Source organism: Trachypithecus francoisi, unplaced genomic scaffold (assembly GCF_009764315.1).
Source record: "Trachypithecus francoisi isolate TF-2019V2 unplaced genomic scaffold, Tfra_2.0 Lachesis_group4, whole genome shotgun sequence".
In the NCBI taxonomy this organism is placed as follows: domain Eukaryota; kingdom Metazoa; phylum Chordata; class Mammalia; order Primates; family Cercopithecidae; genus Trachypithecus; species Trachypithecus francoisi.
In genome coordinates this window covers 31,496,088-31,640,266 of record NW_022681469.1, presented here as the reverse complement: position 1 = coordinate 31,640,266, position 144,179 = coordinate 31,496,088, and the positions used below count along the sequence as shown (strand labels likewise).

Genomic DNA, 144,179 nt, shown 5'->3' with positions numbered 1-144,179 from the left:
TAATTCTGTTCCCACAAGAGCTTTGTTCTGTTCTGAGCACAAATGGCATCAACATCTTGGGAGCTGATGATTAGCTAACCTGAAGCAGATCCTCTAGAAATTTATTTGTTTATGTATTTATTTTAGAGACAGGGTCTTGCTTTGTCACCCAGGCTGGAACGCAGTTGTGCAATCATAGCTCATTGGAGCCTCGACCTCCTGGGCTCAAGTGATCCTCCCGCCTCAGCCTCTCAAGTAGCTGGGTCTGCAGGCATGCACCATATGCCCAGATAATTTCTTCATTTTTGTAGATATAGGGTCTTTCTGTGCTGCCCAGGCATATCTTGAACTCCTGGCCTCAAGCAATTCTCTCACCTCAGCCTCCCTACGCCTAAGATTACGGGCATGAGCCACTGCGCCCAGCCCAAACGTTTATTTAAATCATGGGATTTCCCATTGGAATTTTCATTTTTAGCTCTAAATATGTTTTTGGTTACTGAACCAGATCTTCCAGCATTAGAATACATCCCCTGTGCACACTCAAGAGATATATTGCCTCTTCCAGGCCACTACAGCAATATTTGATGAATTATGACCCAGGCTATAATAGGAGAACATTACTCACACCAAGTCCCTGAAAGCATCTGTTTAGCTCCACAGGCTCAAATGTTACAGCTTAAAGTCTTCAAAAACCTTTTTAAGAAACAGCTAAATGACACCACTAGGCATTTTCAATCAACCCACATTCATTTGAACTTCAACTGGTCAAACTTTGTGTGAGAAAAGGCAACACCTTTTTCTCAGTAGTCATGTACTACCTCCATACAGTGTTCTTCCACCCTCAGATTAGCTCCGTCCACAGTTTTTAAATGTCAACTTTCAGGAACTAATGAATCCACAGCTTCAGCTCAGTGGTTACAATGGATTTAATTATGATATATGAGAGGCAGGATCCTTGAGAATGCCCCAGGCTGGGAGCTTTTAAAGTCTCAGATTCATTTATGTACATAAATAGAGCCTGTTCCATGTTTCTGTAAAACCACAAAATTATTGATCATTTTCATTGGCATCACTTTCATCCTAATAGTCTCAGACTGATATTAAGTGTACAATTAAATGACGGTCCCATTGTTTGATCTCAGACAATGGTAATAGCTCACACTTAACAGAGGGTTTATTATGGTCTATTCACTGTGCTAAGTTCTTTACAACAAACATTGTCATTTTACACAAGCCTCAGGAATGTTCAGGAACTTGTCTAATGTCACACAACTCATAAGTGGTGGCACTGGAACTAAACCCAGGTTGGTCTGATTTCAGAGCATCAACTCTTGACCCCACCAGCCCATCCTACGCATATGCTACATAATTTAATCAAAAATTGAGATTCTCTATTTTCAGCTGCCACATCAGAGCCAAATATGATTTTGACTCTGAATAGATGTTAAAATTTCCTCCTTGAATTGTCTTTCCTTTTTTCCTTCTTTCCCTTTTAGCATATCTCTTTGCCTCCTTTCACCTTAAATCCCTGCCCCCTTTTAAACGCCAAGAGTCTCAAGCTCCACCCTCACAGAATGCCCCTGCAGTAACACAACATATCCATTAGGGTCTAGAAGTCACTCAAAAAATTAAAGTAAAACCTCAGAAAATATGATCATTCTCAATTCTTAAAAAATTAAAAGCAATTGGCCGGGCGCGGTGGCTCAAGCCTGTAATCCCAGCACTTTGGGAGGCCGAGACGGGCGGATCACGAGGTCAGGAGATCGAGACCATCCTGGCTAACACGGTGAAACCTCGTCTCTACTAAAAGAATACAAAAAAACTAGCCGGGCGAGGTAGCGGGCGCCTGTAGTCCCAGCTACTCGGGAGGCTGAGGCAGGAGAATAGCGTAAACCCGGGAGGCGGAGCTTGCAGTGAGCTGAGATCCGGCCATTGCACTCCAGCCTGGGTGGCAGAGCGAGACTCCGTCTCAAAAAAAAAAAAAAAAAAAAAAAAAAATTAAAAGCAATTAAACTGAACGAAATATTTTGTCATAAAAACGTTTAAATTTGTACTGATATTTGCTTCTTTATAGCCCATACCTGAACTTATAGTCATGCACCACATGATGATATTTCATTCAGCAATGGGCCACACTGCCAGTCTATGAAAGTATAGCACATGCAATTGTGTATAGTATGTAACACTTGATAACGATAATAAATGACTATGCTACTGGGTTATGTATTTATTAGACAACACTTTTTATTATCATTTTAGAGTGTACTATGTCTACTTGTTTTTTAAAAAGTTGACTGCAAAACAGCCTCAGGCAGATCCTTCAGGTGTATTCCAGAAGAAGGCATTGCTATCATAGGAGATGGTAGCTCCATGTGTACTATTGCCCCTGAAGACCTTCTGGTGGAGCAAGGTGTGGAGGTGGAAGACAGTCATACTGATGATCTTGATCCTGTGTAGGCCTAGGCTACAGTATGTTTTTGTCCAAGTTGGAGTGCAATGGTACAAGCATAGCTCTCACTGCAGCCTCAAACTTCTGGGCTCAAGCAATCCTCCTACCTTCGTCTGCCAAAGTACTGGGATTACAATGCAAACTGCCACACTGGACCCCTAACATTTTAAAAAATAGAAAACAGTTTATAGAATAAGGTATAAAGAAAGAAAATATTTCTGTACAGCTATACAATATGTTTGTGTTCTAACCTAAGTGTTATTGCAAAAGTCAAAAAGTTAGAAAAATTTTAAATGTATGAAGTAAAACACGTTACAATAAGTTAACTTGTTATTGAAGAAAGAAAAATAATTTTTATAAATTTAGTGTAGCCTAAGCATACAGTGTTTATAAAGTCCACAGTAGTGTACAGCAATGTCCTAGGTCTTCACATTCATTCACCACTCACTCACTGACACCCAGAGTAACTTTGAGTTCTGTAAGTTCTGTTCATGGCACATGCCTTAGGCAGGTGTACCATTTCTTTATCTTTTATATTGTATTTTTACTGTCTTTTCTATGTTTAGATATGGATGAAGACATAAACACTTAACACTGTGTTCCAGTGTCCTACAGTGTTCAACACACTAATATGCTATACAGGTTTGTAGCCTAGGAACAATAAGCTATGCAGCCTGGGTGTGTAGTAGGCTGTACCACCTAGGTTTGTGTACGTACATGCTATGATGTTTGCACTATGACAAAATCTTCTAATGATGCATTTCTCAGAAGAGGATATCTCTGTCATTAAGCAATGTATAATTGCAATCTAATGTAAAATACCCCAAAAACTTAATTTGGACTTGTTAATTTTTCATTGTACATTATACTTAGAATAATTGTTAACTTACTGGCACTTTCATCCATTTTCTAATCATTCATAATATCATGTTTAAGTAGTAGTTCATTTTTATACCATTAAAATATAGAAATACTGTAAATCAGTGTAAAATGACACATATAATTTTGTTAAAACTTACATAGAGTAAGTGTATGTATTAGTCTATGTGGTACTCACAATAATTAATTTCATCATGTGGAAAATTATAATATTCTTTAAAATTATTACATGAGTATAATCTAAATGATAGAGTTGCATTCTGTGATCTGTTGTGAAAACAGGACATGGACACCACAAGATATAAATATAAAATAAGATTTTTAGGAAAAAGCAGTCAAAGAAGCATCAGAGGTTATGAGCTCCATCCTCTTGCTATCCTGCAGTGAGGCAATCTCGAATCGTGAATATCCAGGATACCATGGAAAGCACACTGGAGGAAGGACCCCACGCCTGTGCCACTTTACGTAGTTAACAAAGCACAGAAAGGGGCCAGGAAAGCTCTAGACACCTGTAAAACAGTGGGAACTTCATGGAAAGGAGATGGCCTTCTTAGAAAGGGGAACTGTCCTGAGGTCAGCCTCTGGATAGCCTACTCTTCTGAAGAATCAGCTTCTTTCCAAGCTCATGAAAAAGTGGAAGGGATGAGCCTCCGGAAGTCTCTGGATTTTATCTTCTCAGCATCTAAGCCAATATTTTTAGCGTGTCTTTATTTCAAGTGGGAACAACTTAAAATATGTCAAAAGGACACAGCAATCAACTTAGAGGGGCTCTCAATGGTCAGATTTGAGAAAATGTAAGTAACAATAAGAAAAAATTATAGTAATGGATTATGACCCATAGACTAAAATAAAAAACCAAGGGCCCACAATGATATAAATAAACAAGTAAAATCTTCTCACAGTAGGCTTCCAACTTATAGATGTTAGACAAAGGAATGATGAAAATGGAAAATCAATTTGGCAAACATCACAGTAATCATTTTTCTTCAGACAAGAATAATTGATAAATTCTTAAATTTCTGAGTGAAAATTTGATGAGATACAGAATAGTTTACTGAGTCACAAAGTATCTTTCCGTAAGATGCATATTAATCACCATGGAAAAAGAATAACTTGTTGGAAAAGCTTGGTAGACATCCTCTTAAGTGATTAAAAGTTATTGGCAGTAATGGAATAAGTTGATATCATGTGCTTCTCAATATAATGCATTGAATATCAATTTTATGGTCTTCTTGCCAAAGGGCGCATAACCTAATTTGAATCATGAAGAAACATCAGAAAAATTCAAACTGAGTGACATTCTTCAAAATAACTAGTCAGTCAATACTCTTCAAAAAGTGTCAAAGTTGGTGGAAGACAAATAAACAAAAAAGACCAAGGAACTAGCACAGATTAAAAGACCCAAGGATACATGATACCTAAATCCATCATGGAATCCTGGGTTAGGTCTTGTACCAGAAAGGAAATTCATGGAATGGTTGCTGAAGTTTGATATGCACTAATTAATAGTACTGTATCAATGTTAATTTCTTGATTCTGATAATTTTACTATCCTTGGGTAAGGTATAAGCTTTTGGGAATCTGGGCAAAGGGCTTGCAGATATCCTTTGTACTGTTTTTACAACTTTTTTGTAAGTGTGAAATTATTTTTAAGTGAAAAGTTAAAGAAATGAACAATGATTGTTAAAACCCTAGTAAACTCTGAAGTACTTTTAGTATTTAAATATTTATTCATTTTACTAATTGTGTATTTCCCTCTGTAATAATGTATAATTTGATCCTACTATTAAAAATAATTCTAAATTTGTTTTGTGTACATTTGTGAGATAAAGAAGAAAGACAGTGCACATTATTTTTTTCTATCGTCAGCAGTTCTTCGCTCTTTGACTTCCTAATTTCTCGCTCCCTCAAGACTTGAAATACAAGTTACACTTCCATTCTCTTGACTCTTCACAAATCTACAAAACTTCTCTCTTAAGGGTCACTAGTGACTTCCTAGCAACTCAGTCCAAGGGTATTTCTTAGCCTTCACCATCCTTATTGTGCTTCAGCAATGTGACAATATGGATGACTGCTTTTAAAAATATAAAAGGTGTGTCAACAATTATTAACTCGTGGACCATCTTGTTTTACCTAGTCCCATTCCCACTAGATTTTTGTTTTTGTAGAGATGGGGGATCTCACTATGCTGCCCAGGCTGGTTTCAAACTCCTGGGTTCAAGTGATTCCCCCACCTCAGCCTCACAAAGTGCTGATATTATAGACGTGAGCCACCATGTGGCCACCCACTAGATTATTTCAAAGACAATCCCAGACAAGCTACCATTTCATTCGTAACTGTTTCCTTATACATCTCTAAAGATAGTATATCTTTTTAACATAACCACAATACCACTATCACTTTGAAAAAAGGCCAATGTTTGACTTTCCCCCCGCCTTGGTTTGTATTTTATAGGGTTGATTGGTTTGATACAAATAAATTTATAGGTTATGGTTGGTTGATATTAGACCTTAGCAGTCACCTAACAAAATCCCAGTCCAAGTTAAACCAACCTGTGCACTTGCTCAATGCACCCAAGTGACCCGTGGATCGGAGCTGTAGAAAATCATACACATAACTGCCCTCATTTTAAATGTGTGACAGTTGCAGAGGAAACCTCTTCTCCACAGATTCACGTTTCTATGCAGGGGAAGCACTGCAGAGCAACACTATTGGCCTTTCTTGCCCCCCACCCTCCCTTACTCATTCCTCTGCTGTTCTATGAAGTGGCCCCACTGCAGACTGGGTGGAGGGGCAGTGGTGGTATGCTGTTCAGTGCTGCTTGTGTCTAGGTGGCACATCTGCCTAATTTTGGGGTAAGATGTTAACAAGACCTAGAGCTTCATTCTCCACCAGCTGTATCAGTTATGAAGCTGAAATTTTGCTTTCTTTCAGTTGGGTTTCTGGGCTATATCTCAATAAGTCTGAATCCAGACAGAAAGGAGATAGCATTATTTATTAGGAGGGTGGCTATACTATACACTTCATTGCCCAATCAGAAACACTTTCAAGAAAGAAAGGGAACACTCCAGGAAAATTAGGACTTGTCCCCTAGCAAACCAGGATGTATTAGGCTTGTGCCTGAGCTGAGATCTTGAAAAACAAATAAAGAATGAGATTTGAGGAAAAAGTAACACTTTGAGATTGAGGTGAGGCAAGAGACAGGACTAGACTCTGGAGGTGGGGCTCAGACACTGGACCAAGTTGAGGATTAACTAAAACGGACCCAGGGTGGAAGCACCTCCCCATAGATACACCTGTTACTGTGCCATGTCAGTTTCCCATTGCCATGGCAACACCCAGAAGTTACTGCTCCTTTCCATGGTAAGGGCCCAGCAACCTGGAAGTTACCACCCTCATCCTAGAAATTGCATAAAATGCTCCTTAATTTGCATATAATTAAAAGGGGGTATAAATATGAGTGCAGAACTGCCTCTGAGCTGCTACCCTGGGTATCTACTGCCTATAAGGTAGCTCTGCTCCACAAGGAGCAGCGCTTCTGCTGCTGCTATACACTGTCACTTCACCAAAAGTTGCTGCTTACCACCACTGGCTAACCCTTACATTCTTTCCTGGGCAAAGCCAAGAAACTTCACTTGATAAGCCTCAAATTTGGGGCTTGCCTGTCCTGCATCAGAGGCTCCTGGTGAAGTTTGATAGGGTAGGTTAGACTTTAGAAAGCATAGCCACATGGAATTTCCTTTACCATTATATTATGAAATAAAACAGACACAGAAAATAGCACATAACAAATACATAGCTTAGTGAATATTATAAAGCAAACACTCTTACAACCAACCATGACACAGCTCAAGAACTTGCCACACAAGAAGAATTTTGGAAATTATACAAACATGCAGAAATTAAACATATACTCCTGAATGAACACTGGGTTGATGAAGAAATTAAGAAGAAAATTTAAAACTTCCTTGAAACAAATGACAATGGAGACGCAAAATACCAAAGCCTATGGGATACAGCAAAAGCAGTATTAAGAGAGAAATTTACATCTATAAGTGCCAACATCAAAAAGAAGAAAAACTTCAAATAAATTACTTAATGATACATTTTAAGGAATTAGAAAAGCAAGTGCAAATCAAACCCACAGTTAATAGAAGAAAAGAAATAATAAAGATCAGAGCAGAAATACATGAAAATGAAATATAAAAATATATATATAGAAGATATTGACTGAAACCAGTGAAAAGTTGAAAAAAATTTTTACAAACCTTCAGGCATACTAAGAAAAGTACAGAAGACTCGGCCGGGCTTGGTGGCTCACGCCTGTAATCCCAGCACTTGGGTGGCTGAGGCGGGCAGATCACGAGGTCAGGAGATCGAGACCATACTGGCTAACATGGTGAAAACCCATCTCTACTAAAAATACAAAAAATTGGCGAGTACCTGTAGTTCCAGCTACTCGGGAGGCAGAGGTAGGAGAATGGCGTGAACCTGGGAGGCGGAGCTTGCAGTGGGCGGAGATTGTGCCCCTGCACTCCAGCCTGGCTGACAGGGTGAAAATCCGTCTCAAAAAAAAAAAAAAAAAGAAGATTCAAAATTTTTAAAAAGAGATTTATAAAAAGGAGAAATTACAATTGGTACCACAGAAAATCAAAGGATTATTAGTGGCTACTATGAGCAACTATATGCCAATAAATTAGAAAATCAAGAGGAAATGGATAAATTCATAGAGACATACAACCTACCAAGATTGAACTATGAAGAAATCCAAAACCTGAACAGACCAATAACCAAGTAATGAGATCAAAGCCATAATAAAAAGTCTCCCGGTAAAAAACAAACAAACAAAAGAAAAAAAAACCAAACCAACCCAAACCATCCCAACCCAACCCAACCCAACCCAGGACCTAATGTTCACTGCTGAATTCTACCAAATTTTTAAAAAGCTAATATCAACTCTACTCAAATTATTTCAAAAAATAGAGGAGAAAATACTTTCAAACTCATTCTGTGAGGCCAGTATTACCCTTATACCAAAACTAAGCAAAGACACATCAAAGAAAGAAAACTACTGGCCAATATCTCTGATGAATATTGATGTAAAAATCCTCAACAAAATACTAACAAACTTAATTCAACATTGATTACATAGAGCTTTCATCATGACCAAGTGGGATTTCTCCCCAGGAATGCAATAATGGTTCAACATATACAAACCAATCAATATGGTACATTATATCAAGAGAATGAAGAATGACAACTTTATAATCATTTCAATTGATGCTGAAAAGGCATTTGATAAAATCCAAAATCTCTTTAAGATTTAAAGAAAAAAAACTGCCAAAAAAAACTGTATAGAAGTAACATATCTCAACATAATAAAAGCCATGTATGACAGACCCACAGCTAGTATCATACTGAATGGGGAAAAAACTGAAAACCTTTCCTCTAAGATCTGGAACACAACAAGGATACCCACTGTAACCACTGTTATTCAACATAGTACTGGAAGTCCTAGCTAGAGCAATAAGACAAGAAAAAGACATAGCAGGCATCCAAATTGGAAAGGAAGACGTAAAATTATCCTTGTTTGCAGATGATACGATCTTATATTTGAAAGAAACTAAAGACTCAACCAAAAAAAATGGTTAGCACTGATCAATAAAATCAGCAAAGGTGCACAATACAAAATCAACATACAAAAATCAGTTGCGTTTCTATACGCCAACGGTGAACAACATGAAAAAGAAATCAAGAACAAGAGCCACAAATAAAAATGCAATACCTAGGAATCACACAAAGGAGTGAAAGATCTCTATAATGAAAACTATAAAATACTGATGAAAGAAATTGAAGAGGACACCAAAAAAAGAAAGCTATTCCATGTTCATAGGTTGGAAGAATAAATATTGTTAAAATGTCCTTATTGCCCAAAGCAATCTACAGATTCAATAAAATCCCTATTAAAATGCCAATGACATTCTTCACAGAAATAGAAAAAAAATGTAAAATTTACATGGAACCAAAAAGACCCAGAATAGCCAAAGCCATCCTGAGCAAAACAAACAAAAAACAAAACAAAACTGGAGGAATTACACTATTGGATTCAAATTATACTACAGAGATATAGGAAGCATGGTGCTGGCATAAAAACAGACACATAGACCAATGGAATAGAATAGATAACCCAGAAACAAATGCACATATCTATGGTGAACTCATTTTTAACAAAGGAGCCAAGAACATACACTGGGGCAAAAGACAATCTCTTCAATAAATGGTGCTGGGAAAACTGGATATCCATATTCAGAAGAATGAAAGTAGACCCCTATCTCTCACCATATACAAAAACCAAACAAAAGGGATTAAAGACTTACATCTAAGGCCTCAACCTATGAAATTACTACAATAAAACATTGAAGAAACTCTCAAGGACATTGGAATGTGCAAAGATTTCTTGAGTAATATCCCACAAACACAGACAACCAAATCAAAAATGGACAAATGGGATCACATCAAGTCAAAAATCTCCTGCACAGCAAAGAAAACAATCAACAAAGTAAAGAGACAATCCACAGAATGGGAGAAAATATTTGCAAACTACCCATCTTACAAGGGATTAATAACAAGAATATACAAGGAGCTCAAACAACTCTGTAGGGAAAAAAGTCTAATAATCCAATTTAAAAATATACAAAAGATTTAAATACATACTCCTCAAAAGAAGACATACAAATGGCAAACAGGCATATGAAAAGGTGCTCAACATTACTGACCATCAGAGAAATGCAAATCAAAACTACATATCATCTCACTCCAGTTAAAATGGCTTTTATCCAAAAGATAGACAATAAAAATGCTAGAGAAGATGTAGAGAGAGGGAACCCTCGTACACTGTTGGTGGGAATGTAAATTAGCATAACTACTATGGAAAACAGGGTTTTTTTGGCTTTTTGTTCCTCAAAAAACTAAAAATAGAGCTACCACATGATCCAGCATCCCATAGCTGGGTATATAATCAAAAGAAAGGAAATCAGAGTATTGAAGGGATATCTGCACCCCCATGTTTGTTGCAGCACTGTTCACAATAGCCAAGATTTGGGTGCAACCTAAGTGTCCATCAACAGATGAATGGATAAAGAAAATGTGGTACATATACACAATGGAGTACCATTCAGCCATAAGAAAAAATGAGATCTTGTCATCTGCAACAACATGGATGGAACCGGAGGCCATTAAGGTAACTAAAATAAGCCACCCCAGAAAGACAAACATTGCATGTTCTCACTTATTTGTGGGATCTAAAAATCAAAACAATTGAACTCATGGAGATAGAGAGTAGAAGAATCGTTATCAGAGGCTGAGGAGGGTAGCAGTGGAGTGGGGTAGAAATGTGGGAATGGCTAATGAGTAACAAAAAACATAGAATGAAAGAGACCCGTAGGGGTGGAGCAAGATGGCCGAATAGGAACAGCTCCAGTCTCCAACTCCCAGCGTGAGTAACACAGAAGACCGGTGATTTCTGCATTTTCAACTGAGGTACTGGGGTCATCTCTCTAGGGAGTGCCAGACAATCGGTGCTGGTCAGCTGCTGCAGCCTGACCAGCGTGAGCTGAAGCAGGGCGAGGCATCGCCTCACCTGGAAGCGCAAGGGGGAAGGAAATCCGTTTTCCTAGCCAGGGGAACTGAGACACATAACACCTGGAAAATCGCGTAACTCCCACCCCAATACTGCGCTTTAGGAAACAGGCACACCAGGAGAATATATCCCACACCTGGCCGGGAGGGTCCCACGCCCACGGAGCATCCCTCACTGCTAACACAGCCGTCTGCGGAGATCTATCCGCAAGGCAGCAGCGAGGCTGGGGGAGGGGCGCCCGCCATTGCTGAGGCTTAAGTAGGTAAACAAAGCCCCTGGGAAGCTCGAACTGGGTGGAGCTCACAGCAGCTCAAGGAAACCTGCCTGTCTCTGTAGACTCCACCTCTGGGGACAGCCCACAGCTGAGGTCCAATAGGGAAAGCAGCGGGGGCGGTGCAGAGGCGAACGACTCTGTCTGACAGCTTTGGGGAGAGCCGTGGATCTCCCAACGCGGAGGTTGAGATCCGAGAACGGACAGACTGCCTGCTCAGGTGGGTCCCTGACCCCTGAGTAGCCTAGCTGGGAGACATCCCCCACTAGGGGCAGTCTGACACCCCACACCTCACAGGGTGGAGTCATCCCTGAGAGGAAACTTCCAAAGGAAGAATCAGACAGTTAAACTCGCTGCTCAGCAATATTCTATCTTTGGCAACCTCTGCTGCTGATACCCAGGCAAACAGGGTCTGGAGTGGACCTCAAGCAATCTCCAACAGACCAACAGACAGTCCTTCTGACTGTCAGACGGAAAACTATCAAACAGGAAGGACACCTATACCAAAACCCCATCAGTACGTCACCATCATCAAAGACCAGAGACAGATAAAACCACAAAGATGGGGAAAAAGCAGGGCAGAAAAGCTGGAAATTCAAAAAATAAGAGCGCATCTCCCCCTGCAAAGGAGCGCAGCCCATCGCCAGCAACGGATCAAAGCTGGTCAGAGAATGACTTTGACGAGATGAGAGAAGAAGGCTTCAGTCCATCAAACTTCTCAGAGCTAAAGGAGGAATTACGTACCCAGCGCAAAGAAACTAAAAATCTTGAAAAAAAAGTGGAAGAATTGACAGCTAGACTAATTAATGCAGAGAAGATCATAAACGAAATGACAGAGATGAAAACCATGACACGAGAAATACGTGACAATGCACAAGCTTCAGTAACCGACTCGATCAACTGGAAGAAAGAGTATCAGCGATTGAGGATCAAATGAATGAAATGAAGCGAGAAGAGAAACCAAAAGAAAAAAGAAGAAAAAGAAATGAACAAAGCCTGCAAGAAGTATGGGATTATGTAAAAAGACCAAATCTACGTCTGATTGGGGTGCCTGAAAGTGAGGGGGAAAATGGAACCAAGTTGGAAAACACTCTTCAGGATATCATCCAGGAGAACTTCCCCAACCTAGTAGGGCAGGCCAACATTCAAATTCAGGAAATACAGAGAACGCCACAAAGATACTCCTCCAGAAGAGCAACTCCAAGACACATAATTGCCAGATTCACCAAAGTTGAAATGAAGGAAAAAATCTTAAGGGCAGCCAGAGAGAAAGGTCGGGTTACCCACAAAGGGAAGCCCATCAGAATAACAGCAGATCTCTCGGCAGAAACTCTACAAGCCAGAAGAGAGTGGGGGCCAATATTCAACGTTCTTAAAGAAAAGAATTTTCAACCCAGAATTTCATATCCAGCCAAACTAAGTTTCATCAGTGAAGGAGAAATAAAATCCTTTACAGATAAGCAAATGCTTAGAGATTTTGTCACCACCAGGCCTGCCTTACAAGAGACCCTGAAGGAAGCCCTAAACATGGAAAGGAACAACCGGTACCAGCCATTGCAAAAACATGCCAAAATGTAAAGACCATCGAGGCTAGGAAGAAACTGCATCAACTAATGAGCAAAATAACCAGTTAATATCATAATGACAGGATCAAGTTCACACATAACAATATTAACCTTAAATGTAAATGGACTAAATGCTCCAATTAAAAGACACAGACTGGCAAACTGGATAAAGAGTCAAGACCCATCAGTCTGCTGTATTCAGGAGACCCATCTCACATGCAGAGACATACATAGGCTCAAAATAAAGGGATGGAGAAAGATCTACCAAGCAAATGGAGAACAAAAAAAAGCAGGGGTTGCAATCCTAGTCTCTGATAAAACAGACTTTAAACCATCAAAGATCAAAAGAGACAAAGAAGGCCATTACATAATGGTCAAGGGATCAATTCAACAGGAAGAGCTAACTCTCCTAAATATATATGCACCCAATACAGGAGCACCCAGATTCATAAAGCAAGTCCTTAGAGACCTACAAAGAGACTTAGACTCCCATACAATAATAATGGGAGATTTCAACACTCCACTGTCAACATTAGACAGATCAACGAGACAGAAAGTTAACAAGGATATCCAGGAATTGAACTCATCTCTGCACCAAGCGGACCTAATAGACATCTATAGAACTCTCCACCCCAAATCAACAGAATATACATTCTTCTCAGCACCACATCGCACTTATTCCAAAACTGACCACATAATTGGAAGTAAAGCACTCCTCAGCAAATGTACAAGAACAGAAATTATAACAAACTGTCTCTCAGACCATAGTGCAATCAAACTAGAACTCAGGACTAAGAAACTCAATCAAAACCGCTCATCTACATGGAAACTGAATAACCTGCTCCTGAATGACTACTGGGTACATAACGAAATGAAAGCAGAATAAAGATGTTCTTTGAAACCAATGAGAACAAAGATACAACATACCAGAATCTCTGGGACACATTTAAAGCAGTGTGTAGAGGGAAATTTATAGCACTAAATGCCCACAAGAGAAAGCTGGAAAGATCTAAAATTGACACTCTAACATCACAATTAAAAGAACTAGAGAGGCAAGAGCAAACACATTCAAAAGCTAGCAGAAGGCAAGAAATAACTAAGATCAGAGCAGAACTGAAGGAGATAGAGTCACAAAAAACCCTCCAAAAAATCAATGAATCCAGGAGTTGGTTTTTTGAAAAGATCAACAAAATTGACAGACCACTAGCAAGACTAATAAAGAAGAAAAGAGAGAGGAATCAAATAGACGCAATAAAAAATGATAAAGGGGATATCACCACCGACCCCACAGAAATACAAAGAACCATCAGAGAATACTATAAATGCCTCTACGCAAATCGACTAGAAAATCTAGAAGAAATGGATAATTTCCTGGACACTTACACTCTCCAAGACTGAACCAGGAAGAAGTTGAATCCCTGAATAGACCAATAACAGGCTCTGAAATTGAGGCAACAATTAATAGCCTACCCACGAAAAAAAGTCCAGGACCAGATGGATTCACAGCTGAATTCTACCAGAGGTACAAGGAGGAGCTGGTACCATTCCTTCTGAAACTATTCCAATCAATAGAAAAAGAGGGAATCCTCCCTAACTCATTTTATGAGGCCAACATCATCCTGATACCAAAGCCTGGCAGAGACACACAAAAAAAAGAGAATTTTAGACCAATATCCCTGATGAACATCGATGCAAAAATTCTCAATAAAATACTGGCAAACCGGATTCAGCAGCACATCAAAAAGCTTATCCACCATGATCAAGTGGGCTTCATCCCTGGGATGCAAGGCTGGTTCAACATTCGCAAATCAATAAATGTAATCCAGCATATAAACAGAACCAAAGACAAGAACCACATGATTATCTCAATAGATGCAGAAAAGGCTTTTGACAAAATTCAACAGCCCTTTATGCTAAAAACGCTCAATAAATTCGGTATTGATGGAACGTACCTCAAAATAATAAGAGCTATTTACGACAAACCCACAGCTAATATCATACTGAATGGGCAAAAACTGGAAAAATTCCCTTTGAAAACTGGCACAAGACAGGGATGCCCTCTCTCACCACTCCTATTCAACATAGTGTTGGAAGTTCTGGCTAGGGCAATCAGGCAAGAGAAAGAAATCAAGGGTATCCAGTTAGGAAAAGAAGAAGTCAAATTGTCCCTGTTTGCAGATGACATGATTGTATATTTAGAAAAACCCATCGTCTCAGCCCAAAATCTCCTTAAGCTGATAAGCAACTTCAGCAAAGTCTCAGGATACAAAATTAATGTGCAAAAATCACAAGCATTCTTATACACCAGTAACAGACAAGCAGAGAGCCAAGTCAGGAATGAACTTCCATTCACAATTGCTTCAAAGAGAATAAAATACCTAGGAATCCAGCTTACAAGGGATGTAAAGGACCTCTTCAAGGAGAACTACAAACCACTGCTCAGTGAAATCAAAGAGGACACAAACAAATGGAAGAACATACCATGCTCATGGATAGGAAGAATCAATATCGTGAAAATGGCCATACTGCCCAAGGTTATTTATAGATTCAATGCCATCCCCATCAAGCTACCAATGAGTTTCTTCACAGAATTGGAAAAAACTGCTTTAAAGTTCATATGGAACCAAAAAAGAGCCCGCATTGCCAAGACAATCCTAGGTCAAAAGGACAAAGCTGGAGGCGTCACGCTACCTGACTTCAAACTATACTACAAGGCTACAGTAACCAAAACAGCATGGTACTGGTACCACAACAGAGAAATAGACCAGTGGAACAGAACAGAGTCCTCAGAAATAATACCACACATCTACAGCCATCTGATCTTTGACAAACCTGACAAAAACAAGAAATGGGGAAAGGATTCCCTATTTAATAAATGGTGCTGGGAAAATTGGCTAGCCACAAGTAGAAAGCTGAAACTGGATCCTTTCCTTACCCCTTATACGAAAATTAATTCAAGATGGATTAGAGACTTAAATGTTAGACCTAATACCATAAAAACCCTAGAAGAAAATCTAGGTAGTACCATTCAGGACATAGGCATGGGCAAGGACTTCATGTCTAAAACACCAAAAGCAATGGCAGCAAAAGCCAAAATTGACAAATGGGATCTAATTAAACTAAAGAGCTTTTGCACAGCAAAAGAAACTACCATCAGAGTGAACAGGCAACCTACAGAATGGGAAAAAATTTTTGCAACCTACTCATCTGACAAAGGGCTAATATCCAGAATCTACAAAGAACTCAAACAAATATACAAGAAAAAAACAAACAACCCCATCAAAAAGTGGGGAAAGGATATGAACAGACATTTCTCAAAAGAAGACATCCATACAGCCAACAGACACATGAAAAAATGCTCGTCATCACTCGCCATCCGAGAAATGCAAATCAAAACCACAATGAGATACCATCTCACACCAGTTAGAATGGCAATCATTAAGAAGTCAGGAAACAATAGATGTTGGAGAGGATGTGGAGAAATAGGAACACTTTTACACTGTTGGTGGGATTGTAAACTAGTTCAACCATTATGGAAAACAGTATGGCGATTCCTCAAGGATCTAGAACTAGATGTACCATATGACCCAGCCATCCCACTACTGGGTATATACCCAAAGGATTATAAATTACTCTACTACAAAGACACATGCACACGTATGTTTATTGCGGCACTATTCACAATAGCAAAGACTTGGAATCAACCCAAATGTCCATCTGTGACAGACTGGATTAAGAAAATGTGGCACATATACACCATGGAATACTATGCAGCCATCAAAAAGGATGAGTTTGCGTCCTTTGTAGGGACATGGATGCAGCTGGAAACCATCATTCTTAGCAAACTATCACAAGAAGAGAAAACCAAACACCGCATGTTCTCACTCATAGGTGGGAACTGAACAATGAGATCACTTGGACTCGGGAAGGGGAACATCACACACTGGGGCCTATCATGGGGAGGGGGGAGGAGGGAGGGATTGCATTGGGGAGTTATACATGATATAAACGTTATGCACATGTACCCTAGAACTTAAAGTATAATAAAAAATAAAAAAAGAAGAAAAAAAAAAATTAAAAAAAAAAGAAAAAAAAGAAAAAAAAAAAAAAAAGAAAGAGACCCAGTATTTGATAGCACAACAGGGGGATTATAGTCAATAATAATTAAATTGTACCTTTTAAAATAATAAAAACGGTATAATTGGATGGTTTGTAACGCAAAGGATAAATAGTAGAAGGAATGGATAGTTCGTTTTCCATGATGTGATTATTACACATTGCATACCTGTATCAAAATATCTCATGTACTCCACAAATGTATACACCTACTATGTACCCACAAGAATTAAAAGCAAAATATTTTTTAAAAGAAATTGCCCTTTGCCAACCATTCCAGAAGCCTTCATATATCCTAATCCCAATCACAGCTTCCTCCCTCCCTCCAGAAGTAACCTCCATATTATAATAATTGCTGTCTTTTATTTTGTTTGTTTTATTGCCCATGCATGCATGGATCTTTGGACTCAATAGTTTAGTCTTGCCCATTTTGAATATTTTATTAGCTATTTTAAGTCTCTTTTAATCTACAGATTTTCCCTTCCATCTTTTTCTTTTTCTTACATTTTATCTATTTGACGTCATATATCATTTGACTTGGTTTCCCACACTCCGGATACCACTGGTTGCAGATTCATGGTGTGGACTCATGGTTCAATATATTATTCTGTCCTTTGTGCTTCCTGCAAATTAGCAGCTGGGAACAGACTCTTGATTAGACTCAGGTTAAATCCCTTTGGTAAGTCTGGAGGCAATTATTGTGTCTCTCATGTGATGTTAGCAGCCATTAATGCACATCATTCAGATTCATGAATTCATTGGGAGTAGTAAAATTCTGTTTCTACATTTTGTCTTTATTTATTAGCTGGAATATTTTTTATAAGTAGATGTTTTATTTTATCTACTATTTAGTTACCCAGTGTACCCACTTGTATTGTTCATATAGTAAATGCTTTATTCTTTCATTTTAAAAAATGGGGTGGGTGGTCCCAAGATAATGAATTAATTTCCTGTCATCTTCTGAATATTATCAATAATTATATATCATTATGAACTCATTAACTTAAACATATTTTATGGGCTTCAATCCATTGAGCTTTCTGTCTTTAATAAAGCTAGATTGTCCCATCTTTAGCCAATGGGAACCTCTTCCAGTTTGATAGCCATCTTATTAGCTGTTATAACAAGATATTCTAGACTCATCTTACTCATTTCCTGTCCCAGACCTGGAATCAGTTATTTCCTCAATCATTCCTGGTGTCTTTTAGTGGGAAAAGGTATTTCAAGACCATACCCCTGGCACAGAAATGTTAAGAAGCACAATTCAAAAGTAATATTATGGGTTTTTACTTAACCTCTCCTGTGTTACATCTAAAAATTCTTTCTTCCATATTGAGACTCCTAGTTCTCAGGGATAGACACATGAAATAAAAGGATTGATATAACCCATGACTACTCATTTACTTTAGCCCATATTACAAACACAACAGTCCTCTGAATAACAACAGGACCAATTATCATTACCACTTGTATTTATATCAGTGTTTCTCTAATCGTGTTGTTTGGCTGAAGCTTGCTGTCTACTGGATTCCGTAGGAAATGTTCAATATTTCCTGTGATTTTTTAGTACTGCTATGTTTGTCTAAGCCTTTTACACTTGAAAGTCAGTTTTTCTGGATACAAAATTCCTTGTCTACTTTTTCTTTCTTTGAGTAGCTTAAATACACTGCTCAATTTCCTTCTGTCATAAAGTTCTACTGTTAAAAGTTTAATGTTCTTTCTCTTATAGTGCATATGTTTGGACTTTGTTGGTTGATTGGATAGGTTTTGTTTGCATGCATAAAGGATTCTTCCTTTCCTTTAAATTCCAGGAGCATGTGCCCTGGTGTTGATCTTTCTGCATACAAATTTTAAGTGTGCTCTTTCAATTTGCCATTTTAATTGTTTTAGGAACGTTTTCTTAAAGTATAATTTCTAGTATTTATTCTGTTTGCTACCTTAGAATTTTTTCTTCAAAAACTTCTATTATCCATATGTTGGATCTTCTTGACCCATCTTCACTATTTGTCATTTTTCTCTTAAATCTTTTTTTATGAAGTTTTATAAATGTTTAAACTTTTACACTTTCTTTTTTGGCATTATTTTTTATGTTTATTCATATTATGATGCTTCTAGTGATGTTTTTCTTCCCACAATCACTGTTTTAATTTATAATATTTTTATTCAATTATCTGTCAGCTTGAGTCTTTCCAATTCTATCTTGTATCATTTAAAAATGTCTTTTAGCTTGTTTTAAATGGTAGTTTAGCATTTTAATCCATTAATAAGCATATCTTTCTGAGATAATTTTCTTTTATGTGATAATGTTATTCTATTTCTTTTTTTAAATATAATAACTTTGTATGAGATTAGACCACAAATGTTTTTGCTCATTTTAAAGTAAAATTTCTGCTATGGTTTGAACAAGTTCCCCAAAGTTTATGTGTTGGGAAGTTAGTCTCCAATGCAACAGTGTTGGGAGGTGGGACCTAATAAAAGGTGATTAGGTCACAAGGGCTCTGCCTTCATTAGTGAATTAAAGTCATTATCAGAGGAGTGGGATAGTTATCCTGAAAGTATGTTGGTTATAAAAGCGAGTTCAGTCCCATCATGCTCTCTCACTCTCCCCCTCTCTTGCCCTTCCACCTTCTACATAGGATGATGCAGTACTAAGGCCCTCACCAGATGCCAGTGCCACGCTATTGGACCTCTCAGCCTCCAGAATCATGGCCAAATAAATTTCTGTTCATTATAAATTACCTAGTCTGTGGTATTCTGCTATAGCAGCATAAAATGGACTAAGAAGCTATAAAAGAAATGCTTGCATATATATATATATATTTTTTTTTTTTTTTTTTTTTTTTTGATATGGAGTCTTGCTAGAGGCCCAGGATGGAGTGCGGTGGTGCGATCTCAGCTCACTGTAAGCTCCGCCTCCCAGGTTCACACCATTCTCCTGCCTCAGCCTCCCAAGTAGCTGGGACTACAGGCACCCACCACTACACCCGGCTAATTTTTTTGTATTTTTAGTAGAGACAGGGTTTCACCGTGTTAGCCAGGATGGTCTCGCTCTCCTGACCTTGTGATCCACCCATCTCGGCTTCCCAAAGTGCTGGGATTACAAGCGTGAGCCACCGCACCCGGCCTGCTATGCTTGCATATATTTAAACAAAATTTAAAAGGAATAATCTGAATGATTAGATAAAATCTTGAAGAATTATTAGGTGCATTTCCAGGCAATAGTTTTTTTGTTTGTTTGTTTGTTTGTTTGTTTTGTAGTCAGTACCCTAAAAATGTATGTTTGAAAAATTTATAAAATTATGACTCTGAGGAAAGTACCAACAAAGGTGAGATAGACTAAAGTGAAGCTAAGAAAGACAAAAATATAAAAGCCAGATAATGATATAGTGGCAGTATTGCTCCTAGAAGGAATAATCCAATGCAGGAATGTGGTAGACAATATTTGTTTTAGCAACAGATGATTTGGACAAACTCAGAACTCACTATTGGACAATCTAAAGGGCAAAATACAAAGAAGCATATTTTTAAGAATCTCTGGCAGACAGAACATGGAAAGAAAAAGGAAAAAAGACCCAGGAAGAACTGGGCCACAAATAGGAAAGATGGAAACTTATAAAATACATTGAACAAATAAAAATTTGTCTTAATCTTCCTGAAAGGATTAGAAGGCTAGCAGAGGAAAATAAATCTGCATTTCTCTCAATTGGCTATAATTTTGGGAGAGAAGGAAGGATGTTATTGGACTTCTAAAATACCCAAAATGACCACAAATCTCAGATGGGTGGTCAACTCTGCCAGATAATCCCAACATGCAGAAAAATAGCCTGGATTCATTCCTTAGCACTTCCCCAGAATATCCCTCTAGATTTTTCTCTTTCTCTTCAGCATAGTCTTCTTTTTTATTTCTCCCTCTCTCTCTCCTGGGTGATTCCTAGTGCCATATAAATATGACTTTTTAAAAAACTACTGGAAAACAAAACTTAAAATGACTTAAAACTGTAATGGCTTAAAAAAAATCATTTAAAAAAAAAAACTATTTCCACAATAACCACCTTGATTCTTGGTTCCTCTTCATATCAAAACTTCAGGAGCAAGTTCTTCACTCACTGTTTTGTTGTTTTTTGTTTTGTTTTGTTTTGTTTTTCATTTCTGCCTCTTGTTCTCTACTCAACCCACTTTCATACAGCTTTGTCCGCACTGAACCACTGAAATGATTTTCATCAAGGCCATAAATGACTGACATCTAAACAGTGGGATTATTGGACATAGTGATCACTCCATGATGCTAGAAAATCTTGCTTTTCTAGACTTCTGTGACCCACACTCACCTGGTTTTCTTCCTACCTCAGTGGTTGCTCTTCTGTCTCCCTTGCTGGCTTGTCCTTTTCTTAAAACTATGAAATGATGAAGTGACTCAGAACTTTTTCCACAGACCTATTTTATTATTTTCCCTAAGCACTCTCCTCCTAAATGATTTCACCCACTCTATGATTTCAGCACCCCCAATATGATGATGATTTCCAAATTTCTCTCTCCAAGGTGGACTATTTATCTAGTTTAGCAAAATTTTCTTGCTCACCAGTTTCACGTAGATGTCTAATAGAAAATCTTAAATTTAACATGGCCAGAACTATTGATTTTACCTTTTCCTCACCTAAACCAAAAGTTCTCCCCTTTTGAACAAATCTTTCCTCATATTAGGAAACCACATCACCTCTCCCTTAGTTCTTTGAGAGATGAAACCTAAGTTTCATCCTTTCTTCCCCTTAAACTCTATATCTAATCCATAAATAATTCCTGTCAATTCCTCCATTCAAATATTTTCCCATCTGACTACTTCTCAGCTTCTTAATTGTTACGCCTGAGTTCATTTGCCGTCATTGTCTCTCATCTGATGCATCCCCATAATCTCCCTTCTGGCTTTTGACTCCTGAAGTCTTTCTCTCATGCAGCAGCCAAAGTAAATGATCTTTCCAAAGTGTGTTTTTCATCACACTTAAACAAAACAAATTCTTTAGTGTTTCACACAGGTTCTATATGATGTATCACCTTTACATATTTATCCTACTACTCTCTCTCTTGTTCATTGCACCCTGACCAGCCATCCCTTTTTGTTGTTCCCTGATCATGCAAAGCACATTCCCCCTGCAGTTTTTCTGCTTGGAATACTTCTCTTATACATCTTCATGAGTCCGCAGCCCTGTCATCATTCAAATTTCATGCCCCAGCATGCTAGCTGAAGCCTCTCCAACTCCAACCCCACCCACCCTCTACCACACTATCTAGTTTTATCTTCCACAGCCTGTACAATAACTGAGGTTATCTCATTTACATGTTCAATGTTTACCTTCTCCCATTATAATTTAAGCCTCTTTGGAGAAGGAACTGTCTGTTTTGTTCACCCCTGGATTCCTACACCTAAGACAGGACCTGGTATATATCACAGGTGCTCAGCAAAAGTATTTTAACAGATTCACTTATCTTTCCACATAGAGCCCAGCACATTATCAGTGCTCCAAAAAATTAACCCGAAATGTCAACAGGATATATACGTTTCAGATTCCACTGAAATATATAAGGATATAAGGAGAGCCACATCTGAAAAGAAGCAAAGCCCAAGAAATAGACAATGAAGACAAGTTATCTTTCTCTCTCTCTACCTCCTTCTACACACACTGGTGTGCAGGGTGTACACGCACAACTTCAACCCCAGGGTCCCTCTCTTTCTTAATGACTGCCTTCTTTGAGTAGGGGGGATATATTTGGGCGATAGTTGCAACAAAATTTACCTTAATTACAGTATTTTCTAGAGAGAATCTTTTTTCTAAATGAAGAAAAGTTAGGAGTGGTGTATAGATTCTGGGTTAAATCATCATCCTCATCAAGAAGCACTTCTTGTGCGCCTCACTGTGCTAGGAAACTAACTCCAAAAACAATTTGGCGTCATGGGAAGAACATGACTGTGGAAGTAGATCTGAGACTAACAACTCAGGATATGTGACTTTGGGCAGATTACTCGGCCTGTATGCATCTCAGGTTCCACATCTTGGTCAAAACAAGGATTTGAATTAGATGACTTCCAACATCTTTCTAGCTTTACAATTTTGAGATGATAATGTCTTGAATTAATCAGAAACATTTGGAAACATTTTTTCCAGTAAACCATATATTTTTTGTACTATAATTTTTACCTCCATTATGGCCTTTACCAAACTTCCATTGTAGCAGAACCATTTTATAGCTGCACATCTCTCTTGCCTAACAGACTCTGAATGCCTAGAGGGAAAGGATAAACCTTGTTCATCTTTTATCCTTGTTACCCTGTAACCCATTATAGATATTAGATAAGTGCTTACTGGATTAAACTACAAGACTTGAGGAGTTCACAATCTTAAAAGACTATATTATCTGATAAACTTTCTTATTATAGAAATGTAATTTGGAACATAACCACTGATAACCAGTATAGCAGACAGTTTACTTGTTAACAGGGAGAGGGAAAGAACAGGACACAACACCCATTTTAAATTCAATATTAAAACAAATTACAGAGGGGGCTGGCCAAGATGGCTGACTGGAAGCAGCTAGTGTGTGCCACTCTCATGGAGAAAAACAGAAGAAGCAAGTAAATACACACCTCCAACTGATGCACCCATGTGCACGCATTGGAATTCACCAAGAAAACAAATGACCCATTCAGAATGGAGAAAAGCAACGCAGGACAACTACACACCTGGGAGGCCACCAGAGCCAGGGGAGCCTGCCCAACCCAGGGAAGAGGTGAGTAAGCGAGCAACCCCAGGGACTCATGCTTCTCCCACAGTCTTTGCAAGCCTCGAGTCATCCTTGTGTACCCTCTTCTCCAGGGCCTTCAATCTGACACACAGAGCTACATGGAGTCTCAGCAGAGCAGCCACTCAGGCACACGCAAATACCTAAAAACTTTAGATTTCTGGGCTTCCCAGCAAAAGTGGCTGCAACTCTGGCAAAGCAAGAGGTTAGACCCCTAAACATACCCCTAGGAAAGAGGCTGAATCCAGGGATCTGAGCAGCAATGGTTTGCAGGCCCCACTTCCACTGCACCTTGCAGGATAAGACCCACTGGCTTAGAATTCCAGTAAGTTTTGGGTAGCAGCTGTGCACCTCCCTAAGACGCAGCTCCCAGAGGGAGGGGCAGTCTTCCATCTTTGCTGTTTCACAGTCTTAGCTGCTGTTGCCTTCAGGCTTTGGAGAGGCTAAGGCAATTAAGGGCTGAGCAGACCCCCAACACAGCACAGCTGCTCTACAGAAATGTGGCCAGACCGCTTTTTTATGCAAGTTCACAATTCTATTCCTCCTCACTGGGCAGAACCTCCCAACCAGGGTCTCCTGTCATCCCAGCCAGTGTGTTTGGTCCAGCAACAGGTCCGTACCTCCTTGGGATAGAGCTCTGAGTGGGAGGGGCAGGCCACCATCTTTGCTGTTTCATAGCCTTCACTGTTGATATCTTTAGGTACTGCAAAAGCCGAGGTGACTAGGGACTGGAGCTAATTCCCAGCACACTGCAGCATCCTTATGGAAAAGTGGCCAGACTATCTGTTACATAGGTCCCTCATCCCATGTTTCCTTACTGGGCAGGTCCTCCATGCCTGGGCCTCCAGTTACCGCCTTTTGGGGCTATGGAGCAAGTAGAGGCTCTGCAACTCCCTGGGACAGAGCTCCCAGTGGAAGTGATGGGTTGCCATCTTTGCTGTCTTGCAGCCCTCACCCTTGGTGTCTCCAAGCTCTGGAGAGAGCAAGGAGACAGGCTCTGGAGACGGGCCCTGGAGAGTCCGTGCGAACCAGGGGCTGGACAGAACTCCGGCACAGAGCACCCACTTCACAGAAAAGTGACCAGACTATTCTTCACACAGATCCCAGTCCTCATTTTTCCTCACTGGGCAGGGCCGCCTGACCTGGGATTTCAGCCCAACCACCCTGCCCCTGCCTGACCACTTCAGTCAGAAGCAACTCAGCATTTCTCTGAGGAGAAAATCCCAGAGTCAACCCACAACTTCCTCACCACTGCAGTTGCAGTGGCACAGCCCTAACAGCCCTTGGACTGGGAAAATAACAAAGGGCCTAGTCACCGTGTTGGCACCTCCAGAACATCATAACCACTATATGGAAGGAAGTCCAGCCCTTATTCCCTGGAACCCCCACCCCTACTCTTCCCCAAGCAGAGTTCCTGGATTATGACCACAGAACAGTCACCCCACCCATGGCTGAGCATACCCACTGGTAATGACCCTGAGTTTCCCTGGGGAGAGACTCCCAGAGGCATCTGACAATCCTCTGCCCCTGTTACCCTCAGACTAACAAAGGAGCAAAAACCTTAAGTGCTTTATCCACACCTCCAACAAGCAGCAGTCAGCCCAAGGAAAGGAGATCCCCAGTCCATCTCCTATGAATCCCATCCACCCTCCTTGTTCATCACCAGGCAAGGAACCCCCAGCTTGGGCCCACAGCACGGACACCCCACCCTGGGATGACTGTACTAAGCAGTTGCTGACCTGCATCTCTCTGGGGTGAAGCCTTAAGAGACAAGTAAAAGACCCTCAGCCACAAGCACTGCAAAAGTCCTTTCCTCTCTTACCTCCAAGGTGGGGAGAACACTTAAATCCCAAGATCACCCCAAGCTGTGGTAGGCAGCCTGGGAGTGCCAAGCTGCAGTCTACAGCCAGCACTCAAGTGGGAGAAGAACCCACACTTCCAGAGAATTGAAAGGGAGCACAACTGCAACTGTAAGGACATATAGGGGAGGAACACAATGAGCAAGAGCCTACCAACTGACTACTACACTTAAGTAGCACCTACTGGATCACAGCCCAAAGCTTCAACACCAAAAATATCTTGCTAACACACCCCTGTGAAAATAAGAAGTCAACTACAAATAAAGACATGCACAAAGCCTCAGGCCAGTGAAAACATCCAGAAAAGAAGTCTACTGACTATACTCAATCTACACTGCAGTTAAAGGAACATCCACATGCAGAGATGAGAAGGAACCAATGCAAGAACTCCAGCAACTCAACTATCCAGAGTGGCTTATGTCCTGCAGATGACTGCTCTAGCGCTCCAACAAGGGTTCTTAACCAGCTGGCTTTCAGTTGGCTGAAATGACAGAAATAGAATTGAGAAATGAAAATCCTCAAGGTTCAGGAGAAAAGTAAAACCCAATCCAAGGAAACTAAGAATCACAATAAAACGATACAAGAGTTGAGAGACAAAATAGTCAGTATAAAAAAGAACCTAACTGATCTGACAAAGCTGAAAAACACACTACAAGAATTTCACAATGCAATCACAAGTATTAACAGCAGAATAGACCAAGCTGAAGAAAGAATCTCAGAACTTGAAGACTGGCTTTCTGAAATAAGATAGTCAGATAAAAATAAAGGAAAAAAATGAAAAGGAACAAACAAAACCTCAAAGAAATATAGGATCATATAAAGAGGCCAAATCTATGAATCACTGGCATCCCTGAAAGGGACATGGATAAAGCAAACAACTTAGAAAACATATTTTAGGATATTGTCCATTAAAATGTTCCTAACTTCACTAGAGAGGCCAAGAGTCAAATTCAGGAGATGTAGAGAACCCCTGCAAGACTGTACACAATAAAACCACCTACAAGATACATGATCATCAGATTTTCCAAGGTTGAAATAAAAGAAAGAACGTTCAAGATAGCTAGAGAGAAAGGGTATGTCACCTACAAACAGAACCCCATCAAGCTAATAGTGGACCTCTCAGCGAAACCATCCCTACAACCCAGAAAAGATTGGGGGCATATATTTAACATTCTTAATGAAAAAAATCTTCAACCAAGAATTTCATATTCAGCCAAACTAAGCTTCATTTGTGAAGGAGAAATAAGTAAAGAAAGGCTGAGGGAGTTTGTTACCACTAGAGTCACCTTGCAAGAAATCTTGAAAGGAGCATTAAATATGGAAAGGAAAGACCATTACCAGCCAATACAAAACCACAATTAAGTACACAGACCAGGACACTATAAAGCAACCACATAAATAAATTGTTATAACAACCAACTAACAACCCAATGACAGGATCAACTCCACACATATTAATACTAACTTTGAATGTAAACAGCCTATATGCCTGTATTCGTCCATTCTCAGGCTGTTAATAAAGACAAACCCAAGACTGAGTAATTTATAAAAGAAAGAGGTTTAATTTACTCACAGTCCCGCATGACTGGGGAGGCCTCAGGAAACTTACAGTCATAGTGGAAGGCACCTCTTAACAGGGTGGCAGGAGAGAGAATGAGTGTCCAGTGAAGCGGGAAGAATCACAAGAATAGAATGGAGGAAACCAGCCCCAAGATTCAATTATCTCCACCTGGTCCTTCCCATGACATGTGGGGATTATAGGAACTACAATTCAAGATGAGATTTGGATGGGGACACAGCCAAACCTTGCTAATGCCCCATTTAAAAGGCACAGAATGGCAAGCTGGATGAAAAAGCAAGACCCAATGGCATACTTTTCAAAAGACCCATCTCACAGGCAGTGACATCCATATGTTCAAAATGAAGGGATGGAAGAAAATCTACCAAGCAAATGGATTCAGAATAAAGAAAGGGTTACAATCCTAATTTCAGACAAAACAGACTTTCAACTGACAAAAATCAAAAAAAGACAAAGAAGGGCATTCATTACATAATGGTAAAGGTTTCAATTCCAAAAGAAGACCTAACTATCCTAAATATATACACACCCAAAACAAGAGCACCCAGAATCCTAAAGCAAGTACTTAGAGACCTACAAAAAGACATATTCTCCCACACAATAATAATGGGAGACTTTAACACTCCACTGACATATCAGATCATTGAGGCAGAAAATCAACGAAGATATCCAGGACCTGAACTCAGCGAACCAAGTGGATCTGATAGACCTCTACAGACCTCTCCACCCACCAAAAACAGCCAAGCCAAGAGTAAAATCAGGAATTTGGACCCATTCATAGGTACCACAAAAAAGAATAAAATGCCTAGAAAGACAACTGACCAGGGAGCAGAAAGATCTCTGCAATGAGAATTACAAAATACTACTCAAAGAAATCAAAGATGACACAAGCAAATAGAAAAACATTTCATGCTCATGGAGAGGAAGGATCAATATTATTAAAATGGCCATACTGCTCAAAACAATTTACAGTTTCTATCAAACTACCAATAACATTCTTCATAGAACTAGAAAAAACACTATCTTAAAATTCATATAGAACCAAAAAAAAAAAAAAGACGTTAAAGAGCCAAGGCAATTTTAAGCAAAAAGAACAAAGCTGGAGACATCACACTACCAAACTTCAGATTATACTACAAGGCTACAGTAACCAAAAAAGCATGGTACTGCTACAAAAACAGACACATAGACCAATGGAACAGAATACAGAACCCAGAAATAAGGCCACACACCTATGATCATGTGACCGTCAACAAAACCGACAAAAACAAGCAATGAGGAAGGGAATCCTTAGTCAATAAATGGTGCTGGGATAACTGGCTAGCCTTATGCAGTAGATTGAAACTGGACCCCTTCCTTATACCACATACAGAAATCAAATCAAGATGCATTAAAGATTTACACGTAAAATCCAAAATTATAAAAATCCTGGAAGATAACCTAGGTAATACCATTCTGGACATAGGAACTGGCAAAGATTTTATGCCAAAGACACTAAAAGCAATGGCAGCAAAAGCAAAAATTGACAAATGAGATCTAATTAAACTAAAGAGTTTCTGCATAGCAAAGGAAACTATCAGAGTAAACAGACAGCCTACAGAATGGGAGAAAATATTTGCAAACTATGCATCTGACAAAGGTCTAATATCCAGAATCTATAAGGAACTTAAATTTACAAAAAAAAAAAAAATTAAACAGTAGGCAAAGGACATGAACAGACAATTTTCTAAAGAAGACATACATGTGGCCAAAAAGCATATGAATAAAAGCTCACAATACTGAGCACTAGAGAAATGTAAATCAAAACCACAATGAGATACCATCTCATACCAGTCAGAATAGCTATTATTAAAAAGTCAAAAGATAGATGCTGGTGAGGTTGTGGAGAAAAGGAAATGCTTATACATTGTTGACGGGAGTGTAAATTAGTCCACTCATTGTGGAAAGCAGCCTGGCGATTCCTCAAAGAGTTAAAAACAGAACTATCATTCAACCCAGCAATCTCATTATTGGATATGTACCTAAAGGAATATAAATCATTCTACCACAAAGATACATGCACAAATATGTTCATTGCAGCACTATTCACAATAGCAAAGATATGAAATCAACCTAAATGCCCATCAATGGTAGGCTGCATAAAGAAAATGTGGCATATATACAACATAGAATACTATGCAGCCATGAAAAAGAACAAGATCATATCCTTTGCAGGGACATGAATGGAGCTGGAGGCCATCATCCTTAGCAAACTAACACAGGAACAGAAAACTAAATATCTCAAGTTCTCACTTATAAGTGGGAGCTAAACAATGAGAACACATGGATACTAGGAGGGGAACAACAGTTACTGGGGCCTACTTGAGAGTGGGAGGAGGGAGGAGGGGTTGAGAGTGGGAGGAGGGAGAGGATCAGAAAAAATAACTAATAAGTACTAGGATCAGTACCTGGGTGATGAAATAATCTGCACAACAAACCCCTGTGACATGAGTTTTCTATATAATAAACTTGCATATGTACCGCTGAACCTAAAATAAAATTTTAAAATAAATTAAAAATTCAAAAATAATAATGAGATATCACCTTATACCTACTACGATGGCTACAACAATGATAAAAAGAAAATAACAATGTTGACAAGATTGTGTAGAAATTGGAATGCTCATGCTTATGCATTGCTGGTGGGACTATAAAATAGGGCAGTGTTGTGGAAAACAGTATGGCAGTTTCTCAAAAGGTTAAATACAGAATTGCCATATGATTCAGCAGTTCCACTTCAGAGTGTATATACAAAAGAACTGAAAGCAGAGTCTCAAGGAAATGGTTGCACACAATGTTCATAGCAGCATGATTCACAAGAGCTAAAATGTGGAAACAACACAAGTGTCCATCAACAGATACATAGAAAAACAAAATGTGTCCACACACATGATGTTATATTATTCAGACATAAAAATAAATAAAATTATGACACATGCTACAACAAAGATGGACCTTGAACACATTACAGATTGTGAAATGAGTCAGACACAGAAGAGCAAATATTGTGTGGTTCCACTTATATGAAGCCCCTAGAATAGGCAAATTCAGAGACAGAAGGTAGAATGGTGGTTGCCAGAGGCTGGAGGAGGAAGAGGAGAAAGGGGAGTTATTGCTTAAGGGATATTGATTTTTCTTTGGGAATGATGAAAGTTTTAAGCATGGAAAGTGGTGATGACTACACTGTGAATGTATTTCATGTCATTGACTTGCATACTTACCAATGGTTAAGATGATACATATTATGTTTTGTTTTGTATATTTTATCACAATTTTGAAAAGCACATTAGAAAAAATAATAACAGTTTCCTTACCAGCTCTCAACTCTATCCTGTATTCTGAGACTTTTAGAAAAATTCAACCATACCCCCTAACCTTTTTTTTGGAGATAGAGAATAGTAGGAGGACAGAAGGAGAAGTTTCTTTCCAGAACATTGCAAATTCACGACCTATTGATTCCATAATTCTAGGGCCATGTAGATGGACAGGAAAACCAAGAATAATGGATTCTTTTTAAGCTTTCATTTCCTCTTATGGGGGACGCTAAAGAGGCAACCCCCCATGTGATGGGGCTTTCACAGAGTAGGAGTAGGGTACTCTCTGATAGAGTCAGAGCATGGAGTATGAGTGGAGAGGATGCAGACAAAGTGGGGACTTTACCCTACTCTAGGGCTTCACATTTATGGAAACTGAAGAGCAGAAGCTCTTTCCTCCTGTTACAAGAAAAAAAGATAAATAATAATGTTAAAAGTAGATGCCAACAGTGTTTTCAAGATGGACTGTAGCTATATGTCAGTTACTTAAATAAAGCAAGAAATCACGTGTATCCAGAGAAACAGAACTAATAGGATATATATATATAAATATAAATATATATATATATATAAAGGGGAGTTTATTAAGTGGTATGAACTCACACGATCACAAGGTCCCTCAATAGGCTGTCTGCAAGCTGAGGAGTAAGGACACCAGTCCAAGTCCCAAAGCTGAAGAACTTGGAGTCTGATGCTTGAGGGCAGGAAGCATCCAGCACAGGGAAAAAAATGTAGGTTGGGAGGCTAAGCCAGTCTAGTCTTTTCATATTTTTCTGCCTGCTTTATATTCTGGGCATGCTGGCAGCTGACTAGATGGTGCCCACGCAGATTAGGGGTGAGTCTCCCTTTCCCAGCCCACTGACTCAAACGTTAATCTCTTTTGGCAACACCCTCACAGACACCCCCAAGATCAATACTTTGCATCCTTCAATCCAAGCAAGTTGATAGCATTAACCATCATACCATGTAAGTATTTAGCATTTTTTTAATGAAGTGCCTTGTTATGGATATTTTACTGCTCTGTGAAAAGCTGTGTGATTATTGGCCTTCTTGTCAGAAAACAGTACTTTTCACTCCCTAGCATATGGTAGTCATTCAGTGCATTAAATATAATACTTTTCTGTGTTAAAGATAGTTTTTAGGAGACTTCTGCTGCTGGGAATATGTAGTAGACATACTTTTCCCCGTTTCTCCAACGAGGACTATGAAATGCCCGGACTTATAAAACAAACACAGGAAGACTCTGAAAAGTGAAGAGACAAAATGTGCTTCTTCAGATTGTGTTAAATTGACACTGTTTCAAGATTCTCTTTGCAGTAACTTGTTCTGTATGTATTTGTTTAATGTTTCACTTTGCCCAAATAATGCATTTGGGAAATGTTTCTGTCAGCTCAGTGAAGAGCATTTCACCACAGGGTAACCTCACCGCTTTTTACTTCTCTCCCTGATGGACTTGAACTAAAGAAAAACAAAACTTTAGAAGCACTCAAATGGTAGTAGAGTCACAGCTGTGAATAGGTATGAATCTCATTATGTGGCCTGATCTCGGGTTCATTCTAGGCCGATAAGTCCCAGAGTAGAAGTCCAAAGAAGTTTTGAAGAATTCTCAATGAATTCTGCTTTCAGTTCTCAACAATAATTAACTTTTATCGAGCATCAACTGTGTGCCGAGCATTCTTCTAAGTGCTTTAAATGGATTAACACGTTTAATTCTCACTCCATGAATTAGATTAACTCCTTTTTATTTGGGAAACTGAAGCACAGAATGGTTGTATAACTTGCTCAAAGTCATACAGAAAGTAGAAGAAGCAGGATCTAGACCTCGGGAAACCAGCCTCTGGACTTCTCCAGCTTTGGAGACTAAATGCTTAAAACAGAGTTTTTCAAGTTTGGTCCAAAGCATTCACTTCAAGATCATGCAGATCAAGTGCCTGTAATCCCAGCACTTTGGCAGGCTGAGGTGGGAGGATCACGAGGTCAGGAGATGGAGACCATCGTGGCTAACATGGTGAAACCCCGTCTCTACTAAAAAAAAAAAAAATTAGCTGGGCGTGGTGGCACGTGCCTGTTGTCCCAGCTACTTGGGAGGTTGAGGCAGAAGAATCGCTTGAACCTGGGAGGAGGAGGTTGCGGTGAACTGAGATTGTGCCACTGCACTCCAGCCTAGGCAACAGAGCAAGACTCCATCTCAAAAAAAAAAAAAAAAATCATGCAGAGGGAGTGCTTAGTGGCAGCATTGTCTTTCCACCCAATGAACCAGTCATTTAACAGTCAATGCACTTCATTAGAAAAGTCCTGATATTTTGCCTGCTTGTTTAACTGAAGTTTCTCCTATACTTCTGCCCAAAATTCCAGACCACAATTGTCTTTTGAAAGCAAACTGAATGAGTAAAAGAATGAATGAACAAATAAACTTGAAATGTACAGATCATGCATCAAAATTGCTGACAATTTACCATTCACTTTAACAAAGATGTCTGGAGGTACTGTCATGTACAAGCAGCATTACTCATGTTAAGATACAAGATATCATGGTTTATTTACCGGGGTAGCATTTGTCCCTTGAGCAATATAACTGTGGGTGCCCTTTATGATGTAATGATTCAAAGCTGACCAGTCTTCATGAAAAAAATCGACAAGATTCAGAAGTGAGTAGTGGGGGAAGCATTAAAAATGTTGGACTAAAGAAATTAAGTGTGTCTCTACTGTGTAACGAGTATTACTGAAGTAAATCTGGCCATTAATATCGAAACATCAGTGACCCAATGAAAAAAACAAACCTAAAAAGAAGTGTGAATAGCTTTCTTTGGGTGATGTTTATAGATACTTACATAAATCTGTTTGATGGGAACACTTGTATTTACCATAAACAGAGGCTTAGATTAGCATTTAAAAAATTAGGAGTTGGTCAGAAGGTCTAAGAGGATGGATAGGTAATGGTATTTAATAGAATGGGGCTAGCATGAATTTTGTGAACCAAGTAGAACTGGGGAAACTAGTTTTTTCTGCAGAAATGGTAAAATATTTCTATGCACTGGAATCTAATACAAGATAAGACCATTTGGACCATCCAAGGTCATAGATGTAATAAAAATATCATGGACTTTGGAGTCAGAAGATCCTAGATTAGAAGGTCCTGATTCAGATCCTACTTACCAGCTATGTTCACTTAATCCAATTACATAGTTTCTCAGAGTCTCCTTCTACTCACCTGTAAAATGGGGATACAGACACATATTCTACAAAACTACTGGGGGTAATAAATGAGATGACAAATACTGAGCACCTAGCACAGAGCTCAGTTCATATTAGGCACACATGACAGTTCTCTTCTCTCTCCCCCATGCAAGTAGCCACATCACCAGAATAAAAATAAAGCCCAAATGATGGCATCTCTCACTCTCACATAAAGGACTCCATTGACATCAACTCAGATGTTAGCAATATGTGGAAGTTGGACTTGCAAGGATTCATTACACATTTCTCATTCCTTTTTTTAAGTAGACGAGAAGGTTAATGTCGACCTCCTAGCTACTCTTTTAAAAAACATAACTTTAAAGTCATATGATTAGTGCTCTGTTTCCACAGATTAATAGAAATCAAAATTGTAGAAAGAATAGTTAAAATTGTACAGCCTTTCTACTGTTCCTTTCTTGTTTTTAAATTTTTATCTTCTTAAAAAACTGTTAGTACATACAGCAAACCTTAGGAGCAGCACAGCAGGGTTTTTGTAGTTCTCTGACTTATAGGTAATAATGAAACTCCGAAACTTCACTTTCCTCCCAGGCTGGTGTAGAGCTGACTTGGCCAGGGGAGGGAGCTTAGCTGTGTGAGTTGGTGGTAAGGTAGGAGGTGATGAACAAAGCAGAAAAAAACAAATATGAAGAGAACAGGGCTGTGCTTTTTACAAACCCAGGCTGCAAGCTGAGCAGTGCTGAGCTCGGGTGCTTTCGCAGAGGTTTTGTAGAAAGGTGATTATATCGCATCGCCCTCCCGTTTGAAAAAGAAACATCTGGCAATGTGGTTTCTAATAGGTAAGAAGGAGATCAAAGGTTGCAAGTAGCTTGCTGCCTGCCCTATCCTGTTTGCACTTTTAATGCATTCCTTAGTGAGCCTCAGAAGCTGTAACAGGCCCCGTCTGTCTCTGTTGATGGCTGTTCCTCCATGAATCTCACACAGCTCATACCTGTGCCCAGAAAAAGCCTGCATCCTACGGCATGTTTCTTCCACAGGGCTGCTTCCCAGAAGCCAATGGTCACGTCCCAAGGCTTGATAGGCTTATACAGAACTTCAGCTAAGATAGGACCATTGTGGTAGTTTTTCACTCTTGATCCAAATCTGTCCACTCTGAACACATTTGTGAGACTTAACACAATGGACGCCCCTCCTGCCATCCCACCAGCCAATGGCACTTTACCTTTATCCCTAGATGGCGATTCTCTCAGTGCCTCTCTCCCTGCTCTGCTCATCCAACAAGTGTGGAGAATCATGCTGGTTTCTTTATCTATCTCCCCTGAGCCAAGAGCTCATCAGCCAAGATGAGGTGGTTCCTCATCTTTTCATCACCAAGATCTCTTTTGTCTGTGCTGCAACATCATGACCAGCATGAATGGAGTCAAATTCCCAGCTTTGAGTTCCCAATTAGTGCCTTGATAGCTCTGACTTTTCATTTTAAGAGCCAGGTATTTGTAAAAGGAAATACTTAGGGGTGGTCATATGGGGTGGATTTCCAGATCTTTGCTTGAATACCAAGAACTAGGCCAAGAGAACTACAAGCACAGCATTTCAACAACAATCCAGAGAGTGGGAAATGGTGTGTGTTGATGTAAGTGACAAGTTTCCAACACAAGAAGAGCAGATTCTGGCTGGGGAGAGGAGCCTGGAGAGGAGGAGAAGGGTTTCCATACTGGCCAGGACACCCGGGCTACCATTTGTCTATGTAATATCTTTGTGTGAATTAGGGGGAAAAATTAAAAAGGCACTCCTTCCTCAAGATATGTAACTTCTATTTTCCAGAAAATCATCAGAATAAATGTACAAATCAATGGTGTCTATGATGTGAGTAGGGCTCCCTCAGGTGTGCCACTGTCCTGCGGTGCATAATAATTTCATGAAGGCCCTAGGGGCACACACTGTTCCTTGCCTGCTCCCTCTCCACTGTAGAGGGGAGGGAGTTGAAAATTTTTGGTAGACTTGGGTTTTGAGACCCGAGGGGAACTGTGCCCTGCTTGCCATCAGAGATCTCAGGAAGGAGGCAGCCTCCGTGCACTCCCCACCAGCATGCAGCTGCAGTAGCATGGACTCTGGCAGCTGGCCCTGTAAGCAGAACTAGGTCAAAGATGAACATCCCTCTCCCACCTTGATTCTTGAGGCCTCCAAGAAATCCAGAGAGGCATTGAAGGCAGCTGATGATCGAAAGTCAGCAAAGCTACTAAGGAGTGACTGGTTCCAGATGAGCAGACTGATAGCTGAGGCTGCATATGGACCAGTAGGGCCTGGGAGGATGTTGCTGACCCTCAGAATGGCAAGTGCCAACCAGAGCTATGGTTAGGACGAAATATGGAGAGGAAAATGCTGAGCTTCTGAGGAAAACTTGCCATGTGTGGTCTGTGCCTAAGAGAACAGATGCCACAGGGAAGCAAGACAGCCCTGGTGTCCTGGGAGAGAATCTGGGCTGTCTTGCTCCCCTGTGGTATCTGTTCTCTTAGGCACAGACCTAAGAGATCTAAGTCCTTGGGACTGATGGGTAAGACCCCATCACTGTCAGACAGAGTCCTCCTTCCTCTTCTCCTCCCCTGCTCCATGGCTGTGATCTAAGTCCCTAGGGGTGATGGGTAAGGCCCCATCATTGTCAAACAGAGTTCTCCTTCCTCTTCTCCTCCCCTGCTCCCCGGCGGTGATATAAGTCCCTACAGGTGATGGGTAAGACATCCCCATGGACTTAGATCACAGCCAGGGAGCAGGCAAGGAGAGGAGGAAGGAGGACCCTGTTTGACAGTGATTGCACTACTTTGAATTGGCAAGAATATATATTTTTTCTAATTACTTTGTTTTAGATTAAAGACAATTATTTTGTGTTGACCACTTGAATTTTGTGACTATGTGAACATCATGCCTGCCACAAACAAAACACTCATTCTGTATTTATCAGGTGTCTCCTTCTCTTCACTTTTCACCTCTCCTGCTGCTGCAGGCTCAGAATTCGAATTTCATAGTTAGCCCCAAGAGGAACATTTAACTTTGTAAAACTTCAGACATTTGCATTTTAACTGTGGGCTTCTCCCATTTATTTTATCCTGTTCATTCTCATAGAGTAACTGGTGGTAAAAATTTTTGGAAATAACATGGTTCTTTAGGAAATTGGAATAAAAGGGATTAGTAATCAAGTTAACATTCCTGATCTAAAGTGGACAAGAGAGAATCTTTTCCCAGCCACATGCCCAATGTGGCAGTGAGGAAGAGTCAGGCATGCACGGGAGGACATCTTTATCACAACATTCTGGAGCTCAAAACCCTGGAAATCTTAATGGTGCTAGGATGAACTTCTCCACTGAATGTACTTTTCCAACAGTGATGGTGATTTGGATAAAGTACGGAGTTTATAGTGTGTACTGTTTAACTTAAGGAATAAAAGATGAAATGTTTTCTTTCACAGGCAACATTTAATATCAACAACTATATTTAATTTTAAGAACTTCAAAATTTAGATTCTTTCTGAAAATGACTTTAACTCCTTATTCTACCCAAGCAGTGGCTTTGACACAATTCAGCACCTTTCATATCACCTTTATTCTTTCATATAATCTAGCACTGAATCATGCTCTGTGGCATTGTGCATAATAACAATTGCTAACATTTACTGAAGATATAATTATGTCAGGAGATAGAAATAACTATATAAATTAGCTCATTTAATTCTTGCAACCCTATGTGACAATTACCATTATTATTCTCATTGTACAGATGGAGCAACTGAGGAATATAACTTACACCTGTTCAGTCTCCTCAGAAAAGATGCTGCAACCATTCTCTATCCACTGGAGCATGGAACTAAGGATTTGGCAGCCTGGATGCAACTGCTAGGTTCTTGGGTGCCATCTTCACCTCCTCCTCCTCCCCATGCTTTCTTTCTACCCAACTGGATCTCCTGTGTTCAGGGAGCCTCAGGGTCTGGGTATCTCCCAAGTTGAAATACAAACTCTCTCTCAGCCAAGGAACTTCTGTGCCAGCCTGAGAAGACCTAGGTAGGGGCCCAGGAGTTGGTTTGCTTTAAACTGGCCTTTCCTTGCCATTAGTGGTGAGACCTGAGATTTTAAAATGAGCTTAAAAGAAAGAGCGGTCTTTCTGCCTGCCTTAGTACACACTTCACAGATGCTTCTTGTAGCAGCAAAGGAATTCTCCACTCTAAGGTTTGACATTAGGATTTGGAGCCACAGTGCTGACAAGCGCGCATTTGCAGGTTACGTCCTCTGCGCCCTGTTTCCCATAAGACCCTCAAAGGGATGGCAAGATGCTTCAAGACAAAGGTATATATATATATACACACATAGATATACATACAGGACTTCTGATCAAATACTCCTGTCTTATGTGTAATCATGATTCTAGATTCCTAGCATTCTGAAATACTGTGTTATTGTTTATGTTATAAATATAACTCAACTTTGGGGTTAAAAGTTGTACTCTCTGGCTTCTACAAGTTCTAATTAAATGCTTCGAATTAGTAGAGGATATTAGATCGCTAAAAGCATCCTGTGTCTTATGCTAAAATCATTTTTTAAATATTGCATTTATCTAACGGAATTAATGTTCTGAGTTGTTGTGATTTTTGTTTTTGTTTTTATTTTTAAGAGTGAAAAGAAAAAGGCAGAGATCCTGAGAGCTGAAGCTGATGGGTATTTGCCTGTATGTCCATGGATTGATTCCAGTGGGATTAGACGTTCATCATCAACAGCCCGAGGTGATGGTTTAGTTTTTAGTAAGGAACTAACGACATCTCCGATGGTTCCATTGATCTTCTGCTCACACCATCCTCAGACTATTCTTTACTTCTTAATAACAGTTCTTTTCTCCTTTCTTAGGAAGAATTGATTTTTCAGTTTAGTCCTTATGATTTGCAGAACAAAGTATATGAAGATTGTTGCCTTTCGAAGATGAAAGATCATAAAAAGAATGGGGAATTAAAATGGATCCTTATTTTTAACATGATATCCTTCCTGAAAAATCAATATGGTTTTTTAAAAAGCACACTCCCTAAAGTTACTGAAAATACATCTAAGCAATCATAAATCAGAGAGAAAATACTTAAGTTCACTTTATTTAAATGGAAAAAGAGTAACAATAAAGGTCTCTCCAAGAGAGAGAAAGAAACATGAAGCCCTTGGAGGACTTCTACAGCTAAATATATTCACAATAGCCTTTCCAGTTTATTCTCATGGTAGGAGTAGCCGTAGCAGAAGCAGCAGCAGCAATACTAGTAACACTGGTAGCAGCTAGCATTGGGAGCATACTCACTGTGTGCCAGAGCCTGTGCTGAGGTTTTTACATGCTTTGTTTCTTATAATCCATAAGAAAACCCTAAGACACAAATACTACATTGTTAGTATTATTCCCATTTTGCAGATAAAAACTAGATTTTCAAAAAATATGAATAACTTTGCTGAGACCAATACTTAAAAAGCAATAAAACAGGATTTGAACCCAGAACTGATCTAAACACCTGGCTTCAGATTTTTAAGACTAAAACAGTACTTACACAGTCTCTACTCCAGTCTCTCATTTGCCAGATTTAGGGGATAAGGCCTAGAGTGCAAATGATTCATCCAGGGTTGTGTGACTAGAGTTAGTGGAAGAGCAGGGCAAGAAAACAGGTCTCCTGGCTTCTGAGTCAGTTGTCCTTGACACTATAGAAGGTTAATATAACAGCCCTTATCTCTTGTGGGATAAATATTCCAATTCCTAGAGTTAAAAAAAAAAAAAAAAAAAGCACCCAGCACTATCAAGCACATACATATACATCCATGAAGAAGTGGCATTGGATAGACCACGCCACCAGGTGAGTACCTCGTTCTTCCCTCCGTGTGCCATCTTAGGTGGTGTCTATGGGTTGTGGAGGCAGAACCATCCCAGGCAGAGAATCCCTGGGAGAATTCAGAAGACTTCAGGAAACACAGGTGAGATTAGGTGAGGACAGGAATTTGAGTGGCCTAAGAAACTGTCATCAATAACAGCTGAGAAGCAGAGAGGCCAAGACAGAACATTCAAGTTCTGCCTAATGTGTAGGAAGAACTAGAAATCAAACCCCAAAAACAAAGAAATGGAAATAGAATAGAACTGTGTGGGAAGAAGGAAAACTGAGGAGGAGCAGGCCTAACTGGGAGTTGCATGACCTGACCTCTCAACTTTAGGAAGAGGAACACACCACTAGACAAGTGCAAATTTGCCATATTTCCCTGTCTTTTTACTATAGAAGTTTTCAAATATACAGGAAAGTAGGAAGAATTGTACTATGCACCCTGAATTCTCCCACCTAAATCTGACAGTTAATATTTTACTACATTTGCTTTATAATATATTTATCCATCTATCTATCCCTCTAGTGATCTTTTTTGATCTTTTACATTTTACCACATTTACACCTTACACTTTACTATGATTTCTTTATAACATATTTACCATCCATCTATTCATCCTTCCATTCATCTTATTTCTGCTGCATCACAAAGTAGGTTGCAGACATTAGTACCTGTCACTCCTGAACACATCAGCATGCATATCACCAGCTAGAGTTCAATATTTGTCTATAACTCTTTCCTCTTTTTGAGATTAAATTTACATACAGTGAAATGCACACATTTTAAGTCATTCATTATGTTTTGACAAATGCACTCACCTATCTAATCCAAGCTTCTATCAAAGTTTAGAACATTATAATAATTCTAGAAAGTTCCCACAGGTCCCTTCCAGTCAATCCCTATCTCCCACACCAGATATAACCACTGCTCTCATTTTTTTTTTTACTATAGATCAATTTTGCCCATTCTAAAACTGTTGAAATAAAATCACACATTATATACTTCTTGTGTAAAGCTTCCTTTACTCAGCATTGTGCTTTGAGATTGATCCATGTTTTTTGGAGTGCCACAGGTCCATTCTTTTTATTGCTGAGTGGTATTCCATTGTATGGATACACCACAGTTGGTCCATTCTCCTCTTGAAGAACACCTCAGATGTTGCCAGTATCCAGCTAGCTATTAGAAATAAAGCTGATATGAATATACTTGTACAAGTCTTTGAGTGGGCATATGCATTTATTTCCCTTAGATAAATACTTAATGACACAATTTTTTTTCTTTTTTTTTTTTGACAGAGTCTCGCTCTGTCGCCCAGGCCGGAGTACAGTGGCACGATCTCGGCTCACTGCAACCTCTGCCTCCAGGATTCAAGCAATTCTCCTGCCTCAGCCTCCCAAATAGCTGGGACTACAGGCATGCACCACCATGCCCGGCTAATTTTTGTATTTTTAGTAGACACGGGGTTTTGCCATGTTGGCCAGGCTGGTCTTGAACTCCTGACCTCCCAAAGTGCTGGGATTACAGGTGTGAGCCTGGCCACAATTTCTGAGTCATCAGAGAGACACACATTTAATTTCACAAGAACCTTCCAGAAATTTTTCCAAAGTAATTGTGCCACTTTTCACTCCCAGCAACAATGAATATAGGAGAGTCTAGTTGCTCCATATGCTTGCCAACATTTGGTGTTGCCAGTTTTTTATAATTTTAGCCAGTCTAGTGGCTAAAATTCATTCATGTAACTTTTCATCTATTTTCGTCTCCCATAATTTAGAGAGGGAAAACTGATTCCTTCTATATTTATTTTAACAATCATCACAACATTCATTGGACATTTATGTGCCAGATACCATGCTAAGCACACATCCCTCATTATGTGGGAGCTACTTTATTATTATCCTTTCACAGAGGAAGCTACTGAGACTCAGATAACAACTTCATGAAAGCCACTTGTCAAGTCAGTGGTACCACCTGTCCCTACCTGACTCCTCCAAAGCCCGTGGTCTTAGTCTGTCTGCTACACCCCATTCTAAAGCTGGTGCTAAGACAGAGAAGAATTCACATCTAGAGCTACTGCCTCTCCTTTCTTCTACATAACTAAAGTATCTTCCAATGTGACACACATGTCCTCTTTGGTTAGTATGTGGAATAATGGGAGCACATTCCAAGCATAATAGGAACCCATACAGCCAGAGATAACCCACCTGAGTTGAGGGAAAAAAATTAAAACTATGAGTTTAGTCAAAGTGGCAATGCTAATAAAACCTAGGTGTTCTTTGCAAACTTCCTGAGTGCCCATGTAAAAAGCATCCAATTCCAGGGTGCACTGTGCCATTCATTCTGCCAGCCTGTCAATAACCTCTAACTGAGCTCCCCCAGGATGATGGTGCTGTGCTAGGACATAGGATTCCAGAACAAGCCATGGACTCTAAGGTACCACTTAGATTGTAAAACACCTAGGTTTTACAAGCATTGCCACTTTGACTAAACTCATAGTTTAATTTTCTTCCTCAATGAAATCACATGTCGCTTGATGCTAAGGAGCGTCTAGTCAAAGGTAAGCAGAAAGTCTGCAATAAATTCATGTTTGATGCCTTAACGATAGAGTTACACCAGGCATGGATTGATCCCACCTGCTTCTCTCTTTGCTTTAAAAACTTCTATTACCTATTCTGAGAGATGTGGCAAGTTCTTCTGCTTTCAGAGGTTTTAGTTGGGCTGAAACAGGCTGCCCTTTTACCTATATCTCAGGAATGAAAAATACCACACCTTCCTTTGCTTGGAGAGACTTCCTTTCTTAGGTACCTTAAAGCACTTGGTTTTGAAATAAAGTACAGAATTGAAGTTGTTGTTTCAACAATGACTATCCGATTCACCAGTATCAAATGTATGTCCTATTGCTCTGTTTCTGTGCCTTTCCTTGTACATAATAACTTTTCAATGCTGAACCATAATGTATCATTTCTGAAGACTTTTTTTCTCAATCAGTGAGTTTATAAAAAAATTTTCATGGAGACTTGGGATTGTATTGGCCAGTTTCGGCCTTTACCTGAACTCTGAGGAACTGGCTACCTTCTGAACAACCTGACCCTTATTCCAGACAAGACAGAATTTAGGACAAGTCTACCTCCTTTTTAAGCTTTAAGTATCTTGTTAGAGACTGGATTCTCTCTTGTAGTAGCACTGAGACAAAAGAATCACCACTGCCACCAGTGTCAGGAATCTTAAATGTAAAAGTAAAAAACAACCCATCTAAAAATGGAAAACTAAGGTAAGGCACAGCCCTGATTTCAGAAGTATTCATACCAGGGCTTAATTCCTCTGAGTACTCTGAAAGGATTCAGCTTTCATTTCAGGAATCATTTTTACACATAAGTGAAAATTATCTTTAAAATTTTCTCTTTCTGTTATATAACTAAAATGAGAATACATTTAATATAGGTGGAGCTTAAAGATGAATACCAATGTGCATTGCTAGAAATAACAGTGGGCCATAATTAGGGTTATGCTTATTCTTCTAACAAGAAAGAGGACTTTTTTTTAACTTAAAGGACTACGTAAAATGTGGTTTCCAGGGGCAGCCTGGAAAAGTACTGATGACTTGCATTTCCACAATACAAAAGTGTGAAACTGAAATCTGTAAGTAGACATTTAAATACAAAATAAATTATTTCAGGTTTCCAAGCAATTAAGGGGGAAAAAGCCTTACGTAAGGCAAGTAAAAAAATTACTGTTGAAATCACTGATCATTAGAGAAATGCAAATCAAAACCACAATGAGATACCATCTCACACCAGTCAGAATGGCTATTATCAAAAATTCAAAAAATAACAGATTTTTGCAAGGTTGTAGAGAAAAAGGAACATTACATATTGTTGGTAGGAGTGCATATTAGTTCAATCATTGTGGAAGACAGTGTGGCAATTCCTTAAGGACCTGAAGACAGAAATACCATTCGACCCAGCAATCCAATTACTGGGTATATAACCAAAGGAATATAAATTGTTCTATTATAAAGACACATGCATGTGTATGTTCATTGTAGCACTATTCACAACAGCAAAGACATGGAATCAATATAAATGCCCATCAATAATGGACTGGATAAAGAAAATGTGGTATATATACACCATGGAATACCATGCAGCCTTAAAAAAGAACAAGATCATGTCCTTTGCAAGGGCATGGATAGAAATTGAGGCCATTATTTTTAGCAAACTAACTGAGGAACAGAAAACCAAATACTGCATGTTCTCACTTATAAGTGGGAGCTAAATGATGAGAACACACAGACACATAGAAGGGAACAACACACAGTGGAGCCTATCAGAGGGTGGAGGGTGGGAAGAAGGAGAGGATCAGGAAAAATAACTAATGGGTACTAAGCTTAGTACCTGGGTGATGAAATAAGCTGTACAATAAACTCCCATGACACAAGTTTACCTATGTAACAAACCTGCACATGTACCCTTGAACTTAAAAGTTTTTTTAAAAAAGATTAGTGTTGAAAACAAAGTATAAACAGTACCTTAACTAGTAGATTCAAGGTTTCCTTTTACTTTTCCCAACTGTGAAGGCTAAAGCCTTCTTTCAGGCTTTAACCATATACATAAAAGAGTTGAACCTTCTATGCCTCATCATGTTTTAAGAGCATTTCAGTTTTATTCACTTATGTTTTCCAGGAGCACTGAGTTAAATGAGTTCCATGGATTCCACTTTATTCAAAACCTAGAAGTCAGCATCAAAAGATAGAATAGTGTCTGTGACCAAAAACGATTAGATGTCAGATCCGTGTCCCAATGCCCTGCTTATCCTATTAAGTCACACTCTTTTTCAATTTGTACTTCAGTTCTCTGTATTCATTTCCATTAACTCATTCAATCAAAATGAACTGAGTTCTTTGGATTGGGACTCCAGAATGATGACAGCTCAAAAGCAAATCATTTCTCCTCTTTTTGGTTCCTTTGTCATCTTTTTCAACTTACATGAAAATGCAGAGGTCTAAACGAAAAAATAAATAAATAAAGCGTAACATATTTTTAAAATATGATTATCCTAAAGCATTTGCTTCAGCCAGAAAATCAGTCCTTTCAAAACGGATTTTCTCAAGTAACATATCTCTAGTTTCTCATTTGGTTCCTTTGATCTTCTGTATATGATATGGTGCTGATGTGGGCAACTACTAGAAATGGTTATATGGAGGAGGATGATCATTCTATTATGTGGAGATATTTCCTGGGCAATTAATCTAGAGAAATAACTTCTGACATTCTATTGAATTTAATATGCTATTTTACATTTTAACTAGTCAGCAAATAGCTACATTATGAAGTATGAATAGGAACATTTCTGAGAGCTGTGAACTTTAAGTCTTGCCCTCACTGTTCTTTCTTTCTGAACCTCAGCCTACCCTTATTAAATACAGAATTTCTACTGACTTTAAAGAAGTGGAATCTCCATTATAATAGCTGAAGTGCTTTCAGGAGATTAGCATTAGGCCATTGTATTTGATGTATTATGCACCATGATAAAGTATCATATATTATGGAGTAGTGAGAGTCAGTTGAGTAAAACAATAGCAAACTGTATTTTCCTTTGAGTGTTGCTTTATCCTAAAAAACTTGGGTTTGCATATATCATTTTCAGATTTCTGCTAACAAAAACCAACAAAGACAGATAAATGACATTATTTGCATGACATCTAATTTCTACAAGGCACTTCACAATATTTGGATTTTAAAAGTGTCAGAGAAAATAATTAAAACCATCAAAGGGCCGGGCGCGGTGGCTCAAGCCTGTAATCCCAGCACTTTGGGAGGCCGAGGCGGGCGGATCACGAGGTCAGGAGATCGAGACCATCCTGACTAACACTGTGAAACCCCGTCTCTACTAAAAAATACAAAAAACTAGCCGGGCGAGGTGGCGGGCGCCTGTAGTCCCAGCTACTCGGAGGCTGAGGCAGGAGAATGGCGGTAAACCCGGGAGGCGGAGCTTGCAGTGAGCTGAGATCTGGCCACTGCACTCCAGCCCGGGCGACAGAGCGAGACTCCGTCTCAAAAAAACAAACAAACAAAAAAAAAAACCATCAAAGAAGTGGGGTTACTAACTGCATATCCCTTTTACTTAGAAACAATGATGTTAAAGAATGACATAGAATATCCATGCTCAAAGATTAGAAGAATTAACATTGTTAAAATATCCATACTACCCAAAGTGATCTGCAGATTCAATGCAATACCAATGACATTCTTTACAGAAATAGAGAAAAACAGTCCTAAAATTCATTTGAAACCACAAAAGACCCTGAATAGCCAAAGCAGTCCTGAGAAACAAGAATAAAGCTGAAGGTATCACACTACGTGACTTCAAAATATACTACAAAGCCATAGTAAACAGAAAAAGCATGATACTGGCATAAAAAACAGACACATAGACCAGTGCAAAAGAATAGACAACCCAAAAATAAATCCACACATTAACAGCCAACTCATTTTCCACAAAAGTGCCAAGAACACATGCTGAAGAAAGGACAGTCTCTTTAATAAACGGTGCTGGGAAAACATAATAACCATATGCAGAAGAATGAACCTAGACCCTTATCTCTCACTGCACACACACAAAAAATCAAATCAAAATGGATTAAAGACTTAAATCTAAAATCTGAAACTAAGAAACTATTGGAAAGCAATATACGGGAAATGTTTCAGGAAACTGATCAGAACAAAGACTTTTTGGATAAAATCTTAAAGGCATAGGCAACAAAAGCTAAAATAGACGAATGAGATTGTATCAACCTAAGAAAATTCTACACAGCAGAGGAAACAATCAACAAAATGAAGACACAACCTACAGAATGAGAGAAAATATTTCATCAGACAAGAGACTAATAGCCAGAATATATAAGGAACAATAACAACTCACTAAAAAACAAATAATCTGATTTAAAAAGGGGCAAAAGGCAGAAGTTCCAGACCAGCCTGGCCAACATGGCAAAACCCCATCTCTACTAAAAATATTTTAAAAGTAGCCAGGCGTGGTGGTGCATGCCTGTAATCCCAGATACTCAAAAGTTTGAGGCACGAGAATTCCTTGAACTAGGGAGGTGGGTGGGGGTTACAGTGAGCCAAGATCGTGCCACTGCACTACAGCCTGGTGACAGAACAAGACCCTCTGTCTCCAAAAAAATTAACTAATTTTAATTTAATTTAATTTAAATGTGCAAAAGGTCTGAAGAACCATTTCTCAAAAGAAGACATACAAATAGCCAACAGATATATGAAAAAGTGCTCAACACCACTAATCACCAGAGAAATACAAATTAAAACCACAATGAAATATCATTTCATTCAAGTTAAAATGGCTTATCAAAAGACAAAAAATAACAGATGCTTGTGAAGATGCGGAGAAAGAGGAAGGCTCACACACTGTTGTTGTGAATGTAAATTAGTACAGCCACTATAGAAAAGAGTACAGAAGTTTCTCAAAAGACTAAAAATAGAACCGCCACATCATCCAGCAATCTCACTGCTGAGTATATATCCAAAAGAAAGGAAGTCAAAATATTGAAGAGATATCTGCACTCTCATGTGTATCACAGCACTATTCGCAATAGCCAAGATATAGAATCAACCTAAGTGTCCAATGACAGATGAATGGATAAAGAAAATGTGCTATATACACACAACGGAATATTATTTGGCCATAAAAAGAATGAAATCCTGTCATTTACAGCAATATGGATAGAGCTGGAGGTCATTATATTAAGTGCAATAATCCAGGGAGAGAAAGACAAATATTGCACGTTCTCACTCATAAATGGGAGCTAAAAAAGTAGATCTCAGGGAGAGAGAGAGTTGACTGGTGGTTACCAGAGGCTAGGGAAGGAATAGGGGGTGGGGGAATAAAGTGAGGTTGGTTAACAGGTACAAAAATATAATTAGATAGAAGGAGTAATATCTAGTATTTGATAATACAGTAGGGTGACCATAGTTAATAATAACATATTGTATAGTTCAAACTAGCTAGAAGAGAATTAAAATGCTCCCCAAAAAAGAAAAGATAAATGCTTGAGGTGATCAATATTCCAATTACCCTGATTCGATCATCACTTTTATGCATGTATGCAAATATCACATGTATCCCCAAAATATGCACAGATATTCTGTATCAGTAAAAAAAAAGACATAGAAGTAAAACTGCAGATGTAAGGCTTGTAATTTTGGGAAGCTTTTTCATTCAGTTCAACATTGGTAAACTGCTCATTAAGGACTGGCAGTTCAGTTTGAGGCTTTATTTCTTTTTCCACAAAGAGCTATGAAGCTGCTTAAGAGGGAGTTATGCCAAGGTTCCAAACACCATGCAGTTTAAAAATGAAACTGAAATCTGACTTACAACAAGTCAAAGTAGAGGGACTTTCAAGGACCACTCGGATTAGTTATGTGTTCCTTCAAGTTTGAGGCTATAGTGAACTTTGGTCTTAGTGCTGCTTGGATTAGTTTCCTACTACTGCTACAACAAATTGCCACAATTTTAGTGGGTTATCTATATTTTTTTGAGACCGTGTCTTGCTCTGTCCCCCCCAGGCTGGAGTCACATTTTTGTCACCTTAACGTTCTGGAGGTCAAAGCACTTTGGGAGGCCGAGGCAGGCAGATCACCTGAGGTCAGGAGTTTAACACCAGCCTGGCCAACATGATGAAACTCCATCTCTACTAAAAATACAAAAATTAGCCAGATGTGGTGGCACACGCCTATAATCCCAGCTACTCGGGAGGCTGAGGCAGGAGACTTGCTTGAACCTGGGAGGCAGAGGTTGCAGTGAGCCAAGATCGCACCACTGCACTCCAGCCTGGGTGACAGAGCAAGACTCTGTCTCAAAACAAACAGTTCTGGAGGTCAAAAGTCTCCCTTCATCTGTAGATAAGATCATGGCCTCAGCAGGGCTGTGTTCCTTCTGGGAGCTCTAGAGGAGAATCACCTCCCTTCCCTTGCCCAGCTTCTGAGGCCGCTGGCATTCCTTGGTGTCTCCCTCCAGCCTCAGCTTCTGTTGTCCACATCTTCTTTTCTGATTTCCCCTGGCTCCTCTTTTACTTAGAGGAACCTTTATAATTACATTTGGGACCATCTGGATAATCTGAGATTATCTCCCTGTTTTAAGACCCTTAATCATGTCCCTATCACAGAGTCTTTTTTGCGATGTAAAGCAACATGTGTTCATTGGTTCTGGGGACTAGACATGGACATCTTTGCAGGGAACGATTGTTCTATCCAACCACTCCTGAGGAGCACCCACTGGCTAGCAGCTGGGCAGTGAGCCATGGGAGGAAGTCTCATTGGGCGACCTGTGCTCCAAGATCACATCAGGGCAGAAGATGCCTTACTGTTTTCCATGGACCAGAAGTGGACAATGAGAGAGAGAGAGAGAGAGAGAGAGAGAGAGAGAGAGAGAGACAGAGAGAGATTCAGTCACTGTGAGAGCAGACAAGCTTCAGAGGAGAGAAGCCAAATATCACCATCTCCCAGGTATTAGGAAACAAGGGAAGGAGCAATGAGTCAGATCAGTGCTCTTCATGTGGGGCATGAGACTCAGGGCTGGTCCACTGACTGTTACTGCTCTATGGTGGGAATAGCACAGAAATTGAAAGTAAGCTTTGCTTTGTTGTCATGGTTGAGACAGGGTCTCACTCTGTCGTCCAGGCTGGAGTACAGTGGTGTGATCCTAGGCCACTGCAGCCTCCACCTCCAGGGATCAAGTGATCCTCCTGCCTCAGCCTCCTGAGTAGCTGGGACCACAGTCACAGGCTACCATACCTGGCTAATTTTTGTATTTTTAGTAAAGACAGGCGTTTTGCTATGTTGGCCAGGCTAGTCTCAAATTTCTGAGCTCAAGTAATCTGTCTGCCTCGGCCTCCCAAAGTGCTGGAATTATAGGCATGAGCCACTGCGCCCGCCCTTGAAAATAAGCTTTTAGAAAATTTTATAGCAACTTGACAGTAATTTTATGTCTATTCAATGTGATGATTTAAAATGTAGGCTTCTATTTTGTGCTACTTTTTTTCATTTTATCTTCGCAGTAATTCATTTTTACTGTGTGTTTTCAAAAGTATCAATCCATGGCAGAACAGAAATTAAAACAAAACAAAAACAAAATCCCTTGGTTCTTTACCACAGATGGTTTTTTCAAGAAGCCCCAAGCTAGGAGAGAGTGTATCATTCACAAAAGGGAACTCTAGGTAATCAAGGTCCCCCAAAATATCCAAGAGGATGGAATCAGCTTTAAATACCTGCCAGGCACAGAGTTCCGTGCCAACTCACTACGCTATCAGTCTATGAAGAACTTTCCTGGTGCCCTTTCCCCCACTCCTGCCCCATTCTCCAACCCCAGAGGCTTGGCAAGCTGGGGAGGAGCTGGAGCATTGGGCATAAAAAGGGAGAAAAAGCCTGCCACTCCCGCTTCCTCCAGTGCAGCCTTCCCCATGCCAGGGGAAGGGAAACGCTCCGCTTTAAATCAAGTTTATTATTATTATAAGAGACTAGACATGTAATTACTGAACTGAGAATGTACTCTGTGGTTTCCAGTGAATGTAGGGCTTTTTTTCATTGTGTAGTAGTGACCAGAAAATTCATGAGGCCTGTCCAAGTTTTCAGGCAATAACAGGTCAAGAACAAATCCCACAGAATCATTTTAAAGGAACGGCTGAAGACCAGAATAGAAGCTACTTTCTGATCGCTTGTCGGCCTTTTGGCAAAGATCAAGTGTAGTATCTGTTCTTATCAGAAGTTACTTTCTGGTTTTGTCCCACAGGTTATGATTGTTTAACCTAATAATTACATTACTCAGATATAGGGCAAGTCTTCATGTAGAGCCACTCAAAGTATAATTTAGGGCAGGGCTTCTCAACCTCAGCACTATTGCCATATTGGGCTTGATAATTCTTTGCTGTGAGGAAGCTGTCCCACGCATTGCAAGGACAATGACCTCTAGAACATCCACTCCAAGTTTATGGCAGCCAGAAGTGCCTCCAGAGAGCCAAATGTCCACTGGGGTACTAAATTGCCCCTAGTCGAGAAGCACTGATTTAAGGGAAGCAGTGTCTCTTCTTCCTGCCCTTCCCGAATCCAGGAATTACCTCCCTTTCAAGCACCAAAGCATCTGAAATTCCATCATTCAACACACTCTTTGCCCATTCCAGAAATACTGTTTTTAATTCAACATCCTCTGAGAAATGACATTGAGCTGTTATTGATAGGTTAGTGTGAATGGGATAATCAGATTTCTCTCTTACAGATTGGCCCATTAATAACTTACCAGCTGTATGAAGCCAAGCTGAGTGAGGCACAAAGATCTGGGGAAGCCTGTTGGTTTCTTCCACTGGTGAAACATCTCTTGAGACCATCTTCTCCCCAACGGCACCCCCGCACCAGTTCTCTCATTCAGGGGCCCCACCTCTCACCTATATAATGGCAATTTTCACCATGTCCCCCTGCACCAGTTTCAGATCCCTCAAACTCATCCTCTGCATTTTTCTAGGAACGATCTTTCTCATAAAGTCTTTAAAGATTTGCCATCACCCAGATGAAAACATTCAAGCTCTTTAGCGAGACATGGACCTCAGCCTCCATCCATACTGCATTTTTCTATCCCCTAAGATTTTGCTGTTGCTCTTCCCTTTCCCTTTCTCTTTCCTTCAGCACCCATTTGTGTCCTGGAAAACTCCCATTCAACTTCCAGGCTCAACTTAAGCACTCAAGTTCTTGAAAATCCTTCTCTGATTCACTCAGCAATATTGAAGTGCTCCTTTTTCCATGCTCTCAGATAACAGTGAGTAGATCTTTAGTGCAGCACTTACCTCTTTGAATTATTTTCATATTAGAATTTTGTCTCCACTAAACCATGAACTTATTCATTGAAGGTAAAAATTGTGATCTGGTTATTTTCCTAGAGAAGTTCATGATGTGGTTTATAGAGCACCGTGATGTGACAGAGCATCATTGTGTCATTCCTATTCGTCTCATCCATCCACTCTCTGTCTTGCTTTCAACTCTCAAACCCTGCAGGCCTCCATTCAGTTCTAATTCATCCTGCTCTCTCCCACCTCCAACCTCACCATATGGTCTTCTCTCTTATAATTTGCTATGCTCTTCTTCTTTTCTTACTGTTAACACTGTCTCTGAAAACTGTTCTCATTTTCCACCTTTTAGCTAAATGTCGCCCTTTCTAGGAACTTTCCCTGAACTTCCAGACCAAGAGGGCTCCCTCTGTTTCACTCTTCGAAGACATCCTGTGCTTCGTTTTGTACTATTCTGTACTTACTACAAGTTGGCTACTGTGACTCTCATACCATTACACTTGGGTTTAACAGATGTGCTAGTACTTTAATTTTCTTTTTTTTTTTTTAATTATACTTTAAGTTCTAGGGTACATGTGCATAACGTGCAGGTTTGTTACATATGTATACTTGAGCCATGTTGGTGTGCTGCACCCATCAACTCGTCAGCACCCATCAACTCGTCATTTACATCAGGTATAACTCCCAATGCAATCCCTCCCCCCTCCCCCCTCCCCGTGATAGGCCCCGGTGTGTGATGTTCCCCTTCCCGAGTCCAAGTGATCTCACTGCTCATTCATTGCCTATGAGTGAGAACCTGCGGTGTTTGGTTTTCTGTTATTGCGATAGTTTGCTGAGAATGATGGTTTCCAGCTGCATCCATTTCCCTACAAAGGACATAAACTCATCCTTTTTTATGGTTGCATAGTATACCATGGTGTATATGTGCCACATTTTCTTAATCCAGTCTGTCACTGATGGACATTTGTGTTGATTCCAAGTCTTTGCTATTGTGAATAGTGCCGCAATAAACATACGTGTGCATGTGTCTTTATAGTAGCATGATTTATAATCCTTTGGGTATATACCCAGTAATGGGATGGCTGGGTCATATGGTACTTCTAGTTCTAAATCCTTGAGGAATCGCCATACTGTGTTTTCCATAATGGTTGAACTAGTTTACAATCCCACCAGCAGTGTAAAACTGTTCCTATTTCTCCATATCCTCTCCAGCACCTGTTGTTTCCTGACTTTTTAATGATTGCCATTCTAACTGGTGTGAGATGGTATCTCATTGTGGTTTTGATTTGCATTTCTCTGATGGCCAGTGATGATGAGCATTTTTTCACATGTCTGTTGGCTGTATGGATGTCTTCTTTTGAGAAATGTCTGTTCATATCCTTTGCCCACTTTTTGATGGGGTTTTTTTTTTCTTGTAAATTTGTTTGAGTTCTTTGTAGATTCTGGATATTAGCCCTTTGTCAGATCAGTAGGTTGCAAAAATTTTCTCCCATTCTGTAGGTTGCCTGTTCACTCTGATGGTAGTTTCTTTTGCTGTGCAGAAGCTCTTTAGTTTAATTAGATCCCATTTGTCAATTATGGCTTTTGTTGCCCTTGCTTTTGGTGTTTTATACTTTAATTTTCTAAATAAAATTCAATCTGATTTCTGAGCTTCTCACTCGCCATTGTAGGAAAAAAAACATCAGTCATGTTTTGGCAGGCCTTCAAGAGCACAGAATTCTGGAGGCTTCTGTAGTGCCTAGGACTTGGGGTAAGGGTCTCTAGTCTTCAGTCCACTGTGGTCAGAGGTCCCTGCTGAAGTACTCATTGTTCAGTGTATGGTCTATTCAAAGACTGAAGGCTCTAGTGCTTCATGCCAAGCTTTAGTGCTCCATCAGGCTGAGTGTTGTGACGGACACCCAGGGTTCTCCCTCAAGTTGCACCCTGTAGCCACTTTTCCCTGAGGTCCCAAGACTTCACAGTGCCGTTGTGATTGCAACTTTTGCTTGTAACCTCCAAGCACCAATCTCATCCCTATTATTTGCAGAGTAAAATGGAAGCTTATATACCATATGGCCAAATATGTTCTTCTTTTTCTTTTCTTTCCCTCCCTCCCTCCCTTCCTTCCCCTTTTCTTTCTGGCAGGGTCTCCATCATGGCTCACTGCAGCTTCCATCTTCTGGGTTCAAGAGATCCTCCTGCCTCAGCCACTTCAGTAGCTGGGACTACAGGCATGAGCCACTGCACCCAGCCTCAAATATTTTCAAAATTGCAAACCAAGCCAATGAATTGTTAAATAAAATGTGTTCTATTGCTGTATGCTGACAAATATACCTACATAATTTCCTAAAAGGCTACATTCAAATTAAGAATTTTTAGATTCCTTGGAGTCCCGTGCTAGAATATGGTGGCCTCGTAAGTACAGGTCCTGATCCCACACCCCCACTGCATCTCACCAAAGGGCCTCGCATACCTGTGTGTGGTTCTTCAGCCTGCAGAACCAGGCTGTGTCCACACCCCTGCAAATGGCCATCCTTTGGCTTCCCTTTGGTCTTGGGGTACTCAACTGGTGGCACAATAGGATGGACCTGAAGGTAGGGCTGTTTGGATTGAGAGTTCTGGGCCCCAGGAGCCCAGAATGTAGCCTAAAGAAGAAGGCTTAGGTTCTAGGTGGACATATTCACTTGGCTGCACAGATGCTTTGCCGTGGCAAAGCAGGAGTACCCAAAGAAGGGCCAGAGCAGAGCCCTGTAAAGTATGAGTCCAAAGCAGGGCCTGTCTTGCCTGAGTCTGACTGCAATCCTGATCCTACAGCTCTGTTGGAACCAACTAATCAGTAAGCAACAAGAGGCATCAGAAAGTAAACTTTCTCCGGCCAGGCGCAGTGGCTCACACCTGTAATCCCAGCAATTTGGGAGGCCAAGGTGGGTGGATCACCTGAGGTCAGGAGTTCAATACCAGCCTGGCCAACATGGTGAAACTCTGTCTCTACTAAAAATACAAAATTTAGGTGGTGCATGACTGTAATCCCAGCTACTTGGGAGGCTGAAGTGGTAGAATCATTTGAATCTGAGAGGCAGAGGTTGCAGTGAGCTGAGATGGCGCCATTGCACTTCAGTCTGTGTGACAAGAGTGAAACTCCATCTCAAAAAAAAAGAAAGTAAACTTTCTCCATATGATAAATCAATTGAGAGTTGACTATTAATGCTAATTTAATTGACATTGATATGTGGAAACAAAGCTAAAGGCCCATGAGTATGTTGGTAAGCCAATAAACAAACTCAACAAACTCACTGTTTCCAAAGTTGTATAAAAATTATTAACAGGTCTTATTAGAAGAAAGTATTCAATAACAAAATGTTTGAAAGAAATACATATTTTGAAGCAAGCATTTTTTCTTTAATGCAGAACTTCTAGGAGCCCTTTTTTTTTTTATTTTTGACAGTGTCTTGCTCTGTAACTCAGGCTGGAGTGTGGAGTGCAATGGCGCAATCTCGGTTCACTTCAACCTCTGTCTCCCAGATTCAAGCGATTCTCCTGCCTCAGCCGCCCAAGTAGCTGGGATTACAGGTGTGTGCCATCATGCCTGGCTTTTGTTTTGTTTTGTTTTGTTGTATTTTTAGTAGAGATGAGGTTTCACCATGTTGGCCAGGCTGGTCTCAAACTTCTGACCTAAGTGATCCGCCTGCCTCAGCCTCCCAAAGTGCTGGGATTACAGGTGTGAGCCACCGCACCTGTCTGGGAGCCTTTTGTGAATCCCCAAATAGACAAATAAATTAAGTTATATTTCCCAGACTTGTATGATGTGTGTGTACGTATGTGCGTGCATGTATGTGTGTGTGCGTGTGTATGCACACATGCCTGCACATGTATGCATATCTCTTGGTAGTAGAATTCTGAAAATGCTATCAATCAAATAAAAAAAAATCATTGTATCAGAGTTCTTGAGTACACAGGATAGAAACTACTTATAACCAGTTAAAAGAAAAAAGGAATTAAGCGGAAGGGTATCAGGGAGCCTTCAAGGCTCCAGTTTGAAAAGCAAGCAGCTTGGACAGTAGAAACCACAGCAAGAAAAGCCCTGCCCTACAGCTACAGTTACTGAGATCAATGAGTTCCCAATCATCTCCATTTCCAACATCACAGGGAGATGCTCACAAATAATAAGTGAAAAAGAAAAAGCAAAAAGAATATGAGCCCAATTCAACAAAGAGAAAGAGAGAAAGATTTACAGGAACAATCTTAGTAGGAAATACAACAGAATGTTAGCCATGCTTTTCCCTGGGTAATGAAGTTACAGGGTATTTTTATTTTATTTATGTTCATAAATTACATCTGTAATTATAAAAAACAAATATTTTTCAAACTACTTTTGCCAAGTCTAAAAGAAAAATTGTTCTAATGCCAAAATTTTGAGACTAAGTCCATTTTCACAATATTCAAATCCTTCCCGATTTCATAAACTTTGATGAGTTGCTCTAGTTATCAGATGACCTTTTAAGTTTTACCATACTTGAGGAATTCTGGTGCAATAAACATTTTTAAAGTTCTTTCTTAACTTTTATATGGATAAATAGGACTTTATAAAATCAGAATTCCTGTAAATTATTGGCATTAGTGGTACACCAAGTCCCTGCTGTCAGTAATTAGTATAACTGCCACTAGCTAGTGCTATTGGTAGAATCTTGTAACAAGGAACTCTCCACGGTGCTTGTATACAACTTCAGATGAGACCACTTCATAGATAATTTCACTTTTTCCAAACAAAATCAGCTATCTATTAAAGCAGCAACATAAATATTAATAAATTTATTCTTTAATAAAAAGAAAGTAGGATTAACAATGACAAAAACCTCACAACACTATCCTAAATAATATGTCAAAAATAAAATAAAACCAGCAATTACAATCCATTATTTTTAAATAGCAACAATTAAGAGACTACATACCAAAACGTTTGAGATGCAGTCAAAGCTGTGCCCAGAGGTAAAGTTATAGTCTTATGTGTCCTATTATTAAATAAAAACATGAAAATAAATGAACTAAGCCATCAATTAGTCAAAATATTCATAAAACAACAAAATAAACATAAAAAATAAGGAAGGAATTAAAGACAAAAAGTTATATTAATATTACATCAAATAGAAAAAATAGAACTGATGAAATACTCAAGTGTTGGTTCCTTAGAAAGACTGGCAAGTCTAATAAAAGAAGGAAAAAAGTAATTAAAAAGACCAGAAATGAGAAAGAAGCCATAACCAGAGATAGAGAAAAATATTTTTAATTATAATTATATATAGACAAAACATTTTAAAATTCTATGAAAATGCATGTTTTCCTTTAAAAATATGATTTTTTTAAAAATTGATACTCAAGAAGAGATAGTTAAAACCATAGAAAAGGTTTTTTAAGTTTTCAGAGAATTGTCTTCTACTCATCCTCCCTTAAAGACATTGAGGCCTAAACAATGTTATGGGTGAGTTTCCCCAGACCCCAAAGAATAGGCAATTCATATGCTATGTACCAATCTAGATTTTGAAGCTGATAAAGGTAGAATTCAAAAATGTAAAACTACAACCCAATCTTAATCATAAATATAAATGCAATAATCCAAATAAAATGTAAGAAATTGAGTTCAACATTGTTATATGAAAAAGGGGGGGGGAACACCATTATTTAACAGGATACATCTCATACAGAAATAATCCAATACTGAGAAACTATTAACATAATTTATTGTGATAATAGGCCAGAGAAGTAAAGCCACATGATCATTTCTAGTTACCTAGGGTATGTTTAATATAATTGAACAACTTCTAATAAAATGCTTAGCATATTTGAACCATCAAGCCACATCTTTAACCTGATAAAGACCTGAATTTCAGTCTAAGAGCTAACATTTAAAAGCTGGTAAAATTTAATGGCATACCTAATAAGTCAGGAATAAGGGCAAAATTATTACCATCATTTATTTAACACATGAGGTATAAATATTATAAAGAAAGAGAGAAAAATCACCATTAATTATACTTAAAATGATTGGCTACTTAGAAGAGAATCAACTAGGGAGTATTAATGAAAGAGTTCAAAAAAGTTATCAAATACAAAAATCAATAGCTTGACCCCAGAAGGAGCAGCCAGTAATAAAAAATAATGGAAAAATGATCCCATTCAAATGCAACAAAGAAATGAAATATCTAACAATACAATTAATAAAAATATGCAAGACATACAAAATTACTAAAGAACATTTGGAGATTGTCTTCAGTAACCTTAACACATGACAAGTTCCTGAATGAGAAATTTAATATTATAAAGTTGGTAATTCTCCCCAAAGTAGTCTGTACTGTTAAAGCAATTCCGAACAAAATGGCAATAGAATTTCTTTTGGAACATGACCAAAATATATCTAAAGCTTATCTGCGTGAATACATGCAAAAATATAGCCAAAAATATTTTTTAAAAGAAGAGTAACATTTACCCCATTAATTGAGAAACTAAACACACAGTAAAACAAATGATAAAATGGCAATAATTAAAACAGCATGGTTCAGGAATAGAGGATATAAAAAATTAAACAAACAATAAATTCAGAAGCCACTCCAAGTGTGTGTAAGAATTTAATATTTGATAAATGTGGAATTTTTAAAACAGCAAAAAAGGGAGCTTTCAATAAATGATGATGCAACAACTAAATAAATATTTAGACTTTTAATCACACCTATATCAAAAATAAATTCCATTTGGAGTAAAAATTCAAATCTAAAAATAAAAAATAAAAAACATAGACAGATATTTACATAACACTGGGAAAGATAAGACATTTTAAAACATAACACCAAAAGCAGAAATCATGAAAGACAGATTTATCTAAAAAAAAAATGCAATATTTCTGTTTATCAAAGACATCACAGACTAAATTGATAGATATCTGACAAAGAGCAAAATGTCTGCAGCATGCAGAACAAACAAATGGTTAGTGGTTTCAATATATAAAAAGTTCTTACAAATCAACAAAAAGTGAAACCTCAACAGAAAAAGTATCAAATATGTTCATTCATTCCTTCAACAGATATTTTTTGTGCACCTAATATGTGTCAAATATTGTGCTACAGGCAGAGAATACAACGTTGAAGAATCTAGACATCCAAACATGGTCTCTTCCCTTATACATTCTAGTATGGGAAATAGATCCCCCAAAGGTAAATAAACAAATAAATAACACTACAAGTTGAGATACAGATTAAGAGTGATGAAGGAAACAAAGGACTGATACAGCAAATGGGAGGACAGAAAGGTAGGGTCTACTTTCAATAGAGTGCTCCGTGCAGGTCTTTCTCAAGATGTTATATTTAATCAGTTATCTAAAGGATACAGTTGTGGTGGGAGAGAGAGTGGCTGTGAAAAGCAGCTTAAACAGAGAAAACAGCATTACCTAGGCCCCTGAGGTGCAGAAAATATCTTGGCACATTGGAAGAACCAGTGTGGCTGCATTCGAGTGGGCAATAAAAAGAGGAGCATAGATGGGGGAGAAAGGATAGGTAAGGGTCAGATTGTGCAAGGCTATGTGAGCCATGGTAAAGGGGTTTAGATTTTATCCTAAAAGCAGCAATTTGCTTAATTCAATTTGTGAGAAAGGTTGTTGCTACCACTCTATCAAAAATGTACTGGAGTGGTTAAGAGTGGTAGCAGAGAGACCAGGTGGAACTGGTGTCACAATATCCCGATAGGAAAGAATAGACAACTCCATTAAAAAGTTTGGTTCTAAAGGAGAGCTGAGAAATGGTTCACAGATGGAGAAGACGTGCACGAGGGAAGGTGTGGTTAAGATGAAAGACATTGGAGCATGTGTGCAGGGAATAATCCATTGAGAGGAGGCGGGATTGATGAAGCGAAAGAGAGAAAGGGGAAAACCTAAGGAGGAAGTCCTTGAAAAGGCAAAGGGGCTGGGATTCCGGGCAGGAGAGGAGGGGCTGATCTGTGAAGCTCCCTCTATTATCACAAAAAGGAAGGTTACCAAGGTAACTGGGTTGGAGGGTCTTGTGGTGACAAGATGAGGAAGTCTGTATGTAGTAAATTCTGTTTTCTCAGGGAAATGTGAAGTAAACAGGGAGGAAAAGATCGGAACATTTTGAGGAGATGAAAAGGTATGAAGAGTAGTCTCAGATGTGGAGAACTGAGACTACAGTAGGAAAAACAGCACCAACTTGAGGTTTGAGTTAATGAATTGGAAGTAAAAATGAATTGGCTGAATTGTGTGTTTTTCTCAAAGAAAATGTTCAGTGTCCCAGTAAGGCCCATGAAAGGCAGATAGTAAGATTTATCCAGAGTTGGGATTTTGTCAGGAAAGTAAATTGGAAGAAATTGCGGTTCAAGAGTGCTGAAAGCAATGCATTTCAAGGAGAATGATCATGATAATGGATCACAGAATCTAGACTAACCAAGGACGAGAATGCAAGACAGGGGCTGATAAACAGTGGGAAAAAAATGAAGCAAATTAGCTGTCAGTGAGCAAGGAATCTAGGATAGGAAGATGGTGATCAGAGCATGGAATGTCTGATGATGTGCTAGTTCAGGTCCTCTTAGAAGCAGACACCAAGACAGGGTTCAGTGTGCAAGAGTTTTATTGAGGGAACTCCTGTGAAGGATAAAGGGAAGGAAGCAGGAGAGGGGCAGGGAGTCTTCATACCATAATACAGGTATGACACCTATGAAAGGAAAGGGGAACTGGGCCCAAGAGCCTCAGGCTGCATGCAGCATAGTTCTCAGAAAGTTTCAACCAGGCCGCTCAGGTGTTCCAAAGCCAAACTTGCTTATCAGAGGAGTCCTACATCTTCCATGAACGTGCCACCACCAACATCCCGTGCTGTGCCCGCTCACTGACTGGCAGTAATGCTGAAGAAGCATGGCCTCAAGTGCAAACCCAGCAGTGGATGCCTTGGGAAGGCAGGCGGACCTGTCAGTCACTTCCGCTCCCTGGAGCAGGAGATCTGAGAGATCATGGTCACCACAGACAAGACTGTAGAGAGGATGCGGATTCTTATAATGACACGGTCTAGAACTGTGGTAGCAAGGACTGATTCTGAAGGGGAGAAATAATCACTGGAGATGAAGTTACAGGAAGGAGGGGACTGGATGTTGGAGTTCAACTTTAACCACAGTTGTGCATAACACAACTCCAAGTTGTGTCAAGCACCCCACAGTCACTGAGGATTTGGAGAGTTATTAAAACAATCTTCTGGCAGATGGCAATATTTGGGGTTGTGGCGGGGGGTGGGGGGAGGTGGGCAGGGGAAACTAGCTTGTTGATGCCAGGATCTGAGGTGAAGGTTCAAGTAGGAGCTAGTCTTTGAATAACTAATTATGACAAAACTCACTAGGAATAGGAAATCTATAAATTACAGGCTGAAAGGAAAAGGATGGTATTGTCCAGTAACAAGATTCTCAAAGAAGCCAGGATTTTGGCAGGCAGAGGACGTGCTGCTCTGCGAGCAGCCACGACTCGCACGGAGGTCGCCCCCAGCCTGTCCCTAAGGCACATGGTCCTCTAGAGGGCTTCACGGGAGAGTTCTGGCTCGACCAAGGGCCGACGAGGGCAAGGAGTGAAAGGGGTTTGAGGCAAGGCAGAGGACTCAGGGGTCTGCGGACGACCTGTCGGCCGGTGGAGACCGACGTGGCGAGGCGCCTGAGGTACCGCGGTGCGGAGCGAGGGCGAGGTCCCGCCGGCGGCCAGGCGGCGGCGCTCACGGGGCCGCGAGCTTCCCCAGGACCCGGGCCGCGTGCTGGCGCTCTCGGGCGGCGCCGCCGCGGAGCTTGGCGCGGCAGCTGGCAGCGGCCTGGCGCGTGGTGACGGCGCCCGCGGGCGGGCAGCGGCTCCCGGGGGCGGCCGGGCACAGGGCGGCAGCGCTGCGGGGCGACGGCTTCGCAAGGCTTCGGCCCGCACGGGTGGCAGCGGTCCCCAGGGAGGAAAGACAAAGATATGCGGGTTAGAAACCAAGGAAATCGCGCCGACGCCTCTCAGCCCCGCAAGAGCTGCAGACCCACGGGCAGTGCGGTGCCACTTTCGCCCAACAGGGTGCCACGAGAGAAAACTGCGCTGGTCATAGGAAAACAGATCCAATTCAGGTCTCATGCAACAACTTAGTGGCAATTTAGGAAAATGTATCAAAACCCTTAAATGTCTGAATAGTTTGAGCCAGAAAGTGTAGCTTGAGAATTTTCCCTTAATGAATAATTATGAATACCACAAACTTTTCATACAGGGTGTTCAGGGCAGTATCTATAATAGCAAAAAAAAAAAAAAAAAAAAAAAAATGCCAGAAAAAAAAATAGCAAAAAGGAAATTGGGAATGTCCTATACCCAACAAGGTAATGGTTATAGTCTTTTTCTTACAGCGAATACTAAACTGCTATTAAAATAATGCTGTGAAATAATACGTAATGATATGGAAAAGACTTGATACTATATGCAATGAAAAAAATCAGTTTCATCCCCATTTGTACCATGTGTGAGTGTATACTTATGTGTACGTGTATACACATGACACATCACATATGTAATAATGGAGAGAAACACACCAAAATGTTAAGCAGTTATCTCCAGGTGATAAAGCTGCAGGTAACCCTTTTTTAACTTATGTTTCCCAAATGTCATACAAGTATGTTTTATAGTAAAAAATATAATACAAGGAATTTTACTCCATTCTTGTGTATCCATTCTATATTTATCTCAATTCATATTTGTGAAAATCTTTCTCTTCTATTGTGTAGCAAAGTGGTAGAAATCAAAAGATTTTAAAAAATGAATAGAGAGTCCACAAAAGTAGTTTATCTTCCTCAAAAGTTCTGCATAAATTACAGTATTACAGAAGAGTTTATTGCTTAAACATTTTGCAGTTAATCAAAGCCACTGTCTTCTGTAACGTTATACCTTATTTAACTCTAGTAATAATTTCCACTTTAGAAAAAAAATTCTGGGCTTTTGAGAAATGAGAAATGTAATTTGATTTGTAATTTCCAGACTTGGGAACACAAAGTTTGCTAACAACAGAAAAATGTGAGGCAAATGTTTTAGATCATACCAATGTTTTAGATTCAATGAATCTCTCTTTAGTTTGGAATAATTGAATAGTTTGGAATCTCTCCTTAGTTTAAAAAATATGACAATGAAGTAGAATCTAAGCTTAACATCCCGGTCTCCCAATCATAAATTAATTTAAAATTTTAAGTTAATACCTAGGGAGTCTGTTTGCTAAACCTTGTTCCGGGAACACACATAAAAGTGATAATGAAATTATAATATAACACAGGAGAGGGGTTCCAGGGCTTTGTTATTAGATTGATAGAAGATCCATTATAAGTTTCCAATATATTTTAAGCTAAAGTGAGCTCAGAGTTGTCAGGCTGATTTTATTTAATGATGAGCAAATCCAATATTAGATATTTATTGGAATGTTGCTTTGTTGTTTAAACAGATGATGACATAAGTAATCACACCATCCTGTAAGTTTCCTGCACTCTGAAGGTACTGGATACAATTATTGTGTCTGGAAGCATACTTTTGGTAAAAATTATCAGAAATAAATAAAATGTCCAAAGAGAACAAATCCTCTTAAGGCCAAAAGTTTGTGTTAACCAACTGCTCCTGAATAAAATGAAGGTTATAGGAGCTTTTTATAAAACATTTTCTCTCAAAAACCTTAGTATTCACCAAATGATGTAACCAAACAGCGTTACATACAGATAAGACAGAAGAGCATTTATTATTGGTGCTACAGTCCAGCTTTCACTTTTCATACAGTGATTTCAATTTAACTCAACAATTTTGGAGTCCCTATTATGTCTCCTGCACTATGCTCAGACAGTATGAACAAAAAAGATAACACAAGGTTCCTACCTTTGAGAAACTCTATCTAGAAAATTACCTTCAGATTACTCAGATGCGGGGGATAACCTGAATCCCTACATTACCCGCCACTGTCGTGCCAAAGCTTCGCATCCCATATTCTCCAAATGAGCTGATTTTCTCTCATTCCTATGCTCCGATTTATCCAGAGCAACCCACTGCCTCCACAATAGCTAAATCAATAGTTATTAGCCATTCAGGAAAGTCAATGACTACTATGAGATTCTAACTAAAGATATGGACCTCCTCCTCCAGAAACATGTGCAGAAATGCATACACCATATACTTTGTTTCACTGCACTGGAAGCTGATTTCCTGAACATAAGCAATATTTTAAAGGGTTATGCCTCCTTTCTCTTTTGAAAGAAAAATGACTGTTTCCTGGAAAAAAAAAATTTAGAAAATGCTGACTATTCAGCAGTACATCTCAACGAGATTTAGTTTAAATGAGTTGAAATTGTGCTTTGGCTTTTGACATAGCAACATATGCTTCATCTTTGATAATCCATTACAACTGCTTCCCTATGGCAACAAGTGCTGAAATCCTTGACTCACAAAGGTACATATTTAATAGAATGAAAGCAGAATCACATAGAATGGAATTTGCCAGGTTAAGGTGGCCTGCATACTGTAACACCAAATTCCTCCAAGACTTTCCAGTTAGACTCAAGTCACATTATTTCCTCTGCCTTCAAGTTCAATTAGACTTCTGGAAAGTCAGCAGATTTCTGTCTGGTTAGAGAAAAACGTCTTAACCTGCTCCTATTTCTTGGCAACACCTTTTGGAAAGGTGGTGACAGCTGCTGATATGGAAAGTACCGAGACACAATGACATGCGGCAATCCTTTCCTCATCAAGCAGAAAAACCATGCTGTGTTCCTGACATCACAGGTGCACCAGCTTCCCCCAGAGTGCAATTTTTCTTCTTCCATTTGAATATTTATTGAGAAAGATTATTTTGAAGATGTTGACAATCTTTCTAGTTTCCAAAAGGTGTGCTAAAATGGAGTTCTCTTTTGATGACATCAGCAAGCACATGAAAATGTGAAGCTGGATGCACTGAGAGGCATCAACAGTTTCATTCAGTTGCATGCTGAAGAGAAATACGCAGAGATGCCCATTTCTTCCAAGTCTGAAGTGAGTGATGTCATTTGGCAGAAGTAGGGCCTCAATTTTCTTTCATGGACCACATATAAGAACCTTTGAGTCAAACTATTTGATTCCGCACTCCCCTTATACTATTGTTTCCCACCTCTGTACTTTTGTTCTTGGCATTTCACCCACTGAAAAATGTTTTCTCCCTGCTCTCATCTATTCAAATCCTGTCCATCTCTCAAGACCCAGACCACAGCCAGTCTCTTTCATTAAGCTTTCCATGATTACTGCAGCCTGAAATGATCTATCTCTCTTCTGAACTCTGACAATGGTTCCTATCTTTGACAGTTCTCAAAATGTGGTTCTGAGACCACCACCTTCAAAAATGCACCATAATATGTTTTTTACAAGCACCAGAAAGAGCTGTGGTAATTTCTACCATTTTCCTGAATCTTCTTTGCGACTCTTAAAAGAAAAACTCACTTCCCAGATGGATGGAGAGAAGACTAACAATGATTGTTTTTGCTGGGGTGACCAACTGACTCATCTGAATCATTCCTTTCTGTACTCATTTTCACACAAAATGTTTTGATTTGTCAGTTGTGTATCTGTCAGGTCTGTAGTGTCATTGCTGACTGCTGAAATCCTACATTTACCCATGGATTTTTCCATCACAACCTCCCAGTGTCATGGCCATCCTTCTAAGGATTCAGTGCTGCTACCATTTTCAAAATAACTTCACACTCTATGAGAAACAATTTAAGCAGAGCTTAAAATGAAGGCAAGCACAGTTAGATGGACATGGCTACAACTGACATCATATACTCAAATAAGATATAAAATCAAATGTATTCTGGAACCGAGCAGCAACTTCAAGGTCATCTCTTCCAACAGATTCACATTACAGATGGGGGAAATGTGGAGAATGGGGTATTTCAGAGCAAGAAACTGAAATTTAAAAGAATAAAAATCTTAAAGTTAAAACAGCAGCAAAATCACATACAGTCAAAGGCACTGTCCTAATTAGCTCATGGATTCAACATTAAGGATAAATAAAATTGAAGAATTAAATGAAAAGAATTAAAGGATGAAAATAACTCAAAATGCAAAAGATGGATCACACTCATCTATAAAAATGGCCTAAAAGACTCTTTGATATTATAAGTAACAGGATGACTTGGACTCAAAACCAGTTATGCTTATTCATAATAATAGTTATCATGTACTTACTGTATACCAGGGATTGGGCTAAGTGTTTTACATACATTAATCAGCTCAACTGTATTAAATTCTAATTGAAAAAAGTATCAAAAGAGAAAGTCTACAATACCTCTGTAGGAAAAGAAATGAAGAAAGCAAAAGCTGGCCATGCATCTGCGGCCTGGACTAGTAGAAAAGATGCTCTGCATATTGAACAATATCTGGTCTGAGTGGCAGTTGCATTCCTATGGGGAAGATGAGTGTGTTGCACTACCAGAGCTTGCTGACGCTGGTTGCTGAGAGCTGATTCAATGCTCACCAAGCAACCTTCTGATTATTTTTCCATGTAAATTTGCCTATTGGGAGAAAATGCACTGAACCATAAACATGAGAAACCACTGTGCCTGACACTTCCCATCACAAATTAAAGAACTGAATTGTGGTATTTATACACTACTATCTATGAAGCTGATTAAAGTGGTGCAGTCTTCTAGTACCTAGTTACCTCTCTGGATGAACCAATAATCAGGGTCAGCCTTAGTAAGTGGTGGCCACATCAAAGTTACCTGTGAGACCTGGCAGGGAGGCCAGCCTGCCCACTGTCCTGCTGTCTGCCTTCTTTGAACAGCAAACTCCCACATGATTAAACACACACACACACACACACACACACACACACACACCATTTTAATTAGAAACGGAAATGATGGGAAAAGGAGGAACAAAATATAGTGTTTGTCCATGCTCTAGAGCACTACCTTGTGAGCTTAGTTTTTACAGCAGATAAGGCCAAAGTGTTGTTTTTTTTTTTCCAATGGCACCGATAAGTACTTATTTTGCGTATTAAAAGAATCAGTCACCTAAGCAAAAAGAAAAAGTTCAAGTAGAACTTGGACATACAAACTTTTACCAAAGAATAAATATAAAAATATTTCAGTTGTTCACAAATATATGCAACACATCATTACTTAAGGGTATTGTTTCCTTTTGGGATGTTTTGTTGATCAGTTTTTGTTTCCTGATATCATCTCCATAGGAGAGAAACTTATAAATATAGCAGGATCCTAACATGACTTATCCCAATTCTTGACAAGACTTTTAGTTCATTATCTTACATCAAGAATTCCAAAGTCAAAATGCAATAAGAACCATTAGGACCCTGTGTTCAGGGTTGAGGACAACACATGTAAAAGCTGCACGAAAGCTATGAACATCAAGAATACGATCTTACTTATTCAACTACTGAATTTTAACTATGATGATGGTGTTATGAAAATATATTTTTAGTCTAATTAACTTTTTTTCCAATCAACAATGGTTGGAGTCTAATACTAGTTTCAAACAGAATTACCAAGTAAACAATACATTGAGAAGGCCTGCCATCTTTAGGAAGAAAGCAGAATTACTGACTAATTATCTAACATGAAGTTCAAATATAAGTACTCAACCTTTATGAATATTATCATGGACATTTGGCATGAGACACTTTTTTTTAATGGATTTGTCTTTTGTGATACAGTTTGGTCCATAAGATCTAAAATCAAACAGTTCTGGCAGGCTCTATATTTCCCTGAAAATTAAAGCAATAATTGCGCTGATAGATAAGTTGGCCAAAAAAAAAAAAAAAAAACCCAGAATGATAAAAATTAATGGTGTATTTTTATATAGATGATCATGAATCATATCAAGATAAAAATATATAGTTACAAACTGTTTTGAGAAACAAATGAAAAACTATTTCTGTGATATGCATTTGAGGTTGGAGATTTTGAAATTTAGAAAATGAAACAAACATTTGTGGTTTGACATTTATAACATCATTGCTTCTCACTGGCCTTGAGATAAACTGTTTGTACAAACCGTACAAATTTTTACACAAGTCTGAAGGTAAATGATTTCCCTGAAAACTTCATCTGCCAATTCTTTCTCAAATGGAAAAGTAAATGTACAATTAGCTATTTTTGGTAACGAGCAGTAACAGCTATTTATAAATTTCCTTTATTATTTTTTAACTTTCAACATTATTTATCATAAATCAGTGACCCTCTCTTCCTGAAAGAAATGTGAAATACTACATCATGTTGCATGTGAGGTACTCAATATGCTAGAAATAAATAATAATTTAATAACTCTGTCCACTCATATTAACAAAAAAGTTGTTTAATAATAATAAGCGGTATAGTAAAATGGAAAGTTCATAGACTAAGGAACAAAAAAATCCCAGGCTCTACAATTTTCAGACATTGTTAAGTAAAAAAAGGCAAGGTGCAGAAAGGTATGTATAAGATGCTACCATTTGTGTGAAGGACAATGTATACATTTCCTTGATTTTACATACATGAAATAGCTCTTGAAAGTCCAAGAAATTGGTAACTTCTTGCCTCTGGGGAAGGTAATGGAAGAACTGAGAGATGAGGTAGGGAAAAAACTTACCTTTCACAGTATTCCTTTTTGTACTTTTTAAAAACATGTTATTACATATTAAAATAATCTTTAAGAGATAGCTGGCTTCTATTCCTGACTTCTTCATCAGCTACACATTTGACCTTGTGCAATCACTTACCTCAATTTTCTCCATTTTAAAATACTAAATCTCTAGATTCTCCATGTACAACTCAACAGAATTATGGCTCAATCGAAGGTATATACAAAATATCAAGTGGTGAAATAAAATAACTATTAGCCTTAATTTGCAAAGACTTACTCTTCTTTGTATTCTATATTGAAAGTAAAAGCGTGGTTAACCCACCTTTTTAACATATCCAAACTATTGCTTCTGAGATACACACTCTCAAAACATTTCAATTGTTATATTAAATGTAAGTATAAAGAGGTAGAATTTTTGTGGTAGAGTTTCAAAATTGAACCTGAGATAGGAAAAAGCTGAAAATCACCCATATATCTCCAAAAAATTATGCCAAGAATCTTCTAAAAATCATCCATAATCTTTATAAACAGAAGATACTAAAAGAACCAGAGAAGGCCAGGAGTAGAGCAATAGAAAGCTTAGACCAGGAAAAGTAGGACATGAAGAAAACACTACAAAAAAGAAATCAAAACTTATTGATACCTTACAGGACAGGGAGAATGGGGACAGGCCTGGTGACCCATTCTTTCATAATTCTACATGCTGCAGGGTAAAACTGCTAGCCTTGGGTCTCAAAGGGCTTAGAGTCTAATCATGGGGGGCAATATAATTAATAATGCAATAATAACACAAAGGATAGAAGTAAAAAATAAATGGTAAGGTAAATGTGAGTTTATCTGAAGAGGTCTCCATGAGTTGGAACTGTCAAGAACAGATTCACAGAAGAAATAAGACTTTGAAGCCTGTGTAATAAGCAAAGTGGTGGTGGCAGCATGGATAAAATGAAGAAGTCAAGCAAGGAGAGTCAGTTCTAGTAGGATGGGAGCAGTAATCGTAGATAACAGGGTGATGAATTTAGTTTTAGACATAGTTTGATTCTAAATAGTAACTTGGCTAAAAATGTTAAAAATTTTTTCAAATGTTGGGTTGCCAAATTTTCTTTATAGAATACTACATAGGAATGGTGACATGCTAGTAGTATATCAAAACTGGCTGACTAGGCAAGATCAACACATATCTAGATCCAACTTTTTAATAGGCAGGGCCCTGAGGTATGAGAAAATCACACTTATACAGGATGTTTGGTAACCATCTTCCAGTATTTTCTTACAGCTACCTAATATTATTTCCTAACACAACTTTCATACTCAGGAATCAACTCCACCCAAAAAACACAAACCAGGAAATCAAGAGCTGCCAGTTTTACTTTGTCATTGATTAAGTTTGTGAATTGGGCCTGGGTGATGAAATTGAGTGCTGTGGGTTTTAACTATATGAAAAAATGTCGAAACAAAATAAATTTTAAAAAACCATCTGTCAGTGATCTAGTGATTTTGTAAAGCTAAAGCAATGATGTATAACCACTTAACTTCTGGCAAAATACACACTATAAACTCAAGATATTTGTTATTACATTGATAAAAAGGTAGGGGTGTGTGTGTGTGTGAGAGAGAGAGAGAGAGAGAGAGAGAGTGTTGTTATTGGTAGCATACTGATAAACCTCGTAAGAAATTTCTAAAAATGTATTTCTAAAATGCTGGCATAGGGCAAGAAAGAATATCAACAAATATAAAGAAGGCTATAAAGCAAATGAAGTCCTCAATGCAGAAAGCATATATTCTAAAATTCTATTCTACTTTTTATTTTTGTTACAATCCTTCAAACACCCAAATACACATATCTTCATCAATAATCTCTTAGTGATTTACTGGGGTGTGAATGAGAATATAGAGCCTTGCCAGGAAAAAAAAAAACTGATGTTTAAGCAAATTTATTTAAAAAGAGAGACTTGAAACAGGTAAAAGTTTATGGTTAATATAATGGTGTGTTACAGCAGTGTGCCTTGTATTATTTGATGTGGATATTAGGCTTTAATGCTAATACCCATCATTGATTAAAGTATAAATAGCAAGAAAGAGAAACCATTTTCAAAGCATTAAAACAAAAAACTTTAAAAATGTGTGTGTGTGTGTGTGCGCGCGCGCGTGTGTTTACTATAGATCATAAGGGAATAACAAAAATTGTTTTATTATAGCTATCCTCTTCTAATTCAGATCTGTCATTTCTATTATTAACTTCAGTTTTTAGGAGTTATAACTCAGCCATAACACTTACTGTATTGAAACTTGACAGTCTCCTGGGAACTCTTTCCTTTAAAGGCAAATTTTAAAAGTTAATGCCAAAGAAGTTGGATACAGATCAATGGCATCTTGAGTGGTATACAGACCTATGCTTTATTTATTAAATCAATGGTTTCATCCCAAGCAGGGCTGATTTCTGAAAAGTCATCTTGCATATCCTCGTAAGTACCCACTGGCCTGGGGATGCGTGGTGGTAAATAGGCTGCTTCATTTCACTTTTAAGGAGACAAAAATTTCCACTTTAATACTAGTGTTTTCTAGATGGCAAGATCAGAAACAGTTTTATTGTTATGCTCTTCCTCCAGAAAGGAGATGGAAAAGGGAAAAACCAGTGAGAGCCACAGGATGACGATGTAGGATCTACATTTCATTAAATATTCACCAGTCCAAAAAGTGCAGCTTTGCAAAGTATAATTCATATATTTAAATCATCTGTTCAACCTTTAATAGTACTTTTATTCCCTTAGACTCTGGCTATGGATACTAAATTGCTTAGGTTTCTCATATGGATTATGTCAAATTCTATCAGGATCAGCTGGCTGGCTTTCTCCTAGTTTTCCTTGACTAGATTAGGCACACAGACATAGTACCTGCCTAGATCAGAGGCATGGGAAGTAAATCATGAAAATTCCTGGAAAGATCAAAGCTATGGGACTCAACAAATAAATCTTATTTGGTCCAAGAACACTAATAAATTGCTTTATTTTTAAAATAAGATTTTTCCTTTTTCAAGAAATAATCTTTTAAAATAGATCTTACAGATTTTATCTTAAAACCTCTCTGAATACAACACATAAATTAATTCATATTGCCTAATACTATTACAATTTAATTATTCAGTACTTCTCAGAGTAACATCAAATACATGTTATATTACATATTTTATATGGGGGTGGGGGTAACACAGAGAGAGAAAGAGAGAGAGAGAACCAGAGCTACCCAAATACCTGCTCCCAAATGAAAAACTAAAATAGGTAGGTATTATCATAAATTACATAATAAATGAAAAGAATCCATGTACTAGTATAATATGTTGATTCTATTTATTCTTCCTGGCAATCCCTTCAAAGTCTATGGCTTCAACAACTACATGAACACTAATAACTTCTAAATCTCTAGCCCCTGGGCAATTTCGATCCTGACCTCTAACCTGTATATCCTACTTCTACTAAGCATCTCCAATTAGATGTCCCACTACCACCTCAAACTCAACATATCTAAAATTTAATTCAGCATTTCCCCCTGGAAAAGTGTTCTTCTTCCTCCTGTATTCTTTGCCTTGAAGCATGGTGTCACCCACGTGCACAACTAGAATGCCTGAAACTGAATCATACTAGATTCTTTCTTCGTCTCCACTGCCTGGAAAATTTCATTTCTGAAATAATTATTTCACCTGTATCCTTTTCTATAGTCTCATTGCCAAAACCTGAATTTACGTCCTATCACTCTTACGTAGACTTCTGAAATAGTCTCCTAATTGATTTCTCTCACACAGTCCTACATCCCCACCTCCACTCCAATTCATTTCCCTCGGTGCTATTATATGTCCCTGCTTATAATCTTTCAACAGTACTCCTAATCTTGAAATACAGTTCAAACTATTTACTTGGTACATAAAAGCCTTCTTGATTTGTCCATTTCCCTGTCTCATATTCCTTCCCTTAATCTACATGTGATTTCATGTCTCTGTACCTACTTTTTCTGCCTCTCTTTCAAAACTCAAGAATAAATTTAGGAATTATAAGTCTTTCCTAACTCTTCAGTGTGCCTTAATATTCCACTTCTGTGTCCTTAAAATGTATTCCTCTTCCATCATACTTGAAGAGGAACTGCACTGCTTATCTCTGTACCTTACTCAGTGCCTCATATGAAGCAGGAGTGTATCTGTTTACTGACTGAATGAAATAAGTCAATGTAAGACAGTGAAATCTGAAGAATACTCATGGAATGCTTTAAAGTTTGATACTGAACAAGCTCTGCCAAAAAAAATTGTATAATTTGCTTATTATTACTAATCTGTCCCCTATCATATTTTTAAATAATTTTTCATCTTCTATTCAATAAAGCGCGCTAAGTTGAAATCTTCAACCTTTAAAAGGCAAATACCTCATTTCAAACACAACTAGTCTTACAAGTAATAAACTCTTTAATTAACATGTAATACAAAGGCTCGCATTACTCAAGAGACTAAAAGGAATTTGGGTTAATTCAACCCAGCAAATACCTGTTTGCCTGCATATCTAGGACACCATCTATGCATCAGTAGCATGTAAACAAATCTAGCTGTCACCACCCCACAGCCCCCAAATCAACTACAGTCACATCAGTAAATCTGTCACGTATGCCCCAGTATCCCTTCAGCTTCCTATGATCAACCCAGTAAGGTTTGGGTTATTTTTAATTCTTAGCAACAAAGTTAATTTAGTTATTTAGAAGCTATAACATTATTTCCATCTCTATATGGAACATACCAAATCAAAATCTAACAAAGAGGACCTGAAAGCAAAACATTTTTAAGTAAATAAAGTTATTTTTAAAATAGGGCTTATTCAAAAACAAACTTGTCAGTTAATGCCTTAAAAACAATAAACACACCTAGTCCTAACAATATCATAACGAAAATTAAGCACATGTAATCTTCAGAGTTGAGTTTTATTTTTAAGAGGCAACAGAGTCTCTGAACAGATGACTTGCTTCCTCTACTTTTATTTGACCTCAAAGGACCATCACTGACAGGAGGATCGGAAATGAGAAATTACTTTTAGATTCAGGTTTATCATTTATCTGATGGTCACTGGAAAAAAAGGACAAAGTTTCATCCTATGCATACTGAAACTTTAATGGAAGACAATATCCAAAACAAAACTATTTTAGACTGGACCTAAAGCCCATTACACTTGTCTTATAGAATAAGCAAGAGTAGGAACAGATACACCACACTTAAATGAAAAAAAAAGGAAATCTTTTAAAATGTAGATGGTTATTATTTATAGCCTTATTGTTCAAAGTGTGGATCACGCACCATCAGCATGAACATCACATGGAGCTCGCTGGAACTGGAAAAAAGGTCACACCCAGAGTTCCTGACTCAGAATCTGCATTTTAACAAGGTCCCATATGATCATATGTTAAGGTTCGAGGTTCTCTGGTTTATATAGTTGAGTAGTTCTGGTTATCCCATCAAATTACCTGTGTAGTTGGTACAAAATATATAGGAGCTTGGACACTACCACTAGAAATTGCAATCTGATAGATGTTAGACAGAGTCAGCCAGACATCTGCATTTTTTTCAAAATTTTGTCAGCTATTTGAATTCATATCCTGATTAAATAACCAACCACTAGTGTAATCAAAAGAATTGTGGCTTTACCAAAGTACAGAACTCCTTTAAATATCAAACTCCTCTACTCTAGTACATTGAAAATAACATTTTATATATTCATGTTTCAGGCACTCTACTTTGTAAAACAGACAAATGTTAATTTATATATTTACATATAATCCTTTATAGGAGATTCAATAATCTCTCCTACAGAAAAGTTGAGGTCAACTCAGATGTATGCCCTTCTCCAAAGAGACCCAAACTGGTTCTTTGCTGGAACAAAATAAATTTGAAATCACAAGGTATCACTAGCGCATAATATTACTTGTGATTTTTTTTTTTATTAACATGGTAAGTCATCCAAGAGGAAAATTTTATTTATACTAACAGCAACTCAAATACTCAATTCAATCAACAACAAAGTTAAAATAAAGAGTCAAAAACATGAGAACTAAAATATGAAAAAATACTTTATCAGTGTCACTGATATAACTACAGGTATGTAATGAAGCATGCAAATGTGTACTTGGGAGTATAATTAAGTTAGGAATAAAGACATAAGTTAGTGTTGCTTCTCATCAATAATGAGCAAAGAAGACTGATCCTGGCATGAATACTGGAGCAGTTTTGCAGGTCACTTAACCAACAGCCTCCATCCAAAATGCATTCCCTCCACAAATTCTATTGGTCACAAACTGTGTACTCGGTACTGTGTTCAGCACTCAGGACACAAGGACACAGCCCTGCCTTCAAGGGCCTTTTTCAGTCTAGCTGAGAAGACCCAAATAAACAGGTAGTTACAAAACACGGCACTAACTGCCACAACAGGAGAGGGAGAGGGTGGGATGAGTATATTGAAGGGTACTCAGCTGCCTTGGAGAGACAGGGAGGTTTCCTAAGAAACGAGTCCTGAAAGGAGAGAGGTGGGTAATACAAGAGGACATTCCAAGCTGCGGCCTTGGAAAAAAAGAGCATGAATTTGCACTTTTTTTTTTTTTTTTTTTTTTTTTTTTTTGAGACGGAGTCTCGCTCTGTCGCCCAGGCTGGAGTGCAGTGGCCGGATCTCAGCTCACTGCAAGCTCCGCCTCCGGGTTTACGCCATTCTCCTGCCTCAGCCTCCCAAGTAGCTGGGACTACAGGCGCCCGCCACCTCGCCCGGCTAGTTTTTGTATTTTTTAGTAGAGACGGGGTTTCACCGTATTAGCCAGGATGGTCTCGATCTCCTGACCTCGTGATCCACCCGTCTCGGCCTCCCAAAGTGCTGGGATTACAGGCTTGAGCCACCGCGCCCGGCCATGAATTTGCACTTTAAAAATCACTCTAAGGCCAGGTGTGGTGGTGCATGCCTGTAATCCCATCGCTTTGTGAGGCCAAGTCAGGAGGATTGCTTGAGGTCAGGATTCAAGACCAGCCTGAGCAACACAGAAAGACCCCATCTCTACAAAAAATAAATAATAAAAATTAGCTAGGTGTGGTGGTACAGGCTTGTATCCCAGCTACTCAGGAAGCTGAGGAAGGAGAATCACCTGAGCCTAGGAGTTGGAGGCTGCAGTCAACTAGGATTACACCACTATGTACTTCATCCTGAGTGAAAAAAAGGAAAAGAAAAATCACTCTGGCCTCAGACATGAAAAAAGCCTAGACTTATAAAATTCTTGAGAGTAATCAAGTCGTATTTTTCTTCAAATCCTAAATGTTTAGTACAGTCCTTGGCGTAAAGTAGTTGCTCAAGTGTAGATGGCTGAATAAATGGGTGAATGGAATTACATATAAAGAAATTTAAAATCCAATAAAGTTTAGCCCATGAACTATATTCATGAATTCACTAATATTTATTCATTCCATGTGTTCTAAACATAACCTATTCTTGATGACTTTGGATGAACAAACTCAGCTTACGTCGAAAAGTGTATTGTTTGGAAAGGTTCTCTCATTCAACACAGTTTCGTTATTAAGCTTTAGAACTTAAGGCAAAACTGCTGTTACCAAGTAAAAAGCTTAAAGCAAAACTATGTTGAATATGATTCTCTCCTAAGATGCTGAATAGATAAAAGCCACACAGTGAAGGCCCTATATAAGATGAGGCCTCAGGCCTCAACGTGTGCACAATTCCAACAGAGACAGAATTATTCCAAGACCAAGCACAGAGATACAATTATTCCAAGCCCCAGCGTAAGAACTACCTTTCCCAAAAAGCTTTTTGCGGAAATGCCCAAAAATAATATTTAGACCAGGAAAAAAATCTAGTGATCTGTTATTTGATTGGAATTTCCTCAGAAATACAAATTGCTTCCATCAGACAAGTGTGACACTAAAACTGCTTTGATTGAATCATCATCAAGCCTGGTTCCATCTTCTGATTAAAAAGGTTCCACAGTGCCCTCACTAAAGTGTCAGTGTGGAGGAGTTAAGTTGTTCACTCTCATCCTTAGGGAAATAAATGCAAAAACCAAAAGGGAGAAACCCATTACTATTTTAAACTACAGATTAAGGTCTGTGAGAATGTAGTAAGAGTCTAGGACCCTGTAATTTCCGTGCCTTTGCTTCTTGGTATCTGTTTGCCTGTACTGCCTATACTTTGCTATTATCCATTCACTCATTCAACAGATATGTTTTAAGTGTTACTATGTCCCAAGCATTGTGCTAGGCCTCAGGGTCTACATAACTCTCCCTAATCCCTTACATAAATCTCTCCAGTGGGAAGAAAGACATTAAACAAACCAATGCACAAATATAAACATAATTACAAATGGGATTAGATGACAGTAGGAAAGGAACATGAAACAAACAAGGAAGGCAGACATACTTTATCTTTATTTAGAAGTGACATTTGGCAGAGACCTCAAAGATAAGTAAATTAGTCAAGTGATGAACATACAGTAACAACAGATCTGTGTTTTAGGAAGATATTTCTAACAACAGCATGGAAGGCAGATTAGAGAAGAGGTCAGTTAAGAGACTACTGCAATAGTGAAGGTAAGCGATAACAAAACTACTAAGAGTAGAGATGGGAAGGGGAAGCAAATGTGACAAACATGCAGAGGCAGGGTGGATAGGCATTGATCACAGATTAGGGAGAGTACAAAAGAAAGAAGTTAAGGCATTTGCCAGGATTCCAACTAGCATAGGTAACCGGAAGGGTAGGGGTTAGAATAACTGAGACAAGGAGCACATAGGGAGGAACAAATTTTAAAAGGAAGATAAGTTTGGATTACTTAGTTTTTTTGTTGCATTTAAGATACCGGTGACACATTCATGTGGAGATGTCTGATATGCAGCTTTGAAAACAAATGGTCTTAAGGAGAATGGCCAGACTAGAAAACGGACCTGGAGTCATCTTTACAGAAGTGGTAAGTGATATGTTAGGAATAGAGGAATCACTAAGAGTATATAAAAAGAAAAAAAGAGGCCGGGCGCGGTGGCTCAAGCCTGTAATCCCAGCACTTTGGGAGGCCGAGACGGGCGGATCACGAGGTCGGGAGATCGAGACCATCCTGGCTAAATCGGTGAAACCCCGTCTCTACTAAAAATACAAAAAACTAGCCGGGCGATGTGGCGGGCGCCTGTAGTCCCAGCTACTCCGGAGGCTGAGGCAGGAGAATGGCGTGAACCCGGGAGGCGGAGCTTGCAGTGAGCTGAGATCCGGCCACTGCACTCCAGCCCCGGCGACAGAGCAAGACTCTGTCACAAAAAAAAAAAAAGAAAAAAAGACATTAAGGAAATCTTAATCCATGTTTGAAGACCTAGTAACGAAACAAAAGTCAGTGGCAAAAGAGAAAGTATTAAATTTCACAGAAACATCAGTCCAGTAAACATTTGTCAACACCCACCATGTTCCAGGTACTATGCTAGATACAGGGGTATAAAAAAAAAAAGACAGGACCCCTACCCTTAAGAAATGTATAGCTTAGAGAAGAGATAGAAATAGATTATTTCAAGAGAGTTATAAATGGGGCACCACAGAGACACAGAAGGGAGACACCCAGGAGGTCAGGGAAAACTCACTGATGTGAGGCATTGAGATTAAATAAAACTATGCAAAGAAAGTTCGTAAGGGCAAACCAAGTGAAATCAAGACAATGCTCCTGGACTTCTAAAATACTGAGTAAGATAACTGGTTTATGAAAGAACTTGGTTGCAAGGAGTCAAAAGAGGCTAAAGTGATTTAAACTGGAAAGAATAATCTGTTCTTGGAAGAAAATAAACATAGAATATGAAAAAAGGGGACAAGGGACAAGGGGTTTTTGACCAAAAGTGTACAAGTTTTGGGTGAACTGTTACAAAAGAGAGATTGAAGGTGCCAAGCTGTGTAAGGGTTTGGGAAGAAAGGTGGGTAAAGAGAACTTATTTGAAGTTTGCTGAGCTTTATGTAATTGTGTATTTCTATCTCATTAGAAGATTTCACTAAAATATTACAGAAGTTCATTACTTTCCAAAGGTTTGGGGCTTCTCTGCTTCTTCTGAATGCAATACTGGAACTGGCCCAAAGTGACCCACTTACACGTGACCATGAATATGTGGAAAAGGTAAATTTGTAAGCACTAATGGTTGCAGAGGTCAAGCATGATGTAAAGAGAGAAGTCACTAGATTTCACATTTATGTGGTGACCTTCAAGTGAACTTTCAACTGAAATGTAGGGGTAGAAAAAAATTACAGATGGTTCACAAAGTGAATGGCATAGGCATGGCTCTAACATTGTTCATCCATTCATTCAAAAAAATATTTACTGAATGCCTATGATGCACTAGGAACTAGCGTGGGCTTTCGTGAATCAACCATGATCAAGAGACAGATTTCTCAGAAGCTTACAGCCTGATGTAGAAGGAAAAGAAGGAAATAAACAATTACAGTGTGACAGAATCAGTACTAACACAGGGTAGTATGAGAGAACATGGAAGTTTGACAGACTAGATGGCAGTAACCAGGTTCAAGGTAGTACAGAAGTTTATTTTTTGACTGAAAGGAATTTGAACATGTTTGTAGGTTGAGGAAGACGAGCTAGTGGACAGGGAAACAGAAGCTGGGGAGGGGTAAAGAGGAGGAATTGTTGGAAGAAAGTCCAATGAAGTAGACAGGCAAGGGTGGAAGTGTTGGACTTGGAACAGAAGAACAGCTCTTCCCCCAAAGAAGGGACAGCAGATAAAAAATAGTCCTGATGTGAAAAGAGAGCGTAAACAAATGTCCTCTACTTTTTGTCATGATATAAGCAAGATCTGACTTTTATAAAGGAAGCAAAGATGGGGCTGAAGGCTTAAGAACAGTGTGAAAAGTTTGAAACAGGCAAGGATAAATGAAATGATAACCAATCAACTCCACTTCTTAAGATTATGTAAATGAGAGAAAGCACCATCAATCAACAATTGTAGGCATGCTTTGTTTGGATCTGGAAGTGGAACATGAAGTGAAAGGTGAGCTGCATTTCATGGAATTAGATTAAGTATGAATTAAACAAAGGTAAATATTAAGAATTATCAAGAAAAATCACTAAATGCACACCCATATAGCATGCAATTATATATGGGCTAATACTAATACAGTCCATGTAGCATACCATGAGTTTGAACCTGTCACTATTACTTAGTAGCAATGACAGAATCCAGAAGGTTCACACGATGAAGGCAGGCAACAGAAACCATAAGTAACCAGAAATGAAGAGGAATCTCACATGTAGAGAAGCTATACAGATTAGATCATGTGATGGGAAAAGAAGTAAAAGCCAAGACAGACTACTGACTAATGATTCGCCTGAAGATAACTGAAGTGTTGTTCCTGCCTTCCTTCTTTCTTCTTCCATCATTCTCTTAGCAACTGCTGTGTGCTAGGTACACTATAAGGCATTGGTGATACAAAGAAGACAATTATTGCTTGTAAACTCAAAATACATTCCTGTACCCACAGCCTAATGTTTACAAAAAAAAAAAAAAGTGTCCTGAGTATTGCTATTCAAAACTACATATTGTTCAATAAGACATTAATCATGAAGAAGCAAAATAATATCATAAAAGATCAGCAAATTCTTGAACAATTAGCAAAAGATGCCACGAAAAAATGGCATCAAACTCCAGCATAAAGGCCCATAAAATAACGAAGTGCTCTAACTTAATAAACTTCTGTGTATCTTGGCTTTATCACAGATGTTACATTTGACTTTTCATTTAACGTTTGGATTATTGCCAACAAGAAGGCAACGAATATCAAATGGCAAAGCAAGATAACCAGAAGCTAAGTGTTAGAAAGCATTTCAGAAAGAAACTGATACAAGTTCAGTGATCACTACAACAGCAATATTTACTGAGCTCTTCCCTGAGTCAGGTATTGTGCTAAGTACATTATATACATCATTAAGCTTTTATAAACTCCCACAATAAACATACCTATAAGGTAGTTTCTAATATAATCATTTTACAGACAGGAAAATTGAAGCTTAGAAAGATTTGGTAACTTGCCCACAATACAGAACTAGTAAGCAAAGAAGCCAGGACTTGAACTCAGGTCTTCTTGACTCAAAAAATCTGTGCTTTAACCATTGTATGATTGTTTCCCCAAAAGAATGGAATGATGCTAGGCATATGATGGATGTTGGATAGTGTCTGTCATTGAAGGAATGAATGCCAGGATATAAAGCAGCCATTGCACAGTAAGCCCCAATGTGGAAAGCACAAATAGAAAAGCAGAAACAATACTCTGAGGATTCACTAAATCACCAGCTCAAACTGTGCAGCATAATTGTGGATGTCTGGAAAATAGCAGCAACTGACACAGTGACCTAATATGCTGCTACAAAAAATGTGATGGCTCTTTCTGAGTGAAAACTTTAGGCTGTCTATGAATCTACAAAGCCAAAGAAGGAATCATCATCAGGCAGTTTAGAAAAGGAAAGGCAGATACTGATCAAAAGACGTTTTCTCAGTATGGAAAGGACTGCTGATATTGCATTGACATAACAGTCAAGATCACAACTTGCCTTTCATTCTGTCACCTTTCAAAAGAAAGAAAAACATGTATACTGGAAAGCTCATCACATTTTAGGACTATCGTCTTTTAAAAGATTCCCACCAAAAGATTCCTACTGTGGGGCCCAGGGCCATGTTTTATGCCACTGACTCTGCCACCATGATCACAAGTGACAGGACCAAGAGAGAGCAACTGTCCCAAGAGCAGCCAATCTACAGACTGACCAGCAACCTATGAAAGGGCCTGACATGAGAGATTTGCCCAACAGGCAATGTATCTAACTGGACTAATTAGATTTCCTCTTATGGGAGATTGAACTCAAGCTGTACAGAAGGGGAAAGTAGCTGAAAGACACAGAGGGCAGAACGAGGCAGTTATGACCATATTGAGAAGACACAGGGTGAGGTAATTCGTTTAAAAAAAAATAAAGCAGCCTGAAAAGGACTAATAGCAGCGGAGAAGCAATACTTCTGCTGCTCGAGGGCAACATCCACACACTAGAGTTGCACTGATTTCTTTTTTTCTAATTTCTGTAACACCTACCTAGTTGAAATCTGAATGGTGAAGCCAAGTTGTACAATTACCCTTGGATTCCTATAAGGCCTGGTCACTCACATCTCCCATATTACCCCAAATAAAGTCTTCTCATAAAATTCCCCTTAGGAGTTACCAAGTAAAATTCTGTGCTTGCAACTCAAAAAAAGAGCATAACATAACATTTGTATATATGGGTACATATGCACTCACACACCTCCAGTTAGATGACATGGCAAGCTGGATGATGACTGGCAATCCAAGCACTGTAGGTCTGACTTCCATCTTGCAGCATTTGTGGTTTGAACAGTGTTACTTACCCCTAATTAACTGTTCTAGAGAGAAGGGTCTCTATCCTGAACCTTAAAAATTAACACCTCCTACCATTACAATTGTGCACTTTGAAATTAAAAAGATATCCAGGGCAGTTAAATAAACAAAACCAAAAACTCCTTTAAAAATTTCTTGCCCTTATGTATGTGTAAATATGCTTGTGGCTGAATTTTATGGGAAATAAGTGAAGTTGTTCTCTTAGAATCACAATAAACAATAGCTGATTAGTCAAGATGGCCAGGTAAAGAAAGGAAAAATCGGAAAATTGGGAAGACATTTTGTGGAAAGTATAACTTCTAAGTCCGGAAAATTATTTGTAAGTTTCACTAAATGTGTTCTTGTTTATCTCTATGGGCCTCATTACCCTATCATCCTCTCAAAGCCTACCTACACAAAGAAAGGAGAATGAGGCTAAAAAATTCTCAAACATCTACAAATGCCCAGTGCACTGCATCACAAGGAATTTGATATATATCTAATAAGCAAGAGGCATGCAAATAACATGGCTACTCTCCTAGAGAAGTTTACATAAAACTACCCTAACATCTTACTCAACAACTTCTATGTCAAAACTGAAGGAAACTACATAAAAATTATTTCCCTAAAAGTCCTGGGTGGTTCATGTAATTCAATCCTTTGTGCACACTATGTTCCTAATGCTTCACTATTTTTTTCTTAGAAGAAAAGTATTCTTTGCTCTTTCTGTCCATCTAAAATAAAAGCTACTAGTCACAACTAGCAGGTACTTCAGGGTTCGGGTACACCAAAGTAAGAAGAGTTTCAACTGTTTTTAAAAACACTTTTGCACAGCTGTGAAAGTCTGACTAAAAGCCACAGTTCTATTTCTCAGAGCTAATTTATTTTCAGGACAGTCCCACAAACAGATGGGATTAAAATCCAATTTTCAAACTCTAACTTGTAATGAAAGCTAAATGCACCTAAGATTCATTTTGGTATAATTTCTCATCTGAACATAACATCATTACATACTCGTGTACTGAAAATGTTGCCAGATTATACAGAGCAGGACAGCCAGATAGGATGCTCAAGCATCCAAAGACAGGGTGTTTTGTTTATTTTGGTTATTTTTTCAATCACAACATTCTACTGTTTAAACATTACAATGTTTTGCATCCCAGGAATATGTTCTCGCTACCTGACACAAGCACTTGAGTATCAGAAACATAAAGAAGCTGCACAGGTATAAGAATACCAGCATCTGATCTGAAGTTCAGGATGTAACGAGTCATCCAAATCTAGGGACTCAAAGGTTCTCTGGAGATGCAAATTATACTAGTCCCTAAACACTGACATTTCTAAAATCATCACCTTATGATTTAAAAAGTCAGATCAAAAACAGTCAGGTGTGAGAGTAAACTCTGTCAGCAGATAATGTAACAGTACTAGGGCCTTAGCTAAAATGTGGAGTACTGCCACAAATGACAACCATTGACAGGACTTTTAATAATTCCTATTCTCTTTTTATCTCTTCATGACACATTCACCAAAGAAATTTCTGATTCAGCCCAAATCGTGCTCTCCTGAAGAATCTTTTATTTCCATAATTGAATGCTTCCTTTCAAGTAGTACTACACTGCTACAAGTTTTGTTTCATCAAAATATTTTAGCATGTTATCCAATTAATATTTGCTTCATGTCAGTATCTTAAACATGACCAAAAGTAAAACAGTTGTGTGATGAGACAAATAACTAATGCAAAGGTTGAGATATATGTATTATTCTGGGGAGAAACCATAAAAACAAAGCCTAACTTAAAATCAATGTGCTTAAAACTCCCTAATGTCTTTTTCAAAGTAAATGAAAAATGTATGAGAATGATAAACTACTAGTATCTGACTAGAAGAGAATTAGTAGCAAATAATATAGTTGGTTGCCTTCACTGTCCCAATTAAATACAAAATCAGCAGATAAAAATGAATGTGTAGCAATAAAATTCTCTCATCTAATGTATAAATTTCTATCCACAATTAAATAGGTAAAAAATTCCATACTTGAGTTTGTGCAAGTCACTTACAGCAATATTATATAACATTTATTGTGATATGCCAGGAACTATTCTAAGTACATTATAGGTATTTTTCATTTTATCCTCAGAAAAACCTATGAGATAAGAAATAATAGCCCCATTATAGGTAACTATAATCCCCCTTATAGGTAATTAAGGCACGGAAGGTTTAAGTAAACTTGCACAAGGTCTCACATAGGAAATAATTTATGGATCCAAAAATTTCACCAACTAAAGTTCCAGATCATTACATTAAGCTGACAAAATGATAATGTAGTAAATGTGCTTTGCAAATACTAAAATGTGCAAATGTAAGGTTGCACTAAGGGCACAGGTTTTGTCAGATCTAGTGTAAGTTTCTTACCAGCTATGTGAACCTAAGTAAATCAGAGAACTTCTCTAAGTTTCTGTTTTCTGTTCCATAAAATAGGGATAATGAAAGAACAGGTTTTACTTCATAGAGTTGTTGGTAGGATTAGGGACATTATGTGCGTAAAGATTTAGCAGAGTGCTTGGCATATAACAAGCACACCATAAATGTTCATTATTATTAGCTATTACTAAGAATTATCTTTCTTTTTTATAAACACTTAACACTGGTAAAATTTCCTAAAAATAAGTGAAATTCATCAATATTGAGAAGATAAAATTTTAAGACTCAAAGTCTCAAAATACATGATAGTACAATTTAGAGATGGAAAAGGCTTCCTTGCCTTAACGCCATTATCAAATATTTATTTAAAGTGTCTTGGTATACATGAAAATGTGCTAGGCACCATACAAAAATTATCAAGACAGTCCCCGACATCAAAAATGGACAATCAAGCAGATTAATTCTGCTGAGTGGACACAAACATCAAAACCTCCAACTCTGGGCATTTTCTCAAGCAGATGCACCTATGGTATGCTAGGTCCCTTTTTGTTTGTGGTGTTGTAGTGGTGAAAATATGTAGAGGAAGAGGCTTGAAAATAATAAGCCTCCCAAATTTGGTGTGGAGCAATAAAGATTCAGGAGGAAATGAGCCGCATTTTCCACACTCTTACCCTTCCAAAAAACACATTAGCTATCTTGGTACTAATGGTTTCTATTAAACTAGAGGAAATAAAGGCAAGGTAGGAGCTGGAAGCTCAGAGGAATAGGGTATAGAAACAAATTAGGAGGAGAGAAATGAATCTGGAAAGTTAGTTAGAAAAGCCAAAATAATTGTAGGTTTTAAGTGAGACATGTTTTGAATCTGCATTCTACCATGTGTTTAACACCTTAAAAACCACAGAACAGCTATTCCTGAAATTGCTGATCCTTATTCCTTTTCAATTTTACCAAGGATCCCTTTAGCTCTTAAAGTCAAAGAGAGACGAAAGGATAGCACAGAGTACAGGAGGATTTTGTCTAACAGCACAGCCAATATCCTGCCGCATATATCTTAGAGCTTGGCTTCAGATCAACTGAAAGCCATGGCTAAATCATAATCCTGATAATCTATGGATTCCATTAGAAAAATAACTTCTCCAACTCCAAACTAGGGATCTAGAATACTTTAATGGGTCACTGCAGGAAACCTGGAAACATAATTTCCAAAATTTTTGAAGCATCTCTATCTTATTTTCAGAAGTCACGCTGTTTTAAGAGATCTTTTGCAACTTCACAACAGGAAATGATAGCCACTTGTACCTATCTCCACATGTATTTACCATAACACCTACAGGGAAACTCCTCTTTCTATACCCACAGCCTCATGCCATAGCAAAATTATTAACTCCCCACTACTGCATCCATAGGCTCTTAAATGCAAACTGAGTACAACAGACTATTTATTGACCATAAAGTAATATAATATGTTCCTAAAAAATCTGAAGGTACATTTCAACAACTAAAGCAACCAGTGTCAATCAAAAACTTAATTCATATATACAAAACTAGACAAAAAACTAAAACCTAAGAATGGGTAATGCATACATTCTTCAAAGGTTTTCTTCTTAAAGAGTAAACGGGAGGGGGAGGGAATGGAGACATAAACAAACAAACAAAAAAGGTTGTTGTGTATTCAAGGCATGTCTAGTGAACACCTGCCCAATGTCAGCTATACTTCAGCTCTCATTTGTACTATTCAAACTTATGAAGCTGAAGTGCAACCTGTACCTGTTGTTTCTCCTCTTCCACCACACTTAGGAATGGAAGGCATCTCTAGGAAGGATGGTAAGTTGAATTCTATAGGAAAACTCTTAACTGATCAAATAGCAGCAAAGGTAGATATAATTTATAGCCAGATAGGTCTTATATAAAATAAGCAGTTTATGATGGCTCTTTGTGTGCTTTAATCCTCACTATAACAATAAAAAGTCACCTAAATATGTGTTTATGTAGTCTACATGCAGAAAAGCTTCTGGCACAAACTTCTTAGGCCTCTTCTCAAGAGCCTTAAGCCTGAGCCCCTGAAACGACAGAGCTCAAGTCAAATCAGGAAGGATGAAGATCAGAAAGGAATACGAAGAACAATACTTTCTGGTCACTTGTTTGTTCTACCTTTCTAAACTGGTCCTAGTTCAGCTTCTCTTACATATGCCATTATCAATTAATCCAGCTATTATGATGTTTCCAATCTCTCTAATTTAGGCAAGTACTGACACAGTGCTATTTTTCCTACATGACCCAGATGAAATCTTTTGACAGCTCTAGAACTCTCATTTATTTCCTCCTGTAGATTCCTATTCTGTGGCCCCAGAATTACTACAGAGGAGACATACTGTGAATGGTCCTGTAGAAACAGGTGGGTAGAGTAAGGGAATTCTAGCAATGGGCTCCCCACCTCCAACATCAATTTTTCTTTCTTCTCTATAGTATTTAGCAAGCAAGCAGAGAGGGAAAGGCTGGCATACAAATGAGAGGATGCTGCAAAGAGCAACCCCAAGCTTTTTAGGAATCCTCATATCTTTTCAGGGGTTATTGGCACTTATCTGGAAAATCTCTTTGGAATATGTCTTGTGTGTAGGAATGCATAAAAGATAACACCTTGCAAAAGTCAAACATATAGGTTTAATAATGTGCAACTAATGAAGATGGCTTATAAATGAAATACCCACCTACACATTTAGTTCCCTAAATATATTATACTATTAGTTATTAAAGTTAGGTCTATAAGTACAAATTTTCAATATCTTGGAAAGTAAATCTGTTTTTAAATTAAAGAGAAATTATTACTCTATTTCTTAGAAATAAAACTATCAGAATATAATTCAAGTGTAGCTGCTCATAGTCACTGAATAAGTTTAAATTTGATAATAAAACATTTAAGTTTCAACCAATGCACCTTTGCTGAAGCACATTTAGCTGAAATAACTTCGAGTCTGGTTTATTTCCATCACATATAGTACATTTTTCCAACAAGAGCATGTACATTCAATATAGAACATTTCCAGCAATAGTTACAGTCTTTCTAGTTTCCTTTCACAGTATATTTTAGTGCAAAGCACTGGGAAGGTAAATGTTTTTCTAGCTATAGAATCATTTTATTAAGACCTTGTGGATCTTTAACATTTTAAAATTTTATACAAAAAGTATATAGATGGACAGGGTCCCTCCTAAGTACAGGTGTGAACCTATATAAAAACATGGTATATTTTCTGCTGTACCTTTTATAATTATAATTTGACACAAATAACTAAAAAATAAAATATTCCCTAAAAAGTACAAAATATTGATACACAAAAACCTGCCCAAAATTTCATAAAGATAGATGTATTTCTGCTTTTCCTAAAATCTTGATTACAAAAATGGACAAGAATTAATCATTTTCTAAATTTTACAGTAGGAATCAAATATTATCTAAAGTGGTCCTTTAAGATTTTTCTTGGGAGAAAAAAAATCAGGGCTTACACCCGCATCTTCCTTTTGTAGCAATATTTAAGGAAATAAACTAGTATCATAAGAAGTGGTTGTGCATGGATTGTCTGCATCCATAAAATATCAGTAAGCTATTTATTACCTTTATATTAACATTAGTAAATGTGTGGTCTTTAAAAAAATAGGAACTGAAAAATAAGGGTGCATCTATCATTAAAGTGCTTTGTATAAAATTTAAAGAAAAATCGGGGAATGTTTAATTTTCATAAAAACCTACGTTTACAAGTGAAAAATGTAATAATCCATGCATGAAAATGAACTGGAACTTTCCTATAGTGTATACTTTAGGATGAAACTTTCAAACACTTAAGTGCTGGAGAACAAGCTAGAAATAAATGGATGTAAAAATAATTACAAATATTTAGTAAGCTAAATATTTATAATGTGCTGATACTATTTTGTCTTTTGTTCCTAACATACACTCACTAGAAAATCATATATCTATACAATTCAGATGAAAATGTTGCCAAATAAAGTGAAATAAAACTAAAATCACTAAGATATAAAGTCTTTGTCAATTAAAAATTGATATTTTCTTCAGGTTGTTGAACACTTAATCAACAAATTGTTTAGAAAACAAAATTTGTAACATTTTTGTAGAAACTGTAGACCAAATGCACAAGGTCAAGGGTGGTTAGCTGATGGACTGTGATGACAACATGTAATGTCACAGCTACTTGAAAGTGCTGGAATAGGCAGTGCCTTAGAAACAAGTGGTTAGATGGTTATTATTTTAGTCAGAAAACAGCAGTTATAGTTGAATATTTAGAAAAATGTTTCTCTTTTTTTCCTCTTAGTACCATTTGAAGATGTTTAGTGGTTCTAACACCAATTTAAAGTCTTTCCACAAAAATGAACTCCAAACCTTTTCGTACATCACTTGAAGTTATCTGAGGAGAAATGGGAATAAATGAACACTTTTGAGTTTACTAATAAAACCTTGTTTTTAAAATTATGCAACAGTAAATTACTTCTAAAAGATGGTTTCATCTCAAGTTTTCCACACAAATAAAAAAATGTGTGATAATCAAACCACAACATTTAACCTACACAGCACTCAAACTAGTATTTTGCTTTAGAACCTGAATCTGAAACTAATTTAATACTCATTAAATACATTAAATGCCTTAATACAAGGGACACAGGTACAGAAGGTGAACTTTTAAAATATATATAGACTTGCGAAAACAAGTATAGCGAGTCTACTCATTTTATATTGCATTTTTAAAAAATCTACGTTTGTTCCAAACCTTCTTTAAAAAGTAGTTTTTGGCAGGGCGCGGTGGCTCATGCCTGTAACCCCAGCACTTCGGGAGGCTGAGGTGGGCAGATCACCTGAGGTCAGGAGTTTGAGACCAGCCTGACCAACATGATGAAACCCCATCTCCACTAAAAATACAAAATTAGCCAGGCCTGGTGGCTCATGCCTGTAATCCCAGCTACTTGGGAGGCTGAGGCAGGAGAATTGCTTGAACCCAGGAGGCGGAGGAGGCAGTGAGCCGAGATCGCACCACTACACTCCAGCCTGGGCAACAAGAGCAATACTCCATCTCAAAAAACAAAAAAACAAAAAAAAAAAAACCAAAAAGCAGTATTTTTCTTTCTTCCAAATATGAGTTTTAATTTTACTTTTCTTACAATGCACAACCACAAAAAAACCCTAGTTAACAATATTAACTATGTTAAAATTATCACCAAAAAGTTTATTAAAAAGAGGGAAAAATAAGAGCATCTGAAACCTAAATAAGCATTGTTTCCATAGATCAAAACTAAAGAACAGTAACTAACACACACTCCCAAGGAGAAGGAAAAAAAATCCAAACTTCTATTTACCAACTTTCCCCCTTTGCCTGGAAGCACTATGTTAAAAGTAAATGATAAATGCTAATCATTTTTAATTCAATTTGGGGATTTTTTTTTCTGAGTGCAGCACTTTATTTAGCCGTCACAGATAATTTTTACAATAATTACAGTGCCTCAAAATATTTTTTCCTATAATTATCACCTTCACAAGTTCATTCTAATATATTTAACTTTCCTACAATTCATTAATTAGTAGACTAAGTCACTGAATCAAATTAAACCTGTGCAAAGTTAGTTAAACAGAAGACTTCTATTGTAAACATAAGCCAATATAAACGTATATATTTTACAACATTAAAAGGAAAGCACTGACCCTGTGCCATCTACCTATAACTAATTGCATTGTCCTGTGGAAGATAAGTTCTGAAGTTAACTTTTGTTCCCAAGCCACTGGAATAAAGGTCACTGAAGAGGTAAATGCAATATGCACATTACTCTTGCAGTTCCCACTGCCATGAGATATATGGAAGCAAACGTGTTAAAATGGAACCAGCTATAAATTATGGTCAAATGATTTTTTTTTTAGTTCGATGGGGGGAAAAAAGCAAAACTCTGTAACTGTTCCTCACCAGACAAGAGCCTTAGATCTTGTACTTCGGCCTTTGGTTTTGTTTCCTTCAGGTGAATTGGAAGCATTTGCCTTATGAGTTTTCTTATGATGTTCAAGATAAGTCTTTTTGGCAAACGCCTTTCCACATTTATTGCATCTGTGAAGAGAAAAGTTTTTTGTGACTTTTACTTCAATACCGACGTCAGCTACTTCATACTTTTTACTAGGAGAGTTAGAAGTGCCATCATGTTTTGAATCACTATGTTTTGCTTCATCCCTCGAAGGGCCTCTTTTTGCCACTTTATTTAGAACAAAATCAATAGGCTTTTTTATAGCTCTGATCTCTAAACTGGCTGTTATTTTCCCAAGATAACGAGATGACTTTTTATGAACCACAGTTATATGCCGTATCACATCGCGTTTCCGACGAGTTTCATAAGTGCAAAGAGGACACTTGTAGAATTTAACATAAATGTTATTTCCATCTGTGTGCAACTCGATGTGTTTAGTCAAGTTCTGTTTGGAAGTAAACTGACGTTTACAAAGTTTACAGTAAAGTTGCTTAAAGTCAAAGCCAGCTGAAAGTTTTGGTTTCCTGGTTTTTTGCTGGCCACCTGCAGCTGACGGACTAGTTGATTTAGGGCTTTCAGAGTCTTGTTTAACTTTATTTTTCTGTGCTGCCGGTGTGTTCTTTTTTTCATTTGAATGATTTGTTCCCTTTAATTCATTCTGTGGAGAATGGGTAATGGAAGGGGGTGAAGATTCTACAGAATCTGCTGGTTCAACTTTAACTTTTATTTCTGAACTGTTGGCAGTATTATTAGGGCCTTTATCTCTTTTAGAGTTTGTTCCAGAAAGAGTTATCTTGTGGACAATTTGCATATGTCTTTTAAGCATTATTTGTGAACTATATTTCCTCTTGCAAAGGAGGCATTTGCATGCAGTTAAATTGTATTCAGCCTTTGAAGACGACTTTTGTTTTCGAGTCTTAAAAGATTTTTTAGGAGAAATAGAATCCAGGAACAAAGGTTGCCCAGGCTTTGTTGCTATATCAGGAGTAATTGAATCCCTCCTTAGTCCTCTATGAACTTCATCAAAATGCCTCCTTACATTCGCTTTTGTAGCAAATGATTTACAACATACTGGACAACTCCTACTTAATGGAACTAGAACATTCTTACTGCGTCCTTTAGAGGACTGGTTTGGATTCTTTCGTGTTTCAATGTACTTTTTTAGTTCTTCCATCTTTTTCTTGTGTACTTTTCGAATGTGACGGCGAACACCTCGTCTAGAATTGAATTCTTTTCTACAAAGACAACATATCAACTGGTGACCAAAATCAGAATTGTCAGAAGTTTCCAAGTCAGCCTGCGACTCCTGAGGTTGTTCATCACATGTAGGTGCAACTTCATCTGTAACAATCTCAACAGGAGGGGGCTCTACAGTTTCCACCTCTGTATCTGTAACCGGTACTGTTTTTGACTGTTCAGTGCTAGTTTCCTGTATTTGAACTTCGGTTTGTTCAGGAGTACTGCTTGACTCTGTGACTTCAATAGGATTATCAGTCCTCGAAATATATTGAAACACTGCATTTTGATTAGTTTCTATGGGTTCTAGCTTAATAATATATTCTCGTTTGTCCACACTTGGATATATGGCTTCTAGGAGATCATTTATGGCTTGACTTTGTTTATCATTTACATCAGGAAGGTCTGTTAAGGAAAAAACAACATTTTAATCTGAAGTAATTAGCCTGCTCTAGCCCTCTAATATTTTAAGATATATGAACCTTTATCTCAGAATCTATTATATTACCAGTTTATTTTTATAAGAGCATTATCTACTTTTCAATATTCTACAAAGACAAAAACTAGTATTAAACTAAAATTCCTTTAATTTAAATTCTCATCATGATACACAAAAACGTTAAGGAACATATATAATCTGAAGGACTACTTTTGCTTCAAATGCACTTAATACAAAATATATAAGCACTTAAGTGTCCTAAATAATGATATTTCATATTTAGTCTGAACGTTTTAGACTAGCAAAGGCAACTCAAATTCTCATAACTCAAGATTGATAAAACAGCATGAAAAATGTTACTACATAAACAAAAATGGTATTTTTTAGAAAACATAACAGCATTCCTATTAGCTTAATCCATAATAGTCTAATCTAATCTATTTGAGCATCTTATGAAAATGAAAGATTTGTAAGCAAACACGTAAACATAAATGGGATGATGTGTAGAAGTATTTGCTAAACTCAGTCCTATTACACGTCTTCTTAACATGACTCAATTTTACTAAAACAAATGATTAAAACTATACAGATTTATTTAAAAACCATAGGTAATTTTATTTCCTTGTATAATAATTACACCCTCTACAAGCAATCAACTGTCCTATCGTAACAGAGTTGTCTAACACTGGTTAGGGTTCCACGTATTACTACTCCAAAATCTAGCTACAAATTTAGTACCAAATCTGGTATCTATACCAATCAGGAAGTGATTCATTATAGCTCTTCTAGTCTATTCATCTGTTTTTTAAGATGAATAAAGTAGTGTCTATAAGAAAAATACTTTCACAAAAGTATTTCTAGAATGAGTATTGCCAAGACAAGTGCACAATAATCTAGCAAATCCAATTTATCCATTTCACTCTATAAGTTAACTCTACAACTAAAAAATAAATAACTACCTAAAGTCAAACTAATTTTCTACCAGTATTTTAATTTAAAGTTTAGATTTGGAATGAATCTCTACAGACTGCTTTTTAATTTATACCTCAATGAGAGAATAGTAAGATCAAATAGTAGTAGGAAAAATTTCCAGATAAATATAAAATTTTTATTTAATCAATGCTCTATAATATACTTTAAGCCAGCTTCATTATAATTAAAGCCATACTTATTTGGAGATTGCATTTCATACCGATCCCAAAAAGGTTAAGTTGAAAAATGCACAGAATCCACAATGCATCTATGGTATCAGACTGACAAAGTAAGTTCTATATTTTGTAAATCAACAAAGAGTTAAATCCCTAAACAAGAAATAATAAGGTAACCCAATATTGAATTTTTTTAATTTACATTAATTCTTTAAAGAAAAAAATACCATTAGATATATTGCCAGCTTAATCACACAAAGACAATATACTGTATTCAAAACAAACATTCTATTCCAGAAAGACTTTATATTAGTTTGCTATCTGCCTTTATCACATAAAGTTATACTGGATCTCAAGTTAGCCTGTAACATAATGTAATTTCTGAGAAAATGACTTATATAAATTTTTCTGAGAACAAAACTGATCTTCAAATCAAGACCTAGAAAACACTAGGAAGATTAATAAAGACTTTTTGATGCTCTCCACCATTCCCAAGAAATGAACAAATTTACCTCATTCTTTGTTCTTTATTCCCAACCTTCTCATTTACTTAAGGGAAATCTAAATAAGTGATCAATCACATCTAGTTGCAAATTGTTAAAGAAAAAAGGAGTAAAAAGAAGTATCTATTTATGGCCCATATAAACATTCTAAAACAATATCCAATATTTTAATACAAATAAATATCCTCTTAAATCTAACCTCTTAAATGTCATCTTTAGGAAAACCCAAGTGGAAACTATTGATATCAAAGTACCTAAGAAACTGAATGTAACACTGAGTCAAGTATTTAATTTTATTCTCCATCTCCACCTAAAAATTATCTGTAACTAGACATCATTATCAAATTATCAGTAACTAGACACCATTTTAATGCAAATGTATAGTTGCAGTATAAGAATACTTAGCTGTAAAATGCATAACTGAATATATGAAAAAAACTTACTGTCATCCATCTGGAGACTTGGTGGGCAGTAGAATTTTTTATGGGTAATTAAATTTGGTAATCCTCTGAAGAGACTGCGGCATAACTTACATTCAAAAATAGTGTCCACATCTTTTAATAAAATATGCTTAAGTTGTTTAGTTCCTGAGAGAAAAAAGAAAAGAAAAACTTAACACAAAAGGTAACTTTAACATGCACTTTTAAACTGGACAACCACTGTTGACAGACCAAAGTGTATTTTGTCTTTGAAAACAAAATATAGGCATTGCCAATTTCTACCACAGTATATTTAGAACTACGTTATAGACTAAATTCTAAGCAAAACTCTACTATCACTTGGAAATCAGGACAACTAAAATTGATGCTTCGTTCCCACTTCAGCAGCCAATTAATTCTTGATATATCCCAAGGCAGTGGTTCCGACATGAGGTTAATCATTACAATGAGCTGGGAATAAAGATGTACATAGCCCTCCCCTAGAGGTTCTGATTTAACAGATTTGGAGTAGGGCAGAAAAATTAAATGTTCCCCCATTATTCCCTGGCAAACTTTTTGGCTGGTTCTTTCAAGCTCTTTTCTGTATAAGGAAGTAAGCAAGGAGTTTTTCAATACATTTTCCCCTGATTCCTTAAAGAAAGTCAAAACTGTATGACAGGATTGCCTGTGACTTTTCTTTTTAAATTCAGTTCAAATTACTTCAGGTTCTGGGCCAGCATGGGATTATGGCTATTTAGCGTGATTCTCTACAAAGTAGAGAATCTTTGTCCATAGTGAGACATAATTTTGAACTTTGCTTACGCCTCTTGACGGCACTACAAATTCATTCAAAGCCTTTCTCCCTTAAAACACCCCAATTACAATTAATTATTGATGTAATTACTAGTTTAATGCCTATCTTCTCTACTAGATTATACACTCCAAAGCAGCCAAGAATAAGCCTTATTTACAAGCGTAACGTATTCAGTTCTTACAATGCTCAAAAACTATTTGTTGAAGAAACGCTATTAATCTAGGGAATCTAAGTACTATGAAAGAATATCTTTAGGCAGAGAAAAAATAAATGGCAAAAAGCACCTGATCTTTAAAATAAAAACATCCATCAGAAATAAAATACAAACAGAAGGTCTTTAGTCACTATTTTCCTACAGCTCTTTGCCACAGGTAAGGTGGCAAAACTGATCTGCAGTACTTTACTAATTAATGTACCTTTACTTTCCTCAAATTAAAAAATTTTTTAAATGACAATATATTGACTTGAACAGAAAAAGACCCAAGTACCCTGAAAAATATCCTTAAGACTGTCAAAGTGCAAAGTGTTGTGTCATTTAAGAAGCATTTAACCATTTAATAAGCACTGGGACTACTAAAGAGTATCAACTATCTTTGAAGAATAATTAATATAGTAGGGTCTATAAAAGTTAAATAGATCGGATTCAATCTTTTGCAATCTGTTTACATTTAATCTTTGAAGTGTATTTTATCATTTTGAAAACGATGATAAATCATTTCCCCTACCCCAACATACACACGGCGGGGGGCGGGGGAGAGAATTATTGTTGATTCAAGCATTCAAAATTCTACTGCAAAAAAGTTACCAGGTTATCACAACTTTACTAAGTCTTGAGAGATTCCAAATCTGATATTATCTACTTCTGTGACCTTAAAAAGCTTTATAATCTTTGTACTTTGGTTTACTCATGTTGTAAAATAGAACAAACCTAACCAAACCTAAGTTGAAGAATTATTAAAGAAAATATGAACCTAAATCCCAGGGAAATTATATACTTGCGTATCTACTGGAAAAAATGTATAGAATAAAATAATTTCTACCATTTCCCAAATCCAAATCTATGTTTACTCCACTAGTCCTTATTACCACAAACTCTGAAAATATAAATTTAAAAAGATTCAGAGAATAGCCTGAGTGTTTTTCTTTACATAAAAGTAAATTCTCATATATATATTTCTGAAGTCCATTTCACATTACAAAATATCCTGGCAACGGACTGCTAATATCTTTAGTTCATAGTTAACTTCATAAGTGAGTGACAAACTATGAGAGGTAGACTGCTTTTAGAAAATGCTTTGGCTCAGCCTCTCTAATTGACCTATATATAGTTCTCAGGAAGTGTAGGTGAGTATAGTAGCAGTGGGAAGAAAACAGGAAACTTTTGTACACTGATTCTAAACTACAAAACCTGCTAGACCCATAATACAGATTCAATTCTGCCTTTAAGGATAGTCAAAAAAGATTGAAGAAGAACACCAAAATATGTCAACTAGGTTTAACTTTAGAATTCAACTTAAGATTTAAACAGGATACATGTACATGGCTGCAAATTTAAAGCATAATCAGTCTGTAAACAATATGAGGTTATACATAAATAATAGTCAAGTGTAAAATATAAGACTGCATCCCTAAATCAGACATATCACTTTGCCTACCAGCTTCTCAATCACAGAAAAATAAAGAGGCTATCAATTTCTTAACTAGTCCTAATTATACAGTTAGTTATATTCAGTAGGGACTGTATATTTATTCTCAATAAACATCCAAAAAAAAGTATTTGCCTCTAACCTTAACTAATCAATCTTAATTATCAATCACAAATGCTTCCCCTTACCCCCGCCACCCTCTCTCCACACACAGAGAGAGAGAGAGAGGAGAGAGAGAGAGAGAGAGAGAGAGAGAGAGAGACAGAGAGACAGAGAGAGAGAGAGAAGAGAGAGAGAGGAGAGAGAGAGAGAGAGAGAGAGAGAAAGGGAGAAGGAGAGGGAGAGAAAGTGTGTGTTATTGTTGATCCAAGCAGTCCAGATTTCTTTCAGGTCCACAGATACACCAAATGTTCCCTTTCCCTCACTTTTCAGGCCTTCACCTATATTTTATCCTGACTATAACGTTCTCCCACTTTCCTGATCTGATTCACTTCTAATAATCCTTCAGATCCCAGTATAGATGTCACTTCCTCCAGGAAGCCTTCAATAATCAACTACTTCTCTTTTTTTTGTTGTTGTTGTTGTTTGTTTGTTAAAAATCCTTCACCTACACTCTCACAGCACCCTAGACATCTATACTAGCTTATCCACAATTTTGTAATTAATTACTTTTCCATATCCCCATTAAACTGGAAGATTAGAACAGAGAAGATATCTCTGATGCTCACCGTTACTCCAGCCCTCAGGATAATGTATGACTGACATTTGCTAAATGAAATACTATAGAGCTCTATGTATTAAAAAACCTTCTCTAAAAATAAGATTTTTATAATCTATGTTAACTAAGGAGTCAAAAATGAGACTTTAAAACTTTTCTAATTCCACTTATATATTTAACAAATGAGAAAAATAAGGTGTGTCTCAGTCCACAAACAGAGATAATAAAAGTTTTTCCCTTAGTTTCAGTCACCATTTAAGATTTTGTTATTTTTTCCCCATGGAGACGGAATGACTTTATTCAAAGTCAGCTACAATTTTCTGATTGCTCTGCTCACTTACAATTGGACACAGCCAACTGTAAGTGCCTCTGTCAATAGCTAAAACTTCCTGTCACCTGAGACAACAGACATGGTCATCTAGACAGCAACATAAAGTTCCTCCACAGCTCTTGATGTTGAGAAACAGACAGCCATGCTGACTTCCTTCTTCTTTTCCTATATTGCTCTCTTTCTTGCCTTAGGGTTTTAAATTATCTTAGAAATCACCACTTACTGCTTACATAGATCAGTACCTTTCAAACATCCAGCCCTCCAAAGGAAAGGCTTTTGATAGCTAAAGATTAATGACTGTATATTCCAGATTTTCACACATAACAGGTGCTCAACAAAAACTGCTTAAACTTCATCAAGGGTTTATCTTGTGTTATTCTTTAATAGCAAGTGCACTGCATGTACTGATGAAAATGTTTAAAATATGTTTTCAAAAGGAATCAGTATTCAATTTTACATTAGGTTGGATGGCAGTCACATTACAATATGACATTAATTTTAACTCTTCTATGCTAGACAAAGATAAGGTTTCATTTTCTTAACGCACTGACATTTTGGTCAATGCCCATTTTAAGTGATGACAAGAATGCTTCTTAATTGGTATACTGCTTGCTTACTATTGGCTCAAACATAAACTCAATCTTCTTTAGGATGACCACTTAATTACAATATCATCCAAACACTGCAAGCAAATAAATGTACGTTCCTCATCACAACTCCTGAAGGAAATTTCTTACTGATCATCCTTAACATAAGGATTCAAAGATACAAAGAAAACTTAAGAAATTGAAAGTTTTGTCCTAAAACTATCACCTGTAAGGGTTGGTTAAAAATATAAGGCTGGGCACGGTGGCTCAAGCCTGTAATCCCAGCACTTTGGGAGGCCGAGACGGGCGGATCACGAGGTCAGGAGATTGAGACCATCCTGGCTAACACGGTGAAACCCCGTCTCTACTAAAAATACAAAAACTAGCCGGGCGAGGTGGTGGGCGCCTGTAGTCCCAGCTACTCGGGAGGCTGAGGCAGGAGAATGGCGTAAACCCGGGAGGTGGAGCTTGCAGTGAGCTGAGATCTGGCCACTGCACTCCAGTCCGGGCGACAGAGCGAGACTCCGCCTCAAAAAATATATATATATATATATATGTGTGTGTGTGTTCATTATAGAGCACTGCCACATACCACAATAAACTTATAAGTAGAATAACATTATCTTAGGGCAGCGCCTACTTTGGGAATCTTTTAGTTTAATCTAACAAACACTTATTGAGCACATATTAAATACCAGGTACACTGTTACTCACTAGAAATATGAAAGATACAGTCTTTCCCCCACTGAGAAACTCACAGACTAACACAAACAGCTGTTGTCTTGGGAACGTAACACCAGATGACATGCTTTGAAAATGAATGTAAGGAAAACCAAATCTACTTTTTTCTTATAAAAAAAAAAAAACTAGCCCCATTTTAAATTTCCTATAACTGCTATGTAACAACAAAAAAAGAAAAAGCCATCATAAGTATTGCACTCTCCCATGTACCTCAGAAAAATCATGTCCACCCTACGCTTTGCCTTCAGAATCAGGACTGAAGTATCACCATTCAGTCAGAGATTAAACTAATTGCAATTAAAGTTGTTTCAAGAAGAAAAAAAAAAAAAAAAAAGCCTAAGTTAAATGACCAAACCCAAATTCAGAAAGATAATGACAGCAAACATCACATGAAGCTAATTCTCATTTTTCATTACCATACTATTAAAGTTACAATTTATTACTCCCTGAGTCAAAAAGAGTTCCCCGCACGTACTGCTCTAACATATTCTACATGTAGAATCTTTTTTCTACAAATTATATATTTCTCTTCTTACAATATTATATATTTCAAGAATTTAAAAAGAAGATGTCAGCTTCATATTAAAGACCAGTCTTGAATACCAGACAAAACTATTATCCTTCTCTTTTCCCCATTTTTCTCTGTCTAACCATAGGGGCATTCCATAGTTCCTTTGCCTCTAGCAGACAACTAAGAGATTCTGAAAGAATACTGAACTCAACTAAACCAATTTAATAAACACATAAAAGACATTTAATAGACATGTAAAGGTACGTACACTTTTTATCTGCTATTTAAAATTTTGTTTTGGTTTGGGGAGAGAGGTCAAAGAGGAAGGAAGATAAACCGAAAGTGTTATAGAGAGAGGGAAATTTAAAGACATCAAATTACAAACATGATCCTAGCAGGACAACACAGCCAAAGCAAGACTACACAAAGGGTAAGGCACAGTCAAGGTAGCACAAGAAACCAGTGGTTCAGAGCAAACAGCAGGTCTCAAGTCAGTCAATCATCAGGAATTTTCAACAGGAAAACCTGTAGCTGCAAAACACACAGGCTTCTTAAAAAATGAGGCATCTATCTATGGACTGATATCAATAATAGTTGACTCTACAGTTAATAAAGCAAAGGTACACAAGAGTATGCAGAGTCAGCTACCATTCGTGTTAAGAAGAAAATGAGGGATATAGGTTTCTATATGTATAAAAGGTCTGTGGAAGAAGACACATAAACCATGTAGCAGTGTTGCCTGAGCAAAGGGGAATTGAAGAACAGAATAGTACAGAAACTTATTTTTTCCTCTATACCCTTCTGTACTTTACTATTTAAAATCACAGACATGTATTACTTATTATAAAAAGAAAAACCCATTTAATTTAAATTTGCAAGTTAAGCAGACTAATAAAAGGATACCAGAAGTCCGTAAGAATTTGTCATTTCAATCCAAGAAAACAGTTTAAAGCAAAAGCTCAAGTGTCAGGCAAACAGGATGGGTTAAAACCGGTCAAGCAGTCAGTATAGCACACATGTAGTGGTGGACATTAAAAATGAGTCAACTCCTTCATAAGACAGAACCTTTTATGAACTTCCAGCTTGCGTAGGAATTAATACCTGGTCATAGACAGCCCAGTGTAGGCAGAAGGTGAGACATAAAAGGAGATGATACAGCAGCTGAAGATAACTATCTGAGCTTGAAGATAAAGGTAGATAACCTAACATGTTACTACTGTTCAACCTGATTTATACCCTGTTATGACTTAACTGATTTATACTCTATAGGTTAACAAGAGCAAAAGCATGGACTTCAGGGTTCTATCTTCAAATATCTGTCAAAGATATATAGCACCACCAGGATAGTTCTTTAAATGCAATGTATGTGACCTAATTGTAATGGAAAGAGTCTAGAAATAGATGAGTCATTGAGGGTGTACTTGGGAGTAGAGTGGAATAGGAAGAACAGAGCCTCAGAGCTAGAAGGGATCTTTGTCCCCAAATTATACAGTCCAGACTTCCGTACCATTCTCCCAAGGTTTTAGTATCAACTTAAATGCCTTAGTGCTAAAGAAGGGTTACCATAGTAGATATCAGATTAATCAGAAATGCAAGAGATTACTATCTTGAAGATATTAAAATTTCTTAGTTACAGGATACAGTAATGAAGTAAAATAATTCTTTTTTTAATCCAAAATTAGTTTCTTTGTACCACTCAGCATATTTCTAAATCACCTCTAACTTAAACTGTTGTGTACTCAGAAAATTAAAATAATAGTATTTTCAGAATTTGCCTGAATAAAACATAACGCAAAAGGCAAATCTGCTGATATCATTTTAAAAGGAATGCAATTCAAAACATCAACATAAAATGGCTTTGTAATTGTACCATTTCAAATTACCTGTTTCACTGCCTCACTTCTTTAGCTAAGGGAGTGAAAATATGACAGAAAACAGAGAACAGATATGATCACAACACAATAAGAAAATAATTAATTTAATTTTTAAATATCAGCCTTCTAAAAAAGATTCCAAAAATCTTTTTTAATTCTGTACCCACACAGATTTTTGGGTACAGGTTCTTGTCGAAAAGACAGTTTTTTAACAAGTCAAAGCACTTATGACTTAACTAATTCTAACTTCTTAATAAAAAAAAACTATAATAAACACAGTATAACTTCATTAATTGCAAATTAAGAATTTTAAAAAATAAACCTATAACAAGTAATATTACTAAATATGAAAAGCTATTGCTCTCATTTCCATGGTATGAGAAAGAACCAAAAAAAAACCTTTAAAACTCTATTCTAAAAGTAGCTAAAACAAACAATTTTTTCTGTTAAGCCAGAAATATAAATACTGTCCCTAATAAGTAAAATTCTATTTTAATTGAACTTATCTCAAGAAAATTTGACCTATAAATTATCCGTTAGTCGAGCGCAATTATCAAAAGTAAAAATCAAACAACAAAAAAATCCCTAAAATAGTTTATACCACCATCCAATATAAGGATAGGCACTTGGTATACACTCAATACTTCCTAAATTAAATATAGATAAAAGCAATGCCATGAGTACTACAGATGAAAAGTCTAAGAAATGGATCTTTTGGAGAGTCAGAGAAAAAATACATGTTTTAATTTAGATTCTATTTCTTAGAATCCTAAAGTAAAGCAAATGTATGATTCCCCCTTTATAACAATTTAGAAACAAGCATCTCAAAAAATTTCTCATGAATACAAAACAAGTAGTTACATATGAATCATTTTTTCCTTTGAACCTCAGAAATTTTTCATTAAGGTAGTTAAGATTTAAAATAATGATGAGGTATTCTAATCCTCTAAGTGGTCATCAGTCATATTTATTTCCTTGTTCACATTTGAGTGAATAGTCTGCAATGTCAGAGAAGCCAAATATACAAGGGATGGCCAAGTGGATTATAGGAATCACAGCAACCTAACATCTTACTGATAACATAGGGGTGCTAACAGTTCCCAATCATTTTACACGTTGTAAGTAACACCTATTTTAAAACACTGGATTGCAATTACACAATTATATTTATTATAAAGCTAATTCTTATTATCAGCTAACGAAAATAAAATCTAAGCAAATGTATCTGAAGATACCAGGGCGGGAATACTGTCTTTCTTCTATCTTGTGCTCTGTTAAAGATACCAAAACTCCACAAACTCAAGGGTTAGGGAGAAGAAGGCGAATCACATAAACATAAATAAGGTAATTAATCTAGAACAACTGACATCTCAGACATTCTGAGTAATCTACTGTACCAAAGCTCATGAACACCCAGAATAATTTACTGCCTTTTGAGAGTTTACACAAAACATGCCACAAGATATCAATGGATCTTTAAGAACTGTGCTTTACCAGAAAATATACCACATAATATATCTCTTTAAATCATACTAAACAAATATATTTTTAAATTAATATACCATATATAGTACTGAAGAATAATCTCTAGATCAAGTCAATATTTATACATCCACTTTTTTAAAATATGAAAATTTTAAATATTCTATAAAGAAAGCCAACATATACATTTTAATGTTTTTTAAAAATTACTTCTAAGGACTTCTAGGTAGTTTTTAACTACTATGTGAAGATTGAAAAATATATCCTAAAACATTCATACCTGATCGAAAGCACTCAATTATTTGTTGAATACCAGATTTGGATGTCTGTAGTGGTTGCTGTAACAAAGGAGGATCTCCAGGTTCCAGGATATAAACTACATGGAAGACAAACACCCACCCCAATCCCCACAAAAAAAGGGTTATTTAAATCATTTACTATTAAAGTAAAACAATGGCTTTCTACAATTACATTAAGGATAATCACACTTGTGCCCGCACACACACACATATATATAATATGTAGATATACATATAATTAACCATCATCTTTGTAAGGCAAAATGAAACAATGGAGAAAAAAACTAAAACTATTCTCCATTAAAGGCTAAATTAAGGCTACTTAAGGCTAGATATTAGGTTTCAATACAAAGACCTTACTATTTTGGCATTATTTAGTACACACTCTTCATGTTTGCCTTTTTATTCCCCTTAAAGAGGAACCACTACATTTAATCAAAATTCTAAGGCAATGGTGGCCTAGCCACACTTTATAAACCATTCCAAAATCCTTTGGATAATCTGGTATAACTCTGGATATTTATGAGCAAAATGTCAAAAATCACTGCCTAAAGAAATAACTGAACAAGTGCACAATGATGGATGCAGAATAATGTTCACTGTGGTGCTCTGCAGCACTGTATATAATTGAGAGAAATTTCAAACAACTTAAAAGTCTCTTAATAGTGACCAGATTAAACAAACTATGAAATGTCCATAAAACAGACTTTTTCATGACTGTTAGAAAGGATGAGCTTGTTCTATGTGTATTCACAACAAAGCATAGCAATAATTGTTAAGCAACAAACACAGGTTATAGAATATGATCCTATTTACATTAGTACATAGGTACATGCAGAAATATATAAATTTAATATATATTTGTATATATGTACAAATGCTATTAGGGTGGATTTTCAGGGATAATGCTTGCTTTCTGCCTCACACTTCAATGCTGCTTCAGAGTCTGGTTTTTAGAAGTATGCATTCTAGAAAGGACACATTTTTACAATAAGTAAAAATAATCTTTCCATTTTAAAAATTAAAAATTTCATTTTTACATAAAGAGGTTTATATAGCCCTAATTCCCAAGATTCTCAGATTAGTAGTATAGATACATAATAAATTACAGTAATATGAATAAAGGCAAAAGAAAAGGAAAACTGGGTTTCTTCATCAGCTATCAAATAGAGACGGTTGTGATGGAGAAAAACTGACCATTTTAATTATCTCTTTTTTAAATATGCTATAATGTTCTACTCAACTATGACCATTGTAATGCAGGACCATCCGCTTAGGGTGAGGAGAAATGAAGGGTCATTCCAACAATGTGTGCTACTCTTGCTTCAGGGTTTAGGCTTGGACAGCACTTAGCTTTCTGATAAGGGGGCTAAACTAGCCTACTGTATTATGTATATAGATACAGGCTTAGATTCTCCTTTATGCTTCAAAGTTAGTGCTCAGTGTACACAAACAAGAAGAATGATGTTTTGGACCAACTCATTTCATCCAGCAAATTTTCCCCAATTTTAAGAGACACGTGGCCTGGTGCAGTGGCTCAGGCCTGTAATCCCAGCACTTCGGGAGGCTGAGGGAGGAGGATTACTTGAGCCCAGCAGTTCAAGACCAGCCTGGCAAAACGGCAAGACCCCATCTCTACAAAAAATACAAAACTTAGCCAGGCGTGGTGGCTCATGCCTGTACTCCCAGCTACTTGGGAGGCTGAGCTGGGAGGATTGCTTGAGCCCGGGAGGCAGAGAGGTTGCAGTGAGCTGTGATCATGCCACTGCACTCCAGCCTGGGCAACACAGCAAAACTATCTCTAAATTAATTAATTAATTTAGGTGTATTTTTGATTAATTAAGAACACACACACACACACACACACACACTCATTTTGAGAATGTCTGACATTGGCACTAACTGCAGTGATTAAGAACATAAGAATCCAGACCTGGACTGTCTGTGTTTAAATTCTTTTTCTGCCATTTACTAGATACAATTAGGGCAAATTAAACTCTCTGATTTCTCTTTTCTCAGATTTAAAATAGAGATTTTTGAAGTACTTAAATTACAGGGTTGTATAGGGGTTAAATAAGCTACTGCAGGTCAACTGCTTAAAACAGAACCTGGGACATAGTAAGTGCTCAATAAACATTCTACCATCACTATCAACAACATGCATCCATCAGTTGCTTTCCTGACACCAAAAACTAAAAAATCTTTTTTCAAAATCAAAGAGAATTAAACCTCTTAGGAAAACAGAAGTTTGTAAACAGACTGTATCATCTACTTGAATAAATTGATTTCTCCTATTTGTACATTATAGCAACTGGTAACTACTTACAAAAAAGAAATGATAACTACAAAAAAGAGGGTGAAAACCCACACAACTGTAAAAAACTAAATGCTTCAAAGTCTCCCTCTATCAGTTACAAGAATTCTAGAATTGGAGAATGAAAAAACCGAAATAAATAAGGGATGGATACTGGGAAAAACATACTCTTCTCCTTAGAGCTCCTTCATTTACAAATGTGTTCCAGAAAACCTTCTATATAAAATACACCAACTTCCACTTCCACATGACAGCACCTCATTTTAAAGCTAAAGCAAAATATTCTTACCCATCACCCTCAGAACACTACTACCACCAGAACACATACACATCCTGAGATAACATTCAAAATAAGCCCGGGATTAGCTTAGCTGTGCCTGGACACAACCACTTGGTAATACACATCTGTGTAGCTCCCACTCTAAAGAAACAATTCTTCCTTCACTTGAAAACATACTCAACTCTAGAAAACTTTATTATATTAATACTTTATAAAATTGCTTCTTACATATCCTATCACCCTCCCAAGATCAGACCCACCCAGGTTACATGACCATTTAGGGAAAAAAAAAAAAACTTTCTCCAACCAAAAAACCCAAATCCTCAGAACATCTTTCCTTATACTCTTTCAAAAACACACTTCCCAGAATGTAACACTGACTTTTGTAAGAGTCTCTCCTCCCTTAAAATAAGGCCCTTAAAAGATTCTTCTACTTACGACGTGTGGGACTTGCTTACAAATACTAGGGGGAGAGAGAGTAGGTGGAAGGTAGAGAGAGTGATTGGGGGAGGAGGGGAGGAAACAACATAGAAGAAAAGAGATTGTCCATGTAACAAGAACTGATGGGAGTTGTGTGATGGTTACATCAAGTTCCTCATATCATCTAGTTTTGAAGATTTGGAAATTTCTATTAATAAAATCTTAAAACATAACTAAGAAAACATACACCGTCAGAGTTATAGTGCCACCCTTCACTATAAATTGACCTATCTCTTCAAGGCAGAATGGCCTCATCAGGAATATACCGATCTCCTCTGGAGACTCACCCAGTATTCATAATCCAAATGTGGACAGATTTTTATTAAACATTATGTCATCTTCCCTCCATCTGTGGACATGCTCTTTTAAAAGCTATCACACTACAACGCATTTCTTTCAGTCGTGGAAATATCCTACCCACTCAGCATATACCTTCCCCTGAAATAATGACAGTGAACTACCCTATAAGTTAACAAACTTCTAGCTTTTCATTCAACAAAATTCTCAGAAAGTTTGATTCAAGTTAAGAAGGCAAGGAAACAGTAACTACTGTTGACGTGGTAAGTCTGAAAATTAACCTGCATGGAAAAAGTTTCTAGTAAAAGATGATGAAAATTTTAAACGAATACAATTTTATCTGAGTTCCTGCTAGTTGGGGAGAAAAAAAAAAAAAAAACAAGCAAAAACATTTCAATACACATTAAAAAGTTCAAGTCTAGAAAATATCTTTAAAAGACATTAAAGTCTTCAGAAAACTTCCACTACCAGAACATACTAAAAAAGGTATAATCACAAATTAGCTTCTTTGTTTACTTCTTTATGTCTATCTCTACCCACTCAAACATTTTATAAAAAAAGGACCTTATCTGTCTGGTTCACCACTGATATCCCCATTGCCTTCGACAGTGCCTAGCTCTCAATAGGTGTTCAATAACAATTTGTTAAAGAAATGAATGATCAAATAAATTTCTTCCTAAATAAGATGGTTTCATTAACTAATTCAATTTCAATGATTAGAAGTGTTCTCAGAAAAAAGAAAAAAAATCTAGACGAAAAGGTCAGTGGAACATGAGGTTAAATGGCATTCACATCTGTATAGTTCAAAACTAGCAAACTCCATTCAACATCAGTAAAACATAAGTGATATATCTGCAGTTCAAATACACAAAATATGCAGTGTGAAAGGGTCCTGAAAGTTAAACGCGTTAAAGCAGTTCAAAAGAAACTGGATCCCATCCAAGGATTGCCTGTTTTATTAGTAGAGGTAAGTTATAACTGATCTCAGCAAAGTACAGTAGAGATAGGGTTGCAGTACGAATTTTATCCTCATCTGTAGCAAAGTTTTCTTAAAAAGGAAGCTCTTCCCTTCTACTGATATTTTTTTCCATTAATCAGAAAATTACCTAAAATGAACTCTACTGTGATAAAATCCAAGCATATAAGTGAAGCTAAAATATTCCAACAAAAAGCAAGCAAATGTATTAAAAATCTGATAACTTTTAGGTCAAAAGTAATGATAAACATCTGCCTTTAAACTAGAAGAGCACAGTCTTTATTTGATTTAGTGATGGTATGCATTCAATGATTCCCTTTTAAGTTATACCTTTTAATGATTGCCATAAAGCATATCAAAGTTCTAGGTAGAAAAAACTTGTCAACAGTATATCAAGTTTATCAAATTAAAGTTTGCTAGTACTCCTTATGAGACTCCAAAAAACAACTTTTTCACATGATAAATTCAACTAAAGCAAGTTTCATTCCATAAAATACCCTGGAAATAATTATGTATTCTACCTAAATAAAAAAAGAGATTTCTCTTTTATTTTGCAATATAATATGTTCTGCCCAAGAAATTTTTTTAAAGGTTGCACTTAGCAAAACCTGATTCTCCCAATGAGTTCAACAAACTTTTAAAGCCCAAACTAAACTCACTTTTAGACTTTCAGAACTACTTGTTGATAAAAATGCCTAAGAAACTTTTAATTTTTAAAGTTTCAGTAAAACAATTTCAGGACAATAAATCTAGTATTCTACGTTTTCCTTTCTCCTCAGTTTTAAACACCTACAGACCATAGGAGTATATTAACTGGATGATGCCTTGAAAGAGAAAGAAAAAAGACTGAGCGACTGATCTTGTGGAAATGATTTAAGGTGACACTTGTAGTACTTTTTTTAAGGGATCAAGCAGGGGAGACCTCTTGTTTGTACAAGCTTTTAGCTTCATAACTGGCTTATGCTGGGGAATATTATAGCCTGCTTAAGAATAACTACTGGGGCAGGAGGGAAAAAAAACTAGAAAGAAAGAGAAGGCAGAGTGGCTCTGATGGAGGGCAAAGCAACTGGGGACGAAGAGGGGTCTACCTGGTTCACAGCATCCGTGATGATGGTGGTCAGTCTGACAGTATTTGTCCCTTAAAGGCATTTTCAGTGGACTCGACCTACTTTCCTTTCACTGTAAGAAGCTCTTCATTGCGGCGTGGCTGTTGAAAGAAGCACAAACCCGTCACTCGCCCTAAACTTCCTGGGGGGTACTGGTTGCATTTTCCAGATACGTTCCCACCATCAGCCATCCGTTTTCCCTCCACGGACCCGCACCTCCCTCTCGAAAAGAAAACAGAAAGGCGCACAAACCCTCCTGCAGCCCAAACTCCCCACACAGGTTCATCGCCCTACCCGGAAACGCAGCCTCGGGTGCGCAGCGCAGGGCGAAGGCCTGGCCAGCTGCGCGGGCGGCTGCGGCCTCGCCGTCCCGGGCGGGCGCGCGGAGAAGGAGCGCGGAGCGCGACGGGCACCGCCGGGCTCTGGAACTACGAAGGTGCCGCTCCCGCCGACTGCGGGCTCACGCCGCGCCCTCCCGCTACGCACGTGCGTTGGGGTCTCCCTGGCGGAGACCCCGTTCCCACAACCAAGTGCGCCCAACTTACTCAACTGCTAGGGCGGGCCGGCGGGCGGAAGGAAGGCAGGCAGGCCGGGCAGCCGCGGGGACAGCCTGGCGTGGGAGGCGGCTGCGGGCCCCACCTGGCGCAGCCTCCGCTGACCACGCGAGGGAACCGGCACTCGGGCCCGACGCGTTCCCAAAGAGTCCCCGCCGGCGCTGACGCGGAAGCGCCACAGCTCACCACGTCCCTCCGCGGGCCGAGGCGACTGCGGCGGCGGCTTACGGCGTCCTCCGCGCTGTGTGGCTAGGCGGGTGGCGCGCGGGCGGAGGCAGTTGACAGGAGGAACCGCCCGGCAGCAGCCGGCCGCCGCCACCGAAGGAGCCGGAACCGGAGCGGGTAGGACCTGAGGCTCCCCTCGCTGGGGCAACGGCTGCCGCCGCAGCCCGGGTCCTTCCAGCGCCGCTCCACCTGCAACGGTCCCTCAGGCTTTAGGAGAGGGGCGGGGAAGAATGGGGATCTCCCCCCACCTTGGGCCTTTTCGGTGGTAGTTGTTGTTTCAGGAAACTTTATTAAGTCAGTCTCTCTTTTTCTCTGTCGTCCCCTCCTCCGGAGAGCCCGAGCTACCGCAGCGGAGCGCGTAGGAAGGGGGAAGCAGAGACTCTCCGGCAGCGACAGGGAGCGACTGACTGACCCCGGACGGAGATGGGGCGAGGGCAGGAAGTGACAAGCTCACTGAGTGGGTGGGGGGAGTGTGGCCGGCACGCCCGGGAGCGCCGCGCGCATGCGCCCGGTTGGCGCCCCCGCTTGTGGGGAGGCGACGCGCCGTACCCGCTGCGGCCGGTGGGGAGGGGACAGGGTCCGCGGGCGCGAGGGCCGTGTCCAAGAGGAGGAAACCGGGGCAGGGGACACCAGGGCCGCGGCCGGAGTCTCGGGCCGACCGAGAGCCGAAGCCCAGGGTGAGGTGTGAGGTTTGCGGTGCGGCGTGCGCGCCCACGGAGACGGGTTGCTCCGCCACCAAACTGTTGCTCTCGACGTTCTCTGTTCAGTGGAACTGAAACTCGGGGAGGGTTAGGAGAGGGGTTAGGAAGCGGTGAGCAGATGTATGAGCCGTAAGTAGTGATGATCCCCAAAAGGCTGTCAGTGCATTGCTAAATGGCAAAAGTTGAACTTATTTTTTTCTTGCCAACAATTTTCGAAGCGTGCCTCCCGGAACTTGGGGCTTGTTTTATCAGGCCCAAGGGAGGGAAAGCATCTATCGGTAGCAGATGGGTATTTATCCCGGCAGCTCCGCTTCTCAAACCTGAAAGTGGAGTTGGGTCACGTTAGCTCACGCCCTTTCCCTCCTCTTCTGCGCCCGTATCCTGCTTGGAAAATCCCCGAAGATCCCAGTCATCTGTCAAATTCTGCCAACCGAGGACCGCTTCTTGGGGGCGAGGGAACCGCCCCCGTCGTTTTCCTCCCAGCTCCTGGAACGTAATTCTTGCTCTTGGTGACATCAAGCAAATATGTGTCCACTGTCGGTCAGGAAATTTTAAGAGAATAAAGCCCATTCGCCTTATCTCCGATCCTCCCCAAGATCCACTGAAAACCTTTCCAGTTGGTCCAACTTAAGCTGCCATTGTGCGGGGTCCTAGAAAAACTGAAATTTAGTAGATAGACTTTGTTTAGAAGAGAAAAAGTTTAGTTTTCAAAATCCAAAGGAAAGTTTGTAAATTAATACATTTGTTACTTTAAAAACCAGGCGCAGTGGCTGGTGCTTGTAATCCCAGCACTTCGGGAGGTCAAAGCGGGAGGATCGCTTAAGCCCAGGAGTTAAAGACCAGCCTGGCAACATGGCAAAACCCCCTCCCAACCAAATTAAAAAAAAAAAAAAAAGCCGGGCAGGATGGCGCGTGCCTGTGGTCCCAGCTACATGAGAGGCTGAGGCAGAGGGTAGGGGACGGTGGTGGATGGCTTGGGTCCAGGAGGTGAAGCGTTTGCATTAGGTCTCCGGGATTGCAGCAGCTTGATTATAGGGGATGACAAGAAAGGGATAGAAAGATGATCTTAAACACACATTAACCAGTCCCATAAGCGGTATGATCATATATATCGGTCCAATAGTCGAGAGGCATCACTTAACGTGAAACTAAAATATGAAATGCCACAGTTTATAAATTAATGTAAAATAAGTTATGATACTTCTGTGATAGTGTTTGTTATGCAACCAATAAAAATCACATTTTATATAAAATTTGGTTGTAAAGGATATGCTTAAGCAATAAAAAGGAAGTATTTTGAAGTGTGATACTTTAACAGTGGGCTGTAACAGTGCAATTATGAACGATTTTTATTTTCTTTATTCTGTATACTTTGCAAAACTTGTAAATTAAGCATATAAAACTTTAATAAGGAGAAAAATTGATTTTGAAACGCAGTAAGAAGGCTGTAATCATATGAAAAACAGTATACAATAATAAAGCGCAATGTCACTCCAAAAAATGCAGTGAAAAACTGAAAGAAACATAAAAATATCTATATTGGAGATCTTTGAGTGGTAAAATGTGAGGTAAAATATTTTCTGCATTTTCAGAGGATCTTTTCCTACTTTTAATAAACATATTTATCATAGGCTTAAAAATGAATATGCAAGTCTAAATTGCCCTAACCCTGAAAAAGCTTTGCTTCAGATATATCAGTTGTTTGCTGACCAGGTGTGAGAAAAAAAAAAAAACACAACAGTATGTTTCGTGAGCAAATGTAGTGTTATATTCTAATGCAAAATGATCAGTACTAGAGAGTCCTCAAAATTGCTTGCTAACAGAGTAAGTTTAGACAATCTTTGAAAGATTAGAATTAGAGTCAAGATTAAATGTGCGTGTGGGTAAAACAAATATTAAACATATCTATAAAAATGAAAGAATCCGCTTGAACCCGGGAGGCGGAGGTTGCAGTGAGCCGAGATCGCACCATCGCATTCCAGCCTGGCAACAGAGTGAGACTCCGTCTCAAAAAAAAAAAAAAGAAAAGAAAGAAAATCAAAAATTGAGACCCAGAGAGATTAAGTAATGTGCCAGTCAGTACGAACTTGGGGTCAGGACCTAGATTACTCCCCACTATAATTAACAGTACTACTATTTGACATGTATTGAGTAGTTAATATGTTTTAAACTCAATATTAGCTCATTTAATCCTATCAACAATTTAATGAGGTTTTGCTGTCCTTCCATTCTACAGGTGGGAAAACTGGGGTAAAGAGAGTTTAGATGACTTAACAAGTGGTATGATTTGTCTGTGTTCCCACCCAAATCTCATCTTGAATTGTAGTCCCTGTAATCCCCACGTGTTGTGGGAGGGACTCAGTGAGAGGTAACTGAATCATGGAGGTGGTTTCCCTCATGCTGTTCTCCTGCTAGTGAGTTCTCATGAGATCTGATGGTTTTATAAGCATGTAGCATTTCCCCTGCTGGCACTCATTCCCTCTCCTGCTGCCCTGTGCAGAGGTGCTTTCTGCCATGATTGTAAGTGAGGCCTCCCCAGCCATGCAGAACTGTGAGTCAATTAAACCTCTTTTCTTTATAAACTACCCAGTCTCAGGTATTTCCTTATAGCAATGTGAGAATGGACTAATACACCAAGGTTACAGCTGATAGGTAGCTGAGCCATCATTTGACCGCAAGCAGTTTAGCTCTGGAACTCGTGAACTTAGCCATCACACTGTACTGTCTATACTATGCTACCTTCACTATGCCATAGCTGTTTTGGTTCACATTGTATGTGAAAGACAAGCCAGTAGATCCTGCCAGTTGTGAAAGGTATTGCGTATTAAAATGCTATGTGCAAGTTCATGAAGTGGAAATGAGTTGCTAAATTGCAAGAATTTAATTGAAATTTCACAGGGCTCTAGAGCTTAAGGGAACCTTAGACATCATCTGGAATTATCACCCTACCTGTAAAAACAATGCACACAAACCATCCCAAAACAATGATCTGCCTTCCCTTTCATTGTTCACTGCAGCAACCTAGGTGACACATTACTTTTTTATCCTAAAAGTCTAGAAGTACATTGTAATCGTTAATGTAAATCCATTTTATAGTTCAAAATTCTCTCGTCCTCAAGGTGTGAGAACACTCTCTCTCTCTCAAACATACACATATAGAGTATATTATTGCTGTATAGCCACCCAGAATTGGTAGCTTAAAGTCATTTTATGTGCTCTCAATTCTGAAGATAAATAATTTGGGCTGGCCTTGTCTAGGGTGACCCATGCAGATGCTACCATCATCTAGCGGCTTGACTGGGTACAGTCACATGGTATTTGGTGTTGGCTGTTGGCTGGACCTCTCTTCTTGTAGCCTTTCAACCTCAAGGAGACTAGCCTGGGTTTCCTCATACAGTGGCAGCATGCCAAGCCAGTAGAGAGTAGAAATTACAAGATTTCTTGAGGCCCTCAGTTCACAATTTATATGACAACACTTTCACTACATTTTGTTAGTCAAGTCAAAGAGCCAGCCTAAATTCAGGAAGTAGACACTCAGACTTGCCGAAGCAGCAAAATCAAATTGCAAAAGGATATACATTCAGGAATAGGAGGAATTATTGTGATGATTTTCACATTTAATCTCTCACAATATATAATTATTTTGAAAATAATACTAGCTAATTAAAGCTGCTGATTTTTTTTAATGCTTTTTTAAGAACAGTAAAACAAGGAAACACTAGTCAGACTTATTCTTACAACTGACTGAGTCAGTCTGGTGGCCTTCTATAAATACGTTTTGGTGATTCCTTAAGTTTTCTTGCTGAACTTGTTTTTCTCATCAAATGTTTTAAGATTCATTCTTAGTTTTCCATCTATTCTAAGCAGATCCCACTAAAACACAGCATAAGAACCTAACATCTAGAAGCAATTATAGTTCCTAAAGGACCTGTGTACTCTGGTCCAGATTTTGACAGCTTTGATTATGATGTGGCATTTTACCACACATAACTAAATCCAAAATGATGTAGAAATCAAATTATGAGCCAAGATAGGGTCTGAGATTGTAGAAAGGTCATGGAAAAATTGATTTAGAAGGACAAATATTAAATTGTTGATCTGTTATCAATTATGTAGAACATAACACCTAAGTATTTTGCAAACAACATAACATGAAAAATGAAGATAATCCTTTCCCTAAAATGCTTGTTTTAAGGAGGGTGGGGAGTGGATATAACTGGGTTGCTACCCTGGAGGTAAGCTGCCTACTGGAGAACTGCTGACATAGCTTCGTATCTTCCATTCCCTGTGCTAAAGGCACTCATAGGTCTTGCCGACCAAATGACACAATGATGCATGTACCATGCTGCCTTGTGGCTATCACACCATATCTTACAGATCTTTCATTTAAATGCATTTCATGTAGCATTTAAGCGAATTCCATGGGGAAAAAGGGTTTTTGTTATAGTAAGTTAGCTATTACAATAATAATAAAAATATTAGCTGTATTGCAATCTAATAATAGCTAATGATAATTTTGTCACTTACTGGACTCAAACAACATGCTAAGTGCTGTTTATTTTTCCATCAAATCCTTACAAAGATCCTGGGTTAGATATTATCCCACTTTACCAATAAGGAAACAGACAATGGGTGTCTGAACTAGACCTAGATCTTTAAGCCTAAATCTGAGTCCAGGGCCTGTGCTTCCAGTTACATACATATTCTGATGATTCCTAAAGTTTTATCTCCAGGTCAGACCTGTTTCTAGAGCCTCTCAATTCTATTTGTAACTGCCCGTAAGACAGACCATCTAAATTTCCCCAGGCATGTCAAAATTAGCCAGACCAAAACTGAATTTATCTTCTCACCAAACCTGTTCTTCCTCTTCCAGATTTTAATAACAGTGTTGCTATCGGTTTGGGCACCGAAGATAGAAGCCTTGGAGTTATAGAGAGGAGCATCTGGAAAGATGCAAAGTAATGAATTACCTGTTTACAAGGTCTCTCTTCTCACTTATCCCCAACACCTAACCTGGAACCATAAGCTATTGGTTATACTTCAAAAAGACCTAAGAAATACAGTTTCCTCTCTCCATATGCACCATCAGTCTTCTAGTCCCAAACCTCACCTCTGAATCATTGCCATAAACACCTCTGTGCTCTTACTACCACTGATCTCAGCCTCACTCCAATATTCCACACTATCAACAGAATTATAATCCAAACAAACCCGACGTTACTCTGCATTTCAAAATCCCTTTTGACGGCCAACTGCATAGACTAATAAGTCAAATCAACAAAAAGCATTAGTACAAAGATTGTATTTTGGAGTCAGAAAAAATCTGAGCATCCTATCTCCATCACTCACAAGTTTTATGACTCTAGTGAGACCCTCTCTTGAGAAATCAGTTAATGAAAAAAGCACTCAGCAGGATCTAAAATACAGTACACAAAAAAAATACTATTATACCTGGTCCTGCCATAACCTCACACACTTTGTGTTTCAAACACACTAGATTTCTTACCCTGTGCAGAAATTCAACAAAGCAAAAATTAATTAAACGGGATGGGGAGGGAGTATGGGACACAGGGGAATTTTAGGGGAAGATAATAGAGCTGTTGATTACATAAGTGTATCCATTTGTTAAAACTGGACCACTAACATTTTTCAATGTATGCAAATTTAGCTTTAAAAATGTAAAAAGTAATAGAGTGGAAGTGGATATGAGTGGCTATAGAGATGATACAAGAATGGCAGAATGTTGACCAGGCACGGTGGCTCACGCCTGTAATCCCAGCACTTTGGGAAGCCGAGGCGGGAGGATCACAAGGTCAGGAGACCGAGACCATCTGGCTAACACAGTGAAACCCTGTCTCTACTAAAAATACAAAAAAAAAAAAAAAAAAAACATAGCCGGGCATGGTGGTGGGCGCCTGTGGTTCCAGCTACCGGGAGACTGAGGCAGGAGAATGGCGTTGAACCCGGGAGGCAGAGCTTGCAGTGAGCCGAGATGGCGCCACTGCACTCCAGCCTGGGCGACAGAGCGAGACTCCATCTCAAAAAAAAAAAAAGAATGGCAGAATGTTGATAACAGTTGAAGCTGTGTGATAAGTACAGGAAGATTTATTATACTATTCTGTTTATTTTGCATATGTTTAAAATTTTCTGTAAGTTAAAAAATATGAAAATATGTTAAAACTTACTAACAAAAAAATGGAAATTAAAATCACAATGAGATACCACTGTACACCCAGCAGAATGGCTAAAAGTAAAGACAATTCCAAATGCTGATTTGGAATTCCCATTGAGAGGGTGTGGAGCAATGGGAACACTCATAAATTGCTGATGAGAGTGTACAAAACTGTTTTGACATTATCTACTAAATTTGAAGATGCCACTATCTTTTGACCCAGTAATTTTACTCCTAAGGTATATGTCACACCAGAAATGTATGCACATAAACACCAAAAAACAGGTACAATAACCTTGACAGAAGCTTTATTCGTGACATCCAAAAACTTTGTAGCAATTCAAACGTTCATCAACTGAATGGATGAATTACGTTAAGTTTATACACTGGAATATGATCAGTGAAAATGCAAGAGTATGGCTACACAAAACAATGGATGAAATCAAAAAAACAATGTGGAATAAAAGAACTTAAACACGGCCGGGCACGGTGGCTCAAGCCTGTAATCCCAGCACTTTGGGAGGCCGAGACGGGCGGATCACAAGGTCAGGAGATCGAGACCATCCTGGCTAACACGGTGAAACCCCGTCTCTACTAAAAATACAAAAACTAGCCGGGCGAGGTGGCGGCGCCTGTAGTCCCAGCTACTCCGGAGGCTGAGGCAGGAGAATGGCGTGAACCCGGGAGGCGGAGCTTGCAGTGAGCTGAGATCTGGCCACTGCACTCCAGCCTGGGTGACACAGCGAGACTCTGTCTCAAAAAAAAAAAAAAAAGAACTTAAACACAAAATATACAGATAATGTATAATTCTACACATAGACTATATGATTCCACAAAACTAATGAATGGTTTTATTCCTGTGAGGAAGAAGACAGTGGCAGTAATTGATTGGAAAAGATCACAAGAAATGCTTCTGGGCAATTGTTGATGTTCTACTCCAATAGCTGTGTGATGGTGCTATGTTTCTTTTATGGTAAATCATTGAGCTGTCATATGTGATTGTGCATAATTCTCTGTATATTTTACACCTGTTAAAATTTTTAAGTAAATAGTGTTTAGAAATGCATTTTTTAAAATTATACTTTAACTTCTGGGATACATGTGCAGAACATGCAAGTTTGTTATGTAGGTATACATGTGCCATGGTGGTTTGCTGCACCCATCAACCCATCATCAACATTGGGTATTTCTCCTAATGCTATCCCTCCCCTTGCCCTCCACCTCCTGACAGGCCCCAGTATGTGATGTTCACCTCCCTGTGCCCATCGGTTCTCATTGTTCAACTCCCACTTATGAGTGAGAACATGCAGTGTTTGGTTTTCTGTTTCTGTGCTAGTTTGCTGAGAATGATGGTTTCCAGCTTCATCCATGTCCCTGCAAAGGACATGAACTCATTCTTTTTATGGCTGCATGGTATTCCATGGTGTATATGTGCCACATTTTCTTTATCTGATCTAACACTGATAGGCATTTGGGTTGGTTCCAAGTCTTTGCTATTGTGAATAGTGCCACAATAAACATAGGTGTGGATTTGTCTTTATAGTAGAATGATTTATAATCCTTTGGGTATATGGGATTGCTGGGTCAAATGGTATTTCTAGTTTTAGATCCTTGAGGAATCACCACACTGTCTTACACAATGGTTGTACTAATTTACACTCCCACCAACAGTGTAAAAGCATTCCTATTTCTCTACATCCTCCAGCATCTGTTGTTTCCTGACTTTTTAATGATCACAATTCTAAATGGCGTGAGATGGTATCTCATTGTGGTTTTGATTTGCATAGAAATGCATTTCTAAATAGTAAAGACATGAATTGGGCCGAGCACGGTGGCTTACACCTGTAATCCAAACACTTTGGGAGGCTGAGGCAGGTGGATCACTTGAGTTCAGGAGTTCGCAACCAACCTGGCCAACATGGTGAAACTCTGTCTCTACTAAAAATACAAAAATTAGCCAGGGAGATGGTGGTGGGTGCCTGTAATCTCAGCTACTCCAGAGGTTGAGGCAGGAGAATGGCTCGAACCCAGGAGGCGGAGGTTGCAGTGAGCTGAAATTGCGCCACTGTACTCCAGACTGGGTGGCAGAGCAAGCTCCATCTCAAACTAAATAAATGTAAAGACATGGATAAATCAGAATAGTGTCTTATACCACATGCAAAGTGGTATATCACTAGAAGGTAGACTATGAAAAGTCTACCTTCTATTAACTCTAAAGCAACTGTTAAAATAATAGAAGAATAGTTACCTTTGGAGGAAGAGAAGTGGTATTGAATGGAGGGGTATTGACTTTGGGGTTACCAGACATTTTGTAGATTTTGACCTCAATGATTGTTACATGCATATTTTCTTCATAATAATTCAATAAGCTGATAGTTGTTTTATGCACTTTTATTACGTGTGTAATATTTCATATTGAAAGTATTTTTAAGTAGTTGAACTCAGTTTTAATGCCTCTGAACTACATCTGGCATAAAATTAGACATGATTATTGAATTTTTCAAGGCTTTGTTCCTTTACACATGCTGCTTCTCCTGCCTGGAGATATCCTTCCTCTCCACCTGGAGAACTCTTATTCCAGCCTTCAGGATCCACCTCAGATGTGACTCCTGTGAAACTAGCTCCCACAGATAACTAATTTCTCCTCATTCTGATTAAATATCTGACTCTCCCATTAGTCTCAATTTCCTCAATAAACATATTCCCCTTTGTTTTGCCACCATCTAGCACAGTAGCTGGCACATAACAGGCAATCATTAAAAGTTACTGCATGGGCCTGAGTGAATGACTTTCCATTTCTATTGGGATAATAAAAAAATTTTGACAGCATATTTTAAAGAACTGGTATCTTTCACAGGGTATCACATCCAGAGGCATGCGATGTCTATTTGATATTAATCTTCATCACTGGCTTAAGGGGTTATTTAGTGTCTCCACTGCATAGTTACTATTTTTCCTTTTATTATTAACAAGTAATTTGTGAGGAGGAAACAATGGCTTTATCACAGAAACTCCTTTTAAATAATGATCTTGATAATCTTACTTAGGTTTTAGAAATTATCAGGGTCAAAGCAAAAGTAAAAGAGTAAACTGAATTGAATTGAATCTGTAATATAATTAGAAACTAATGATCAATTATGTAACTGGAAACTACCTTTTGGTATACTCATACGTAAGATGAAGTTAGAAAAAGCATACCATTACCTTGTGATAGTTATCAGTAAATCCATTCAAACAATATTTCTGAGTATCTGCTATATTCCAAACATCATTCGAAACTGATGAGTAAGACAAGGTCTTTTCCCTTTATTCAACAAAAATTTACTTAGTGTCTATGTGCTAGGTCCTAGGAATAAATCCATAAATAAGACAGGAAGTTCCTATGCTCCTGGGGTTTCTAGTCTAATTACTGAAGTGCTCCCAATCTAACAGTGGAGGCATGCAAGGGGTATATTTTTTCATGATAATCACATAAGTCAGGCACAAGAGATTATCGAAACCATGGAATTTGTAAGGCACCTAAATAGACAACAGCAGCTTTTGGACACAAGGAAGGAGTGTTTGCAGCATCAGTTTGTAAACTCACTTGAATTAGGGAGGAGATAATAATAATTGATGATAATAATATGGGTTTGTTTCCAAGCAAATAGTATCATGTTACCAAGACTTACTTCTTAAAGACACCTGACTGATAGATTATCTATTGTTACATGTAAGCAGGGTAATTTATCCTAAATCTTAAGATGTAAATGATATATGATTCTATTTGAATAGGTAATTATTGGAGAGCTTTGTATTTGATATTATATCATCAAAAGGCATTTGGGGTTTTTCATTGATTCTCTCAACTGCTCCTCCTTATGGCCAAGGGGACTTACTTGCAAGACTGAGAAAAAGCCTGTAGTTCAAGATTGTGGAATAGAATGAAGTTAGCTCTTTTATATGCATGAATCTGCTACTCTAACTTCAGTCACATCCTGTTCTCAACCAGCAAATCCAAATCTGGAAAAGTGAGATGATGTCTCATCTCTAATGACAAAATGTCAGAAAAAAAAACTCACTTTTGGCATATAGGAATTGAGTAAAAAGTTAAAAGTTAGTACCCATATCTCAAGTCTTAATTCTAGTTGAACACACAGACTACGGTGTACCAGACCATAACCTACAACAAAATTAAAATCTTAGTTAGATGTCTGGTATTTGCATAGATGCTCTCTCTAATATTTTAAGTAATTTATAAAATAGCACCCCGATTTACAAAACTGATCTTTTTTTATCTTTTTCAGCTGACATTCATTTTTCTCAAACTCTATATTCTATTCAGATGAAAGTTGTATATCTTGAATCTGAGAAATCTCTAGAGTCAGAGCACACGAAGGTACTTTACAAAAAGTCAGGGAGCTTAGTGAGTGTTACTTCTACATTCAAGTCATCAGCTATAGACAGTCAACAGACTAGAAAGCAATTTTCAGTGTTGTGATCTTCATATACAGAGTAAAGAAAAGGTATATTGCTGAGCATTTTTAAAAAGAACAACAAGAAATTACTCCCTCCACTCAGGCAGACTTGTTTTTATCTAGTTAGGAAAAAGCCCCACAGAATCCATAGTGTCCACATTCTTGGCAAGACCTGTGATGCCAGGCAGTACTACATTATCCCATTAACACCTAGATGCTGGAGTTAATAGCACTGTTTTCAATGGCATAGAATGACATTTTTTTCTTGGTTCTTTGTGGCTGAATACCTAAATCTAGTGTCACTCTCGTTTATAAAATAAATGCCTTTGGAAAAAAGTGGGTCAAAGTTCAATGTGTTTATAATGATTTCATTGCTAGAAGAGACCATGTGCCCTAGCTGTCATTAGTGGCAGTTACATTTATGGGAATGAAATAGCTTTACGTTTCTCAGAAGATTTTTTTTTAAGGAACAACTATTATAGGATATTTAAAAATTTCCCCATCAATGTTAGTTCTCTTAATCATTTATTAAACTGACAACTATAATTCAAGAAGGTGCAAAAAGATATCATTGAAACCCCTCATTTTTTAAAACTCTTGTCTTTCTAGTCTTAAGAAATTCATTTTAAACACACAACCCAGCCAGATGAATAAAGATACAAAATAACGCTCAAGTCAGCTAGGTACGTAGAATTAATGTCTTAAACATTACTCACTAAAAGCCAGACTTCAGGACTACACAATATATCCATATAATGAAAGTACACTTGTACCCCTTAAATTTATACAAATAAAAATAAATATTGTGAAAGTGCTATATCTTATTTGGAAATGTTTGAAACATATCTAGACTTGTATTTCATTTAACTGTTCCTTAGTATTTCACTTAAAAAAAAAACCAAGAACTCTTGTCTTCAAATAATTAAAATAGTCTACAGAAGATATTTTATAGTCCACTTGTTCATCCCTACATTATCCTTGTGCTTAAAAGGGACAGAAAAATGCCAAGAAAAAATATGAAGACAGGCTGGGTGTATTGGCTCACACCTATAATCCCAACACTTTTGGGGGCTAAGGCTGGAGGATTGCTTGAGGCCAGAAGTTTGAAACCAGCCTGGGCAACATAGGGAAAACCTCATTTCTACATAAAAAATTTAAAAATTAGATAGGCATGCTGGCATTTTCCTGTAGTCCCAGCTACTTAGAAAGCTGAGGTGGGAGAATCACCTGTGCCCAGTTCAAGTGGACTATAAAATATCTTCTGTAGACTCTTTTTTTGAGGATCTCAAAAATACATATGTACATGTATGTGATATTTACATATTAATATATGTGTACCTACATGTACATATATGTGTACTGATGTGTACATATGTGTATCTATATGTACATATATGATGTGTACATATATAGATATATGAGATTAAGAGAAAGAAAAAGCTAATTAACATTTGTTGAATCACTACTCTGTATGAGACACCAGGCACTTTATATCCATTATCTTACTTAGGGAAATACGAACCAAAACAAAGCAAAAGCATTAACTAGCTTTATTTTAGCCTTCATATGTTCCCTAAGCATGTAGATAAAAGGAGTTACATATTCTCTCCAGTAGTGTTTTATGTGACCTAGGAAAGAATCACTTTCTCCAATCTTTCTTTAGCTTTACTTACACAGGAGGTTGTTGCAGATTCTTAGAAATTGTCACTATACACCCAGAAGAAAATGAGACACATGGCTATCTACAAACCCAGTATTTTGGCAGGATCATGGTTACTGCAAATAAACCACATCTAAAATACTGAGATCTGTCTGAACACCAACTTTAAAAGAGATATAAACAAATGGATACACATTCACACTGGGAGAGGACCTGGAGAGGGAGAATTGAAACCATGTCCTGCATGGAACGTTCGCATGAAGTGGGGAGATTTTGCCTTGCCAGCAAAGTATTCAGCTCTATATGAGAGTGTTGTATGGAAAAGGAATGTGTTCTATATACTCATCCTTGCTGGGTGTGAGAAGCACAGGAATGCTAATTCCAATGCAACAGAATAAAGAATTTTCTGACCAAGCTATCCTATAATTGAATGGATTGCCTCAGGAGGTGTTAAGTTTCCCACCACTAGGAAATGTTCAGACTTTGGCCAGGACATTAGTAGATGTATGGTGAAAGGGATTCAAACACTTGATGGAAACTTGGAGTAAAAAGGGTAGTTTTAAAATTAATTCCCACCCTGACAGTGAACAAAAATGAAAGGGATAAGACTGGTAATTGAACCAAACCTTCATGCCTCTGAACTCATATATGTAGAAATATAACAAATCTGAATAAACTTTTCTCACATGAACCATGCAATAAGAAGTCAGACTTACTGTTTTGACCTTCCTAATTCAAAGTTAGAATATACTTTTTACTGTGGTTTCTTTCATACACTGAGACACAAGCCAGCAACTTGACCTATTAACACCAACACCAAGATCAAGCATTGTTAGTTTATTCTCTATAAATATCAGCCACACAATTCAATCGATTGAGCACCTACTATATGCCAATCACGGTACTAAAGTTTGGGGGATATAATGGTGAACAACAACAAAAAAAAACGTGATCTCCACCTTCATGGCATTTATAGTCTAGTATAATTGCTTTCTCCTACAAGTGATATGAAGTCTACTTTTTTAGCATAGGTTTTCATTAATTTACTTTCTGATTAAAAATAATCTGTTTTTCAAAATGATTGTTAAAAGAAAAAAGCATTTTCCTTCTATTAAACACTCAGCAGAAAATTCATGATTGTCAACCCAGAAGTGTCCAATTTACATAATTTGAGAAACTCTACTTCTACCGAAAATACCTTACTGCTTATACTAATGAAGTTTGTATAAATATGCATAATATGTAAAAATCTGTGTTGCTATGACTAACTTATATAGACTACATCATTTGCCTAAAATATTATTTCATTAAGAGAATACAATTACTTGTATAATCAAAAGTCACTGATGAAAGTTAATCAGCTGGCTTTTTGCAGTCTTCATATAGGTAATACATGACTAGGTCAGGATTTGAAACATTTGTGGTTATTATGTCTAGTTCTTACACATACTGATAGTTTGATTTGCTACAAAACTAAATTTGCAGTTGAGCAAGAAATCTGGAAGTAGGATTAGGTTAGGAGCTAAAAAAAAACTTTCAAAGTTAAATTAGATAATTTGGTTGACTAACATTATCAAAAATAATATATTGAAGAGTCCATAGGGATAGTCCATGAAGCCTTAAGTTTCTGGCATATATGTATATATATATATATATTCTAGAGACAGAGACTTGCTCTGTCACCCAGAGGTTGGAATGCAGTGGCACAATCATGGCAGCCTTGACTCCCTATATTCAAATGATCCTCCCACCTCAGCCTCCTGAGTACCTGGGACTACAGGGATGCACCACCACACCTACTAATTTCTTTTTTCTTTTGTAGGGACAGGTCTCATTATGTTGCCCAGACTGATCAAGCAGTCCTCCCGCCTTGGCCTCCCAAAGTGCTGGGATTACAGGTGTGAGCCACTGTGCCCAGCCTCAATGAACATTTTTGAGTGAAGGCACAAATGGACAGAAGTGGAAGTAAACTCAGAAATGGCATAACAGGGACTAAGGAGAAAAATGACTCACTCATTGACTCATTTAATAAATACTGACTGATTTCTACACATAGATTAGGCACTGTGTGTCAGATACTGTTCTACAGTATGTATGGGTAAACAAAATCAGACATGACTACACTGGCCCTCAAGGAGTTTACAGTCTAATTGAAGAGACAGATATTAACTCAAAATCACCAAATGTAATATGCATAATACGATCAGTGGTGTGGTAAGAAATATGGTGCTAGAAGAGTGTATAACAGATTTGACCCTGCCAGGGAGGTCAGGGAAGCCTTGCTTAAGGAAATAAGGAATTGCCCAATTAAAGTGTAGTAGAAAGAATGTTTTAGGCAGAGGGTCTGGCAAGTGCAAAAGTCTTCATGAAAGAATGAGAGCTAGTGTGGCTGCTGCACAGTGGGCATGGTATAGGATGAGATCAAGAAGACCCTTATAGGCCATATACAGGGGTCATTTATCTTAACAGCAAAGTAAAAATATCAGAGTATGTAGCAAATATATAGATGTGCTCACTACACTCAAATGTGCACACAAAATGTGGAGTTGTTACGTATGTGTGCACTTTTTGATTGAGATATCACTGACATATAATAAAAGTCACCCTTTTAAAATGAACAATTCAGTGGGGTTTAGTACATTTATAGAATTGTGCAACCATCACCACTATCTAATTTCAGAACCTTTTAATTACCCCAGAAGGAAATCCTGTACTCATTAGTAGTTGCTTTCTATTACCCTCTTCCTCCAGTCTCTAGCAAACATTAATCTGATTTCTAGCTCTATCAGTTCACCTATTCTGGACATTTCATATAAATGGAATCATAGAATATGTGGCGTTTTGTGTCTGGCTTCTTAGCCCAATGCCTTCAAGATTCACCCATGTTGTAGCATGCATCAATACTTCATTTCTTTTGAATGCCAAATAATAGTGTATGGTACTAACATATCACATTTTTTAATCTCTTCATCCATTGATGAACATTTGGGTTGTTTCCACTTTTTGGCTATTACAAATAATGTTGGCATGAACATTGTGCATCAGTTTTTATGTGGATGTATATATTAATTTCTCTAGGGTGTATAGCTAGGAGTGAAATTTTTGGGTCATGTGGATCTTTTGCTAGTGTTCACTATTAACATCTATGTTAGATGAATTTCTGGCCTGTTCTTCACTCTGCTTAGAGCCCATTACTGTCCCATGGTCCAGGCTCAGCCTCCCCTGGGATCATGCTGGCATCTGTGTGTTTGCCACATACTCTATCCAGCTCCCGGCCCAGACTGTACATAGCAGGCCTGCCAACTCTAAACTCAGCATCCAGGCCACACAGGAACTGAGAGAGAATCAGGAATGCAAACTAAACCTCTCTCTTACTGAACACACCATTACTGAATACGCCACATAACCTTTTTAACTATGGTATGCACTCCCCCACGTGGGTGCAGGACTGTCCTGCACTACGGTTTCCTCCCGGGATCCCAAACAGTGAGTGAAAGGATAATTCATCCAATTGTGATACTTTCCTCAATTTATCTAATATATTTTTCCACAATTGGTGAGGTTAGGAAAAGGCCAGCATGTCTCTTCTCCATTTAGAGTTTCAAGGCCTCAGAACAAAGATGAGAATTTGTTCAACAAGCTTCCCACCCTCATTTCTGTCTCCTCCTTTCTAGTCCACCAAAATTGGTAGAATTTTTTTACGTCTTACACAATTCAATGATTCTCACTAGGGAATGTTTTGGAACTCTGTGGAGGTATTATTAGTTGGCACAATGATTGGGAAGTGTGACTAGCACTTAGTTGAACAGGCTCAGGAATACCAGATATCTGGCAGTGTTTAGGACCATCCCTTGCAACATTGTACCTTATGCTTTTTCAGCAACAGTTTTATCAAGATGCATTTCACATACCAGGAAATTCATCTATTTAAAGTATTATTCAATGGTTTTTAGTGTATTCACAGAGTTACACAGCCATCACCAGAATCTCAGAACATTCGTCACCCCCAAATGAATCCCGTACCTATTAGCAATCACTCCCTATTTCCCCCGAACTTTCTATCCCTGAGCAACCAAAAATCTACTCTCTACCTTTATGACCTATGTTGTATATTGCATATAAATGGAATCACACAATATATGACCTTTCATGTCTGACTTCTTTTACTTAGCATGTTTTCAAGGTTCATCCGTGTTGTGTTTCATTCATTTTTATGTTGGATAATACACCATTGTATTGACATACCACATTTTATTTATCCATTCATCCATTGGTAAATTTGGGTTGTTTTCACTTTTGGTTATTGTGAACAGTGCTGCTATGAACATTCATGTACAAGTGTTTGAGTGGGCATGTCTTTTCACTTTTCTTGGGTATATTCCTAGGTGTATAATCCTGGGTCATATCGCAACTCTATGCTTAACCTTTTAAGGAAAAGCCAGACTGTTTTTCAAAGTAGCTGTACCATTTTACAGTCTTGCCAGCAGCATATGAGGGTTCCAGTTTCTCCACATCTTTGTCAATACTTGTTGTTGTCTGTCTTTTCTATTATAGCCAACCTACTTGGTATGAAGTGGTACCTCATTGTGATTTTTTTCATTGTGATTTGATTTGCATTTCCCTGGTGGCTAATTATGTTGAGCACTATTTCATGTGTTTATTGGCCATTTGTATACCTTCTCTCAAGAAATATCATGGCTGACCTTTGAATATCTCACTAGACTTTCATAGAGGTGAAAACATTGCTTATCATTTCTAACTCCAGTTTACATGGAATCATGAAGTATTTTTGCATGGTTTTAATATGCAGTGAATTCAAGGAATGCAACCACCATCTAAATTGTGTGCCAATTATACCTTGTTTTATTTGGAAGCTTAGTAAGGTTTGTTAGTTATTTCAGAATATCTCATCACTAGTGGCAGTGCCCTCATGGTATTTGAATTGCTGGTGCAACATGCTTTTCTTTATCTGCATTTGTTGCTGTGAGATGCAAATATGTATCAGATGGAATTTGAGACTCCTTTTAACAGACTCAGAAACCCAGAACTATAATTGAATGCTAACAATAAGGGTTGTTTAAAAATATTTTATATAATTTCCAACTTACATATTTTAACGTTGTATAAAATGTTATCTATGTTGTGAAAGTTACTTAATTACAAAAATTAAGTAATTTAATGGTCTGTTGGTTTTCAATCTTTCTTTGACTCTGTTCCCAGAAGCCTGTCAAGCAACCCTTTTGGATGCCTCTTCTGATGTTATTTTCTTTTTCAATCTGCCTTCATCCTCTTTGCCTATCTAAGGACATAGTATCCAAGGTCTTTTTAAATACCAAAAACGGAATGCAGTAGGATTTTAAGACAGGAGATATGTTTTCTGTGTGTGTGCTACAATCTGTCCAATGTCATAATAAAGAGACTCATTTTACATTGTACTAACAAACAAGACCAAACTCATTTGTACAAATGTCATACTTCCTCATTTTCTCCTTTTCAACTGTCTGTAATTTGCCTCGGCTGTTATCCACACTTCAATTATGGTTATTTCTCCTCTTTCTCTTATCACATACAAATAAGTCTGATCTTTTATTATTCCAGTTTACATTTTCATTTCCATTGCGCTTCTGCTCTTCATTTTCTTGTATTTCTTATACACAAGAGTTTTTCACTTCTCTTAAATTCAAACTTTTTCATTATAACAAGAGAGAAGCATCTAACTGCTTCATTATATCTTCTAGTCTAGACATGCCCAGGTATTTACACATTGAAAGACTTATTATTTTATAACAAATTGCTTTCCTTCTATGTCTCTTTTATATTAGGCTTAGGTTATTATATTGATTTTTGGAAATTATATGTAGAGATAATTTCTGTTACCTATGACTTTCATTTCAGAATTAGAAAGGAGGTATTACAAAACATTAATTATGAAAATGGGACTCTGGGTTAAAAATCACTGGTCTACATTGTATCTTTATCCAAGCCAGGGCTGCAAGCTTCATGGGCTGACTGTCACGCAAGAAAAGGACATTTTCTCTGCACTATGGCAGGCACGATGATCTCGGGTGAGTAGGCTTGGTACTTGATATGCTAAAGGAATTTAGATAATCAACTCTAGCCCAAGCCTAGTTTCATGATGAAAGAAGTCAAGTAACTATTCTCTCATTCCCACTGCAGTGAGTCTCAAGGCTCAGCTTCAGAAGGGAAGACAATAAAACTCATGATTTAAGGGACAGATTCAAATGTATTATTTTAATGATTGCTAGCTACAAATGTTTTAAGCAGGATGGGAAGCAACGATAATCTCCAGCTGCTGTGAAGGAATGATATTAAGAATCTAGCTCCTTTATATCCTAACTTTATATATTGATTTTATCTTCAAGTAACATAGTTGCTCAGCTGTAGTCTGGGGCTCTGCATTTCTCACTAATAAAGGGAATGACTCGAATGGGAGTCTAGTTGCTGCTGCATGAACTGGAAAATACAGAGACTTTATGCATCTCACCTTCTCTCCCTGAGTCTTCCCATTGTGTTTGTTTTAATATATGATTTAATAAAGTTGAATTAGATCCAATATCAAAACATCTCCTATAATTATTACATGGTTTTATAGCAAGAAGAGTCACATTGATCCCTGTAAATGGTTTAACGAAGATTGTATTATTGATCCAGCCACCAACATGGCTGTGACTTTCCAGACTAGACAGAAATAGGGTCAGCAACTGCCTTGAATCATTTTGGGGAGAAAGCGGGTATAAACTGGAATAACTAAGTCCAAATGACTGGCAAGAAAAATTTCTGAGAAGGATCATAGAATCTTTTCATGAGAAATATTCAATAATATTTATGTCTATTGGAAATACAGAGGACAGGAGTACTGGATTTCTTTGTCCCTTTCAGACAGAGGATTCTGTGATTCTTTAAGAACTGTAACTAAAATAGAAAGATTTAGGGTTCTTTGAGTCATCTACTGGTGGATTATATTATTGAAATTGCTGGTTTATTCTGTATACCTTAGTGACACATGGTTCCTGTTTCTTTTCTCTTGTTTGAATCAGTCACTTCCTAATAAAATGGAGAATCTTTATGAAATATTACTTCTTATCTTACAGATTCAGAAATACTTCTGCCTACTGTATTAGTTTTCTCGGGCTGCAATACAACACGCCAAACAGATTGAGTGGCTTAAACAACAGAAATGTATTGTCTCATAGTTTTGGGCACTGGGAGTACAAAACCAAGGCCTCAGCATGGCCATACTCCCTCTGAAGGCACTAAGGAAGGATCTGTTACAGGCCTCTCTCCTAGCCTCTGGTAGTTCCTTTGCTGTGGGAGCAGAACTCCAATATTCCCATGGTATTTCCCCTGTGTGTATGTATCTGTGTCCAAATTTCCCAGTTTTATAAGGACACCAGTATTAAATTAGGGATACACCCTACTCCAGTATAACCTCATCTTAAGCAATTACTCTGCCATGACCCTATCTCCAGATAATGTTACATTCTCAGATACTGTGAGTTCACAATGCAACATACAAATTTCTTGGGGGTGAAAACACAGTCCAACCCAAAACACTTTTTTGTTAAAAACAGTAATGACTTATCTGAGAAAGTATGGCTATACAAAAGGAAGTCAAATAGTGGTTTTGAATAGTGGTATAGTAACCACAACTTGTAGTTTCAATTTCTAGTCCTCCTGCTTATTTTTCTTCTTGATACTGAAGTAGAAAAACACCAGAAGTCTGGCACAATTATATGTCTATAAGTTACTCTGAGTGGCTTGTTTTTGTGTGAGAGGTAACATAATACCAATAGAGCTACAACTACTTGTCATAGAAGAATATGCAAAATTACCAGCCAAACTTCAAAGATTCTTTTAGATTTGTGCATATAAACACTGCTGATACACACCTTACCTTCCAGCTGCCATTTTCCTCAAGGTTAAGAATCTTCAAAGCAAAGCTTAACCCAAGAAAATTTGTCAGGCAAAGGAGAATTTCCTTTTTGCCTATCCCCTTTCCCTCCACTCTTGCATCTCCTCTCCTTGCACAGCATGCCTGGGGCACTTCACTGTGTCTCATTTGCCTTTCCAGGCCAGGATCCTCTGAGGTCCTCTAGCTATTCTGCCTCAGCCTTGCAATTTGGCCCCGCCTCCCTCTACCACAGGATTTCTTATCATGAGTTTACTTGCAGAAATCTGACAGCCCTGGATTTCTTTAGGATCAGACTAAGATGCCTTCTTTGATCACAATTAGCAAAACTCATGAATTGATCCATACTAATGTGGTAGTGGAAGACAGATAAAGGAGTTATGCATACCTTCTAGGTAAATCCATGTGTCAAAAAAAAAAAAAAGAAAAAAACTTCTGGAGAAAATGGGGATGACCCTGTTATATAATTCAGTATAGTGCCTTTAGTTGGGAATCTCAGGCAAGGTCAGCTACATAATGTGCAAGGTCTAGTGCAAAATGAAAACACGGGGCCCCATGGTCAGCATCCCAGCCCCGGGGCAACAGGCAACCCCAAAGGACTGTCACTTCCATGTCAATATATACTCAGTGTCTGGATCGGGTGTTGTTTGAGAGGCTTCCATGAAGTCACCTGTGAAATGGGTTGTGGCATTTCACAATGTGAAATGGTGTCAAACTTGTGATGGAGACAGCTGCCACCTTGTCCTGCCCTGAGATACCATAGGGCATGTACCAGATTCTGGCCCTCCTTGCACCTGCACCCAGGACCTGGTTCCTGGCCCAGGCAGAGGGTGGCACTGGTCATCAGGTGAGACTGGGCAGGAGATAGCAGGGCAGGCCCAGGGCACCAGGGGCCAGAGGGCAGGCAGCCAGAGAACCTGTCCAGGGGAGGTAGGGAGGCAGCACTTTGTGTAAGTCTGGGCCCCATGTCTCCAGCAAATGCTCCTTTGTCCTATCAGACTTCACTCACAAAACACAAAATCAAAAATAAAATTATTGAAGTTTTAAGACAGCAGCCACAGAGCATTAAACCCCAAGTGCAGGGACTCCACAGAAAAGGGAACAATGTTTTCATACAAGTAGACCTTCATGGTATTTCTTCAATCATGTGTCATCATAAGGGACACCAAAACATCCTGCAATTAGTATAGGATTTGGAGTGAGAAGATCCAAATTTGTGTCCTGAGTTTCAGACTTACTTTATCATTAAAGAAATGATATTATCATTAAACTGCACAAAACCATGCCTTTTCCACATATGATGGTCTCATATTAGGCAGTATCCTCTAACAGCTAAACTGAATAAGGTTAGTGTCACAGAAACCATGAGCTAGCTACCGAAATTTATTCATCTCATCTTTGAGTACAGGATAGACTAGATTTCCCAGACTTTCTTACAGATAGGTGGAGTCCTATGACTGACTTCTGTCCAACAGAATGTGACCAGAAATGACATATGCTACTTCCAGGCCAGGCCCAGAAAAATCCCACACAGCTGCTTCTCTGTGCCCTTCTTAGACTGGTTGTAGGTGATAGCGGGGCCCTAGACAGAGGAATTCTTAACTAGGGATACATGGAACCCCAGAAATTCTCTAGATAGAATTCACAGACTCTGTGATTTACATGAGAAAAACCTTTAAATTTTTATTTCACTGACCTCTATTTGGGATGTAGCATTTCTTTTCACTATTAATATAGGCAACAAAGCACAGTGTGATGACCAGTAACTGACTCTTTAACCAATAAAAATCATCAGTGCTGTCATATTTTATTACAGTTGCTGCAGACATCTCAAAATACAATGTATTCTCATCACTACTGTAATATTATAGTAATAATTAGATCCACTGTTAATTATTTAAGTATGAATAAAAAGTACATATACTATATATGACAAATTAGATCTTTTAATATTTTAAAACTATTTCAACATAGTTTTCATTTTGTCATCTTAATATTTAATTTTATGCACTTGTAAACATTATTCTAAGAAGGAAGTCTTGAGGCTTGACCAGACCTCCTTACATGGCCCATGACAAAAAAAGTTTAGAAACCCTGATAGGATTACACTAAGGAGAAAAATTCTACACAGAAAAAGAAAAAAAAAAGGTTATTTACTATGTGATTCCATCTAAATGACACTGTGGAAAAGGCAAACTTATCAGTACAGAAATTGGTGAGCAAGGAAGGAGACTGTCTACAAAGAGACACAAGAGTACTTTTTGAAGCAATGGAAATATTCTATATCTTTACTGTGATGGCAGTTACACAACTGTATACATTTGTCAGAATTCATTGAACTGTACACCTAAAAAAAGAGAATTTTAATATATCTAAATTATACCTAAGTTTTGTAAATGTAACTTTAAAAAACAAACAAACAACAACAACAAAAAAAAAACGCCCTGCTAGGAGATAGCAGGGTCACAAGATTAAAGGAGCTGGCATGATGTCTTCAAGGAGAGCCACCCACTGACCTGAACAACTGCTCAGGGCTGTCATGTGAGAAAGAAATCAACTTCTATTGTGCTGAGTTTGTGTGTTCGAGTTTATTTGCTTACCAAATAAACTTAGACTACCCTTACACATTTAGGAAAAGTATTTTGTACAACATAATGCAAATGTTTGAATGAGAATATTCACGCTCCTGATGCTGTTAGTCAAAAAGTTTGCATAATTTGGACAACCACTTAACTTCTCTGAACCTCAATTTCCCCATCCATGGAATGAATGGAGCTGATAGTAACCGCCCTCCCCACCGCACCCCCTTGCAGTATGTTGTAAAGATGAGAGACTGCATAAATCTTAGCCTAGAGCACCCAACAAATGAAAAGCTGTTATTCAAGTAGCTACCTACTCTGATTATATTTGGAGCATTACTTAATGTATTGGTAGTCCCAGCCCTATAAAATCTAATATTACACTTTCTTTAGCAAAACTATTTCTCGAGGTTTCATCCTCTTTTTTTAGCAAGGGATTTTCATATCTCAGAGTTAGTTGAGATATTCAAGACCATCTGATCCAACCCTTTCATTTTCTATTTCTGCTTAGTGTAACAAAATGAAAGCAAGTGCATGGCTTTCTTCTGAGTGACAGAACTGGCAGTTCAGAGCCACTGCTGAAAAAGAAGATCCAGAAAATCCCCACATTTTGAGTCACAGCTGCAGCTGCTGAAGGCCAAGATACCATCCCACAGGGCTCCAACATTCTGGAAGAACTAAGGAGGAAAGATCTGGGAGAGGAGAGGTCACAATTTAGGAGGCTACACTTATTGAAATGAGGGTATTATCTTCCTTTACCTCTGGAAAGCCAAAGAAAGTTCATCAGAGAGATTGAGGATTCCCAAACTCCCCCCACCTCAACTAAGCTAGGGACTAGAGCTAGCATCTTATGTAAGAGTGGATCAAGAACTGGATTAGCAAAGGGCCTGATGCTGCTTCAGAGACTGATGATAGATCTTAGAGGTTTGCCTGTGAGGGGCAACTTGCATTTCCACTATCAGCAGCAACAAGGATTCTTGAATGCCTGTGGGCCAAGATGACACTGCTAACGGAGCCTGATCCTCCGCGATCTACTCCACTGAACAATGGCCAAAGAGCCAATGAGACCCCAACAGCAAGAGGCAAGTGGCAGGAACCAACTGGGGCAGGGGCTGCAGACATGATAGCTGTGGAGTCCAAGCCAGATCGCCAGTGCCAGGGACTATGCAAAGACGAGGTCCCTATTAGCACCCTTACAAGAACCAACAAACACACCTCAGAGAATCCAAAAATGCAAATGTGTTAAGCACCAGTCAGCGTTAGAGAATCAGTAACTCAGTCACAACAGAGTGGAAACTACTACCTTACCATAAGTCATTCTGTAAGGAGACCTCAGCTTCTACCTTTCTCACTTACTTCCCACCCCAGTACCAGAGGGGAAGCAGTGAGAAAGGAGGGATGAAGAGAGGCGTCTCAGATAGTGTCCACTGTGTGTGCTCTCTCCACACTCCTGCCAGCCATGCCCAAATCACCACTCCAGCTCCTGCCACCACCACAGCTGCCACAACCACCACCATTACCACTACCATCACCACCACCACCATCACTACACTATTGACACTATCAGTACCATCACTACCACCATTATCACCACCACTATTACCACCACCACCACCACTACACCATTGCCACCATCACTACCATCACCACCACCACCACCACCACTACCACCACCACCACTACACCATTGCCACCCTTACTACCAGCACCACCACCACCACCACTACTACCACCACCACTACACCATTGCCACCATCACTACCATCACCACCACCACTACCACCACTACTATCACCACCACCACCACCACCACCACCACTACACCATTGCCACCCTTACTACCAGCACCACCACCACCACCACATCACTACCACTACTACCATACCACCACCACCACTGTCCCCACCATCGCTATCAGTACCAAGTAGCCTAGGGTCAGAGGTCTTACTGGTACATGTTAGGGGGTGGACAGAGATTTGGGCCTAGCATGAGTTTAATACTTAAAAACTAATACCACTGAATCTTAAAACATGTTTAATAAACTGTCTTGCCAAATGTGCGTCTTCAAAGTTGTGGAAGCACACTACTATGCCTCAAAGGAGCCCATTACCCAAAGACAGAGCACCACTTGAAAAAATAAAATCATTTCATGTTTATACCCACAACGAATTGGGACTTTTTGATAGAATGAATAATAAATTCAATAAGTTGACATTCGCTGAGCACCAAGTATATCTCAAGCAATGTAAGGCTGGCATTCATTTAAACATGATCTCTTTCACATCCAGGAGAACCTCCTTGTTGTAACAGCTTCCAAGCCAAGGTAAGCCAATGAATTCTTCCCAATTCTAATGATAAAATAATTGGTTTGCCAATGGACTATGTGTAAATGTGTCTTAACAAGCACAGTCACTGGTCAGGCAATCATCATTGCCTCATAAATTAAGAGCACGAGGCAGGAACGAGTGGTCCAGTGGATCTCAGAGCTTTGCCAGGGAACTACTCATCAGGGCATTACCTTGTTGGTAATGAATGCCCACACAGCAGAAAACGTGGAATGTGAACATTGCTTCTTGCCACTAATGCATTTAATTAGTGGATGATCAGTATTCATTTGCAGAAAACAAGGACATCTGTTCTGAGACATATATTAGTATCAAAAGCAAAGTCACAACCAGATGCTTCCCTGTGGGTTTTGATGGTGGTGGTGGTGGTGTTTTGGTATTTTTGTTTTGTTTTGTTTTGGTTTCGTTTGTTTTTTTTGCTCTTGTATAGAGAAAAGTTCATCATGAAATGACTCGCCAAAACAGAAACTGAAAAAAAAAGTTAAGGATAACTTCATCATAATCCTTCATCAATCCCAGTAAGAAGAAAAGGGCCAAAATTGCATGCTTTGCCATTGTTACGGATTGAACTGTGTTCTCCCAGATTCATATGTTGAAGTCTTAGCTCCCAGTACTTAAGAATGTGCTTGTATTTGGAGATAGAGTCTTTAAAAAGGTAATTAAGGTAAAATGAGGTCATTGAGCTGGGCCCTAATCCCAAAAGACTGCTGTCCTTATAGGAAATGAAAATTTGGACATGGACACATACAGGGAAAAGACCATGTGAAGACACAGGAAGAAGACGGCCATCTACAAGCCAAGAAGAGGGGCCTCAGGAGAAACAAATCCTGCTGATATCCTAATTTCAGACTTCTAGCCTCCATAACTGTGAGAAAATAAATTTTGGTTGTTAAGCTACCCAGTTTGTGGGTACTTCACCAGAACAGCCCTAGCAAACTAGTACAGGCCATCATTATTTTTCAACTTATTTTCACTTAAAATCATGGCGCTGTAGAGCTGGAAAGTGCCCAAGCATCCATTATTCAGTCCAACCTATCATTTTATGTATAGTAATAATAACTAGCAATATTGAGTTCTTAGTGTGACAGACACTGTAAGGGACATATAATATATTCTGATACTACATCAACTCTGCTGTGTATTTACTGTTATCCCCGTTTTTACAGATTCCCAGAGCCAGTGAACACCAGAAACTTGGATTCAAACTCTGATTTGCTTGACACGAAGTTCCTGAACTCTGGAACACTATGTAGAAATGAGTTAAGCAATTTGCATAAATTTAACAACTAAGTCACAGCAGAACTAGACCTAGAATGGAGGTCACCTAACTCCCAAACCATATCTTGCCTCAATTACTATAAGGACTTTTTTAAATACAAAGTTTTATAAAGTGAATGGGCTGAAACACGTTGCCTGGTAAAACTGTGAGACCCACTGGATATGCCTCACACTCTACAATATCTTTACAAATATTTCAGTGAGTATCCGAGGATGAGTACGTTGGAAAGTGTGTGAAGTTTCTGAGGACTAGGGACATGTGTAAGAGTGTCTGGACACTGATCAAACGTAACAGAAGTGGGAGAGGCCATGCCGACAAGGTTTAAGGTTTGAAGAGTAACATTCAAGTAGTGGGATTTAGAAGATGAGGAACAGTTTTCACCATACCTGCAGATTCATAAGCTCACATATACCCTAACTGCTTTTATACAATTGGTACCTAAATAGGAAATTCTGGGATTTAGGAGAGTTTCTTTTGAAGGAATTGCTTTTCCTCTGTCATGCTTATAGAGCTTTAAGTTGAACTCCACTTTAAATTGAACTCCTATAGTCTACATTCAAGCTTGTTCTTGACATTCTCATTAAAGCTGGATTATAAAATTTCATTTTAAAAATCCAAAATAAAACCTACAGTTTATGACTGTGGTGTGAAGTATCGCAAATGAAAAATGAAACTAGGTTTGCAGGAGAAATTGCCTCCTCTAAACTGTGTTCATGTGTCAGAAGTCTTCAAAGTGTAGTTCCCGGGCCAGCAGCATCAATATCACTCAGGTGAAAACTTAGAAACACAAAGGCTCAAGCCCCTCTCCTGGGCGTATTGAATGACAAACTCCGCAATCTGTGCTTTAATAAGCCTTCCAGGTGATTCTGATGCACATATATGTCTTAGAAACACTCCTCCGTAGGTACTAAAATGTTTTTAAAAGTCTTGAAATACCGAACTCCAAAATCTTTAATAAGTGCTTTTAAAGGGAAAGTTGTCAGAATGACCTTTACCAATTGTTAAATCATGTTCTGTCAAAGATGCAACACCATCTCTGGAAGTGATTCCTATATGTTGGCCTTTTAGGTGCCCTTGAACACCAAGAGTCTGTGAGCATTGAGGGAGAAAAATACACAAAAATAATTGTGTAATTATAAATCATTGGCACTTAATTTTCTTAAATTTTTGATATTCCTACAAAAATATCCTTCTGGAACATTATCTGTTCCATTAAGTATTCTGAAATCTAAGGAATACACCAAGATATTAACAATGGTTATCTCTGAGCAAGGGAATTATGGGTGAGTTTTATTCTCATCTTAATATTTTACATAAATATTTTTTCTTAAAAATATTAAGGTAAGGTTAAATAAGCAATATAAGGGTCTATCAAACTCAATAAAAAGCCATTATTCATAATGGCTCTAGCCAGATCCACTTTTAATAGTAGAGAAAGGGGTTTTTTTTCTAACTTTTATTTTACATTTGAAGGTATATGTGAAGGTGTGTTACATTAGCTAAACACGTATATTGGGGTTTTGTTGAACATATTATTTCATCATGCAGATACTAAGCCCAGTACCCAATTTTTATGTTTTCTACTCCTTTCCCTGCTTTCACCCTGCTCACTCAAGTAGAACCCAGTGTCTGTTGTTTGCTTCTTAATGAAGAACAAAATTTTTACAAATAAGTTTAACCACGGAGATGAACTATCTCCACATTGAAAACTATAAAACATTAATGACAGAAAATGTAGAACACACAAGTAAAATTGTATCCCGTGTTCATGAATTGGAAGAACTAATATTAAAATGCCCATGCCACCCAAAGCGATTTACAGAGTTAATTCCATCACCATCAAAATTCCAATGGCATTTTTCACAGAAATAAAAAACTCCAAAATATATATAGAACCACAAAAGGTCCCAAATAGCTAAAGAAACTTATACTTTAAGTTCTGGAATACATATGCAGAACGTGCAGGTTTGTTACATAGGTATACACTTGCCATGGTAGTTTGCTACACCCATCAACCCATCATCTACATTACGTATTTCTCCTAATGCTATCCCTCCCCAAGCCTCCCACCCCACAACAGGCCCCAGTGTGTTAAGTTCCGCTCCCTGTGTCCATGCGTTCTCACTGTTCAGCTCCCACTTATGAGTGAGAACATGCAGTATTTGGTTTTCTGTTCCTGTGTTAGTTTGCTGAGAATGATGGTTTCCAGCTTCATCCATGTCCCTGCAAAAGACATGAACTCATTCTTTTTTATGGCTACATAGTATTCCATGGTGTATATGTGCCACATTTTCTTTATCCAGTCTAACATTGATAGGGATTTGGGTTGGTTCCAAGTCTTTGCTATTGTGAATAGTGCTGCAATAAACATACGTGTGCATTTGTCTTTATAGTAGAATGATTTATAATCCTTTTGGTATATACCTAGTAATGGGATTGCTGGGTCAAATGGTATTTCTGGTTCTAGATCCTTGAGGAATTGCCACATTATCTTCCACAATGGTTAAACTAATTTATATTCCCACCAACTGTGTAAAAGCATTCCTATTTCTCCACATCCTCCAGCATCTGTTGTTTCCTGACTTTTTAATGATTGCTATTCTAACTGGCCTGAGATGGTATCTCATCGTGGTTTTGATTTGCATTTCTCTAATGACTAGTGATGATGAGCTTTGTTTCATACGCTTGTTGGCTGCATAAATGTCTTCTTCTGAGAAATGTCTGTTCATATCCTTTGCCCACTTCTTGATGGGGCTGTTTGGTTTTTTCTTGAAAATTTGTTTAAGTTCCTTGTAGATTCTGGATATTAGCCCTTTGTCAGATGGATAGATTGCAGAAATTTTCTCCCATTCTGTAGGTTGCCTGTTCATTCTGACGATAGTTTCTTTTGCTGTGCAGAAGCTCTTTAGTTTAATTAGGTCCCATTTGTCAATTTTGACTTTTGTTATCATTCCTTTTGGTGTTTTAGTCATGAAGTCCTTGCCCATGCCTATGTCCTGAATGGTATTGCCTAGATTTTCTTTTTGGGTTTCTATGGTTTTAGATCTAACATTTAAGTCTTTAATTCATCTTGAGTTAATTTTTGTATAAGGTGTAAGGAAGGGATCCAGTTTCAGCTTTCTACATATGGCTAAGCCAGTTTTCCCAGCACCATTTATTAAATAGGGAATCCTTTCCCTATTTCTTGCTTTTGTCAGGCTTGTCAAAGATCAGATGGTTGTAGATGTGTGGTATTATGGCTGAGGCCTCTGTCCTGTTCCATTGGTCTACATAACTGTTTTGGTACCAGTACCATACTGTTTTGGTTACTGTAGCCCTGTAGTATAGTTTGAAGTCAGGTAGCGTGATGCCTCCAGGTTTTTTCTTTTTGCTTAGGATTGTCTTGGCTATATGGGCTCTTTTTTGGTTCTATATGAAATTTAAAGTAGTTTTTTCTAACTCTGTGAAGAAAGTCATTGGTAGCTTGATGGAGATAGCACTGAATCTATAAATTACTTTGGGCAGTATGGCCATTTTTACGAATTGATTCCTCCTATCCATGAGCATGGAATGTTCTTCCATTTGTTTGTGTCCTCTGTTATTTCCTTGGGCAGTGGTTTGTAGTTCTCCTTGAAGACGTCCTTCACATCCCTTGTAAATTGTATTCCTAGGTATTTTATTCTCTTTGTAGCAATTGTGAATGGGAGTTCATTCATGATTTGGCTCTTTGTCTATTATTGGTGTATAGGAATGCTTGTGATTTTTGCACATTGATTTTGTATCCTGAGAATTTGCTGAAGTTGCTTATTAGCTTAAGGAGATTTGGAGCTGAGACGATGGGGTTTTCTAAATATACAATCACGTCCTCTGCAAACAGGGACAATTTGACTTCTGATCTTCCTAGTTCAATATGCTTCATTTCTTTCTCTTGCCTGATTGCCTTTGCCAGAACTTCCAATACTATGAATATGAGTGGTAACAGAGGGCATCCTTGTCTTGTCAAAGGAAATGCTTCCAGTGTTTGCCCATTCAGAATCATATTGGCTGTGGGTTTGTCATAAACAGCTCTTATTATTTTGAGATACGTTCCATCAATACCTAATTTATTGAGAGTTTTTAGCATGAAGGGGTGTTGAATGTTATTGAAAGTTTTTACTACATCTATTGAGATAATCACGTGGTTTTTGTAATTTGTTCTGTTTATGTGATGGATCACATTTATTGATTTGCATATGTTGAGCCAGCCTTGCATCCCAGGGATGAAGCTGACTTGATCATGGTGGATAAGCTTTTTGATGTGCTGCTGTATTCAGTTTGCCAGTATTTTATTGAGGATTTTCACATCAGTGTTCATCAGGAATAATGGCCTAAAATTTTCTTTTTTTTGTTGTGTCTCTGCCAGGTTTTGGTATCAGGATGATGCTGGCCTCAAAAAATGAGTTAGGGAGGATTCCCTCTTTTTCTATTGTTTAGAATCGTTTCAGAAGGAATGGTACCAGCTCCTCTTTGTATATTTGGGAGAATTTGGCTGTGAATCCATCCGGTCCTGGGCTTTTTTTGGTTGGTAGGCTATTAATTACTGCCTCAATATCAGAACTTGTTATTGGTTCATTCAGGGATTTGGCCTCTTCCTGGTTTAGTGTTGGGAGGTTTATGTGTCCAGGAATTTATCCATTTCTTCTAGATTTTCTAGTTTATTTGCATACAGGTGTTTGAAGTATTCTCTGATGGTAACTTGTATTACTGTGGGATCAGTGGTACTATCCCCTTTATCATTTTTTATTGTGTCTATTTGATTCTTCTGTTTTTCTTCTTTATTAGTGTGGCTAGCGGTCTATTTTGTTAACCTTTACAAAAAACCAGCTCCTGGATTCATTGATTTTTTCAAGGGTTTTTCGTGTCTCTATCTCCTTCAGTTCTGCTCTGATCTTATTTATTTATTTCTTGTCTTTTGCTAGCTTTTGAATTTGTTTGCTCTTGCTTCTCTAGTTCTTTTAATTGTGATGTTAGGGTGTCGATTTTAGATCCTTGCCACTTTCTCCTGTGGGCATTTAGTGCTATAAATTTCCCTTTAAACACTCCTTTAGCTGTGTCCTAGAGATTCTGGTATATTGTGTCTTTGTTGTCATTGGTTTCAAAGAACTTATTTATTTCTGCCTTCATTTTGCTATTTACCCAGCAGTCATTCACGAGTTGTTCAGTTTCCATGCAGTTGTGCAGTTTTGAGTGAGTTTCTTAATCCTGAGTTCTAATTTGATTGCACTGTGGTCTGAGATACTGTTTGTTATGATTCCTGTTCTTTTGCATTTGCTGAGGAGTGTTTTACCTCCAATTATGTGGTCAATTTTAGAATAAGTGCAATGTGGTGTTGAGAAGAATGTATATCCTGTTGATTTGGGGTGGAGAGTTCTGTAGATGTGTATTAAGTCCACTTTGTCCAGAGCTGAGTTCAAGTTCTGAATAGCCTTGTTAATTTTCTGTCTCATTGATCTATCTAATATTGATAGTGGGGTGTTAAAGTCTCCCACTATTATTGTGTGGGAGTCTAAGTTTCTTTCTAGGTCTCTAAGAACTTGCTTTATGAATCTTGGTGCTTCTGTATTGGTGCATATATATTTAGGACAGTTAGCTCTTCTTGTTGCTTTGATCCCTTTACCATTATGTAATGCCCTTCTTTGTCTTTTTTTATCTTTGTTGGTTTAAAGTCTGTTTCATTAGAGACTAGGATTGAAAGCACTGCTTTTTTTTTTCTCTCCATTTGCTTGGCAGATGATCCTCCATCCCTTTCTTTTAAGCCTGTATGCTTTTGCACTTGAGATGGATCTCCTGAATACAGCACACTGATGGGCCTCGACTTTTGTTTTGTTTTTTTGTTTTTTGTTTTTTTTTTGAGACAGAGTCTTGCTCTTTCCCCCAGGCTGGAGTGCAGTGGCGTGATCTTGGATCACTGCAATCTCTGCCTCCCGGGTTCAAGCAATTCTCCTGCCTCAGCCTACTAAGTAGGTGGGACTACAAATGCATGCCACCACACCTGGCTAATTTTTTGTATTTTTAGTAGAGACAGGGTTTCACCATGTTAGCCAAGCTGGTCTCAATCTCCTGACCTCGTGATCTGCCCGCCTCAGCCTTCCAAAGTGCTGGGATTACAGGTGTGAGCTACCGAGCCCAGCCTGGGCCTTGACTAGTCTGTGTCTTTTAATTGGGACATTTAGCCCCTTTACATTTAAGGTTAACATTGTTATGTGTGAATTTGATCCTGTCATTATGACGTTAGCTGGTTATTTCGCCTGTTAATTGATGCAGTTTCTTCCTAGCATTGCTTGTCTTTACAATTTGGCATGTTTTTGCAGTGGCTTGTTCTGATTGTTTCTTTCCATATTTAGTGCTTCCCTCAGGAGCTCTTGTAAGGCAGGCCTGGTGGTGACAAAATCTCTTAGCATTTGCTTGTCTGTAAAGGATTTTATTTCTCCTTTGCTTATGAAGCTTAGTTTGGCTGGATATGAAATTCTGGGTTGAAAATTCTTTTCTTTAAAAATGCTGCATATTGGCCCCCACTCTCTTCTGGCTTGCAGGGTTTTGCAGAGAGATCTGCTGTTAGTCTGATGGGCTTGCCTTTGTGGGTGACCCAACCGTTCTCTCTGGCTGCCCTTAACATTTTTTCCTTCATTTCAACCTTGGTGAATTTGATGATTATATGTCTTGGGGTTCCTTTTCTCGAGGAGTATCTTTGTGGTGTTCTCTGTATTTCCTGAATTTGAATGTTGGCCTGTCTTGCTAGGTTGGGGATGTTCTCCTGGATAATATCCTGAACTGTGTTTTCCAGCTTGGTTCCATTCTCCCCATAACTTTAAGGTACACCAATCAAACGTAGGTTTGGTCTTTTCACATAGCCCCATATTTCTTGGAGGCTTTGCTCATTCCTTTTCATTATTTCTTTTCCAATCTTATCTTCACATTTTATTTCATTAAGTTGATCTTCAGTCTCTGATATCCTTTCTTCTGCTTGATCGATTCAGCTAGTAATACTTGTGTATGCTTCACGAAGTTCTCGTGCTGTGTTTTTCAGCTCCATCAGGTCATTTATGTTCATCTCTAAACTGGTTATTCTAGTTAGCAGTTCCCCTAACCTTTCTTCGAGGTTCTTAGTTTCCTTGCATTGGGTTAGAACAGGCTCCTTTAGCTGGGAGGAGTTTGTTCTACCCACCTTCTGGAGCCTACTTCTGTCAATTCGTCAAACTCATTCTCCGTCCAGTTCTGTTCCCTTGCTGGCGAGGAATTGTGATCCTTTCAAGGAGAAGAGACGTTATGGTTTTTGGAATTTTCAGGCTTTTTGCGCTGGTTTTTCCTCATCTTTATGGGTTTATCTACCATTGGTCTTTGATGTTGGTGACCTTTGGATGGGGTTTTTGTGTCAACGCCCTTTTTGTTGATGTTGATGCTATTCCTTCCTGCTTGTTTTCCTTCTAACAGTCAGGCCCCTCTTTTTCAGATCTATTGGAGTTTGCTGGAGGTCCACTCCAGACCCTGTTTGCTTGGGTATCACCACCAGACGCTGCAGAACAGGAAAGATTGCTGCCTGTTCCTTCCTCTGGAAGCATTGTCCCAGAGGGTTAACCACCAGATGCCAGCCAGAGCTCTCCTGCATGAGGTGTCTGTCGACCCCTGCTGGGAGGTATCTCCCAGTCGGGAGGCACGGGGGTCAGGGACCCACTTGAGGAGGCAGTCTGTCCCTTAGGAATGCTTGAGTGCTGTGCTGGGAAATCTGCTGCTGTCTTCAGAGCCAGGAGGCAGGGACGTTTAAGTCTGCTGAAGCTGTGCCCACAGCCGCCTCTTCTCCCAGGTGCTCTGTCCCAAGGAGACGGGAGTTTTATCTGTAAGCCCCTGACTGGGGCTGCTGCCTTTCTTTCAGAGATGCCCTGCCCAGCGAGGAGGAATCTAGAGAAGTAGTCTGGCTAGGCAGCACGGTGGCTCACTGCTGTAATCCCAGCACTTTGGGAGGCCAAGGCAGGCAGATCACGAGGTCAGGAGATCGAGACCATCCTGACCAACACGGTGAAACCCCATCTCTACTAAAAAATAAATAAATAAATTAGCCGGGCGTGGTGGTGGGTGCCTGTAGTCCCAGCTACTCAGGAGGCTGAGGCAGGAGAATGGCGTGAACCCGGGAGGCAGAGCTTGTAGTGAGCCGAGATCACGCCTCATGCCACTGCACTCCAGCCTGGGCAACAGAGGGA

The 144,179-nt window shown here is 38.3% G+C and overlaps 1 protein-coding gene and 1 pseudogene across 3 annotated transcripts; one reads left to right on the top strand and one right to left on the bottom strand.

Annotated features, from left to right (window-relative positions):
* The first annotated feature begins 50,277 nt into the window (after positions 1 to 50,277).
* LOC117073927 lies at positions 50,278 to 50,388 on the top strand (annotated as a pseudogene).
* A 7,787-nt stretch (positions 50,389 to 58,175) lies between these two features.
* Positions 58,176 to 109,342, bottom strand: ZNF800 (zinc finger protein 800). 3 transcript variants are annotated; one of them, XM_033194860.1, is made up of 6 exons: positions 108,610 to 109,342; positions 108,047 to 108,165; positions 102,593 to 102,688; positions 93,633 to 93,776; positions 89,812 to 91,504; positions 58,177 to 61,310 (listed from the first exon to the last, which is right to left on the bottom strand). In XM_033194860.1, exons 2-6 carry the CDS (start codon positions 108,105 to 108,107, stop codon positions 61,124 to 61,126), a joined length of 2,181 nt encoding a protein of 726 aa, XP_033050751.1. In that variant the 5' UTR covers positions 108,108 to 108,165; positions 108,610 to 109,342; the 3' UTR covers positions 58,177 to 61,123. The 3 variants fall into 3 exon arrangements, with proteins under 3 accessions (XP_033050752.1, XP_033050751.1, XP_033050753.1); XM_033194862.1 differs by lacking the exon at positions 58,177 to 61,310 and adding an exon at positions 86,494 to 88,269; XM_033194861.1 differs by lacking the exon at positions 102,593 to 102,688 and having other exon boundaries at positions 58,176 to 61,310.
* Positions 109,343 to 144,179: the final 34,837 nt, after the last annotated feature.

Excerpts from the sequence above, each read along its gene's own strand:
- ZNF800 (XM_033194860.1), bottom strand. The coding sequence starts at position 108,107 with ATGCCTTTAAGGGACAAATACTGTCAGACTGACCACCATCATCACGGA. Across the intron at positions 91,505-93,632 it reads AAGTCTCCAGATGGATGACA|ACCTTCCTGATGTAAATGAT; the intron begins GTAAGTTTTTTT and ends TTTCCTTAACAG. Across the intron at positions 61,311-89,811 it reads AGATCTAAGGCTCTTGTCTG|CCTTGCGAAGCCGTCGCCCC; the intron begins GTGAGGAACAGT and ends TGCGGGCCGAAG.